Raw genomic sequence first — 144,179 nt, forward strand, 5'->3', positions numbered from 1 at the left:
CTGATTTCAGACAGCAGGACTTTAAGCTCCGCACTGTAAATTCTTCTTTTTACTCTTGAATGAATTAACCTTTTCCAAAAATGAAGCGCGAGAGAAAGACTGAACAGGTAGTCTTATATGGCAATTTTATGAAATGAATGAGGAGGAAGAGACAAAACAGATCATTTCTCACTTAAAGCCCCTATTTGTAGAATTTTTATGCAATTATAGCATCTTTCAAATTAGGAGCTTGCATTGCTGTATTTTATCATGCCACCAATTTTACCCATGGTTGCTTTAATGTAACATAGAAACTAAGAACAAAATTCAAGTACATGTTGGGGACACAAAACAAAAGATGAGAAAACAGGAATTTATTAAATCAAATTTGGCAGGTCAATCTAATAACACAAATATAGCTTTTCTTTTATTTAATTAAGAAACACATGATGTGATCCTTAAAACCTGCCAATGGAAACACATCCAAAATTGAACAGTGCAGAATCATTTTAAACGGGTTCAAATCTGGAGGAAAAAACTACAATATTCCACTTGGCTTGAGAATTCTGAGAAGAAAAGCTGCACAACACAACAAGAAGAATTTATTCACGTATGGTTTGTTTACAGTGTTTGCCACAACCGGACTGATAAAAATGAAGTGGGGAATTAAAATACTGGTACATTAGCAACTAAATTAAAACATTTGGCCTTAAAGCAAACCAATAATGCAGCTAAAACTGAACAAGAAACTATGACAAAAGATTTGCAAGAGTCACACAAAGTCTTATTTGTATCATCTCACTCAGTGTGAGTGCGCCTACTGCTCATGAGGATCCAAACTTTGAGGTAAATTCAAGCATTAAGCATCAATGAGCACACTTCTAAAAAAGAGGATGCTCCAAAATCACAACCACAACATGCTCTGCATTTTGTTGTGGATGACTTATAAGCTTTAATGACCACGTGTGCACATGTGGGAATACACGCCAGACTACATGTGGTTGATTTTTGCTACTGTTGTATTTGCAAGTGAGGATGCCAGAAAAAAGGGGGAAATGTAGGTTCCAACTGTTGGGATTTTGGTCTTTCCATTGTGTGCGTGGCATTCATCCATGAGAGTCATGGGTTCACTGGCTGGATGGACAGCAGGCTACCGAATTTGAAGTGCTGGATCACAGGGAACTTCTCCAAACACTGCAAATGGGAGGAGAGAAGAAGGAAGGAGGAAGGATCTTTTACTAACATGAGAAAAACAAGAAAAAAAAACAACAACCAAGCACTCAAAAGATGATTGATGCCTCTGTATGTTTCAAAATGTTCTGAATTTATCAGCACGTCTTAACGAAACATATAGTTCCAGAAGCTTTGTAACATAATGCCTACTTGTAGTCCTAGTTGGTGAACTACAGTACTGTGGCTGGCAAGGTAACTGCTAAGATGCTAGTCAGGCAACCAGCGACATGCTAGCACAATTCAGTCACAGCAATCACAATAGCTTCCCAGGCCTCTTTGTATTTTCCTTGTACTGTACCGTATTCCATCCCGCTGGTATTTTCACTAAAGTGACAATGAGTTTGCAGAGTTTATTCAAGTGACCTGTTTGTACCATCAACTCCTGTCTCATAACTGTCTGAAACCATGTTTCGTTTGTGGAGCAGTTTCTAACAGAGGAGGTTAAATAAAAGTGGATGGTGTAACAAGCTAATAGATACAATAGTTTCCTACTTTTTGCACTCTAGGGCACTTTGTTTCCTAAAAGGTCAGCAATGTCAACACGGCTCAGGAAGCATTGTGAATTTGGGGGTCAACGTTTACCACGCTGGAACTTAACGTGAAAAATCTGCATTGTTTTTACCGTGCCTCTGTGAGCGAATACACTGAAAGTGGCAATTACATTGAAATGAATTGATTTTTCCTGTGCAATTTCTCGGTTTTAAATGCGGGTGTTAATAAGCCTTAACTGCATCATACAATCACTTCCATCACATTTTGTGTGTAAAACTGGGTGCAACATCATGAAGCGCTTTTGAGGAGTGACTATCCAAAAGTATGCGCCTCAAAGATTCATCGTGTTGGGTCAACAAAGACGTGCAAAAGACACAGAACTCTTGGAGAAAGAGTAAAAACTCTATTGACGTTAATTACATTAGAATAAAGAAATATAAAAATTGACTTTGAGTGGTATCTGAATCTGGAGCCGGATATTATTTCCCTCTGATTTCTGACTTTAATCTCAGAACTGACCTGTTTTTCAGTCCTACCGTCCTTAAGAGTCACACCAACCCACACCATTTACCTCTGCAATGGGAAATCATTAGAGATATTTTAGGTTTACTCACTTTCAGTTTTACTTCCACATAAAGTGGTGTAGATAATCCGGATATACCGTTGGATTGTTTCCGACTTGCCTTATTTACCGACAGCTTGCGTTTCTTGCCCCATTGGACTAAATACGTTGAGTACAATGTTATCATAATTGCAAGCAAGTTTTTTCAAGTTGTAACAGTAATAATAATAATTTTAATAATAATGATAATTTTCCTTTAACTTTGTGTATATTACTATAGCATTTTTTTTTTATTTCAGCGATTTGTGGCCACCGTGAACTGATTATTCAATGTTAAATGCTTCATCATGAGATGATATAGAAAAACAGAGCAAAGATCAAGCAAAAACAAAAAAAAACAAAACAACTTGTACTGAAGCCCAAACCCAAAGAGTTAACCTTGACCTAAAGGGAGTGTTGCAGTTAACTCTTCCCACTGGCCTTTCACTTTTAACATGTTCAAAATGGCCGTGGAGCAGCCCAGAGAAAGCCCTTTGTGTGTATTGACATGGACCGAGTTTTGGGGAGCAGGGGTGGGGATTTTGGGTGTCTGGAGTGGGGGTTGGGAGACTGTGTTGGAGGAACACAGTGCCCTGACCTCTTGTTCACAGTCTGTCGGTATGGTGACAGTATCGGTCATGATCACCTGGGCAGATCTGAGGTGGAAAAGGTGCCTCTGAGAACTTTCGTCTAAACAGATATTTAGTCAGTGTTAAATATGTACAACCATCAAAGGGTAATTTATCAGAGATAAACTCTTAATACAAAAAAAAAAAAAAAAAAACATTTAAATGCTTTTATACTGTAGTTTATAATTCATATGCCAATCAGTAAAAAGATGAAACTGGCCGATTAAAAATGTATCCACATAGATTAATTAACATTGTCCGATAATGTGTATGGTAAACCCAGTACCTACATTTGTTAAATCTTTTGTGATCTATATCTTAATGTCATGTAAACTTTATAGTACTGTTCACCATTTTCTCACGAATACCATATTGTTTAAAGGATATGTCTGGTGATAGTGTATATTTTTCTTATTGTCAACAACTCCCATGACAACACCCAAAACCAATAATGAATGTATCGTCCTAATACGTTTCGTGTGTGTGTCCAAAGCCTGATGTATCTTATTCCTCTGTGCCAAAGAGCTCAACTGTTGTCCAAAAACAATAAACAACATATTAAGACACACTGTTAAACTGGGTGACAAGTTCGTTCATTAAAATGGACACAAATAGTGTAGTTTATTTTGACTCAATCCCACATACTCCTTCCTGCTGCAGCAAGCTAGATCACCAAAAGTCGATTATTCCACTTCTGAAAATGGTCCCCAACAAACACACCATTTCCTCCTGTTTGAGTAATATCTGCTAAAAACTAAGTTATTTAGCCTTTTTTTAAAATGAAACTATATATTTGTGAGCTGTTTTTAAAGATTTACATCTTCAGTAGGAACCAATAGTTTTCAGGCAGAGAGCCATAGACAGAGTAGGGAAGTCAAAGTATTGAGAGGTGGTCTCAATATGTTGGCCTTTCCATGTAGTGTTAACTTCGTCTAAGGAAAATTGTTATGAAAGATATTCGTCAACTATTAAAAAAAGAGACACTGACGAGACAAAACTGACATCATAAAAGATTAAGTGACAGTACAACATTACTGACGAAAAAGGGGTGACTAAAATTGAGTTAAAAACAAAAAAATATTTAAATGCTTTTATACTGTAGTTTATAATTCATATGCCAATCAGTAAAAAGATGAAACTGGCCGATTAAAAATGTATCCACATAGATTAATTAACATTGTCCGATAATGTGTATGGTAAACCCAGTACCTACATTTGTTAAATCTTTTGTGATCTATATCTTAATGTCATGTATACTTTATAGTACTGTTCACCATTTTCTCACGAATACCATATTGTTTAAAGGATATGTCTGGTGATATTTTATATTTTTCTTATTGTCAACAACTCCCATGACAACACCCAAAACCAATAATGAATGTATCGTCCTAATACGTTTCGTGTGTGTGTCCAAAGCCTGATGTATCTTATTCCTCTGTGCCAAAGAGCTCAACTGTTGTCCAAAAACAATAAACAACATATTAAGACACACTGTTAAACTGGGTGACAAGTTCGTTCATTAAAATGGACACAAATAGTGTAGTTTATTTTGACTCAATCCCACATACTCCTTCCTGCTGCAGCAAGCTAGATCACCAAAAGTCGATTATTCCACTTCTGAAAATGGTCCCCAACAAACACACCATTTCCTCCTGTTTGAGTAATATCTGCTAAAAACTAAGTTATTTAGCCTTTTTTTAAAATGAAACTATATATTTGTGAGCTGTTTTTAAAGATTTACATCTTCAGTAGGAACCAATAGTTTTCAGGCAGAGAGCCATAGACAGAGTAGGGAAGTCAAAGTATTGAGAGGTGGTCTCAATATGTTGGCCTTTCCATGTAGTGTTAACCGTCTAAGGAAAATTGTTATGAAAGATATTCGTCAACTATTAAAAAAAGAGACACTGACGAGACAAAACTGACATCATAAAAGATTAAGTGACAGTACAACATTACTGACGAAAAAGGGGTGACTAAAATTGAGTTAAAAACAAAAAAAAAAAAAATATTTAAATGCTTTTATACTGTAGTTTATAATTCATATGCCAATCAGTAAAAAGATGAAACTGGCCGATTAAAAATGTATCCACATAGATTAATTAACATTGTCCGATAATGTGTATGGTAAACCCAGTACCTACATTTGTTAAATCTTTTGTGATCTATATCTTAATGTCATGTAAACTTTATAGTACTGTTCACCATTTTCTCACGAATACCATATTGTTTAAAGGATATGTCTGGTGATATTTTATATTTTTCTTATTGTCAACAACTCCCATGACAACACCCAAAACCAATAATGAATGTATCGTCCTAATACGTTTCGTGTGTGTGTCCAAAGCCTGATGTATCTTATTCCTCTGTGCCAAAGAGCTCAACTGTTGTCCAAAACAATAAACAACATATTAAGACACACTGTTAAACTGGGTGACAAGTTCGTTCATTAAAATGGACACAAATAGTGTAGTTTATTTTGACTCAATCCCACATACTCCTTCCTGCTGCAGCAAGCTAGATCACCAAAAGTCGATTATTCCACTTCTGAAAATGGTCCCCAACAAACACACCATTTCCTCCTGTTTGAGTAATATCTGCTAAAAACTAAGTTATTTAGCCTTTTTTTAAAATGAAACTATATATTTGTGAGCTGTTTTTAAAGATTTACATCTTCAGTAGGAACCAATAGTTTTCAGGCAGAGAGCCATAGACAGAGTAGGGAGGTCAAAGTATTGAGAGGTGGTCTCAATATGTTGGCCTTTCCATGTAGTGTTAACTTCGTCTAAGGAAAATTGTTATGAAAGATATTCGTCAACTATTAAAAAAAGAGACACTGACGAGACAAAACTGACATCATAAAAGATTAAGTGACAGTACAACATTACTGACGAAAAAGGGGTGACTAAAATTGAGTTAAAAAACAAAAAAAAAAAACTAAGGAAATCTCTCCATATTTTCGTTGATGAAAAGAAGAAGAGATTAAATTACAATTGTACAAGCTCACCCATGAACGCTCTGCCAATGGTGCCAGCTTGGACCTAGCTATTGTAAACATTTTAACACTATGGCTGTGGGAGCTTGGACAACACACGGTGACGGGAAAAGAACATGACGGGAACAGTGCGATCTGGTCGGAGAAAACGTGTTGTACCCACTTCAAAAATACGGCTGCTGAGAGAAAAATTGAGTGTGTAGTATTGTCGGGAGAAAAACCCTGCGACTACAGAATCGCTGGGAAGAAAACTACGAACATGAAGAGACAACTCAAGGAGCGCCACACAGAAACCGAGGTAATCTAATGTTAAGATGTTAAATCACATTAGGTTACTTTTCAAGGCATATTAAGCCAAATACTATTTGTTTATATTATATAACACAATCCAGTACAAAACTTCCACTAAGGCCTACAAAATTACAGAATAAAATCAACACCTATCGGGCACAGTGCTGACAAAAGTGAACATTATAAGGGTCGGATTTTATTGCAGGGCTTTTGTACAGGGTTCTTTTAGATTGTTTAGGGTTATTTTTCTGGATTCTCAGGTTTTGTGTTATCAAACAGTGAGTTATGATCATAGACTGACATAGACTCAAGGACTCATTTATATAGCAAGAGTTGGATGCATTGGATTTTCTAATGTTATATTTTTCCAGAGTTCATTTTTTTATCTTCTTTCATGTCTGGATGTACTGCCTAAATTAATGACATGAGAGCAGTCACTGTCTCTGCAAAGCTGCATTCTTAATCTTACCACCTGCACCTCTGTGGCTTATTTTCATTTTAATCGTATTTAGCCTAAAATCAGTTGGATGAAATCTTATTTAAAAAAAAAAAGAGTTTGCTGAAGTTTGACTGAAATGCTCATTCTTGGTCTCAATGTAAAGTGTTTTCATTGACTATAATTAGACTAAAATGTCGACTAAAACTGGACTAAAAATAAAATGGATGAGGTTGACTGAATATGACTTAAACTAACATGGACCTTTTATCTGAGGACTAAGACTGAGAATAAATCTGAGGATAGCTGACAAAAGTAACACTATTTCCATGAAATTTAACAATAAGACAAATATAGAATAACAAAAGCCTTATCCTGTAAGTGTTTTTGATTGTGTTTCCTACTTTTCAGACAGTCTGGTCTCCATTTGCTTGCCTCCAAAATAAACTTGTTGAGACTTAAAACTGGCTTGTCTTTGACAACAATAAAAGCAGACATGATGTTCACTGTGATGAATTATCTAACGCAAGAAGGCTTCGTGTCTGTACATGTTGATTTTTTTTATAGTGCACTGAAATGAACTGAACCCCTTGAGAGGGAAAAACACTTTTAAATTACTTCTAGTAAATAGGCTACAATATGTAAAAAAGTATGTTAGAAGCATTTAAAATGTACATTATAGGTGAGAGGTGGGTGGCTGGTCTTTATTGAAAGTATGGACAAGATACTCTGTACAATATATAGCAAGTCCATTGACCATTGTTTCACTGAGCATGTTTGTCATTTCACACATTCAGCTTATGTTCCAAACAGGCGACTGAACCCCAGAATCAACTCCTCACTCAGACAGGAAACAGTGGATTCTTCTCTTTCTAGGTCTAGTACAACTCTCTGCCCGAAACCCTGTGTGGGGCCAGGAAAAGGGAGAGAGGAATGCAAGTCTGCTGATAGTTGCTCCAGGCTTGGAGGAAGGTCGGGAGAGAGAGAGAGGGGAGGATTTAATGAAGGGAACGGCAAAGGAGGAGGGGGTGGGGGTGGGGGGACCAGACAGCTTGGCCCCTCAGCTCTTTGGGAAGACTCACAGGCCACTCTGGAAAACACAGGATGTGGGCATGCAGGCGGGGAAAGAACAGGCTTAGACATCCCCCCAACCCCACCCCTAACTGTGCTTACACACACACACACACACACACGCACACGCACACACACAATTCCATTCTCTCCTTTCCTCCATTAACCCTTTCCTGCCTCTCTCCTCTACGGCCCAAAAGGAGTCAGTAAGGGCGTTTTGCTCTTACAAAAAATAAAAAAATAAAAAAAACGGTCACAGTTGGCATTCAGCAGTAACCTGATTTCTTAAATGTCATGTAAACAAGAAAACACAGTTCCGTAATTAGGGTGAAGGATTACAAGAAATCCAATTGACACAGCTACATTTTTTTCCCCAGTTTCTTGGCAATGTTTTTTAAATAATCAGTTCACAGGGAAAGTATCACTGTGACAGCAGTGCTGAAGGAAGAAAGGAAACATCATTACATGTACCAATGCCTCTTTGTATGCTAAATAAACAAGTTCAAATTAGTTGGAGTTAAAGCTCCAACTAAGAAAAATTTTTTTCTTCAAGCTACAGTATCACAAAATATGCTGGCAATCTTAGTGATTTAAGGTGAAAACAAGGGTCTACAGCCAATGCTAGTAGCTCTGTGAGGTTGCACTTAATCACAGCTGTACTTTGAGCTAAATGCTAACATCATCCGTTACATGCTCAAACTGACAATGCCAAAATGTTTATGTTAATGTTAACTGTGGTCACTGTCTTACATTAGCATCTACCATTTACTAAATTGCACTAAATACAAAGGACAGCTGGGGCTGATGGGAATGACATCAGTTTTTCAGATATCTGGCCATAAACCAAACTGTGGGATGACCCGATGATGGCACTAGACAAAAAGTTCAGTGATCACTGAAGTTATTACAGTTCATTCTGAGGGGAACATGAAGGTCTGTACAAAATTTCATGGGAATCCATCAGATAGTTAGACACTTCATGGTAAGTTCCAAAAATGCTCACTTCATGGTTCCCAGAGGATGTATCCTAAGGACTTTAGTGATCCTTCAACCTTTCCTCTAGCACCATCTAGGATTGTAGTACTCGAGTCCAGTTTCAAGATGTTTTTTTTAAGATCCCTGACTGGTCTCTGGGGTGTTTTGACTCAGACCTCACTTAGTCTTGGTCCCCGTCTCAATTTTTAAGTTTCTGGTCTCGACCAAGTCCAGCTGGTTTCTCTCTCCCTGTGTGTGTGCTTGTGTCTCTCTGTGTCTGTGTGCGACCCGCCCCTCCTCCGCCCCTCCTCCGCCCCTCCTCCGCCCCTCCTCCGCCTGTGCGTCCCACTGAAAAAAGTGCTGGTTTCTACCGTGTTCAACACTGTCTGAATCACACTGTGCCGTAAGTCCACAAAACGTGCAATAGTATCATAAAATATACCGGTGGCACACCATAAAGACCTGAGCTCATATATCATCATCATTTAAGGTTACAGAGTGAAGCTCTACCTGAGGTTACACTAACACTAGCAGCTAACTACTGACAAAGCACACTGGCCCCAAACTCCTTCTGTATGAAGGTAAGAACTGAAGTCCTGTAAAGCTTTTTCATTTACAATGTACCCATACAGCACTGCTGACAATAAAGAAATTTAGATCATGGATGTGGGGGTGACACTTACCTGAACACTGAATTAAAACCACTAACACTCAGCAGCACTTTAGTGAAAAATTCCTCCTTGGGGACTGGCCTTAAAGTTATCAATACTGTATCACTGCCAATGTTTTATGTTTTCATTATCACGTAGTCTACTCATGTGGCAAACTTTTCAGGACATTTTTTGTTAGTAAAGTCAAGCAGATATGTTCACCATGTTCAACGTCTTAGTTAACTACCTGAACTGCCCGAAAAACTATTGGAAAAATCTTTTTATGCAGGCTTAGTCACACCAGCATTTCTATCAGTGATTCTTCAGTCTGAAATCAGTTTATTTTGACACAATTTCTATGATCAGTGGATTTGCTTGTGTGGGTGAAGTAAAATTCACACAGTGTTTTTGCATATGGTACCGTTGAGCAAATGCAAATGAGAGCACTAACGATTTAGATTCCTTTTCTTTGTATTTCTGCAGGTCAAATTTGGTGGTTGCTGCATTTTATGATCTTTTCATTTAGTTTTGATTTTTGGTAAATTGATGCTTACAACCTGTATGTACTCTCTCCAAAAAATTATTGGCTGGACTAAGTAATGAATGAAAAATTGGACTGATCAGTGAGAATGAAAGAGAACGAAGACGGTGTACCTCTGCCTTGTACATTCTGATCAGGCCCTGGTTGACTTTGGACCAGGAAGGAACAGCGCTGATGTTCCACAGCTGGTTAGAGTGTTCAGCAAATGGACCCGTCTTCATCTACAAAACAGAGAAAGAATGACAAAGTCAAGGTAAAAGAGGGAAAAGCGAGACATGTCTGCTGAAAGTCATCCATACTGCACAAAAGGTACAGAACTTGAACGTAATGACAAAGTTCCAAATGAAAACTCAAATTGATGCTCGATTTCAAACAGCTGGTTATGTTGAAGGATGACAAGGAAATGAAGAATGTTCATTATTTCTTATTTCTTGAGAAACTGGGAAAAGTTCTATATTCAGGGTGAGTTGGGTTGGAATGACCCATTGATTAAACTGCTTTCAGCAACCAAAGACCATGCAGAACAAAAGGCTGATCTGTTGTTCCTGCAATCACCTAAATAACAATAATAAATTCTGGAATCAAAGGCGAGTGTGTTAGCTTACAGACAGACAATAGTAAAAATATGCAGAAAAACAATAGGTAGATATCCACTGTAACAAGTAAGACTGACAAAAACAAATGTATAAATTTATAAATGTATGAATGAAGTGAGGGCTCTAGACTGTTTTCCCAGCATTTTCTCCCAAGAGGCCGAGGAACCCAAACCCAGACCCTGGGGCATCAATCTAACAACCCTCTCCTTTTTCCTCTCCTTTTTCCACCCCCCACCCACCTCCCTCCTCCCATCCCCCCAAACACGCCACCCTCCCACCCTCCCACACACACACACACACACACACACACACACACACGCACACACTCACTCACACAGCTCTAGACACTTTCCAGGGCCTCACATGAGAACACATGGGGGAAGGGCATGGAAGAGAGAGGAAAGGGGGTGGAGACAGCCCGTATTCCCTGGAGGAAGGAGTGATTCACAGCAGCATGTGGTGAGGGAAGTGAGTCATGTTTAGGACAACGCACACACATGCACACAAGAGCCTTGTGTGTGAATTAAAAAAAGAACATGAGTTTGAAGTATCCATGTGTGTGTGAATAGGAGGAAAATACTTGGATGTACATGCTTACAGGCCTGTCTGAGCAACAGTAAACACAAGAGGAAAACTAAGCCTGCAGTTAAGACTGAATAAGGCGAGGCAAAACAGCAACTTTGCAGTCAAAATTAACTTTTTGACCTGACAAGGGCGTGACTGTGAAATGTTGTCTATTTGTGGTTTGGAGTCAGTGTGTAGGTTAAGGCCTGGTCACTCGAGCTTTTTCAAAAGCAAAATTCTGTGGTGATTTCAGTTCATTCCAATAGAAACACTGCAATCAGAGGATCCATTAGAGGAAAGGCAAAGTAAATCTGCGTAAATTTGCATTGAAGCACAAAAGTGCCTTGCACTTGACAGTGCTAACTTGTGAGGGGACGGAGAGCCGAGGAGTCCACAATAGAGGAAGCTAGCGTAGATTATTATTTGCTCTGCAACATTCATTTTAATTTAACCCTCCTCTATTAGTCTAGAAACTGCTACACCAAAGAGCACTGGTTTGCAGACAGTTAAGAGATATGAGTCCAAGGTAGAAATATGTCTTTTGAATAAAGTGTGTGAACTTATTGTCCCCATTAGTGACTGAGCTATGCTAACAAGGTAATGAGTTTACCAAAAGACCATTAGCATGCTCTTTAGTTGGGATTGCTTCATTTTCCCTCTTCAGTAACTTTATTGACCAAACGGTATGCAATGATGAACAAAATATCAAGGCGTGCAGCGGGGAGCAGGGAGTAAACAGAACAGTAGGGAGAAAATAGAGATAATCTCCAGGCACTGTTGTGACTGACTAGAACTAGCAAGTTTGTTGTTAGCCACCTACAACATTTCACCAACTAGCTCTGTATATTTGCTGCATCATCAAGCTTCTAGAACCAAAAGATTTTCCAGAAATGTTTGGATGAATTCCGCTGTACCACTTCCTGATGTGACCACCTTCTCCCTTTATAACAAGGTGAGCAAATGAATCAGCAAAAAACAAAAAACAAAAACTATTGCATTAATCGTATAGTAATTACATCAGTTTTTATACATAGTCCCTCATTTTCAGAGGCTCAAAAGTAACTGGAAAAACCAAGATAATTATAAATATAAGGATTATTTTTAATACTTGGATGAAAAATCTGATGTCTGGAACCCAAGGACATCATGGTGAGTTTCCTCCCTTGAGATGCTTTGCCAGGCCTTTACTGCTGCCGCCGCTTGCAGTTGCTGCTTGTTTGTGGGTCTTTCTGCCCTAAGTTTTGTTTTCAGTGAATGAAAAGCTGCTCAATTGAGTTGAGGTCAAGTGACTGATTTGGCCATTGAATAATATTCCATTTGTTTGCCTTGAGAAGCTCTTGGGTTGCTTTCGCAGTATGTTTTGCCTCATTATCCATCTGTACTGTGAAGCACCATCCTATCAGTTTTGCAGCATCTGCCTGAATCTGATCAGATAGTGAAGCCTTACACACTTCAGAATTCATCCTGCTACTTCTATCAGCAATCACATCATCAATAAACACCAGTGACCCAGTTCCATTGGCAGCCATACATGCACATGTGATAACACTGCCTCCACCATGTTTGACAGATGTAGTATTATTTGGATCATGAGCCGTTCCTTTCCTGCTCCATACTCTGCTATTCCCATCATTTTGGTACAAGTTAATCTTGGTTTCATCTGCTCAAAGAATCTTGTTCCAGAACCGGACAGGTTTTTTTTTTGTTTTTTTTTTGTCACCAGTGGTTTGCACCTCATGGTAAACCTTCTGTATTTACATTCATCAAGGCATCTCTTGATTGTAGACTTTGACAATGTTTCGCCTACCTCCTTGTGAGTGTTCTTGACCTGGCTAGAACTTGTGAAGTGGTTTTTCTTCACCAAAGAAAGAATTCTGTGATCATCCACTAAGTTGTCTTCCATGGTCTTCCAGGCCTTTTGGTGTTGCTGAGCTCACCAGTGCAGTCCTTCTTTTTAAGAATGTACCAAACTGTTGATTTGGCCACTCCTAAAGTTTCTACCATCTGTCTGATAGGTTTGTTTTGTTTTTTCAGCTTAATGATGGCGTCCTTCACATGTGTCAACACCTCTCTGGACCACATATGGAGAGTTCCCATGAATAGCTACCAAATGCAAATTCAACACTTGTAATCAACTCCAGACCTTTTATCTGATTAATTTGTCATGAAATAACAAGGGAACAGGCCACACCTGGCTACGAAACTGTTTGTCAATCAATGTCCAATTATTTTTAAGCCTCTGAAAATGACGGACTATATATAAAAATGGCTGTAATTCCTAAACGGTAAAGGTGATACAACGCGATAATGCGTGTACAGAGGCAAGGACCTTAAGGAACTATATGTTACTATGATTTTACATGAGAACAGAATATGACTGAGAAATCATTCCGATCTGTTCGTGTAAGTATCACAATATAATATTCACAATGAAGATTTAAATATATTATGGGATACTATGAACAAAAAGACAAATCCACCTAAAAGTTTCAGAGTTTCTGACTGCTAAAAGAATTTTAAATTGAACTAAGCTATGCATGCTGGGACGCTTCCCTAAATGCCTACCTCATAACTGCAATCACATGATCAGCACACAGCCCATCACATGAGTGCTAACCATTGGTTATCTCAAAATAAAGTCACAGTTGAGCACATTTCATTGAGGGAAGCTTTTAACTAGAGGCAAATTTAGAATATTCATTAAAAAAATATCGATTTTTAATTAAATTAACTGCATAATATAGTTAGAAAACTCCAGCACAGCTCTACGGGGCAAAGTTGCCATGCAACAATTCTGTACATCACAGTGAGAGTAATGCCATCTCAGTACTATAATGGTGTCCATGCAAGTTGAAGGTGTTTGTGATTTAAATCGTTTTACTACCTTTTACGTTAGGCTTTTACTGGCCTGTCTGTTGACTCTGCTGCTATCAAAGCCAAAGTTAGAACTTTGGCTTTGATAGCAAGAGGGAGAAAAAGAGAAAGCCAGACAAAGACAGACAGAAAAATATATTTCTTTTTAAATTACTGATTAATCTGTCAATTATTTTCTTGATTAACTGTTTAGATTATAAAAAGGTCAAGAAAAAAGATGGGGGGAAAAAAAAAAAAAAAAAAAAAAAAGGCAGACATCCTTCTTGACACGTACAGCAGCATCCTTTCATGAACTTGAGGAGGAAGGGGAGGTCAAGCAGCAGCAGTAGCAGCAGCAGCAGCAGCAGCAGCAGGAGAAGGAGGAGGAGGAAAAAGAGGGAAGGAGGTGGTGTGTCTAAGTGGGAAGGAGGAAAAGGATGTAGCTGCTCCACCAACGCCATCCCCCACTTCCCTCCCCTCCTTTTCCTCCAAAAAACAAAAACAAAGGGCAGGGTTCCTGCTCTGGCATTCTACCAACAGAATCCATCTACCTTTTTCCCATATTCCTTTTCCTGAACAAAAGCATATTCAGCTGTGGTCCGCCAGTTTATGTATGATAAAAATATTAAAATAAATAAATTATATATATATATATATATATATATATATATATATATATATATATATATATATATAAAAAATATAAATTCATTTAGATATGTGAGGGTCATGTTCACTAGGAGGAAGCAGACCATATTTGGAAATCTCCCCATGTGGCGTACAGAATTGCCAGATTGTTCTTAATCACCCTTGGGCTCAGCGAACAAAAATTAAAAACTTATGGTAAAACAACAGGGAAGGTCTGTGTAATTCTTGGATCTGTTGGCAACCAACATTTGCCGTATACAGTATACTTATATGTCCAATTTTTGATACATGTATTTTCCTGGGTATCTCTCTCAAGACAATGTCATCTCAAATCACAAATATTCAATTTTACTAAATATGTAACACTTTCTAGAAAAATGTTTGCACGTTACAGTTTGAGACACTACAGGGAGTTTTAAAAGGGTTAGTTTACCCAAATTACAGACAAAAAAAAACAAACAAAAAAGACCCCATCCACAGATCTGACCATCAACAGCTTTGGGAATAAAGAAATAGTCCCTAAGAAAACTGCAGACTGTGTGTTCTGTGGATTATCCAGAGTAAGGGCAGAATTCCCCTTTTATGAAGATACATGTTAACATCTCAGCAGACCTACGCAGAGAAGGGTGTTATGAGTAACCGTAGGTCGCAGAGGCTCACAAGGGAGTATACAAGCACACGTCCCAAATCTCAACGTGTCCTGCAGACCTGTGTGTCCAGCAAACTACATGGTTTATTCGGTTCTTGTCAGGACTGGGGTTCCATGAAAACAAATGTGAACGTTCTACATAAGTATAAAAGAAAGCTGCATGTATCTGAGCGACTCAGTTGTACGATTGCTTGAGTGCTGCCAAGATAAGTATAATTCTAGCTAAAAAGGGACTCTGATTCTGTAGAGCCCAAAGTGAGAAAATACTTACTGTACTAATACTAATTGAAATTAGGGTGAACTGACACTTTAAAGGAAAAAAAACAAAACAAAAAAAACAAAACAAAATATATACTGAATATATTTTAATTTAAACCTAGAAAAACAAATGTGGAAAAAAACGCCACTTGGGGGCAGCACAACAAACTGTACACAAAACATCGTGACCCTATAAAGTTGTAATGGAAAAGATATGGTGGCAAAAAGTTGCCTCTTTACATGCCTCTTGGGATCAGAGCAGCTTTACACATCCAGCAGAAACAGAGCAACATGAGCATTCATTTGGAGTTATGTCTCTGTCCACCTGATGAGTGTAAATCAAGTAGTTATTTTCCCTTTCCATTTTGTTTTGCTCTCCATCAACTATGGGGGTCAACGATTATCGGCCTGGCAGATTATCGGATCTGATGTTCAGCATTTTACCATTATCAGAATGTTTTTTTTGTTTTTTAAAATCTGATTGCAGATTAAATAAATTAATTTAAAAAATGCGTCAATCTGGCTCTTATGCAGCCACTTTTCCCTGTCTGTAGTCACCACTCTGTTGTCTTAAGCAATGTCTCGCCCACGGCACTATCTGATTGGTTACATGTCACGTGTAATAGCCTATTACTACTGAAGGCTACTACCACAGATGGGCACAGAGGAATGCATTTGCAGACTGGAGCAGCTCTGGTGACAGCAAATACTGCAGACATTGCAACAAACATCACAATCCTCTACACTCAAGTTGCAAAAACATCGCAATCTTATGAACAAGTTCATCTGTTGATCCAAACACACCAAGCAAGAGAGAGTAGGAGAGTGAGGGGAAGAGAGAGAAGCTACCGCTAACTGCTAAGGAAGCTAGTAAGTAGCAGATCTGAATAGCATGTAAACAACAGTGGGATAAGCAAAAAAGTTACAGAAGGAGAGAGGTACGAGTGCTTGAGCAGAGCTAGTGCAAGTGTAAATGCACAGCAGGTAATTACTGTTCTAATGAAGAAAATAGCAAATCCATACTGTATACTTTATGTAACAGAAGTTGTGTGTTGAGGTTTGTATTATTCTTAATTCTGACACCAAGATTTTTAGTTTGAATGCAAATGTCTCTCGGTTCCAAATATCGGTTATTGGTCTCCTTGTTTACTAATAATCAGTATCGGTATTGAACCTGAAAGAACCATATTGATCGACCCCTACTAGTAAAGAAAAATATCTGGCTCTTCAGCTGCTAAATGACCCACTATGTCCACCAGCTGCTTTCTAACTGTGCCTGTCTGCTGCTGAGCAGGTAATGGACAGTAGTAGGTTTATTAGAGCGTTTTCACTGAAAAACAGCTGCCTGCTGCTGCTACTGCTGCTGCTGCAAACAAGGTTGATGAGAGTAGTGAGAGTGAACCAAAACAGTAAAGTTATAGGTTATAGAACCAAAAGAAGGAGCTGAACGACTCTAAATTGGGAGTAAAACACGCTCTGTAAAGTTGAAGGGAACTGTAGAGTGGTGACAATTCTTTGTGGGTTCATCAATTCGAGTAACACCGGTGGGACTACATAGAATCCGTGGAACCAGTGTTAATATAGAAACAGTGATTAGAGCAGCTTTAAAGTTTTCTACAGTTTATTGCATTAATTTGTACTCAAGTACATTAAGCTGTGTTCCTGTTACTCTGACTACCCGTTACCTTCAGTTAGTATGCTGCACAGTAACTATCACCAGGTTTGTAAAGGGTTTACTTCATCTACATGTTGGACATATGATACAGAGTAACAACAGAGATTGCAGATGTACCGGTACAGGTGACTGTGAGTAAAATCTAGTTTGTTTAAAACGAACAAAAGCAGATAAAGACTGGCTTCCCCGTCTCACCTCATTTATGAACTTGATGCACTCCAGAAACATATAGTCTTGGTGATGCTCGTTAACCACCCTCTCATCAATGAAGTGGCGAGGCTCCAGTGTTGGGTGATCTGGAGGGAGATTTAGGTGTAAGTATACATGTTCACCACCAGGTGTCACCATTCATCTTCCCATTAAATGAGCTCAACCCCCCACCCCCAACCACAGCACTGTGGAGTTGCCGGGATTTGAACATTTAACAATGTCCTGTGGTCTCAAACCTCAACCTTTAACACTGCACAGGATGAGCAGAACTACAGCAGTGACATTTTATCAGTAAAATACAGCTGTCTTAGTTCTTATTCATGGCTAATTCTGCTTTCTCAGAAACAGAGAAAAGAAAAACAGCAAACTTTAAAAAAAAAAAAAAAAAACTAAAAACAAAATCTTTTGATTATTCTGTGCAACTTAAGTCATTATACTTGTAGATAAAATAAAAAATTGGACAAATTGAAAATTTGACCTGATGATGGGACTGGAAGAAAAGTTAAGGAATCACGAAAGTTCCCAAAGACCTATTTTAACCCACCTATACTGCTCGCTTATTTGTTTTAGATTCAACTGAAGAATTTTAATGTTATGCATTATTGGTTTACAGCACTTCTTATACCCACCCACAATGCAGAGGTTCAGTTTATTCCATATGAACTGCTCATGTAGCCTAAGATCCTTAGAGAGGGACCTCTGAAGGTATTTTTACACCTAACCTGTTTGGTTCTGTTCTTTCGGAAAGCAGATCCTGTTGTCAACTGAACCCTGGTGTGGGCTAAAGACCCGGATGAACAGCATGAATTCAAAAGCTAAACGACTATTAAATCCATTTACTGATCTTGATGTGCTGAAGAGGTGATCTCTGATCTGTAAGCTGTAAGTAATGTATAGCCCATATTTATGCAAGATAATTTGGTAACCATCGTAACACAATATGTGCGTCGTCATGAGTGCAGTGATTTTCCCTGAGTCAGTCATGAAGTGTGTTAAATCAGAGGTGCATTTAGATTTTGTCTTACTCTGCAGTGAAAATAGTGACCACACAGTGTCCATCTCTGAAATACTATGGTACAAAATGCTTCTTTCTTGTCTGTTTCTCTCTGTTCTTCACTATTTACTGTATATATACGATAATGATACGTGAGGACCAGTTACATTACACAATTATTTATTTAAGTTTAACTACAAGCCTGTATTTTCTGTGTAAACATGACAGGTTTTTACCGGAAATGACAACAAAGTTGTCTTGTTTCGACATGAATATAACCCAATAAAACAAAGCAGTTACTTGTTGTTGACATCCTCCCATGGTTAGTTTTTTTCTTTCAAACCAGTTATTCAGAGAGAAGTCAGCCTTGAAATACAATTCCCTTGTTTTCTATTGAAAAATTGACCAGTCAATTCAGCTCACATTTATTATGATATTACATAAGTTGTATAATTGACAACAATATGTAATATTCAAATATAAATGACATTCAAAAGTGGTGAAACTGACATGCAGCGACATTGTTAATTATGGAATTATAATTAAATCTTACAATTTGCTGCAATTAATTGTTCAGTTGTAGTTACTCCTGTGTGGTAATTGAGTGGATACTTCACATCAACTTGCATTTAATAATGTCAACTTTAGTCTCCTTTCACATTTTCATACATATAGTATGTCAGTCTTTGTGTAAATGGATTTGATTCCATCTCATTCCCTATTCTGGCAGTGTAACACCAACATCATATTCCTACATGTATCCTCTCAGGTACAGACAGCTCCATCATGCTTGTTTGTTTTTATAGTTTTTACTGACCCGCTGTAGTGAGACTCTTACCTACAAACTGGGAGCTGCCCCATATGAAGGGCAGAAACTGGAAGTCATCCAGTCCCCACACACCTTGGCTTCCAGCTGGCTCCATTCTGTAGGTCTTCTGCAGCTTCCTCATCAATGAGAGATACCTGAAAAACACACACGCAAACACAGGCAAATACGCACGCAAACACGCACACACACGCACACACACACACACACACACACACACTCACGCACACACGCACGCACACGCACACACACCAGGATGTTATAGCAGGTTCAGATTAGAGTTTGATCAATATTAACAGGTGAGCAAATGTGGTGCCACACACACTCTGGGTAGGAGGTAATGTGGATAAAACTGACACAATTTTATATTGTGATGATTGCGGTGCGCAGACTCATTATGTAGTGTGGATTTGTGACACAGATCTTGTTTCCCAAATCTCTACAACAGGGGTGGCAAGTGCAAGTTTAGTATGACCCATAGTCAGAACTGGCCACAACCAAGGTTAAAAAGTACAGGAACTTGTAACAGTGGTACATCAGATCCTGTGTATTAGAACAAGACATTGCCTGTGTCTGGAACTCAGTCACTACTCCCTAAATGATAGACACTCAGTAGTTTACTCTATATTAACCACTAAACAGAAATTTCAGATGCTTATTAATCATTATCATCAATTTCCATTCTCACTGATAGGTGCAGAGTCAAACAACGGCATTTTTCACAAAATGTGGAGCATTGGGATTGTTAGCAGTGTCATGGACGATACTTTTTTAAGTTCCATTGTTGGAAATTCTGAGGCATCTATATAGTAGATAAGTTTCACACTCAGAGGTCAGATACGTGGCAGAGGGTAAATTGAGCGCACTGTGTAGTGAATAGGAAATTATTTCTGACACAGTCCAATAGTCTACAGCCAAGCCAATGCCTCTGTGAAGCTGTAATGCTCATTGTTAAGAAAACCAAACTGTTAAGATAGATAAACCAAAGTATTGGGCAACCTGAGATTTTGACATGATAATGGTGCTAGATGAAAGTCAGAGGATCACCAGAGTCAGTAGGAATCATCTTGAGGGGAACATGAATGTCTGCACAAAAATGTCAGACAATCCATCCAGTACTTGTTGAGATATTTCAATCTGGACCAAAGTGGTGGAACAACTGACCAACACTGCCACCAAAAAGAAACCAATCACATTATCTCTATATTAATACTTAACATGAAGAAGACCACAACAGCAACAGCTCACCTGTTAAAAACCTTAAAAACAATAGCCAGCTGATCATCTACTCTGAGAGCTCCAACCTTACAGAGACAGCAGAGGAACGCAGCAAAAGCAGCTTCATGACCTGAGAAGACAAACACACATACAGAAAAGATCTTCAAACATCAAGATGAGCTGTGTGCAAATCAAAGTTTGGGTTTAATTATACACCTGCTTTATACTTTTTAGAGTATTAAAACCTTTTTTTTAATCCATTTACTGGTAGCTTAAAAAAGCTCCAAAAAATACATTTTAAAAACATTTACACATCAAGTGTCATCTTTTAGGCTGAAAACTAAGTCGTTTTCCTTATTTAGATTTCTTTCTTATGGTTTCACTTTTGTTGGACTAAATGGCTGCTGCCTTTGTAAAAATCTGAATCAAGCTACTCTGTTGAGTTGCAGCATATCACTGCACTTCCCAGCAGTCAAACATATAATATCTGTGTTGTATGTCTGTAGTATAATAAACTCTGATAAAAACCATTCTTAAGAGTAACAACACAGCAGCTAAGTATAAAAAGTGACTTTATAGTCATCTCTGAACATGATAAGACAGATCCCACCGGGGTTATGGATGGAAGTGCTATGAGTGGCCCCCAAAACCGGGAAGCTGGGGTGAGGCAATGGATCGAAAATGCATTTAGATACATTTAGGTATATATCATAAATTGGTTATGTTCAGTGAAAAATTCGATAAAATGCCACTGAACCCCATCTCTAGCAGAGGAAGAAATCTCAGAGACACAGATCTAAAAAGATCTACACAATGAAACTAAAAATGCATGGAAACATCTTTTTTTTAATTTGTTTTTTTGTTTTTTGTAATTTTGGTGAACTGACCAATTAGCATTATGGCGTGTCTACAAGCTGTGTTTTTCAGTCGCCATGTTTTTCAATCGCCTGCTGGAACAGGTATGCTCCTATTAATTGGCCAAGCTGTCTACACAGGCCATGTAATGGCTTGTGTTTTACTTTCACTATGCACTCGTAAACGTGACCCAAAGCCTCCTCTGTGGACACACACGGAGCACCGGAGCCGGAGCTCACACCACGCCTTCTGTATAGACACCATTTTGGAGGAAGTGCGGGTGGTGTAAAGGTTTGGTGTGGTTTTAACATAAGGGCAAGAATGTGGGCAGGACAGTGGTGGACAGTAACTGAGTACATTTACTCAAGTAATGTATTTAAGTACATTTTTCAGGGACATGTACTTTACTTGAGTATTTCCATTTTGTACGACTTAACTTTTATGCTCCATCCTATGTTGTACATTTTACTCAGATACATTCATTTGACAGCTTCAATTACTAGTAACTTTGTAGAATAAGATTAACATTAAGAGTGATGTATAATGAGCATTTAGAATACAATACATTTTAAAGATTTGTGTTTTTGTAAACTTCTCAGCTGGTTTAATTTAACTAAAAAGTAAAAGAGGTCAAATGATCCAAATTCTCACAAAAAAAAAAAACATGAATTAGAGAAATGCCCAAATAAAGAATATCAATTTGTGTAGCAGAACATTGTTTTTTCTTCCTTCCTAAATCATGAATCATCTCATGACTCCTAGGTTGGGAGCCACTGGACTAAACTAGCTAACTGTATATATATACACACACTATTTAAAGTAAAACAGGTTTTCTCTTATTTTACTAAGCTCTACTAAAGTGCTGATTAAATCAAGTATTTTTTATGGAACTATAGCAATTGTGAACTGAACTGAAATAAAACATGGACACACAGCACTGTTACCTGTTCCATAGTCTATCCTGGTGGGGTTCCCCACCGACTCTTTCAGATAGACAGCGATCTCTGGAGCTGCTGCACATTTGTCAGCAGGGATCACTGTTGACACCAAGGCCTCTGCTTCCTACTCAAACACACACACACACACACAAACATTACTTTTCTACATACAGAGCCTATGGTCTTATGCATGAATGTTCGTCAGAAAGTGAGGTAGTGTGTGTACTAACCTGATCTAGTTTGACGTACCAGCTTCTGTAGGCTTTATTACCAAAGCGTGATGGTTGATCAACAGGAGGGGTCTCGTTTATCCATCGGTCCAGTGTCCCTAAAAGATCTAGTAACTTCTCCACTGTCTGTCACACAATTGAACAGTGAACACCGTAACTGACCTTTATATCAATAAAAAGCATCATCATCACATGATAGTTTTAATGAGCATAAAGAGAAACAAAGAGAAAACAATAAAGCAGCACATTTAGCTCAGGGATAGGTATAATCAGACTCTCTCTGAGTTACATTCTGCATGATGTCCTTGACTATTTTCCAAATACATTTGGAAATGTGAGCATGTTTTAAGACAGACTTGTGAATGTGAAGCTATCCTTGAGACCCCAACAATAATAATTATTTAAACTTAAAAGACTACCAACACACCAAGGAACAAGCTTTTAGAAGCTGATGATAAGAAGAGAAACATACCTCAGACACTTTATACTGACATGTGAGCTTACTTCCTTTCACACCTTCATTCAGTGTCAGAATGAAGCCCATGTAATCAGCATATGCCTGGAAAAAGGAGAGAAGTGCTGAAAACTGGAATATATCAGGAATGTACAGTCAGATAAACCGCTACTAAAACTAAAATCAATACTTTTATATTAATACGAATAGTTTTACAAAATTGATATTGATCACGATAAGGCGAATGTATAGAAAAACAAATCAAGTAAAATAATAGTTTACTACACTGAATGATGTTCAGTGTAGTAAACTATGTCTCATTGTGGCGGACTACATCAGACAGAACTATTCACACATGCCCTTAGACAGCTCAATAATTTCAAGCCATTTTCTTAGGTTTTAATTATTAATTGATCTGAAATCTGCTAAACATAAATTCTAATAACCCCTCTATACAGTTACAGGAAACAAACCACAGATGAGAACAAAGCCTATGACATTTATGTTGATGGAGGATGGATTTAATGCCAAATTTATTTTTTATCTGTAAGAAATCAATTGGTATTAAAGGCTGATTTTAGAAACGTGTACTAGCCCCAGTCTCAGTATGACACTGAGTGAGGCCTACTAGTAATTTCAAACCCTCCTCTTTGTGTAGTTTGGTACTTTTTGTACACAGCATGGCAAGTCCGACAAAAACCTTTAGGACTGTGAAATATGTGCACACAGTCACAGGCAGGGACCTACTTGAGATCGTTTCCACTTGCCCATGTCAGGCACCATGCTGATTTCTTTCTTGGGCACCATGAAGGTGACTTCAGTTGCTTCATCCTCAGAAGTGGATCCTAAAAAACAGGTTGGAAAGTAGATATCTTGAAGTTTTGTGGCAGCTTACTTTGAGGTTTCCAAATATGTGAATTCAGTATTTACTGGATGTAATATTGCTAATTATATGCATTCTCTGTTCTGACTGCAGACTTATGACATAAATCCCGTGCATAAAACTCCAGCCTGGAGTTTAAAAGAAGTGAGTATTTACCAGGCAGGGAAGGTCTAACAGAAAAGAATCCTTTGAGTTGCATTGTGGGAAATGTAGGATTCAGTATTTATGGCGCTTGACCCAAAGTAGGAAATAAAATTCGGGGAATCTCAGCCTCTGCTGCTTCAGTGTTGACAATTAGTGTTTAAATCTCTCTCTTGTGACTTGACCAACACTATGAAAGTGCAATTAAATTGCAGGAGAAGCCTTGTAATCAGAATGTTAACTCAGCAGCTTGAATAACATGAATACTTGGCTATCGTCGTATCAGCGTTTGTGCATGGTTAGTTTGCGATGGCAAAGCGCAAGAATTTAATAATTTTTCCCAACGACTCTTAAATACAGTTTTTCCTGATGAGATTCTTAATGAGTAAACGGCAGTGGTGCAACACTGGAACCTGTCTCCTGCGAATTGACTCTGAGGGTTTTTAAAGGAAGTTGATAGCGACTCCTAACAAAACAACACTGGAGTTCAAGTTGGTATACAAATATATAACAAGCACAAATGCTAACTAACTTATGCAAAATGTATATGATAGCTTTGCTTGACAGCGGTGATATGCCTTCCGGGTTTATCTAAACGTAAAGTCAATTCGTTAAATATCTCATGTAGTAGTGTGATGTACCTGCTAACAATACAAGCTTTAAACACAACAGAGCACACGCGATAGAGAACTCACTAATGCTGGGCAGAAGCATTCAGCTGCGCTTTACCTGACTGCTGCTCTGTTTCCGCCATGGCGAGGGTTGACAGTCCTCTTCGTGGGTTTTAGGCTGATTTAAAACAGCCATGGCTCCTTACTGCCGCCTGTTGATCAAAAAGTAAGCGACAGCTCGGGTTCTGTTTAGTAGCTTACTAAAAATAAACATATTTTCACCTCCTGCCACTTTCTTTCTGCGGATGCCACAGTAAAAAAAAAAAAAAAAAAATTAAAAGTCATGCATTTTACTTACTTACATAAGTGCAAAAGTATTATCAACAAAATGAACTGAAATGATCAAATATAAAAAAGATCCCATTAGTCCCATTTAGTCTAATTTTTATTTCCATAGACATGGTATGCTGTATATGTATAATATATTATATATAATATATATTATTATTATTGACTCGGACTGTAAACAATGCATTTGCATATCTAGACTCTATCAGTCACACCTACCGTTTCTGTATGACAGCCAGACGCCCGGAGTTTACAGCTGAGTAACTTTACCCAGCCACTGTGTTCAGCAGCTGTCCTTTGCAGAGGTGCTCCAAGTCCGTCTCCGGTGGGTCTGACAGATCGCCGGCGAAGTACCTGGCTAAAGGCTAACCGACAATAGTGGACCTCGAGCTCTGACGGACCTGAGTCTGTGGGCGTTACTTTGCATGCAGAATGTGGGGCATTTGCAGCAGAACGTTGGTAAGTGAAGCAACTTTAGTTGACTATACTTGTTAACCCTGGCCCAAAGCCAACTTCAGCTGTCTGAAAATATAAGAGACATTGACTCAATAGATTCTGAGACAGCCTTAATGATAATGATGAGGAATCAGTTAACGCTACTAAAGCTAACTAGGTTTAGAAGGAATGTTTGCTAGCTAGCTGTTAGCAAAGTTAGCAACCTCGTATTGAACTGAGGTGGCTGTAGTTAACCGTCAGCTAACCTAACTGGGTCAAAGGTGATTTTGTGGTAAGCCAAGATTAAATATATCTTAGAGTCACTAAGGACAAGCGTGAACGAGACTATTATTCATCTTTATTTGCTCCAGCGTTAAGTCTCTGTACAGTAAACTATACAAACTTTTTTTTCATGGATTGATAAAGAGAGAAGATAACATCAATCAAAATCATATTATTCGTCATCACATTGATCTTGCTATTCGGCAAACACCTAATGGGCCTGAAGAAATATCATTTCACATCGCGTCAAAGATAAGCTTTTGCAGTAACCTGCAATATAATCTGAAGTAACCTGCAAAAGCTGTAAACGTGGTCATCTGTTCCCTAGGGTGAAACATCTCTCATAGTTACTATTCATCTTAAAAAGTAACAAATCCTACAGGATACTTGCTAAAAACTAATTTTTTTACACCCGATCGCCAGATTCATTAGAAATGGATCATATAAAACTCTACAACTAAATCGCATGTGCACTGGGTAATAGCTTATAGCTTCTGAATATTTTTAATATTCCTTTTCTCGAAGCCCTTTTTTGCTTAGTACTACTATGGTATGACTGGTCCTTCCCTACTGTGCTCAAGTTGAACATAAGTACAGACTGCCCTCTACCGGCGATATATGTCGCTTTTAAGGTGGCCATATTATGGTGGTCCTGAGTTACAAAACACAACAAACCAGAAAACACGACAACATTTCACCTTAGGGAGAAGGTAAGGACAGCAATTCTTGCTCATGAGTGGACAGAACCCAGGTCAGTTCAGATTATATGGAAACGTTTCATATACAGAAAGAAATAACTCGATGTATGATATTTACATGCCAAATTCACAAGATGGAACAAATAATTATTAATTGGATGTAGAGCGTTTCACAATATAAAGTTCCTCTAACTGAACAAGTCAAAAAAATTGCACAATTTTTTGAAGGGTGTTTGAGCAATAAAAGGAGAAGCCTATAGCTGTAATTGTTGACTGTCTCTGAAAAAAATTGAAATTTCCCATGAGTAAGATTTCACAACCCCTAGTATTTGTCTTCTTTCAGAAATAGTATAACGGATGGAATCCGTTAAAACAGACAGTGCTGATTATCTTGGCACTGTCCCTGTTCCCTTATTTTGTGTGGTAATACAGCCAATCAAGCAATATACTGTGTTTTGTGTTTTGAAATGAGTCATAATGTGTCTGCAGCATAATCATACTTACAACCAGTGACAACTGAAATGTGTGTGGGACAGAGCTGACTAGCCATTTGTGCCACAGCTGCTGGCATCTAAGCACTGCCGGTCATAGTTGTACATATTGGCTAATTAATATATTTAAACTCTGTGGTTCTTCTACTCCTCTGCATGTTTGAAAAAATGCATTTATGTGTTTAACCCTCATAAAAAAATCACAATAACTTTATTGTCTACCTTTGTACAAAAGTAGAAATTCATCTTAAGCTTACATGACAGTCAACATCAGTTATTACATCATACATCCCATAATCGGTAAGTTAAAAAAAAACATTTAAATACGTTATATTAGATGCAACTTCGTAAAAAGCAGGGAATAATTTATTAAAAATTATTTGAGATAATGAAATATCGACATGTCTAACAGTTACAAGTTTAAATTTAAGTCATGTATAGCAAGAGGGATTAATTTTTTTTTTTTTTTAATAGATGTTTTTCTTTGCACAGGGGACTCTACCATCTCCCTAAGGCAGGAGCTGAAAGTGATGATTCAGGGGATGGCAACAGATTTATAAGATTTTGTCTGTCAATCATGCAACTGCTTTGTCATGGTGATAAGCTAACGGGTGTTGTTTACAGCCTGATACTGCACTGCCAGGTTTGACTATTCTGGAGAGTTTGCTCTTGTTTTTGACAGTCAGCAATTTAAGTAAGGAGACAATGTTGAAGGAAAGAACATTTTTCTATGAGGGATTGATACACTCTGTTTAAGATGTGTCGACTAACCTCAAAGCTCCTCAGTTTGTTCAACAGAAGGAGCCCTCGTTGTCATTTTCTATAAATCTAATCCACTGCCCAGAAAAGGTGAAGGCCCACTCAGAAAGTGGGGGGCTGTGGCTCAGGAGGTAGAGCTGGTCATCCACTCATCGGAATGTTGGCAGTTCGATTCCTTGCTCCTCCAGTCCATATTTCAAAGTGTCCTTGGGCAAGATACTGAAGTCCAAATTTCAAACTTGAGTCATTGAAAAATCATTGTATGTTTAGAAAAAGCGCTGTATGAATGTAGTGTAATGTGCTTTGAGTTGTCAATAGGACTAGAGAAGCAGTCCATTTGATCCAAAACAGTCTCAAGGTAATTAAAGGGTAATTGTCCATCACAGGCTTAAATAAGGGGTTTGGCAAGGTGTTATTATTGCTGTCTATACACATCTCTATGGTTTTAGACACGTTTAACAAGAGATGACTGCTGTCAGACCACTCGGTTAGTTCAGTCAGATAGTCAGTGTAGGCACTCAAGGACTGCGCATCAGTTAGACAGGCCACAGAGCCATATCATCTGCGTACTTGATAAGTTTAAGATTTTTATTATTGCACATTATTTCATTTCTGTAAATTCTGTGAGTATAAGATTGGTGATGGAATGCAAATGAGAATGAGGGACTCCTGTGTGTAAAACAAGACGCTCAGACATAAAACCATTTACTGTGACTCTCTGATGTTGATTGCATAGGAATTCCTTTATCCAACAATGGCCTGGTCAAATTGAAAACACTCTTTGAGAGAATGGATCTTCTTTAGTGTAGCCACAACTTCATTGGTTGTGACTTGTAATGGTTTTTCCAAGTTTATGGAGACGGACTGCTCCATCATGGTATAGTGTTTATGATTGAAACGTTCAAAGAAGAATTCACCTCATTTGCAAATCTGGTGGGGTCCGTGCACTGGATGCTTGTTTATCTCTTGGGTGCGCCCCATCGTCAGATTGAGGCCTCTCCATGCTTCTCTGATCTTGCCAGAAGAGAACCTTTCCTTCTCTTTGCTCTTACTGTATTATTACGCTTTGTGTTCCTTAGTTTGGATAGTAATTCCTTGTTCAGGAATTACATCTATCACGATTATCCTGTAAAAATGCTTGTTTGGTGTGGAACAGAGCTTGTTTTGGGTCCTTTTATAATCACAGTTTTGGAAACACTTTCACAGTTTGTATTGTACAGAGTCTGTGCAAAACTGAAAATTAGAAGTTATTGAGTAATTGAGGGAGTCTAGGTCATTATTACAGCCTTTAAAAAAATACATCCCAGTCCCCGGGCCTCAATACATCCTCTGAGCTGTTCTATTGCATCCTCACTCCTCACTGTGGTTTCAGTTTATGTTGGGTGAGCTGTAAGTTTTTGGCTGTACCTTGGCAGTAAGTGAATAACATTGTGGTCAAAGAGACAAGATGGTGGACACCATGTTGAAGTGTAGGCACCAGGTATATTTCCAAAGCATTGTCCAAATTCTGTTCTGCCTGGTTTGGCAAGGAACATATTGTTCGATATAAGGAAGCAAAGCTGAGATATCATATTTGTTGAAGTCACCCATAGGTAAGACTGACTAGTTTGCCAATCTGTTTACTGCTCTGTTGTAACTATCTGTGATGCTCTCTGCTGCATATGAAAAGTCAGGGCCAGGAACATAAACAAAATCACAGTGATTTGTCCAAATTCACCTGGGGGATAGTGTGATGTAAAAGAAATAGTTCATCTGAAGGTCCGTAGATCTGATAGTTAGTCATCCAGATGAATGTCCATTTTCTAATTTATCCATGTTTCTGTGAAGCAGAATAAAATGGTGCGACAGTGGTCTCCATCATTTAATATACTGTAAGTGCAGTGAGTTTGCTGATCTTGTTATGCAAAGATTGTACATTGGAGAGAGTGATTGCAGGTAGTGGGAGTCTGCTGCCTCTTCACTTCAGCCTGTTTAGAATTCCTCCTATTGATCCACTTTTCCTAGTCTTTTCTGTCTGGAAACTTTCCAAAGGATGCATAAGGGTATGTTGGCATAGATGTTGCCTAGATTAAGTTTCCCATGCAGTGTGAACTGCAGGTCCAGTAGATTACCCCAGGTATATTGAAGCAGGCAATTCTGGCAAGGTATTGCTGATCCCAGTTCCAGACAGAGCAAGAAAATCCAGAGGAGGACGAACCACTGTGCCATCATATAACTACAGCTAGAATGAAACGCATGTTAAAGCATTATACCCTTAACACGATTAAGATGTTGAAAACACAAAATACACAATGACACAGGAGCTGATTGCAAGCCATGGGTCGTGGACAGCATTGCAGCCCGTAAGTCCATCCTTAAATGCTTTGGGTTGTTAGAGACCAGAAAGTCAAGAATGATAAGGAGAATGTTTCTTTTGTTTTTGTACTAGAATTGTCACCAGCGACCCAAGGTATTTAGGAGTGTAACTTTTCTTTCCCATGGGATGCTGGATGCAAGTAATAGCTGGTAATGTTGTCAGTTTAACCTCATACTGGTGCTGTTGTCTCACTGTTACTATGAATAAATGCAGACACATTGTTGAAGAAGCTTATTTTTATTAGCTTGTTGTCACAGTAACATGATGGTACAGCACCTGGGTACCAGGTTTAGTGCAGAGCAGCATTTTCTTTGAAATTGGAGGGTTTTGATGACAGCAGCTCTGCAAAATTAGGATGTGCCTGAGGCTACTGGTGATGAGGAATTACTTTTTGTGCCATTCATGAATCAGATTATTTAAGGGCAGAACTGGAGCATGACACTCCTGACTGGCACAACGGTCAAGATACGTCCAATTTAGAGTGCCAAGAGAAGTTAGGACTGATGAGGGAATCTCATAGGCTAGTTACTTAAGCTACCTAGAACCTGCAGCTCTAAATGCACAATTAGTTTTTTCTGGACAAATTTTCAACTTTGGAAGCCACAAGATCTGGGAAACACGCACTCTTATGGAAAACTTTGGCATTAGCTGTTGTGATCCTGAGGATCATAGATGCCCCACTTACACCAACTGCCAGGCAGTATACACTTCCAATGGATTTGAAAAGGATATCATTGCATTGTTTAAACTCTTAAAGTAGACACTATTTCGATAAATATAGTTTGGTTCAACGTGCCAACTTCATATTTTATGCACTTACAAATTAAAACATGCTCTTCCCAGTGGCATGATTGTTTTTAGGGTAGATGTCATAGTTGGGCATTGGGTACTTTAAATATCGGGTTGAAGTCTTTTTTCTTTCATTTTTAATGCGTCATAAATCAGAAATTTTTATTTCTTTCAGACATGATACTCAATAATCAAATTCTTTCTTTCTTTATATGAAAATATTTCTTCGCAAACTGCTTTTTACAAAATGATATTTTGCCTGTCCATGTCTTGCCTTGCTACTGCATATGTTATTCCAAGTTTTCTGGCATCCAGCATCAGCTAGTCCTGGTGTTGTACCTCTGTAATGATGCTACATGGGGATGTTGCTGGTTGTAGCGCAGCGTGGCAGAATAAAATGAGAGATTACTCTCACTTGTTGAAGAGTAGCTGCTCCTTCTTGTCAATCCTACATCTTTCAGGCATGAAATATTTGACCCCTTATAATGTCAAAATGTCATTCCATCCTTTCAAACTCGGACACGTTGTAGATTTATTGGACGCACCTAGAGTAGCCTCTCAGTAGCATCCTCATACATCCATGGCCAGTTAGCGCATCAGTGTGGTTTGGATCCATAAAGATGAATTGACTCGGGTTCTGTCCAATCATGAGCAAGAATTGTTGTCCCTACTTTTTCCCTAATATGAAATGTTGTTTTTTGACCCTCAGGGCCACCGTATCACATATTCCAAGAATTACAACCAAAAACTATACCTTGATAGGTTTTAGATAGAGTCACAGATTATGATAGTTGTTAAACAAAAATATCCATATCAGAAACCACAGAAAATTCCAATGTGAGGCTCAAGTTTTTTTTTTTTTTTTTTTGTACATTTAAAAACTAACTGAATTTTTTTAAAAAGAAGCCAGACCCATCGTGATCTGTTTTACATTGTCACTGACCTGCAACTACTAAGTATTTTTGTTTTACTTTTGGCAAACTGAAGGAGTCGTTGTAGTTATAGTTGAGTATACAATTAAATAGCTGCTATCTGGCAAAAAAAGTGCTGCTTCAAAAACTAATGCTATTAAAGAGCAGACTCTTTCAGCAAGTCAGGAAATGTTTTTTTTCATGGTTAACTCGGGAAATAACAACTCTTGCAAATGTATTTAGTATATACTCTTTTGTCTCTCAGGTAAAGGTGGGGATGGCGAAACCCTGTTGCTTAGTGAAACCAAATCACTTGGTGAAGCCTGTATCAGCAACTCGGGTTGCTGGTAGATACCTTACCCACCAGCAGGGCCTGCCTCGTCTGCCTGTTCCCCCACTGCAGCAGACCTGTGAGCGCTACATCACCGCCCTGGAGCCTATTGTGGAGGTGGATGAGCTGAAGTACACGAAAGAGCTGGTGCAGGAGTTTCAGAAAGCAGGAGGGGTTGGAGAGAGACTGCAGAGAGGCCTGGAAAAGAGATCACGCAATACTGAGAACTGGGTGAGCTCAACTTGACTAACAGCCGTGGACACTTCAGATTGAAAAAATAATGAAATATTGGTTGAATAAAACTTTTATTTCCTTTTTAATGAAAATTTTTCTGCCAATATCTCGACCTTTGTTTGACTCTGTCTTGTATATATGGCTCTGTGTGTTTATAGTTGTCAGAGTGGTGGGTAGGGGTTGCTTATCTTGAATATCGGTTGCCTGTGGTGGTCCATTCAAGTCCCGGGTTGGTCTTGCCTCGCATGAACTTCAGTGATAAGCAGGGACAAATAAGGTGATCACACACACAACACGTGTTTGGTAACAATTTATGACAACCTAAAGATGTTGTTGCTTCAGTAGCATTCTTTTCAGTTCTTCAAAAATTAACAAAATATGTAATTTACCCAGGGGTGGGTGTGTGTGTGTGTGTGTGTGTGTGTGTGTGTGTGTGTGTGTGTGTGTGTGTGTGTGTGTGTGTGTGTGTGTGTGTGTGTGTGTGTGTGTGTGTGTATGTATTTATATATACAATATATATGATGTGTGTGTGTGTGCGCGCATGTATGTATATATTTGTGTGCATGTATGGATATGTATATGTGTATATGTATATATGTGTGTGTATATGTATATGTATATATATACATATACATATATATATATATATATATATATATATATATATATATATATATATATATATATATATATATATATGTGTATATATGTATATATGTATATATATATATATATATATATATATATATATATATATATATATATATATATATATATATATATATATATATATATATATATGTATATATATATATATATATATATATATATATATATACATATATACATATATGTATATATATATGTGTATATGTGTGTATGTGTATATATATGTGTATGTATGTATATATGTATATATGTATTGTATATATATGTATGTGTATATATGTATATATGTATATATATGTGTATATATGTATATATATGTGTGTGTGTATTAGTTTGTATGTATATATATGTGTGTATATATCATGTATACATACATACATATATGTATATACATGAATAATCATGTTCTGTGTGCTTAGGTTTGCGGCCAAACTGATAGCGGGTGTTTTGGACTTCAAGACAATGATTGACAAGTGAGTACTGAGAAATGGGCCGTATTATGAAACAATGGATCAATTTTGTCTTCCCGAAAGGATTTGCTTTCGTTTACATGTTGTACACTGCTCAAAAAAATTGAAGGAACACTTTGAAAACACATCAGATCTCAATGGGAAAAGAAAATCATGCTGGATATCTATACTGATATGGATTGGGTAATGTATTAAGAACGAAAGGATGCCACATCGTTTGGTGGAAATGATAGGTCGTCTCATTGTTGTCCCTCAAGTGCATCTGTTGTTAATGTCATTAACACCAAAACAGCTGAAACTGCTTAACAACCCCCTCCGCTACTTAACTGACCAGATCAATATCCCAGAGGTTTAATTGACTTTATGCAATACTCTGATTAAAAAGTGTTCCTTTAATTTTTTTTTTTTCAGTGTACAATCAGTGCCAAAGGACAAAGTTCAATCACATGCATTTACAGGTTGAATTGTTAGATGTTTCTTCTGCTGGCTGAAAAATATTGTCATGGTTTTTAAATCTCCTGAGGCCAGAAATATAAAATCAGCTTCTCTAAAGAGTTTTGAGTTGTATGTATCTTTTAAAAAAAAAAACTATAACAATCCTCCACAATTATAGTTGGTACTATAATATAATATTATGCGTGCATCAAACCCTGTATCTTTATGATATTACAAGTTAGTGTGTAATTGCATAGTTCTTATATTTTGCAGCGAGACACTACCAGTGGAGTACATGGGAGGAAAGCCCTTGTGTATGAATCAGTATTATGAAGTGCTGTCATCCTGCCGTATCCCTGGTCTGAAGAGAGACTCAGTGGTGAACCACGCCAAGAGCTCACCGCCTCCCAAACACATCATTGTAGTGCACAACTTTCAGGTGAAGAGCACTGGTCCAAGTCACGTATCCAAGTCACAAACTGCTGCTTGCAGCTATATTTATTTAAAAAAATTTTTATCTGTCCAAGAGAATGACACCATCCGCAAACAATTAACTAGTGGACAATCTCCCCTCACTCTACCCTTCCCATACCTATTCGGTCTGCTATTGCGAGAAGGGTCTACCGACAATCGCACATGCTCGATCATGAGCGGGTCTACTACCAAACATGCTGTGCAGACAAAGAGAGAGAGAGAGAGATGTTCTCTGGTGTTATGTTAGAAGACACGGACATGGTAGATATTTTACAAGCACAGACCAGGTAAAGCAATTTTGAGCAAGTTTTGATTTGATTTTTTTTAACTCAACCTGTTAGTGAGCAGGTTAGCTGTTCCTCTTAAGTTGCTATGGTGATCTACCCTGCTTAAAAGTGAACCAGCTTCATAATGCCAGAAGACCTGAATTAAGCTCAAGGGTAGCTTGATAATCACTAATTTCGCTTTGTGATACATGTCCCAGGTCTTCAGACATTATTTTCATTACTTTTTAGGTCTGTTTTGGGATTTAAGGCTTTTGGGCCCAGGAGACCATTTCTAAAAGTCTTCTTGAGGTCATTTCTTACAGTATCCTTATGTTTGATTCATAGAAAATACTTAAGACAAAATCTGTACAGGCTTGATTTTAAAGGATCAGTGCGTGTGATTTATTGGCATCTAGTGGTGAGGTTGCAGATTCCCACCAACTGAATACCCCTCCCCTTACCCCTCCCTTTCCAAGCATATAGGACAACCTCCAGTGGCCTTCAGGTAATGTAAAAATGCGAAAGGCCCTGGAGTGTTTGGTTTGATTGTTCTGGACTACTTGAGAAACATTGAAGTGCAACATGGCGGGCTCCGTGGTAGAGGGCCCCCTCCCTTCGTAGATATGAAGGGCTCATTCTAAACTAATGAAAACACAACAATTCTTAGTTTTAGGTGATTATACACTAAGGTAAACATAATTATGAATATCATATTCCATTTCTGTTAATAGATCCACCTAAATCCTACACACTGCTCCTTTTAAGAAGCATAAAGGTATCTTAAGCACCTGTGATATATGAATCTCAAATTAACTTAAGCCTATAGTGTAGGGCATAGTACTGTTTAAAATTTTTGGTGCAGGTCACAAACGACCAAAGTGATACCTTAGTACCTTACTTTGAGCATATAAGGTGTTTTTGTGACAGTTTCTCATTCTTGATTCTACAGACACATTTGGATCTCTACTCAACAAGTACTCAGCTTCTATACCCAGTGTTTTTCTCTCTAAGAAACCTTGTTAAGTTGGCCATAAATGGTACTGATATAGGCTTGCAGAGAGCACACTAATCAGACAATAGACAACTGTATTATTTTTGTCTTTTGTCCGACTCAGCATTAATTAGTTGTTAACATTTGCCAGCTACATTTGTTGTTTTATCTTGGAAACCAACATTTGTCAACCAAAAGTGACAAGCCTAACTGAGCTTTTCTTTTCTCCACTTGTAATCAGTTCTTTGTTCTAGACGTATACAACTGTGATGGGACTCTACTCACAGGTGATCAGCTCTTTGTTCAGCTGGAGAGAATCTGCAGCGCCTCACTACAGACCAACGCGGAGCCCGTCGGCATCCTGACCACCCAGCATCGCGACTCCTGGGGCAAGGCCTATATCAACCTCATCAAGGGTGAGCCAAAAGACCTCTGACACTTAGTTAAAGGATGAAGGAGTCTTATGAAAATGCTGAAAAGCAGTGTGCATAGGCCACCAGTAAAAGTGATACTTCAAGAATTTCAAGTGGGAAATCACAATCTTGTAACTGCATTTTTAGAATTAAATGAAAACTATGATGTAATTTCAAAATAAAATTGCAATAAATTGTAAGTTAGTTTTAATAAATCATGGGGTGCACCCCTAATAAGGGAACTATTAATACATACAGTATGCAAAACCGTCTCGATATCTTGACTTGTAACTATTACAGTCTGATTGCATAATAACAGCGGGCTTTGTGTGTGTGTACATGACATGTCCAGATAAGACCAACAAAGATTCTGTATCAGCTATCCAAAGAAGCATCTTCACAGTGTGTTTGGATGGAGCAATGCCTGAAGTGTCTGATGAGATGTACCGCAGCTCTGCTGCCATCCAGATGCTGCATGGAGGAGGCCCCCAATGGAACAGTGGCAACCGCTGGTTTGACAAGACGCTGCAGGTGACCTACAGAGGCATTTTACACACACACACACACACACACACACACACACACACACACACACACACACACACACTACTTAATTAGTAGAATTTATTAGTAATAGCTCAAATAATTTAAACTACAGATTTTAGTCCAGATGGGGGCATAAGGCTTGTCTGTCTTTGCATTTCACAAATACCACTCTCTGTTCAGGTATGGGCCTCTGCTCTTTCAGAGCCATGTCTACATTTTTTTTAATGAATGAGGTTTGTTTCCTTTAATTCTAACTTTCACTAACTCATTTCCATGCATCTAAATGTGAGGTGTAGCCCAATATAAAAGCTTTAGAGTCACTGATACATCTATGATTAATTCTAAACCACAGGAGCTGTATTTCATAAAGCAATATTACCAGCTAAACCTTTCATAAAGGAGGTTTGAGTAACTCTGACCTTAGTTACCAGGGAAACGTATCCCTCCAGACTAGGCTAGTACTAGTCAAGTTAGTTCTCAGACTAAGCTTCTCCTCAGGCTTAACCAGTGTTAAAATCAATCTGCCAGACTGTCAGTACTTTTGTGCAGTACATTTATCACATTCTCACATTGGTAGCAATCATGTACTTAAAATCATATGTTTTTCAGTCTAAAGTATCTGCACAGTATCTCAGTTAACATCTGTGCTTTTAAATGCATTGCAGTTATAAAAACATCTGATAAATAACCTTTTAACAGCATTTTCACCATTTGTTGTCTTTGCAAATGTCATTGAAATAAAATGAAAGAAACAATTATTACATTATTACACAACAGTTAAAAATACAAGAGGGGCAGACAGGCATTCTGAAGGTACCAAGGAACATTTTCACCCTAGGAAGGCTGCAGTTCTATTTGATACTTCAAAGTTGTTGGCTGGACCACAACAGCGGGGCCAGCCTATAAATGCGGATATCCGTGACTAAGTGACTGAGTGATGAAAATACACCATTGGTCAGCCGGCCGAGTGTTGGAGTTTCCCCATTGGCCGTTGTTCTTTCAAATGAATTGGCACAGTTTCCTTTGCATCATCAGGGGGCGTTTACAGGCAGTGTTGCCAATTTAGCACCCTTGTCACTAGATTTACAAACTTTTCACACCCCTTTAGCAGCTTTTCTTCAAAAAGCACGTGTCGACGAATGTAGCACTTGTAGCAAACCTTAGTTACTTTCTGTAGAAGAGAGTTATAAGTGTTGCCCCACAGGTAGAGGTCGGGCTTTCCCTCCACAGACACACCTCTCTATATTTCTCATTCAATTGTCCGCACAGCAGCTGACACAGACGTGAATGAGCCTCTAACTTTCTCTCTGACTGATCATGTTACAAGTAAATAAAGCTGAAATCACAGCACAGCTGTTGTGTTTCACTTATGTGTGTGGTGGTTCTGTCAGAAGACGTCACAGTTATAAGATCAGGATTTTAGCAGAGCAGAGCAGCAGCTTGGAAACAGCTTGGAAGTGACTGCTGGTTAACACGTAGTCTTAATTGGCCGTGTTTCAGTCACTATTTCATACTTTTTCCGTTGTATGACAACAGAAACTGAAAAACATGTAGATGAGAACAGCTTTTGCTGGGAATTCAGCTGTATTAAATTACTGCGTATGTTTGCAGAGAGAGTAGGAGGGAAGAAACCAGATAAAGGGCAGTCCAGCCATATATGAGGTTTTGACCTAATCTTGTTTAATGTTGCATCAAATACATTGTACGTTAATCTTCAGCACTTTTGATACAAAGAAAATTTACATTACATATATGGGACTTGAACTCATGGTGACATGATCACATAAGAGTGCTGCACTAAACTGAGCTAACAGAGGAATTCAGGGGGATCAGAGTCCATCTCTGCTAATGTCAGGGTATGTTTCCAAAAGTTCTATTTTGCCTCCTATATTGGTGCATTTTTGTTAATTGTCATTTCATTATATATTCTTTGTATACATGTTTAAGATGTGCTACTCCATTACTGTGAACACTGCAGTTTTGTCTTTACATGTCAGTTTTCTTAATTGTGAATTTATGCGATATGTGCTTGTCTCAGTTCTGTATCATAAATCAGCAAGTCTTAAACCGGGCTTGACTGATCGCTTTAGGTCTGATTTATCTTATGAAACTGTTTAATCCTGGTTTGGTTTGTCGTATTCAAGCCAGGCAGCCTTTATGAAATGTCCCTCTGGTACTCTAATTCTGAACACATATTTAGTGTCAGTGCAGATTGTTGTTGCTCAGTCCTACTGGTAGAGCAGCATGTTGTTATTAGGAGGTTCATGAAAGGGGATAAATGTAACTGCACTTGTTTATGAACAATATTTCATCATTAAGGGACCCTCTTAGGATTCTTCCATGCCTTTACATCACTTGTAAGCACTGTATTTCTCTTCAGCAAAGTTCTAAGATACATGGCAGAATATCTGATGATAAAACTAAATAGTTAATAATAGATATTTTGCCTGAGGTTTTCTGGTACCAAGTAAAATTAAGAACTACCTTAAAGGTTCCCTGTGGAGTTTTAGACCTCTAGTAGTTATGGAGCTGTTTTTCTATTAGTTGGTCGCCATTTTCTTTGACTTCTGCACGATCACGAGCACGCACATGGATAACACAATACACATTCCTACCAGTGGTGTCACACTATTCCACTTATCACCGGGAGTAGGTAACACAGCAAGATATACTGCAATGTTTCAGCAAAAACAAGAGGAAGAGGAAGACTGCAAAGTACAGCTGTAAAAATGGATGTAAACAATGCCGGAAATGAAATTCTTAAAAAATTGACTTTGCAACTGTTTTATGAGGCAGGAAATGCAATCCACACATTTAACATAACTGTTTACAAGAAAACTCCACTGGGCCCTCTTAAGTTAAAACATGATTTTTGTTAAGGACAGTCATTGACAGGCTCAGAACAGCAGTAACAAAGCACCAGTTTGGTTCAGAAAAGGCTGGGTTGTCCGCTGAGTCAGGCTTCCTTGTCGTTTCTCATGTGGTTGCTGAAGTTGCAGAGCCAGGAAATCCCCTGGTACTGTCTACTCAAGGTCCTCGCCCAGAGATTTCAAGAGAGCTGGATATTCTAAACCTTTGGCTGCCCCAGGCCTGGCTCTTGCAGGGAGCCCTGGTTTCTTCAATCCAGAGAAAATGAAATATCAGGACAGACATAGCATCCTCTATCACTGATACAGTTAAAATCAGTAAGCCATGCTTCCAGACTAAGGTCTGGGGTTAGGAGAGAAGTCTGATTACTGAAATGCTGCTGTAACCAGGTTACTACAGTGCATGTAAAGGCATTCTCCACATAACCTGGTATCTCTGTGTAACCTGGTTACTTAAGTGCATGTAAATACATAAACTTAGGTAACAATTGCATGTTTGCCTACCCCGTTGCCTGGAACTAAATTGACTTGCGAGACCCATGAGGAGTTATAGACCCCAACAGCACATCCCTAGAGACACAGAGACATGCAAAGTCCTTCTCCATAATAAAGTGGTGATTCACAGAGGCCGCATTTTTTTAGACATTATGATGACTTATTTGCTTATGAAAACTTGACATTTGATTTGGACTTTTTCTTAAGGCCTTCACCTGCTTTAACCTTGTCAACAAAATTCATTAGACAGGATGTAATGCGAATGCTTGTTTTGTTTTCTTCTCCAAAAGTTTATGATCTTTCTTCCAGTTTATTATTGGAGAAGATGGGACATGTGGTGCAAACTACGAGCATGCCCCAGCTGAAGGCCCACCCATTGTGGCCTTGATTGACCATGTTGTAGAATTCACGTAAGTATGTTATTTAGGCTATGTATTTTTGTCTTATTATTACTTGTTCTTGTATCATTTTAATGTCAGCACTAAGATAGAAAGGGCACAGAGACTCCCACCATTCTGCTACTAATATGGACTGGCTGACCACAGATGGAAAAACCCATTTTATTAAGTACAGTTAGTGGTGACATTGTTTTTTACTACATTTGTTTTTGTTCCATCTCATGTATCCATCTTTTCTCTTGTGGATGGTAACAGGAGGAAGCCAGAGATGGTGCAGCGTCCCATGGTGCCTTTGCCCATGCCCCAGAAGCTACACTTTAACATCACGCCTGAGATCAAGAAAGACATTGAGGAGGCCAAGCAGAGTATGACCATGTGAGGGAAGCTTTTATAACCACACGAGTGACTAGTAACCTACATATACAGTATATGATATATATCGTGTCATAAGGCATACAGATACACCGGGTCTCACCGTCCTGCAATTTCTCCCACCACAGACTTGCCCAAGACCTGGATATGAGGGTTATGGTATTTGGCCACTTTGGAAAAAATGTCCCAAAGGCCCACCAGATGAGCCCTGATGCCTTCATACAGATGGCACTACAGCTGGCCTACTACAGGTGAGATGTTGAAAAGTCATGTGGGGATGGACTGTCTTTGTATGGAGGCTTTTTACAAGGGTAACTAACAAGTTGTGAAGGTTTTGTGTAAAAAAACATTGATTACACAGGTGAGACAACTGAGATTCCTGAATCTGCTAACTCAGATGACACGAATTTACGAATTTTCAGGGACTTAAAATAATTTGGGCCAATAAATATAAAACATCAAACTGCTCCAACATGCTACATGTGGTTACCCGAACGCAATCTCCTCTGCGAGTGAGTGTACACTGTCTGCAACAATCAATGTGTACAGAAAGCAGGAAACACAGAACGTAACGGCATTTGGTAAAACTTTTACAGTTTTTGTATGTCGACATTGTACAACACGTGTGCTGGGTTCTACTTGCTTTTATGTTCATCTGGTCTCTATAAATGTGTTGGTTATCTGATTATCAGTGTATTTTGGAAGTAGGTGAAAAGGAAGTGATTGGGTCGGGGTTCCCATAGACCTTGATGTTTCAAATAACAAGAGGCATGCACTGGGTCCATGGACCAGCCACAAAGAGGTTTGCAGGCGTTCGCAGGTGCTTTGCGAAGCCCACCGCAAGAAGCTTGTAGCCCGGTATGTAGTAACGGTTTTAAGAATGGTCTTAAACTTATGAGTCAAAAAATTCATAGTAAGTAGAAGGACTTTAAACCTTTACATAAAGAAGACACACGTAACGATTTTATTATATAGTATTTTTTTTCCGCATTATGTCCATAAGAGAGCAAACCAATTTAATGAGAGACATAACTACTTGGGTGCATATTTTTGGGATATGTCCCCAGGATGCTAGGGCTGGAATGCTAGGCTAACCGTAGCTTAAATAGCTTGCTTACAACATTATCTTGAGGTTCGTCTGCTGACCAAAATCTGAGGTATTTCCAAACAGGGTTTTTCAGACTGCTCGGAGTGCAAATTGCTCTCTGCCATCATTACCACACGTTTGTTGTAGAATCATTTGCTCGTTTCAGCTTGACCTACATTTATTTTCAATCACTGACAGTGGTGTTGTGTGACTCCTGTCCCTTGTACAGTGCATTCGATGCAGCGGCCCAGGCCCATGTGAGAAAACAGCCGTGGTAGTGCTCTTTTTGTTGTTGATGTTTTTTTCACAATCGAATATTCAGCGTTAAAATATATTGTATAGCGTGAGTAAAACACAGCCTTTGTAGACAGCTTGGTTTGATTAAAATGCAGCAGATTTGAATCATGATTAGCCCTCTGTAAGACTACATATCATTTATTGTATCCAATATTATAAATACTTCTATATATTGCAGAAGGTGTAAGGTGGAATATATAGGATATTTCCCCCTACGTTGTATCTTTATGTATCTTTTATATCATCTTATTGTATCATCATACATTTCCAAAATCTCATGTGTTTTGAAAGTGTGTTTCCTCTTACCTGGCTTAGCAGACCTCGGGAGTTGTTTTCTATTATTTGAGAGCTGACAACAAATACTAACACATTAAAACTAGTTCATGCACGGCATCTACTCTTACTTTTATTTATTTTTATAAATTGGATGTAATTAAAACCATTGTGTTTCTCTTAGCAGCTTCATACATAAAGGCACTAATGACTCTTTAAATTGGAACACTGAGAGTCTCTTAAGGGTTTTATCACTGTTTGTCCTCTTGGCTTGGCAGGATGTACAAATGCTCCTGCGCCACATATGAAAGTGCCTCCCTGCGTATGTTCAGATTGGGCCGGACAGATACAGTCCGATCAGCCTCAGGTGCCTCAGCTGCCTTTGTCAAGGCCTTTGATGACCCCAGCAAACAGGTCTGATGAGAGGGAAAATTCTAATGGAATGTATTCATGACAGCACCCATTTTGGCAGTAAACTGATGAACTCAGATTACAACCCAGAATCCCAGACATGATCAGGCTGATGGCTTTATCAATTAATCTAACTCTCAGTGACCCTGCTGTCACAGTCAAAGAAAATTTATAGCTTCGTCATGCACATGACCACCTAGACTTTTTCTACATAAGAGAAACATCACCTGAGACCTCCTTTTAAGAAAAGTTAAAACCAGAGATAAAGCCAGACACAGTGTCGTTGTACAGTGGCAAGAAAAAGTATGTGAACCCTTTGGAATGACCTGGTTTTCTGCATGAATTGTCCATAAAATGTGATGTGATCTTCATCTAAGTCACAAGTATAGACAAACGTAATGTGTTTAAGCTAATAATATACAATCATTTATAATCCTTTGTGTCTTTATAAAACACAACCATTGACATTCCCAGTGCTGGTGGAAAAAGTAAGTGAAACTTTGGATTTAATAACTTTTCGAACCTCCTTTACTTAAAACAAGCTCAAGTAGCTGTGGATCAGACCTGGTGTGGTCATTCCACAGCCTTTCTAATGGGTTAGGGTCTGGGATCTGACTGGGCTATTCCAAAAGTTGGACTTTGTTTGTTTGGAATCATTCCAAAGTAGAATTACTTCAGTGTTTAGGGTCATTGTCCTGCTGCATCGCCCAGCTCCTACTAAGCTTCAGCTGGTAGACAGCCACCCTGACATTATCCTGTAAGTTACTTTTGATAAATTTGGGAATTCATTTTCCCATCGATAATGGTGAGCTGTCCAGGCCCATAGTCAGCAAAGCAGCCATGTCATGATGCTTCGTCCAACGTATTCACCATTGGGGTGACGATTTAATGTTGGTTTGCAGTGCCCTTTTTACACCATATGTAGCACTGCGATTTCTTCCCAAACGATTCAACCTTAGTTTTATCATTTCACAAAACATTTTCCAAGTAGTGTTGTGGAGTGTCAGACTCCAAGGCCGCAGTGATGGTTTTTTTTTTGTTTTTGTTTGTTTGTTTTTTTGTTAACCAGCTCCAATGATCCCTTGAAACCTTTAGCTGTTATTCCAGGCCTCTTTTTTTTTTTACCTCACTGAACACTCTGTGTTGTGCCTTTGGACTTATCTTAGCTGGCCACAGAACTAATTTGTCTCCATTTATAGACAGTTTGTGTTACTGTGGACTGACGAATATCTGAACTCTTTGAGATGACTCTGTAACCCTTTCCAGCTTTATGCAAATAAGTAATTCTTCATTGTAAGTCTTCTGAGACTTCTTTTTGGCAAAGAATGGTTCACATCAGTAGATGCTTCTTGTGAATAGTAAACTCAAAATGTTTGAGTGTTTTTTGTAACTCAAAGTAGCTCTAACCCACACCTCCAATCTGCTTTAGTTTGCTAACTCCTGACTCCAGTTAGCTTTTGTTAATGTCATTAGGCGAGGGATTCACATACTTTTTCCAACCTACACTGTGAATGTTTGAATGATGTTGTCAATATGGACAAGAACAATACAATCATGTGTGTTATTAGTTCAAATAGATTGTGTTTGTTAATAATTGTAACTAAGCTGAAGATCTGATCATATTTTTAAGACAAATTCATACATAAATGCAGATAAAGCCGGAGGGTTCACTTACTTTATCTTGCTGCTTTATTATGAGAACTATTTATGCTTTATGTTGAGGAATTTCACTGTTAAACATACAGTTTTAACTCGATTTTTGGAATATATTTGAATACTGTTTGAAGGTTACTGTGAATACAGTAACCTGCTATAAGATGTATCGTAACATTCCTGTCTTCCTGTTCTGTTTTTCACAGAACACAGAGAAGGTTGATCTAATGGAAAAAGCTGTAAAAGCACACAGGTCATACACTAATATGGTGAGTATTCACAGCAACAGGGCTGGCAGAGATTCAATGACAAGTCTGGTGATGTTCTATATTTTTCTTATTGTAAACAAATCCTGTGTGCAGATCAAAACCAACAGTGAATGCAAATTACTAACGTGTATTGTGTGTATATCAAAGGTGTATTTCTGTGTGCCAAAGAGCTCCATTGTTGTCCAGAAGCTATTCAAAACACATCACTGAGTCACACTAATGGACTGGTTGATATGTTTGTCATTACCATAAACACACATACTGTAGTTTATTTTGCCTCATTCCCATGCTGAAGATAGTCCCCAAGAAATGTACTATTTCAGCTGTTTCAAGGAATACTGAGCTTAGTGTTTATTCTTAACTGCTCACATTAAGAAAAATATAAAATAATGCTTGCCTTATTTGTCTATAATTAAAATCTAGTGACTGACATGGCAGACAAATTAGTTCTCTCCCTCTTAACAGGCAATCAGGGGCCAGGCTATCGACAGACACCTCCTGGGCCTTAAGATGCAGGCTGTTGATGAAAAACTCTCCATGCCTGATATCTTCAAAGACGTTGCCTATGCCAAAGCCTTACACTACCAGCTGTCTACAAGTCAGGTATGGGCCAGGGTTGAAACTAGGGATGGTTTGCAATAGCTGTTTCCAGTCCCAAATTGGTAAAATATCTGGTTTCGTAAAGCTGCGTGGCTAACAGATCCCTTATTAAATCTTTAATTCATGTTCTGTGTTTAATTAGTTTCTTTTGCCTCTTTTTAATTCTCAACCATCAGTTTAAAAAAAAAAACAACAACTCAGTGACACTGTTATCAACAACAAACATGGCAGACCAGCTTAAACATTTCATATTCAACCAAACAACTGCAAAATGTATTATTTTCTGAAGAATACTCACAAACAAGGGGGAAAATAGGTTTTTTGTTTAAATATTTAACTGCCGGCCAACATGTTAAAGTAAGAACCTGTGTTATTTTTGATAATTTGAGAAGGTCGAGCGCTCAGCCTCAGCCTACCGCCGTATTCTGTGACCTGCAGCAGTAATTTATTTAGTTGATAGTCATTGAATGCTAAAGTAGAACTAGTAGCAAATTGAGCGATGACAGGATTAATGAATGTCATAGAACAGTTATAAAATTGTGTTGAAACCCTTCAACACAGCCGAATGTCCGTGGTTTAGTTTAGATAGTTAATCATTGTAGTTTCCATTGGTGTCAGTTTCATGCTTTTCTGGTAATTGGTCCATTAATCACAATTCAAATTACTAATTAGGTTATTAACATGATTAGAAGAGGCCAGACTCTTAAATATCAAGATGTATTTTAGTTACACAAAACATTCTCAACTTGTTATGTTACTGTGCTGAGTGAAATAAAAACAGTACATTTTAACAGATGTTTCATTCGCCACCAAACAAGTATTTTAAGCTACTAAAAAAGATTCAATAACCAATTTCAATAAAGGGATTTGGAACAGGATTCAGATTCAATAATATTCTATTGAAGCCATTCCTAGTTGAAACTGATAAAAAACAGAAAAATGGTTAAAGAAAATTAGTAGTTTAAAGTAGTAGTAGATGGAAATATGCTCTTGTTATTTAACCCTATAACTAAAACTGTTTCCTAACTAACCACTACATTCTCATGTCTACACAAGGTACCATCCAAGACAGACTGTTTCATGTGTTTCGGTCCAGTTGTACCCAACGGATATGGCGTATGCTACAATCCTATGAACGATCACATCAACTTTGCTGTGTCATCTTTCAACGCCTGTGAAGAAACAAATGCAGAAAGTCTGGCCCAGGCTGTGGAGGATGCACTGGTAGACATGAGGACACTGCTTGAACAAACTCCAAGACCCAAACTGTAAAGCTCCTCCAGGCTTTAATAAGCTCTTCGTAGATGAAATGGATGCTACAGGACTAGTCTCGGTGATCGCTCTAATGAGTTAAACCTGATAGGATTAAGTGACATTATGGTGACCATATCCCACACCTGGTGCAAGACTATCAAGCTCCAGTTGGTAGTCTGAACCAGTATGTTCCTTGCTGTTGAAATGCATAGACATTAAATCAAGTGATAATTATGTACACATTTTTTATAGACACTTCTGTTGTTACACTGAAGTGCAAACACTGAAATATCATCATCCAGAATCAAAAACCTGTTTACGACAGAAATATTCAAATGTTTGCCACAGAAATGATCTTGTTAATGGATATGGATTGATATCTTATGATCAACAAATCCCCTCATGAGACCAAAACCAACAATCAGTTGGTTCTAAACCTGCAACACACTATTTTAAACACTGATTAATCAATTATGTAATTTTTAAGGCAAAAATGACAAAAACTCAAGAGTTCCAGCTTCTCAAATCTTTATATTTTCTATGAATGTTAACTGAATATCTTTTGGACTGTTGGTCAGATAAAACAAGACATTTGAACTTTTTTTGGTTTATGCCTGTGTGCCTCAGATCTCCGTTGTCTGAAAACTTCTGTATTAGTTGACTTTGCACTTCATCAAAGTGAACATGGCCAGTGTGGATTATTCTGACATAAATTTATGACGGTATTTTTGATTGCTACATTGCTGCATTGTATGGGGCCCATCAGCAGTCATACGGTACAAAATTACAGATGGAGAACCCCACATGACGGGGACGGGTCAACCATACGCTCGGTTTAGCAGTCCATGCACTCAAAATGATAAACTCTTTGCACAGATTAAGAAACTGCATCCACAGGTTCTGTATCTCCGTGAACATTTTAGCTCACTGTTTTCCTCAGATAGTGACATCAGACTTGTCTGATTGACTTGTGGTGGCCAGTTAGCATTAAATCCATGTTTGTTGTGCAATATAGTGAACATACAGTAGGTGTAACGGATGAAATGAAATTATTATGAAAGTAGAAATTAAGGTAATTAAGGTGTGTGTGTGTGTGGGGGGGGGTGTGAGTGTTCAACACTTCCTTCTGATTCAAATACATTTTTTAAAACACGTGCTGTGACTTATTACTGGTTTTGTCCTTACAGTAGCATTTTTTGTAAGTTTTAGGGTGGCAACTTTGTCTTTTCTTTGCTCCATTGCCTTATGAGATGTTTGGTATCAGCAAATACCATGCACTTGTGCAGTTACATTAATCCAGAGATTTAAAGTTGCACTTCCATAAATTTTGGAGTCAAAAGAAACAAATTTAAAAAATGTACAAGTAGATGCAGAAATACCCAATCCTCTGTATGGGTAAAGCTCTAAAAACACTAGATTCTACATGTCTGATAATGCAGTTAGGTGGCATCTTTTTTGTCAGACCCTCCATGGCTTGTACACACCCACATCTATTTTAATCTGGTATCATATTTGTATAAAATCACAAAATGAGAAGGCAGATTATGTCTGGAGATCCTGTTTTAGGAGAGACTTAAATTGATCTTTTCTTCTTTCCTGAATTCCAGGAAACCATGGCCCTGTACAGTACTGTATTTGTCAATGCACTTGTTTGGAGTTTTGGGAACTCGCTTCTGCAACCCTCTGTTCATTTTCTAGTTCCTCATTTGTAGGTTTTGCCACACATATTGTTGAATCATCAGCATACAAACAACCCATTGCCTTGTTTGTGATTGATGGTAAATCATTTGAAACAAAAAAAAGGCAAATAATAGTTTCCCTGAGGTATCCTGCAACTTTTAGACTTTACACTTAAAAATGATCCATTAAAAAAAGAAAGCCTGTTTATGTTATTAATAAGGAATATAATTTTCACTTTGAATGACATGCCTCACATGAACATTTTCTCACAATCTCCTAATCGCATATAAACTTTGTTAGAGGGGAAATGTAGCAAAAACATAAGGCTATTAACAGTTGCTGCACACCCACACACTTGTTTTCAGTCATTCTGGCTGACTACATCATGCAGTCTGTTATAACTGGGCCAAATTTCATTGAAAAGTTTCAATTTTGTTGATTATAATCTTTATTTTAATGGCATTAAATGCTCGTATTTTCAACATATAGCCAAAATAACCAAAAGCTTTTAAAAGAAATGTAAACTTTTACACGTATTACAGTGTTATAAGCAGGTCTACAAGTGAGGTGCAGTAATGGCAGCTTGTCTGCTTCTGTCTACAACCCAGCTAGACCACAAGTGTTTAAGGAGTTTTAAATTCTAATTCTTACAACCAGGCCTGGTCCACTTCAAACCACTGAAATAAATCAAACACCAAAATGGAAATGCAGAAATCTCTCATGTAAAATAACCGAAACTACTCTAACCTTTCAGAAAACTATCTTCATGTAGGTACCCATAAGAATTACATTGAGAAAATATTTTCAGGGCCTAACATACTATCCTCTGAGGATTTAAGTTTTGTCTGTGATTATAAATGAAAATTTATACATTATCATTTTAAATTATTTTTCCTTAATTCATAATTCTAAATGTTACAGATTTCCCAGCAGCTGAAAAAATGTTTCAGCAGCTTGTAATACAAAGTCAACAACGTGACACCAGTGTAGTTAAACAGCTTAGTTACCATGTAAAGTATCCACTCTACTCTCTCAGAACTCTCATGTACATATTTACACATGGTGATGGACTGCCTTCTTTTTATATGATAAGAAAGAGAACGTCCTGTCCATGTGGCCAAAAAAGGCCTTGGCTCCAAGATCTGACACTTAATTCACCCTTTCTCTTTCTGCCAGCTTCAGAATGACTCACCCTGAACTCAAGTCTGTGTGAAGTCCCAGCCCATTCCTTAACAGTCATCACACAACACACATCCTCTCAAAATTCGAGGGAATAGTGGAGAAACCACTTTAAAACTAAAACAGCAGGCCCATGTGCCTCAGTAATTCCAATGAAATGGATGAAATCGAATGTGTGGTATTTAAATTGCAAAAGTTTAATTTACGTTGAATTATTTTTACATTTTCATGTTTTATTATTTGTTGTGTTTGTTTTCATTCATATTATTGATTATTTCAAAATGTCTTATGTACTTATATATTTAATATCAACAACTCTGGGCCTCCACAGATATGAGTGTTGTTACTATGCATTATGCTTCCTTTTCTGATTTAATGACTCTTATGAACTGAGAAATAGATTGAAAAAGACAGTAGTTGAACCTAAGAGAGATGTGATGAAGTTCGACTACCATGCACAAAAATCTGGTATATTTGAATAAAATTTGGTAGAGCTCTTTACGGTAAATGAATTTTGAAATGTTGTGCCACTACTAATCAAATCCAAATCAGCACTTGGCACGGATAACTATTCCTTGACATGTAGTCTTCCTGTTGAACTTTTGTAACTAAGTGGCCTCTGCTTCCTCTTCTGTTTTTACTCTCCCGTGGGAAAATGCGCACTGAAAAAACCTTTGAGGAACATTTAATTGAGCTGATAGAAATATCACATCTGACAGAAAAAGTTCTGACTTTGGTATATACTGTGTGTACTAAGTCTCTTCCAAACAATTTTTGCTTTCGGTTCCCAGCGTTGTATATTTGTACAGTATGTGGGCATGTGTTTGGCTTATGCAAAGTACTGCCTGGATCAGAGGATTTTTTTGACCGCATTGAAAAGGACTTGACGAAAGACTGATAAGTCTTTTCCTTAAGAGAACATTTTCAAGAAGTTGTACAGATTCCTGATTTCTCACAACAGTATATTCTGTACTGTGATCCATTTAATATAACTGTAATAAATAAAGCGGCGTTTTCTTGCTGCCTTCAGGAGGACCCACTACACTGAGATACTGAAACTAGTTCTTGTAAAGTCATTTCAAAGAATCAAAATATCCTGAGTCTGCATTAGGCATGTTGTATCTGGCCACTGTGACTCATGATTACCAGAAGGCAGACACTCCATTTCCTGCATTGACCAAATTGATTTCACAATCATTATGAGCTCAAGCAGCGAAGGATTTTTTTTTCAGAGCTTGTATCACTAGCCACTCTGGAAGGGAGTTTCAGGGAGTAACTTGACTCTCTGACTTTTTGTCCTCATGTAAGATCTGGAACAACTAGTCGGGATTCCTTATGTAAGTATTTTGATTATTAATGATAAAAATGCCTAAGGAATATGCTCTTTAATGACATATATATTATTTTAGTGACACTGAATAAATTGATATTTTTTTCCAAAGCCTGATTAGCAGATGCGTTTGAAGTCTTTTCTATGATGAATGCACTGAATCCACGAAGACTTCCTGATATATTTCCCATCAAGGAATAACAACAATTGACCACAAACCGTAATCGAAGGAGGATTATCATGATCCAATGGTTATTACTGGTCACACTGTTCTGTAAGAGCACACAAGATGGAAACGGACAAGAAAATGGTGAGTATGTCATCCACTAACTTCTACAGGCTTGCAGATACAAATATGCAAAGAATATCTGGTATTCTTTACATATAGCTGATACTATGCTGTATTAATAGCATAAGAAAATTGCCCTATTTCCAAGTGAATCCACCATGTAAATTACACTATACTTAAAAGTAGACAAGTGGTCTTTAAACCTGTTCATATTTACTGTAGATTGTAAGTGTATAAGTGCATATGCAGCCTATTTCCTATAATAATAATTTAGAATTTTTAAACGTAGCTTTTGTTTTTTTGTGTTAACAGTGCCTTTCTGTTTCGTTATAACTGGTGCTAATGTACTCCTGGTAATATGGATAGACACAGTATGTTTTAAAACAGCTAAATTTGGATCAATATGTAGTGTTGGGTAAAATGGTGGAGGTGCAGTCATACACTACCTTGGAACCAGAACCAGAAATTGATTCCTGGGGGTCCAAGAGAGGTGAACAAAATGTCTTCAAGATCATTTAAGGTCCATTAGATTCCAAGTGATAACAGATGTTTTGAGTATCAATGTGAAATAGGTATTCGAGATTTCTTGAATATAGGGCAGATTATTGATCATATTGATCATTCTCAGAATGCAGATCAGGGGGCTGAGTCATGAAAAAGGCTAAAAGGAAAAACACAAAAAACAAAACAAAAAACCTCCTACATTTCAGCTGCGACCCTTTCAGTGTACAAAGACTAGATGCTCATGCTTGTCTTTAAGTTATGTCTCTGCCAGTCATAGCAGAGACTCCTGACCATGCAACAACTCTAGCTCACAGCTCACATGCTCACAGCTCTGGGAGACACAGCAGTAATTTGAGCTAAATGTTAACGTCAGCATGCGGACGTTAACAGGTATGTTTACCACATTTGCCATTTTAGTTCAGTCTGTTGGCATGCTAACTTGCTAATCAGCGACAAACACAAAGTACAGCTGAGGCTGTCTGGAAACTCATTAGTGTTGAGGGTGTTTGGTCAAAAACCAAAGTACTGGACAAAGTAAGACTTTTGACCTGCTGATAGTGCTAGATGGAAAGTCAGAGGATCACCAAAGTTATTACAGTTCATCCTGAGGTGAACATGAATGCTCAGAATTTCAGTGGTTGACTGACCAACAGACACACCAGCAGACTTACAATGCCATCCATAGATCCATGCTAGTTCCGCTATCATATCTAAAAATCACACATTCATGTCTGTTTTTGAATCTGCTCATCAACAGAATTAGCTATGTCCTCTCCTGCTTAAGTATCTACAAAAAACAGAAAGTCTCCTGATTACTCATTGGTCATTATCTTGCCTTTTATCCACATAAATAATGCAGACAGACAGCTGCTACCTCCCATCATTTCCTAAGTGCGTCATCAGTACTTTCTCATCAGGTATCACCTCAAAATTTAACAGTGCTCTCAAATTTCCCTTGTTGTGTACTGGTTCTACAACTTCAAGTTGACCTGAATACTAGTGTCCTCTGAGATCAGTTTCTTGGCGGCCACAAACTTCTGATTTCTGTTACAGATTAAAAACACAGAGGGTTGATTCTGAACACAATGCTACTAAACATCTGTAAACCCTGAGAGCATAAAGGGACAATTAACCAAAAGGCAGAATTTACTTTGTGCTATTTGACTGATTTCAAGTAGTAAGGTCACTTTTTGGAGTTGGATCCACTGACTTTGGATCAGTAACGGACTCTGCGGGCTCACATAGTTCCTATTGGAGACACTATATTCCATACAGACGGGTTTTATACGGATGTAGGGCACCCATGGGCCTGGCCTAAGACCTAAGTGGTCCAGGGCAAAATTTGAACTCCTCCTGCCCTCCATGCCCCTGTCTCATCAAATGTGCATTGTACACTCACACACAAAAGTTAAGCAACAAATGTTTTTTGCAGGGTGATCCTCTGGCTTTCCATCTAGCCCTTAAGAGGGAACAGTTTTTACTTCTTGTTTTTTATTTTTTATTTCCCCCTAAAAATAAAATAAAACAAATAAATGAAATAATGTAAATTAAATTAAAAGTAAAAGTAAATTAAATATATAAATATTCAAAACAACAATGAACTAAAATGGAAATGACTAAAAGGAACAAAGTTAATGAACCTCGTAAGACCATATCAGTAACACGTGACTTTGATTCCCCTCTTTAGCACTTAAATAATATAATATATAAACACTGGAATTGATTAACAAACACTGGTGACAAAACTTTTTTGATTCAGGTTCAAGGATTTCTTACTAGATTTCCAGAGCTTTCAGCCACATCTCCTGGCCTCCATCATGAATGGAGTTTGCTCAGAGTGAAAATTATGTATTTGTAAATAAATACTTCATTAATACATGCAATAAACAAATATAATTAATATGATTGTTATATTTGACAAATATATTTCATACTCATGTAAAATATGAAAACATCTGACATTATTACAACCATGCTATATTACTTTGTAAACACCAGTTATATATGCTTCACAAAAGTTTTTGATGTTGACAAATACACTAATAAAAAATTAAAATGTCTTCATATCTGCTAATAAATACATTATAGTCTGTCATAAGCCATATATTAACATTATTACAACCATGCTATATTACTTTGTAAACACCAGTTATATATGCTTCACAAAAGTTTTTGATGTTGACAAATACACTAATAAAAAATTAAAATGTCTTCATATCTGCTAATAAATACATTATAGTCTGTCATAAGCCATATATTAACATTATTACAACCATGCTATATTACTTTGTAAACACCAGTTATATATGCTTCACAAAAGTTTTTGAAGTTGACAAATACACTAATAAAAAATTAAAATGTCTTCATATCTGCTTATAAATACATTATAGTCTGTCATAAGCCATATATTAACTGTTTATGTACTGTTTATAGATGCTAAATAAGGGGGATCAAAATAAAGTGTTGCTGGAAAGGGTACAAACATCTCATGTAAATAGTTCACCAAGAGAAAAAGAGGATTAATAATTATAATAGAATATTTGTTGAAAAAGTTTGAACCTTTTTTAAAAAACATATTTTTGGCAGTAAACTTATATTAACTTACGTCAGCTATGAGCTTCCGCTTGTGAATCATGAGATGAGGCTACGTAATACCCCAGTAAAGCCATCAGGAGTGCTGTCATGGTGTCCTGTAGCTGCTTCAACCCTGTCGGTGCAGGTGAGGATGTCCTCACTACTGTCTGTCTCTTTGCTGGTCAGGATAAGGAACGTCCTTTAATATGTGCTATGCTCATTCCTCAGGTGTTTTTCATTGTGGACCTCCGAATCTGACACTTAACAAATCTGTTCAGACAATCCTGTTAGCATGGGAAGACGACCCTTCATGCTCTGCAGTGCATGATGTGCTGATCTACGAGCTGGTGGTTCTCATAGCAGACAAGCAAGTACACTATGTACGAGTTGATTTGTATTACACCAAAGTTGCTGACCTCCATAACACTAACCTTCATTACTAGAACAGGCAAACAAAGATACCTTTAATTGGTTTATGAAAATGTTTTAGGATGAAGTTGCTGTGACGCATGAGCAGATAGGATCTCCTCACTCCTGGAACTGGACGTCCCACTTGGCCTTGGAGTGTGCTTCCCACACAGTCAGGCTCAGTTCCCGATACGAAAACCGTACAAGCCCATGGAAACAAGAGCAGACTCTTCCAGGTTAACATTCTGCTTGCCCAACTTCATATTTTGATCATCAGAAATATTCAAGATATCCTTCTTACATATTTGACAGTCATGGTATTCTTTCAGATGCTTACTATGTCCTATTATTATGCCTTTACAGGAAAAGAAAACTTGTCAAGGCCAGAGGTTTATCCACGGGACAGAGTGTTGAAGGTTGGCAGCACAGTCACCTTCTGCTGTGTTCTGCCGGCTGGGGAAATCTTTGACAAAATGTATCTGCCTGGGTATAATAGCACTATCATGAACACTACCAAGATCAACAATCGGACGTATGCCTTGACTGTCCGCCTGAACCAGCCATCACGTGACAGTTGTACTGATGTAAAATGTAAAGCGAGTATCCAGCATGTCAAAACAACTGAGAATGGGGCTTGTGCTTTTATTGGCTGTGAGTATGACCTGGTTTTGTGCTAAGTTTTGTGATTTTTGGAGTTTGGAATATGTCTTGTTAATAAATGCTGGCTTTTTTTTTTTTTGCTTTTTTTTGATAATCGCCATGACTCAGATCTACCTGGTGATAAGGATCTTCAGTGTGAAACCAGTGATCTGGAATCAGTCGAATGTCACTGGACAGTAGAAAGAAGCCCACACCTGCTCTCAAAAAAAACAGAGTATCAACTTCTTGGAAGGTACACTGTAGTAAAACTGTATCTGATGTAGCCATAGGTTGGAGTATGGAAGCAAAAATTGGCCATAAGGATTTGAATCTTAAAAGCAACTGAATACATAATTGTGAAATTTAGTCAATACTGAATACTTGAAAGAGTGCTCCTCCAATGTAGCACTGCATGCCTATAACATTGTTGGTTTCATGATGGACAGTTCAGTCAGAGATTCAGGTGTGTTGTCCTAGCAGCAGCTAATGTGTCCTGGAGCCTGTAGCCTGCAGCAGAGATGAGGAGTGGGCTACAGAGGTCTGGTAAGATCACCTCTTTCTAACACCACACCATCAGATTTCTTTGCTTTTCAGACCTATACTCTTCAGACCCAAACCATAGTGACTCCATCCCTCTGAAACCACTACAGGCTTTAACTACAACTATTTTCACATACAGTAGTGCTCCCCAACACCTGGAAACACAATCTGATGTGTAAAATCACCTGAGTTCTCCTTTAATCTTGAAATTTAAATATCACTGAATTTAAAGCATTTAAGTATTTTACTCAAAAACTAATTTATCTGAATTTATGTGGTTTGAATTCCCCTGAAATTTCGATGTTTTTCAGAGTTGTGTAATTTAAAAACTTGATTTTTGAAATTGTACAATTTGTCAAGTTCAGCATGATGCCAGGGTTCGCAAATCATTCAGATAAAACATTGAAATATGTCCACTACGGAAGAGTTTACAGCCATGCCATCAGCTAAGTGAGGCTGTAATTAGGCACGCGGTTTGAGCAAAAGGTTAACAACAACACGCTAATATGTTCACAGTGACACTGCTAACATGCTGATGTTTAGCAGGTATAATATTTACAATAGTCACCATTTTAGTTTAGTTTTCTAGCATGCTAACATTGCTAATTAGCAATAATCACACAGCACAGCTGAGGCTGATGGGAATGTGATTAGTTTTGCAGGTATTTGGTCATAAACCAAAGTACTGGACAAATGAAAGTGTTGACCTGAGATATTTCAGTCTGGACCAAACCAACTAGGCGACAGATCGACACTGCCGTCCCTAGAAACATGCTCCTAGCATAGGTAACAACTCTGTTCAGATTGCTCAGATTCAATGATCCAAGAGAGAGAAGTTCAGATGAATGACTGAAAACCTTGGGCACTTGAATTTTCTAACTGAATTTGTGAACCAGAAAAAAAATAATAATAACTGTAAATTCTTCAATGTTAAATTACCATGTGGAAATGTTAAAGAGGGGAAATCAAATCACCATAAATTCAGATAAATGGTTTTCAAAATAAAATACTTCAATGGAATAAATTTAGTGGCATTTAAATTTTAAATCAAGTATTCAAGTATTCAAGGTATTTTTTTTTTTTAACCTTTTTTTCCTTCCATGCTTGAGTCCTGGTAGTTTATGCTGTGGGAAAGAATTAACCATTTTTATATGTAGTAAACTAAAAGTTACATTCTCTTGGCATTTGCCCCTCCAGTCCATGTGAAGATGGGTCTCGGGGGAGATGCTTAAAAAAAGTGCAAGAGGATGCTGGTGAGAGAAACTGGACGTTAACAGTGAAAAATAAGCTTGGGAAAGTGGAGCTTTCAGACAGGGCCGACCTGACTAAAAGAGGTACAGCTTCATGAAAATTTGTGTTTTTGTGTGGTAAAATGCATTTTTGCATATATAGGTCTTAAAGCTTACATTTATTTTCAAGGGCAGTGGTGAATGAAAACATTTAGAGGCACTGATGAAAATTTAGGGACACAGTTATTTTTTTAAAAGAAAGAACATTAATGCATCTCTTTTTTAAACATTAAACTTACAATATGCATAAGACACAGGGGTGAACTAACTTAAATAGTAGATTATTAAAGAATTTGGAAACACAAGCCGACTTGGGACTTAACAAAGGACCGGGATGCATTGTGCTTCACAGATGCATCTCATTCGAAACAGCATAAAGTCTAATAATGCATTTTAGGCTTTAGAAAATAGGGTTGTGGTTTAAAGCTTTTCATCCAATCTGAATCCAGCATCAAGTTTTTTATGGAATTAACCTGACCTACCATTTTCACTTTACCTGGTGAAAGCAATGATAAGCACCTGCTAAAAATGAGGAGCTGTTACCGAAATGTTGTGTATACTGGGTCTTTCTAATAAGAGTGTCAGAACTACCAAAATAATTTTTCACATTCACACAGTCTACACACACATAATATTTACTGGCATATGCAAGTGAAATGCTGCACTGTAGAGCCCTGTTACATCTCTTTTTAATGATTAATTCAGCTGATTATCCCGTGTCTTCCATTTCAGTGCACATGCTCGCTCCAGAGGGAGTGAAAGCTTCAACTGTGAATGCCAGAAATGTTACCCTCGAGTGGAGCTGGAAAGTGCAACGGTACACTAATCTCAATTTAACATGCCAAGTAAACGTTAGCCATGGAGGAACAAATACAATGGTAAGATGACAAAGAAAGGAGGCTGAGACATAAGCAAGGTTTTTAAAGTATAATCCTTCTCTGACATCATCTTGTCCATACCGTGTTCCCAGAGTGAAAACATTGGACTTGGCCTTAGTTTTGCAGTTCTGACTGATTTGATACCAAATTGGACGTATAATGTGACAGTACGATGTGGAACAACACAAAATTTCTGGAAATGGAGTGACTGGAGCATAGGATTCAACTTCAACACAAAGGGTGATGGTAAGTAAATGATTAAGTAATGTAAGTAAAAAATGCAAACAACAAACTCCGGTAACACTTAATGAAACAGGCTGCAATTTACACTGTAAATTTTGTTTGTTATATAATAAAATACTAACCGGTTCCAGTTGATCCTTAGATGTAGGTGAAGTGGACGAAAACAAGACTATGGGGAACAACGGAGTAACAACTGGGCAGTTTAGACGAAAGGAGAACAAAATGTGTGTCCTAAGTATTTTTTGTAAGTACTGGGTACCTACAGGGTACAGAACTGACTAACAAAATCAAAAGAATTATAATAATAAATTCTAGGCTCCTCATTAAACATTTAAGATTAGCTATGCCTGATCCACCTACATCTATATGTTGTAGTATTAGATGACTGTATTTTGTGACAGTTTTTCCTCCTCAAATGACAATAGAGGCCTTACATAGCTGTACACTTGAGAAAGGTATGTTTGATCCCCCACTCCAGCATACCTGTTAAGAGCTGCTGCAGTTGTGGACGAACATGCCCTCTAGGAGCCAACTTTCAAACATAGCATCCCGTTTCTCAGCTTGTCCTTATGTGTGTAAGTCAGCTCTGCTCTTTTATATTGCAATTTCTACTACATACCGTTATTTGCTTGTTTGTTAATGAGTGAAACTGCAACACGCATTTCACATTACGCACTAAGAATTAGGTATGTTCGCTGTAATATAATTTGTGGCTGTTCTCTGCTTGTTAAGCTCTGATTACGCAATAAGAATCGGGTTGTTAACAACATTTTCCCCAAATTCAGCTCTGTACCCTGTAGGTTCCCAGTATTTACAGAAATACTTACAGTCTAATTTTTTACTCCTTTCCTCTAAAATGTCCAGTTGCTACTTCATTGTTCCCCACGGCCTTGTTTTTCTTCCACTGTACATACATTTAAGTAGCAGTTGGAATGGGTAAGTATTTTATTGGTACCTGATTCATGCAACAAAGTTACACTGTAAATCGAAGGCAGTATTATAAAATGTCACCCCAAATTTTAACTGATTTTGGCAATTTAATTAGGTAATGTTCATGTTTTCTGGTCACTGATTATCTATTTGCCCCACAGTTCCAGATGCTCTTGATGTTTGGATGCAGGTGAAGGATAATCAGATTATAATCATTTGGAAAGTAAGTCAGATTATTAACAAGGCATCCTTGAGCCTTTACAAGTTGTAATTAATTGCTTTATAAATGATTAGAAAACCACTGACTAGTGCTTAATAGATCAGCTAAAAGCCATTAATAAGAACACATTTTGGGTTGGCAAAATCTCTCTGGCTGGTGTTTACCTTCCTCCAGCACAACACTTTCTTTGTCTTTTTAGCTGCTCATAAAGTAGCTATAAGGAGAAACGGCATTAGCTAAATGTCTGATATTATTCACTAGTGTTGCTGTTATCTCCTCCTCCATCACTACCAAAAATCGTGCTTGTTTATAAATGAAGAAGAGTAGTAAAACTGTAAAAGTTACTGAGGTCCAGGCCTCAGGGACCTCAGTGGTAGCTGAGTTGGTGTTTTTGCTGTTGGCTCATTACAAAGCAAGAAACCTGCGAATCCTATCGAAGACTTAACATTTATAACTGCAGGCTTGATGAAGACCGATAAGACTTTCTCTAACCTTTATTACTGACTCACTAGCCTGATGGATTTTTCACAGCACAGCAACCTAAACGTTGTTCAAATTAATGACTTACAACTAATCTATACAGCATCAGTAAATTAAATGATTAACCATGAATAAAGTCATTAGTTACAACTACAAACTATTTATGGAGGGTGTTTTATTAGAAAACGGTGTTGACTATGGCATGGTGCTCTGTGCCAGGTGAACTAAAGTCCTGGTGTACCTCTCGGCAGATGCCACTTGCTAACCAGAGTCATGGACACATCCTAGATTATGAAGTTACCTGGGCAAAGACCAAAGCGACAGTGGCTAACAGCAAGCACCATCTTGCACTCAGTCTGGACACCACTGAAGACTATATCGTCGCAGTTACAGCTAGGAATATAAACGGAAGCTCATCCCCATCAACCATCACCACCCCCCCCTTCAATCCAAGTATGAAGCTAACAGAGCTGTACAAGTTACAGTTAAAGAAGAATTTTGACCTTAAAGGATAGATTCACAATTTTTCAAATCTGATTTAAAATAATAGTATTTCACCCATATGTACACTGAAACAGGTTTTTCTTGCTGTCATCATTATCTCTGTTCATAATAGCCATGAAAAGTGATGGGGGACAAAATCTGCAATTCTTTGTCCGTGTAAAAACGAAAACCAAAGCGAATATGAATCTTCAGCAGACTGAGTTAGACAAATCAAGTGGGTATCTTCCAAAGTGACAGTCTTTTTTTGTTTCCCCGACAGTGTCTCCTTGATGAGCTGCAGTGGAGAGAGAGTAACAAAAGATGGAATCTTGTTCTAAAAAGATTATAACTTTGGAAGATGCCCACTTGATTTGATTCACTCAGACTGCTTAAACCTTACATTAACATCAGATAAATTTATTTTTACAGAACGAGGACCGTGGATTTTTGTTCCCCATCACTTGCATTCGAGGCACATTAAAAAGGGATAAGGATAAACAGTCGCTCCCCACAATGGCTTTGAACTGAATGGATGATGACAGCAAGAAAAGCCTGTTTAAGTGTACATATGGGTACCTGATTATTGTTAAAAGACAGACTTGAAAAACAAAAAAAGCTAATCACTGAAGCTGTGATTAGCAATGTTCTGGTCTTTTTATTCTTTAGAGTGATATACAAGAAAGTTTGTATCAAAGACATTTATGTAATTATGGAATGCTTTTAAGATATTATCTTCTCATTGACAAAGATCCGCCACATGACCTGCAGCTATTTGTTTTGTCAAATCTAACTGACATTTTCAGACAAAACTGGAGTGAACAATTTGCAGATCAATCGCAAAAATGGAAGCTTCAGCCTGTCCTGGTCTGCCAGTCCTGCAGCTAGCTGTGGCTACATAGTGGACTGGTGTCCTACCTCCGGTCATTGCAGTTTGGAGTGGCTGAAAGTGCCTCCCCATGAACATAACGCCAATATATTTTCAAGTATGTCTTATACTTTGCCCGCAAAACAGTTGCACCTATGTGATTGGTTCATTTCCTTGTGTTACAACACATTTCTTTTGTTATTTCTCCACCCCAGAAAACCTAAAAGATGGACTGAGATATTCATTGTCCTTATATGCCTGCACCCAGGGAGCTCCAGTGCTGCTAGAAAGAGGAGAGGGCTATGTCAGTGAGGAAAGTAAGACAATTGTTGGACTTTCCTGTTGCATACTGTTTGCTCAATAAATGTGGCAGTGCCACAAAATAGCACTTTGTTCTACAGTGTTTTACACATGATATGCTTTGCCAGGAATAAAAGACGGCCTCTTTGTACCACTGAAATGGAAACAGCAGGATTCAGATGTTGAGGTATCCTGGAATCCAGTATCTCTAACAGAACAGACAGCTTTCATCCAGGGCTACATTCTGTATTGCACAGACAAAGACAACGACAACAAGATAGTCTGCAATGTGAGCACAGGTATTGTGACACACACTTATTTTAAGATAGTAGGCTACAAATGATGCTATGACAGAATTAGAGCCCGATCGACACGGGATTTTTGGGGCTGATGCCGATTTCAATATTTGAAAATCTGATAATGATATATCAGCAAATATTCATTTTTTAAAAGATGCACATAACAGACACTTTTGATAAAGACCCCTCACATTTAGGTATTTGGGGGGGGGGCATGGGTAGTGTCTGAATCAGCTTTCAGTCATTCATTTTTCTCAATTTGCTCACATTTACGTATTTCTAGTGAATTTCCGCTGGTTTTATAATCCCTCTAATATTACCTGTTCTAGCTACTATTTTAAAATCTGACTATCAGATTTTAGCAAAGGGGATTAGCGTTAATTCTGAAAAGGCACTGTGTCTCAGCTTTAAACTTTTTCACACAAACTACCCGTTTAATATCTTCGGTGAAAATCGGGAACGTTTCCAACACTCCAACTATAACTGTACTGACGTATGAGTCGTGGATATAGTTACCATTATGTCACGCAGGAAGAACGAGTATAGCGCTGTACGTTAACAGCTCTGTAGCTGTCTTCTATAGACAGCCATAGTATTAGCTAGTGTTGTGGGTAACTAATTCAGCGACAAAATAAACTTCAGGGATGTGTTTTATAGCACCTGTCAGTGCTATGCTGATGAGGGAGAAAATGATAGGGCCACTGTTCATTTACACACTAGAACTGTCTGACTGACAACATACGTTTCACAAATAAATGTAAAATCATATTTTTAAACGTGCTATAGCCTACACCCTCAGCTACTTTGCTGTGGTGGTTTACTGCAGCAAATCAGGCATGGCTGACACAACTGCTGTCAGGCTTATTTAAGTTATACCTTATGAGAAATAAAGGGGCATGGTTTATTATCATTCAAGTAATGTATTCCACGTGAAAGCATGTTACCATGAAGACAAAGTTCAACGAATGCCAACTCCATTCTGGTCTGCAGCTGATGCGTTCTGCGAATTCACAGCACAATAATGTGTTGCCAACAGAGGAGTTGCATTGCTCTCTCCATGGAGAAACTACGTAATAGCGACACTGGTAAAAAAAAAAAAAAACACAAAAAAAAAAAGGCTCAGGCACTTATCTTTGGCTTTCTGTTACTTTAATTTCTTGTTAATTATCTATAATGATAATAATTATAATTATATGTTCATATAATTGTGTAATGTTACAGTTGTTAGTTACGCTGTGTCAAATCAGATTATATTATAATTTAATAACTGTAGTTTGTTGTGACTAAACACCAGAAACAAATTTTCATATAATACAGTCCACTACAACACTACAATCGTTCTTGGTTGATCATCGTCACTGATGATGTCAGCTGTCCAAGACCTCCAGATCTGTCACTCTGTCCATATTTGATGCTTAGCAGAGAGCACAGGGAGCGCATGTGGAAATGCTCAAGTTGCGTGATGTGCTTCCTGTACAGGATCCAGGTCTCCCAGCAATACAGAAGACTGGAGATCCCAACAACTTTGATCTCGGTGGTCCGCTAGACATTTCTGTGGTCGAGCACGCATGAGCGCAAGTGAGCCATGGACTGGCTGACCTTGCTGATACAGGTTGATATTTGCTCGTCAAGGGATCCATCAGCAGAGATGATGCTTCCCAGGTACATGAAATGGTAAACTGTGTTGAGTACTGTGCCATCGATGGAGATACTGGGAGGATAAACTGCTGAACCAGGAGTTGGCTGGAACAAAATCTCAGTCTTGCTCAGGCTGATCGTCAGTCCAAACAGACGCGATGCTTTGGCAAATCGCTGTCAGGCCTGCCTTCCCAGAGAAAGGTGTATCCTCCCTCTGCCTGTTCCTTGGCTATGACGGCTGTTCTTCTGTGGGGCCTTGACGTATCCTTTCTATCGAGAAAGAGTTTGTACATTTCAAGCACCCAGTACTCTCCCATCACCACAGGACTTGTTTCGCCGCAAGCATGTGAACAAAGTGTTGCACAAAACCTGTGCATGAGTTGTTTTAAGGTGGGGAAGCTGTTTCACTAGAACAACCCTCTCGGCCACAAAAGTCAGTGGCATGAAGAGACATTAGCAACTAGCAACTTCCTTGGCTGCTTTGGTGGCCAGGGCTTCTGTCATGCTCCGACATGCCCTATACACTCAACAGTTTTCTCTGTCCTGCCTGTTGAATCAGCAAGCTCATTTAACCAGAACAGCCTCACGTTAGGACAAACAAGTCCTGCATAATTGAAGGATTTCATCCATCAGTTTAGCTGGCCAGCCAAAGCCCTTGCCTGGGGTGTGGCCCCTGTGGGACGTATACAGCTGTGTGGAGCCACATGTGAGGGTTGAGTGCAGGTGGGGTCCAATGGTAGAGAAACTATCTGAGGACATGGCAAACCCCTCCTGTACACGCCATACACAAAGTACATTACCAAAAACAACCATATAACTGAGCCAACAAACAAAAAGCTAAAGTAGTACAAAAAGCAGCTCAACACTAACAAGAAAGGTAACTGGTATTTATTGCGGTTCCATTTGTATTGTATTACAGGTATTAGTATTTTTCACATTCCACTCTCTCCATGCAATTGTAATAAGATTAGAATTCAACAGCAGCAGTATGTACAGCACCAAAAATAATGCATTTCTCTTTGCTTTTCTTCCTTTATTGAATCATTTTGTAATAAAGTTCTGAGCTAATCAAACAAACACAATACTTGGAATAGTTTGGTTTGTTAGGATGTTAGAATTTCTGTTTTAATCAGAGTGCAAAATTGAGCTGAAAAAATAACATTATCCAGGTAACCAAATGCAGGTTAGTCATGTGCTCTCTACCTGCCAATCACGCTCTGACTGTTTCTAAAACAAAATGTTTTAGAGCAGTGGAAAACATCCAAGCAAATGATGAGAAACTGCCAGCACAGGGCAGGTATATCAACCACAACCAGGAACTGAACCCTAGATTTCTGCAGTAATACCCCACATACCCCACTTCTGACAATATACAACTACTTGGAGCGATAGCATCTGCAATCAGAGAGCCAGGGTTGCATACAAGACCTATTACACATTCTCACTGAGTTAGCACATTCACCTTTGCATACACCTTTGCAAACCTTTATTAATATCAACATCCTGATTTTATTTCTATACATACCATTCAGATTTTCTGAATGAACTAATTGAAAAGTACTCTCCAGTTGTACATGTTGACCTTAAAGGTTCCTCAAGATTTATTTTTTTGTAGTAACAAAAGTCTCTTTCTCTTGGTTTAGACAATCCGGAGGCCATCACCCTGAGAGCAAGTCACCTGAAAATCGGTTCCTATGAATTCACAGTAAAAGCACGGACTGCGGTGGGAGAATGTGGCACTACATCCTTAACTGCCACCTTGAATTCACAGAGTATGTTGTTTCTACACCTTGTGTAGAAAATTTTCTATAGTAAAAAAAAAGGACCTTTTAATTGATTTGATTAACTCCTGTTCCTCATTTGAGCTGTTTGTCTTAACTCACCAGCTGATAACTTGATCAAGGCAGTCATCATTTCCCTGGTCACTGTTTTTAGTCTACTTTCCCTCATCACTGTCGTTTGCTTAAAACACTGGGCGTGGTAAGCAAATCTGTACAATGATTTTCTATGCAATTTGCTTCTGATGATACTCTGAATGAGTGCATGTTGTTACTATATCTTTGCCTGAGATTTATTTTCATGCATTCTTACCTCCAACAGCATCAAAGAGATGGTGTATCCTCCAATCCCAAAACCACTGTTGACGGACAAGTGGTTGACATCGCCGGTAGGTTCTCAAAACCATGTCTTACAGAGGCACTCCACTAATTTTACACGAAAATCAGTTTACTTGTCACAAGGAGTATCGGCAGTTGTATAATGTCTGCTGTGGCCCTAGAGGGAGCTATCTAAAGTCTGAGAAAATAACCTTGATATCACAATGTTATCTCAGACCTGACTTAAGGTTTAAGATTTTTAGACGGAAGGGCAGTGTTAGAAACTTGGGGTGTAGAGTTTGAAAGTCGTGGGCATGGGACATCTAATGACAAATATCCTAAGTTGCACCTTGGAAATGTAGGATGCAGTGTTTTTGGATCTTGACCCATGCTAGAGATTAAAATTTAGCATACTTTTGCTTCTAATGCTTTGATTTTGATCAAGCTTTTTTACTCATGCTAACGGTGTGGCTGTGTGGATGGTAATGTCAGTCTATCGGTTTGCCACTTTGATCCAGACTGAAATAACTCAACAGCTGTCGATGGATTGCCACAAGATTTTGTACAGACACTCATAGGCTTGGTCTTGGACTTTTTCTTCATCACCACCATGATGGATTGCCATATATGTGGTTTGAAGTGAAATGTGTCAACAACTATTGGGTGATTGCCATGAATTTGAGAGGATGAATTGTAGTAACTTTGGTGATCCCTTAAAATGTTAATTTGTCCAGTGCTTTGGTTTATGACCAAATACCTGCAAAACTAATGTTATTCCCATCAACATCAGGTGTACTTTGTATTTAGCACTTACTAGCCAATGTTAGCATGCTAATACGCTAAACTAATATGGTGAACATGGTAAACATTGTACATGCTTACCATCAGCATGTTAGTATTGTCATTGTGAGGATGTTAGCATGTTGACGTTAGCATTAGTACAACCTTATAGTGCTGCTAGCATGGCTGTAGACTTATTTTACTATACAGAATCTCTTATGAGACCTCCAGTTTTATGGAAATGCGACACTAAATTTGTGTATCACCCCTTTAATCTTTGGTGAAATTAAGTCCATGGTGTTTCACTGGTTCCTACTATGGAGCATTATTGATTCACCCATTATCAGTATTTTTGTACATGCAGGTACCGCCCATGTTTTCTATAAATGTGAGGTCATTTTGTCTGTTTTCCAGGGTGAACATAGTTGTCATCCTCTTCGTGTGGATCAGTGTCAACACAGTGAAGTGGCTAACATGGATATTCCTGAGCTGCATTGTAAATCAGGAGGACCAGTGAATGATTATGTCAGTCCCGAGAACATACCTTTTGTTTTTGCTCAGACTCCAAAGGGTTACTACAACCAGCCCCTGCAAAAGTGTACCCCACCACCCCTTATTTTAGCCACTCCAACAGTCCCATCTCAGTCAGGTTTACCATCTTCTCCAATCAGAGGTTTATTTCCTAACCCGTCATATAACCTGATGATGCAGGCTGGGGATCAATGGTCCAACCCAGGGCCTGAACTTCAAGAGGGGACATGTTTAGAGAGAAACTCCAGTGGATACCAGCCACAGAGTCGCACAGAAAACTTCACCCTAAATCAGACAGAACAGGATCCAGAGTGTTACATTTTGTTACCACAGTGACATTCCACATAGTTGTTGCATGCACATATAGTATATCGTAAGTATGAAAACAAATATGACAGTGCTGCGAGAAAACATAAATTTAACTTGAGGTTTGTGAATGTGTACACATTAATACATTACTATGGTATTTAAGCATAGTTTTGTTCCATAAATGACGACTGATAAAGTAACGTATACTGTGACTTATAACTTGACAGGTGTGGTTTTGCCCTTGCAGTTGGGGTATAGAATACAATATGATTCCTCTGTAAAACAAAATCATATATCGATGCCACTGTCTATTAGCTTACCTTAACAAATCCATTTGCTGCTTGAGTTATGTGATTGTGAAATCCATGCAGAGTTACATGCAGGAAATCCAGCTGTTGCTTTCTGGTAATCTTGAGTCCCAGATGCCAGACCAAACGTGTCGTACCTGGATCCAGAACACTTTGGTTCATGGAAAATAAACAATAGTGAAATCTAGATAGTGAAGCCAAGACATTCTTCAAACCCACAAAGTTTTATTTTAAATGTTGGTAGAGATCCCTAAGTTTCCATTTTTGGGGAAAAATATGAATGAACACATGTGGAAAATATGTGTAATAATAATAAAAGTAACTTTATTTATACAGCACTTTTCGAAACAAAGTTAGAAAAATGCTTTACATGGTTTTCAACAGGATTACTACATTAAGAACTAGAAATTGGGTATTGGAACAAATATTTCCATTTGATGTAATGGAAAAAATGTAATTGTAATTCTAAAAAACATGGGTCCTGGCAGGGCCATAGCTGACACTTAGGACGCTGAATTAATGTCTTCCGTATTTTGTCTTTTTTAAACTTTTTTAAAAGCAACCAAGATTAAAAAAAAAAAAAAAAAAAAAACTCAAAAAAGAAATTAGTCATAGCAGTGTAGAGAAGGTTTATGAAACCGCATCCAGACATTTGTGGTGGTAAATTTTATTTAAGTAAAACATAACTGATCAGCTGAATACCTAAAATGTGAAAAACACAAACAGATAACATCTAAAAACTTTTTTTGGTTTCCAGTCAGAATTTTCTGAAGGGGGGAGGGGTGTACACTGGGGCAGACACCCCATACTGTATATGAATTGCAAACTTACTCAAGCCCTGACAAGTTGTATAAGGATGAGTGAAAAGACTCACAAAGCTTGTCATTTTGTCATGTCTTAAAACAATCCTCACACCGGGTGGCCACAACGAGATCCCTTCTTACAGCAATTCCAATGTAAATCAAATGATGCGGACAAAAATCCACAGTCCTATTTCCATGCAAAAAAGAATTCCAAAGTTCAGTGAAAACTACAGCAACATGAGGCTGCAACAGTCTGAGTCAGCAAAATCAAGCTTCCAAAGTTGCAGCCCTTTTAGTACCACATTTTCTCTTTTTGTTGCTGTCCCTTCACTGCAACTCAGCAAGGAAACACTGGTCATGGAAATTACAGGCTCTTTTTCTGTTGATCAGTATCAAAAAGGCCACATTAAATCTGATTTTACACAAAGCTGTAAAACAACAAAACAGGAAAACTTTAAAGGCAAAGTACCCCAGACGACATGGGCCATGTGGGAACATTGTGCTCCATTTATGTTACGCTTTTTAAAAATGAGCCATGTTTTCAGAATATAATAAATCTTACTATTCCACATTAAATCATATCGTGTCTGATGCAGTTTTCTTTGAGTCTTTAATTCTCTCCAGTAAAATTTCTGCTTCATTAAATCCTCCCAGTTTCCCCAGTGTCTTCACTGGACAAACGGCTGGTTTTGAGTCTCTCTGCTGAACTTTAATGAAGAATGAATGTGTTTATATTTGTTACTGAAACCATTTCAGTTTATTCTGAGAGAAATGTGCTAAAGTTCCCGTTAAATTTTGACAGATATTCATTTAAAGTCATGAATATAAGTCAAAATTTAACATTAACAATATGTAACAAACCTGATTGTTCTTGACAGTTTCTGTAGCAAGCACTAGAGGGAGCCAGCTAATTATTATTACTGATGGGAGGATTCTGTGTGAAGTGAAACTATTGTACTTACTTACAGTTTTGAGGTTCTTGTATTTACTTGATTATTTCCATTTTAAGCTACTTTATAATTGTACTCCACTACATATTGAAGGCAGATTAAAGAAAAAAAAACAAAAAACAAAAAAACTAAGAGGAAAGCCATATGACAAGCTTTGAAAATACAATACATTACTAAAGATTAAACCAGTTGTTCCCAGCATTTCCGGCTTGTGCCCTCTTACAAACAAAATCAGGGTGTAGTTGGGGGCCCCTTGTCAAATTTCAGAAGTCTCTGACTAGTTAAAAATTCAATTAAGAGACATTTCCCCTCTAACTTCTCAGACAATTATTCATTTGAATAATTGTTCAAATTGTCCATCATTTCACAAAAACAAAGTTTGAAAATGAATCTAAATTTTTGTATCAGTGCTTTGTTTTTTTCTTCTGGCATTAATCATCTCACAACCCCCAAGATTTACCTCGGGATACTTTGGAGGGGCCATGTTCAGAACCACTAAACTAGCTAACTGTATATGAAATAGTAACTAGCTCCACCTCCACCTGCAACAGTAGCATGGTGCTTACACATTGATGCACCATCATTAATCTAATAATGACATATAATAATACCGTATATACAACAAAGGGGACATTTTACCCCAGAACAACTGCTTTTGCTTTTGAAACTTTACTGCAAATCTTCCACAGTAAAAGTTTGAATTCAGGACTTATACCTGTAATGGCGTATTTTTCTATTAATGTATTGCTAGTTTTACTTACATAAAGGATTTTAAGTCCATCATTACTGTACAACACACATATGAATACAACCAGAATGCAGACTACACTGAGCACCAGAATATGTTAAAGTGCTTAAGTAGAAACATTATTCCATCCGCTGCTTTGGCCGTTGTTTCTGTTAATTCAACACTCTTCCTCTTGTCCTGCCCTCGGCCTGAGCTCCATCAGCTCCTCTCTGCTCTCAGTCTCAAATGCTGAATAAACCTTGATGTGTCAGTGGCTTCCATATGCCTGCTCTCCAGGATCATTCCTGCTGATGATGACAGACTGACCACTGACAAGGACGAATTATTTCCTATTCTTTTCTACAATAGATGTGACAGGATCTCATCGTTAATATCCACATTTAATACTATAGGAGCACATGGTCAATAAGCTACAATCAAACAATCACATCAAGATGCATTTAGCTGTGAGTAGCATTTAGGCAATTAAATCCCACCATGGCTATACAAATTGTAGCCACTGACACTGCAGTTTTTAGTCTACATCCTCCCCGGAACATCAATAAAACCAGAATACTTAATGTCACTGATTCAAACATAACAGTTGGTTTCACACTACAAAAGCAAGCCCACAGCTCCTTAATATTAATTGAAAGGCTGGTGTTATTCTATATTTTTCTTTATTGACAACAAATCCCATGAAAAGACCAAAATCAACAGTATGTTAGTCTGTCTTTTAGCACTTTATGACTTCCCTGCCAGGTCTGTGTTACTCAGCCCCAAGCTCCTTAGTTCCTGCTGAAGATACAAATCTTGAAAAACAGGGGAGGAAATACTGTATTTGTTCGGGACTATTTTCAGTGGTGGATAAATACACATTTGGTGCTCTAGTGTGTATTTGTAGGGGCAGGACAGTGTATGTGAGACCGCGTCAAAATAAACTACAGTGTGTGTGTGTTCATGGTAATGAAGGAACATGTGAGCCAGTGCAACAGTGCGGCTCACTGTTGTGTTTTTAATAGTTTTCGGCAAGAATGAAGCTCTATGGCAAAGAGGAATAAGATATATTCACACAGTACAGTGCACACACAGTATTTTTTGAAGGATACCATCATTTTTGGTTTTGGGTTTTTCATGGGATTTGTTGAGAACAAGAAATACAGTCTATACAGTATACTGCACTTGTGAGGAACTGTTTACTTGAAAAAAATGAAGGGATAAATGCATCAGCTCCATTGTGCCCTGCAACGTAATTTTCATTTTCTGAAGTTAAGATACTCAACATGCTCTGATGATCGGATCCAGTTGTACATTTGTTAGCAATTTATGGAGGGATCACAGCCAGTTTGGACAGGATTAATGATTATAGTCAACAATAACTAATAACTAATAAAGTATGTGAGTATTAAGATAACACTTCATGCAGTCATTATTCCATACAGTCATGAAGCCTGGAACATTGTTTCTTTAAATTCTGGTAATATTTTGTTGTTATGTTTTTGTATTTGGAATATGTGCAGATTAAAATGACTTTCTGTTTGTAAGTTCCAAAAGAAAATTTCTTTCAAATATGAAGAGTTAACTTTTTGAGTGTCCTCTTTTCCTCTGTTTTCTTCTAGTCTCTCTCTCTCTCTCTCTCTCTTTCTCTCTCTCTCTCTCTCTCTCTCTGTCTCCTGCATAGTATGATGTCATCATGCCTGTTTGGCCATATGATGTCATGGCAGCTGATAACTCTCAGATATCTGAGAGAGATTTTTTTCCATTACATCAGGTGAACTCTCTCCCCAAGCAGCCAAATGCCCACCAAAGTCGGTTTCGCTCTGGCTACAAACACTATCTGCTGTGATGAGCTACAAGTCAGTTTACAGTTTGACACACTGTGTGTCACAGTCTGATACTGTACTGATCACATTTCTTTCACTCTGCATGCGGGACTATTTCCTGGCCAAGCACAGTCACTTCCTGACGTCTTCTCGTCACTGTGTGGTTTGTAGGTAATTGGATGAGTCTTCGGGAAGTCACTGCACCTGGCCAAGAAATAGTCAAGCAAGTAATTATCATAAAACCACAACTTGTTGTTTTTACATCTTCTTTTTTGTACAGAGTTAACAAAAAAAGATATAATGTGTTAATTAGCGAGCTTCAGATGTGCTAGAAGACTTTTTACATTTGGACAGAACCAGTCCAGTGTATGCTAGGGCACGCTTAACAAGAGAGATTTGTTATTGCTTTCCTTTTCTTTCTTATCTAATCGCGTACCTCCACACTCCCATATTGGGATCTCAGTGTTATGAGCGAATTAGTACAAAAATAATCATTTGGATACTTGGTTGGAGTATTAAGTTTAACCCTTGGTCTACTCACTATCACACACACGCTCCCATTAGCTCCCTCCCACAGCTACGAACCCGTTGCTTCTCTCCATCTCCATCACACACACACACTCATCTCTCTCTCTCTCTATGTATATATATATATATATATATATATATATATTCCAAAAATTCCAAAATGTATGTAAAATTTAAAATGTATGTCTGTATGAGACTCGTTTTATGAGACCAACTTTTATGAGACTGATTTGAACACCCCGGTTACAAATACATTATTGTTGGTGATAGTATTATTATTAATAGTTTTTAGTCATGCTAGTTGTGTGGCTGAAGGGATATGGCAATCTTGGTCAGTCCACCACTTCAGTCCAAACTGAAATATCCTAACAATTATTCAATGGATTGGATGGATGATGATGGATGGAAATTTTGTGCAAACATTCAAGTCCACCTCAGGATGAATTTTGATATCTTTGGTAACTGGGCACAATCATACTGGTCAAATTTTTGATTTGTCAAATACTTTGGTTTCTGACCAAATGCTTTCACTGACATCCCCATCAGCCTCACCTGTACTTTGTGTTTAGTGCTTATTAGTACATTTTAATATACTAAGTTAAGATGACAAACTTTATTTGTAATAAATATCAGCATGTTAACATAGTTAGCATGTTTGCATGCTACCTTGTGCATTTAGTACAAATCACCACTGTGGCTATGTACAGCCTCACCAAGCCACTAGCATGGCTGTCGACTCTTATGTATGGTTCCTGCACCAACCTGTGCTCCATCTTCTCTTAGACTGTGTGCTCACTGTCTCGAGCTTTTAATGTGTACATACTCTCACCAGTCATGCTCTCGCAGCAGCACATGGGAAGGCTGCCGTCAAGTTGATAACAGTGGGAAAAGCTGTGTGTAATTTTTTCTGTTAAAACCTTTACAATGGATTCATGACACCACTGTACAGCATGTCTGTTGTTTTTTCTAGTTGCATCCTCATTTTACTAACCTATAAAAATACATTGGTTGATACGTTGAATAAGTCAGGAGTCAGGAGTACTAGAGACCAAATCATTGACAGGAGCTGTGCACAGCTCTTGTAAAGGAATACTTTAAAAGCCCAGCCTACCAGCCTAGCCTCTAGTCACCACAGCTAATGCTACCTCACCAACTAACTATATGATGGTCTCTGTCAGCTGTTCAGCTGTCCCTGTTAGTTTGTCCCTGTGAGCCAACATGGAAAGGCTCACAAGGGTCAACAAGTGGTTGTGTGGCCTGGTCTGCATTCACCTCTACTGACTGCAAACCAGCCTTCAACCCTCACCAGCCCTGATGGGAGTCCTGTTGGTCTGTGTGCCTCCTCCACCTCCACCGACAGGACTAAACAACACGAAAAGCTGGATATCATTTTTCAACATACACACCAGTTTGATCAATTACGGTAACTCTTGACAACTGTGTGTTTTCTCAAACTCTGAGAACCAAGAACTTTAGTGTTGCCTTTGATCCTCTCGTCTATTTTGATCAGCTCATTAATCACATCAAGAGGACCACATTTTTTAAACTACAGTAACTAACATAGCTAGGTCTTTTCTCTCCGTGGCACATGCTGAGACCCTAATTCAAGCCTTTGTGTCATCCAGACTGGATTATTTTAACGTTTTGTTTTCTGGCCTGCCACATGCTTGTAGTAAAAATCTTCAAATGGCTCTGAAAGCTGCAGGTAGAATTTTAACTAAATCCAGAAAATGTGAGTACATTACACCAATCTTAGCTTCCCTTCATTGGTTTCCTAGCCATGTCAGATAAGACTATAAGGTGTTTGTAATGGCATACAAAAAACCTAAATGGGCATGCCCTTTCATATCTGTCTGATCTCCTACAACCGTATATTCCATCCCAACAAAACACAGGACTTTGTCTTGTTGATACATGAGACTGTTGGTATCACCATTAGTCATCATTGCTTCTTTTGACCATAACTTTTCCACAGCCTTAACTGCATGTTTACAATTGTAACCTTAATGAAGTATTTACAGTGGCATGAAAAAGTCTGGGTACTACTGGTCAAAATTTCTTTTACTGTGAATAGTTAAGCGAGTAAAAAATGGACTGATTCCCAAAAGGCATGATGTTAAAGATGGCACATTTCTTTAACATTTTAAGCAAGATTACTTTTTTTATTCCCATCTTTTACAGTTTAAAAATAACAAAAAAGGAAAAGGACCCAAAAACAAAAGTTTGGGCACCCTGTGGGGTCGGTACTTTGGCAAGTATCACAGCTTGTAAAAGCTTTTGTAGCAGCTAAGAGTCTTTCAGTTCTTGTTTGGATTTTCACCCATTCTTCCTGCAAAAAGCTTCTAGTTCTGTGAGATTCTTGGGCAATCTTGCATGCACTGCTCTTTTGAGGTCGTCCACGGATTTTTGATGATGTTTAGGTTGGGGGACTGAGGGCCATGGCAAAACCTTCAGCTTGCGCCTCTTGAGGTAGTCCTCTGTGGATTTGAGGTGTGTTTAGGATCATAATCCTGTTGTAGAAGCCATCCTCTTTTCTCTTTTCATTTGTACAGATTGTGATGTTTGCTCCCCGAATTTGCTGGTATTTAATTGAATGTATTCTTCCCTCTACCAGTGAAATGTTCCCTGTGTCACTGGCTGCAACACAAACCCAAAGCATGGTTTATCCACCCTTGTGCTTAACAGTTGGAGAGATGTTCTTTTCATGAAATTCGGCACTCTTTTTTTTCCAAACATACCTTTGCTAACTGCGGCCAAAAGGTTTTATTTAAACTTCATCAGTCCACAGGACTTGTTTCCAAAATGCGTCAGGCTTGTTTAGATATTCCAAGTTCTGACACTGAATTTTGTGGTGAGGAAGCAGGAAAGGTTTTCTTCTGATGAGTCTTCCATGAAGGTCATATTTTTGCAGGTATCGCTGCACAGTAGAACAGTACACCACCACTACTAAATCTTCCCGAAGGTCTTTCGCATTCGAAGGGGGTTTTTTGATATGCTAATCCTACAAGCAGTTCTCTGTGAAAGTTGTCATGGTCTTCCAGACCTCAAAGTGACCTCCACCCTGCCATTTCTTTATTACATTACAAACTGAGGAAATGGCTACCTGAAAATGATTTCCTATCTTCTTATAGCCTTCTTCTGCTATAGGGACATCAGTTTGTCAATGTTCAGAGTGCTAGGCAGCTTCTAAGAGAAGCCCATGGTTGGGGAATGTTGGGACAAGGTTTGGGGAGTCAGAGAATTGTATAAAGTTTTGAAATTTTCATCAATTGGCCTTTCCTAATGACTGTGAACAAGCCATAGCCCTAACAAGCTAATTAAGGTCTGAGACCATGGTAAAAGTTATCTGAGAGCTCAAATCTCTTGGCGTGCCCAAACTTTTGTATGGTGCTCCTTTCCTTTTTTTCACTCTAAATTTGTACAAAACAAAAATAATACACTAATCTTGCTTAAAATGTTGAAAAGAATGTTTTACATTTAACATTATGCCTTTTGGAGATCCATTCATCTTTTACTCACTTAACTATTTACAGTAACAGAAATTTTGACCAGGGGTGCCCAAACCTTTTCATGCCACTGTATTTGAACCCAAACCATGGTCTCTCCCTAAACCTAACCAAGTTGTTTTCGTGCCTAAACCTAACCAGACCATGACCATCCCATAAGCTCAACCCCATGTTTATTATTATAACCATGATAACGAATGGCCAGTACACCTGCTTGTTATGCAGATACAGGTCAGGAGCTTCAGTTAATGTTCAAGTCAAACATCAGATTGGAGAAAAATGGGATCTCGGTGACCTTGATCGTGGCATTATTGTTGGTGTCAGACGGGCTGGTTTGAGTATTTCTGAAAATGCTGATCTCCTGGGATTTTTCACACACAGCAGTCTCTAGAGTTTTTACTCAGAAAAAAACATCCAGCAAGTGGCACTGCAGACAGAAACACCTTGTTGATGAGAGAGGTCAGAGGAGAATGGCTAGACTGTTTAGAGCTGACAGAAAGGCTACACTAACTCAGATAACTACTCTTTACAACTGTGGGGATCAGAAAAGCATCTCAGGATGCACAAAACATCAGACTTTAAGGTGGATGGGCTACAACAGCAGAAGACCACATCGGGTTCCACTCCTGTCAGCCAGGATCAGAAATCTGAGGCTGCAGTGGGCACAGGCTCATCAAAACTGGACAGTTGAAGACTGGAAAAACATAGCCTCGTCTGATGAATCTGGATATCTGCTGAGGCAGCAGATGGTAGGGTCAGGATTTGGGATCAACAGCATGAATCCATGGACCTTACCTCCATGTGTCAACAGCCCAGCTGGTGGTGGTGGTGGTGGTGAAAGGGTGTGGTGAATGTTTCTTCGTACACTTTGGTCCCCTTAATACCAATCAATCGTGGTTTGAATGCCACAGCCAATCTGAGTATTGTTGCTGACCATGTACATCCCTTTATGGCCACAATTTACCTTTTTCTAATGGCTACTTCCAGCATGATAATGCTCCATGTCACAAAGCAGAAGTCGTCTCAAACTGGTTTCATTAACATGACAATGAGTTCAGTGAACTTAAATGGCCTCCCCAGTCACCAGATCTGAATCCAATAGAACACCTTAGGGACTTGGTAGAACAGGAGATTTGCCGCAAGAATGTGCAGCTGATAAATCTGCAGAAATGATGTGATGCAATCATGTCAACATGGAGCAGAATCTCAAAGGAATGTTTCCAACATCTTGTGGAATCCAGGCCACAAAGAACTGAAGCTGTTCTGAGAGCAAAGGGAGGTTCTACTGACTATTAGTATGGTGTTCCTAATAAAGTGCTCAGTGAGTGTATTTACTTTGAGGTGATGTCTATCAGAATGCCAAAATGAGACTGACACCAGGACGTCACAATTACATGTCAAATTTCCACAATAATAAACACGATACGAACTCAAAACATCAAAATCAGGTTTTGTTCAGTTATTTTCTCCAACATATTTCCCTCCACTGAAGGATGACTCAGTTCATCTACTTCTGAACAGGCACTGGACACATCTACTATGTGTGTGTGTGTGTGCGTGCATGCGCGTGTGCATGAGTGTATGTGTGTGTTTGTGTGTGTGTGTTGGCTGCTCCACCTACAGTAAGAACTATAATTACTTCGCCCTGCCAAAGTAAACATGCTTATCTGCCATTCCACAAAAACACACACACACACACACACACACACACACACACACACACACACACACACGGGTTTTGTTGGTTGGTTTTCAGACTGTTTGAATATTTGGAAGATCAAAAATGAAAATAAACAGAAACAAAGTGATTTCAGGTTCCGATCAATCCTGACATGATGAAGCATCAATCAGCTGTTTGATTCTTCACTGAATACACAACTGATTGACTGCACTTGTTTGTGTGTTGACAATTGCAAGAGTTACCACTGATGTCACAGAGGTCATGTCCTCTGTATAGTTTCAGGGAACTGGAGGATTATAATGACCCGAGGAGTTCTCTTTCTACTACTACACATGAATTACACGTTGTGTTTTTAAAAACATTGTTTACCTTTGAGCGTTGCTGTTTTTAAGGCAAAACAGTTCTTGTGAATTAAAATGAGTTTAAGGGACTTTGTGTTTTTACACGACAATGATATTCCTGCCAATGTGAAAATTCTTTGAAAAAGCGTTTAGACCTTCATGTAGGGAAATAAAATTATAAATATATTATAAAAATTACTGAGGTGGTGAGGGATTTAATGAACCCAGTATTGTTAAAGTCACAGAACAGTTTTAGTATCTGATGATGAGGAGGATGATGATGATGACAGTGATGACTCTTGGTTAAAAAAAATAACTATATTCAGTAAATAAGACTGATTTTTTTTTTTATTGTTGCTGTAATGTTATCAATTGCTAAATTGGTTTCTATTGCCCAATTTGGTGGCGATGTAAATTTATGATTCCATCAACATATCAAATTCTAGACTGGAGTCCACCGTCTTCAATTTAGTTTTGCATTTTTTTAGTCAATGATTGCAAAATGCCAAGTGAACCGTACCAAGCAATAGTGGGACGTCGCTTCGGGATGTTTTAGGCAGGGTGTGGCATCTCGTTCCCTGGTCAAGGGGAGTGTCCAGAGAAAAGATCAATAATGACGGACAGGTCCTCGCCTCTTACAAAGTGAAAGGTAACGTTCAGTGCCATCCCGTACCCAATCATTTTCGCACAGGCCCGTATTATTATGATGTATTTTTTAACAATTTCGGTTGTGTTGTTCTCAGTTTCAGCAGAGAACGTGAACTAACCCTGGGCTCATTTAAGTTGAACTGCTCTACTTGAAGTGGTCAGACTGAAATATAATGAAAGTTAAAGCAGATATTAATGTAACGTTTCAGACTTGACCACGCAAATTAATGACTTCATTAGGAAATGTTCTAATAAGCTAATGGACAGAAAACGTCAGCGTGAGTCACATTGTCATCGAGAGGGAGAGAGAGAGAGAGAGAGAGAGAGAGAGAGAGAGGGAGAGAGAGCTCAGCCTGACTGTCTCTCTCTGACTCACTCTGTCTGTCCTCGGACCGTTCAGCAGCTCCCCGCGTCTCTGTGAGTATGAGCCTTCATCGCACATTGTCACTGTCCACATTAGGATCGGGCGGTTGTGTGATAGTGTGAGGTTGGGGTGTCTGTTCTGGTCGTCGGTGAGCTGGGGATGGCCGTTGATCCATCAGCTCCAGCTGCGCTGCCTCGCTCCGTTTAATCCCAGTCTGAAGTTGCCGGAGCGGCTGTGCCGGTGCCGTTGCTGTCTCTGCTGTAACCTTAAGCCTTAAACTAAACTCAGCATTAACGGGGGGGGGGGGTTATAGGAAACGGACTTCGACACAAGACCGAGAACTTCGGCGTCTTTAAAGCGGGTTTAACATTTGATGAAGTCCTGAGAGATGAGAGTGTCAGAGCTTCTTTGCTGAGGGGTTATCAAGGTGAATGTGACTGTACTGTATCTCCTGAAGGGAAATATATTACTAATGATCAATTAATGAATTATTGTTTCAATCAGCATGAAAACGATGATGTGATTCCTATACAACCTTTTTTTTGTGAATAATGAACTGTGTGACGCGATATGAATGCTTACATTATATGGCATTAGAGCACTGGATTATTATTGGGCTACTGTTGCATTAACCTAATGTTGTAGCTGCTGGAGGTGGTTTGCAGTGTTTAACACACTGTTGGGCAGTGTACGTTTTAAAAATGAACCGAATTTTATTAACTGATCATATTTTTTGTATATATAATCATCATGTGCAAACTCCAGCTGCCAGCTCAGTGAAATTGAATAAAAAGTCCAGCACTTCCTTTTGAAATGTAGTGAACTATAAAGTAGCAAAAATAAGAAATACTCAAGTAAAATACAAGTACCTCAGAGTAGACCAGTTAATATATAATAAAACATATATCTTATTGTTGTATGTGTCCGCTAATAAGTAGCAAGAAATCTTGACACGTTGGAGGTCATTTTCGAAACACTGCGGTTACGCGGTTCCTCCACCAGAGAGCACTGACTAGTGGTAGGCAAGGCGGTCGATAAAATTACATCTTGATATTGTTTAAAGACACTTTTGCAATAACAAAATGTATGGCAATGTGAAAAACTCTTTTGCCTCTGTGTTACGTGGTGGACTCACAGGTTGTTTTAGAGGAGCGGAGAGTCAGAGCTGGGGCTCTTTAAAACCATTCAGAGGTACCATGTCTGTTAACTGAGCTCAGCTGATGGTGGCTGTCCAGCTGGTGATTTTCAGACTAACATCAATTTGGTGCTCCACCGCATGAGCTGTTAAATTTTCCTCATACATCCCTTCATAAATATACCATAAGTGATGAGCCTTTTGTCTTTACTCAGTTTTCCTTTTTTCCTGACACGCTGCTCCGATTCATTATCACGAAGCAAATGTTTGAGATGATGACTGACCTGAGCTGAGTCAGATCCTCACACGTCGCATCTCGTGGTCAGTTTTGTTACTGGTATGTGGAGTGTGTGGTGTAACCCCTGCTCTTTTAATTCTCAAAGTTAAAGAATAGGTTTACATTTTTTCATTTTACAGTAGTCACACGCCCACATATGGTAATGTATAGTTTTTCGGTTGCTGTAATTGTTTCTCCTCCTCATACTAGGAGGAGAACCCCTTCCTAGAGAAGTTTCAACTAAAGCAATGGAGAACAAAATCTATAGTCCTCGCTCTGTGTAAAAACGTATTCCAAAGGTCCTACATGAGGCTTAAGCAGTCAGACTTTAGACAAATCAACTGGTCATTTTCTGCAAAAATTCCCTTTTTGTGTTAGTGTCCCTTTCTAAGTAGCAAGCAGACACTTTCCCCTGAAGCACAAAGAAGGACTTCACTTAATGTACGTTGGAATCACTCAAGGAAGAGATTTTTTTTACAACCAGTTGTTGACAGGAGGATCGATTACAGTAGCAACATATTCTTGGAAAAACTGGAAAAACCCTATTGTTTAATGTTCTCACACCACTTCCAAATTACAGAAGTTGCTCTTTTTTGGAACCAGCTCCTCCACAGCAGAGCCAGCAGCAGTGTTACTTTCACTTTCAGCCATGTATGTTCCTGCTGTACATAGTCAACATGCTGCAATATCGTTTATACCAAGATATGGAAACTTTTTAAATACATTAAAATTTATGCTGGCATTTTCATGAACATTAAGTCATGGTATACCTCTGTCTGTTCCGTTTTGAACAGTAAAATGGTTCACAATTCTATAAAAACAATTATCAGCGATCATTGTAGAAAAATGCTTATGTTCTGTGCATATCTAAAAAAAGAAAAGAAAAGAAGAATATTGACAGATATATCAGAAGTGGATTTTTTAAAATTGTCAAATATCAGTCAGGCAACACGCAGATCTGTACTAAAGTACAGTATTTTCCCTGAAAAGATATTTTCTCACTTATTGTGAGTGGTGCAGTCCTACATGAACACAAACTTTACTGCCAGAGAGATTTCTGTATTTGAATTGTCTGCTTAGTGTTGACAAAGTTGATTTGACATATTTCAATACACCATCATCCAGTCAGGTTTGCTAACATCTGAATCACAATCGTGGGGTTGTTTGCTCATATTGGAAATAAAACGTGATCAAACCAAACCCACACAGTCCTGATCAAACAGATTGTTGTTACTTAGTATGACTACTACTAAATAATTAATGTTGTGTTTCAGATATTTAGTAATGAACATTACTAAATAAGCTCCATACTCCAAAGGGTCCCCGTGGAGTATTGAGCAATGCATTTATAAGTGCATCCCCATCTGTAGATGTATCACGCACACACACAAAGATGAACGCGATACACATTCCCGATGCCTGTTTTACACTATCCCCATTTCCTGTCCACACATCAGTGTGTCCTTAAGCAAAACACTGAACCCCAAATACATAGCTCCAGATGTGTACATAGAAGAAATGTTGCTTTGTTGCTTTGGACAAAAGAATCTGCCAAGTGAATGTGATGTAAATGTTGTGTATAGTCACAGGAACCTCCAAGTAATGTTCTTCACATTTTAAAAATAACCACAAAGGAACCATCAGTGAATGTTCCCTGACACTGTTTACTGTATGGAACCATGACAGAATGTTAATAGAACATTTAAAGGATATATTGCAACAATGTTTCCTGTTTAATTTATTGATAGGCAAATAGTAAAAATTAAAAAGAAAAAGAGGACAGTTCATAATGTACTAATTATGTAGTAATTGAGAAAACTAATAAGGAGATGAAATGGAACAAGAATAAATATCTAAAACACAATAGTAAAGTATATGAACAGTAGAAAGACAATAATGCATAAAGATCCTTTCCACCACTAAGGTCCACTTAGTAGTTGCTTCCAGACTTTCAACTGGACAGTTAAGAGCTAACATTACGTTCATGATGCTGAATTCAACTCACAGAGATTGAGAGAAAACAGCGGAACTAACAGTATTACAGAATAGAGCTTTATTTCCCAATCAGAGGCAGATATTTGTCTTCTGTCTCACCCCAGACAGTAAATAACGCACAACATGCACAGAAATACAGGAAGACATACACACACACACAGGGAGAGAGAGAGAGAGAATTACAGCAGCAGCATCAGTCGTGTCAGCACCACTTCACAGTTTACACCTCAGTAATCTCTGTCCTCTTGGTCCTCATCTTGCTCTAACAAATATTTTTGTTTTTCCTGCAGGGACTCGTTTTCTCTTCTTCTTCTTGTCTTCGTTTCTTCTTCTCTTCATCCCGCCTTCATCCTTCAGCTGCTGACATCAGGGGAACATTTCAATCTCCTCTGATATTCAGGTTAATCTAATTATGAAGATTTCCTCTGAGACGCTTCTTCGTCAATGACGGCCAAGATGGAAACTCCTTTTTACCATGACGACTCACCTGCTGTCCCCGGCTACAGCCAGATCGCCGAATACGAGCGTTACCCAGGAAACAAGATGCTGATGAATAAGAAGGCCATGTCATTGGTGGGCAGTCATCACTTCCCCAGCGGTGGTGCAGCAGGGGGGAGGGGCGGGAACCCCAACAACCTGGGGCTTGCCAGCAACAACTCCCTGATGACATCAGCTGCATCCTCAGCAGGGTCCTCAGCAGACATGAACCTGGTGAAACTGGCGTCCCCTGACCTGGAGCACTTGATCATCCAGTCCAACCAGGGACTGGTCACCACCAGCCCCGTGTCCAACTCCACCAACCCCTTCATCTATCGCAACCAAGCCACCAACGAGCAAGAAGGATTTGCTGATGGTTTCGTCAAAGCGCTTGCAGACCTTCACAAGCAGAACCAGCTGGTGGGAGGTGGACCCATGTCCCCGTCCTCATCCTGCACTGTCTCCCTACAGGCATCCTACCAGAGGAACATGATGTCTGGAAGTGACATGCCTGTATACACCAACCTCAGCAGCTACAACCCGGGCCAGATGCCATATTCTGGGGGGCAGATACCATATAGTGGTGGCTCAGGCAATGGTGGAGGTGGAGCCCCTCAGCCACACACCCGAGGCCTGGACGCCCCTCAGACTGTCCCTGAGGTGCCTCACCCACCAGGAGACCCCATGTCCCCACCCTCCCTCTCCCCGATCGACCTGGAGACACAGGAGCGAATCAAAGCGGAACGCAAGAAGCTCCGCAACCGCATTGCAGCGTCCAAGTGTCGCAAGCGGAAGCTTGAGCGGATATCACGGCTGGAGGAGAAGGTGAAGGTTCTGAAGAACCAAAACTCAGACCTGGCCTCCACCGCCTCCATGCTGAGGGAGCAGGTCGCTCAGCTCAAACAGAAGGTCATGAGTCACGTCACCAATGGCTGCCAGATCGCCGTTGGCTCAGTTGCCGCCACCAAGTCTGGAGGAGGAGGGGGAGGCACAGGAAGTGAGGACTCTAGCTGCTGAGCAGGCAGGACACAAGGAGAATTAGGGGTGAGTTGATAAGCGATTTTACAATTTTGGCATTTCACTCGTGTTCTTGGTCAGAGCGAGCAGAGAGTGAGCGGCTCAGTGTCAACGATGCCTCTACTGGACAGATGGATGTTTAATGGGAGTTACGTTGCCCGACAGTCCCCATAAACCACTGTCAATCATCCAGCCAGAGGAGGCAGAGTTTAGAAGAGAGAGGAGACAAGAGAAGGGATAAATCCCTGACGTGAGTGAGTTCAAACTTTGGACGATTTTGAATTCTGACCATGGATTTTTAAACAACATATGGTAACGGATTTAATTTAGAGAGACTGTTTCGCAGCAGAGTTTGACATTCAGAGTTGTGTGCATGAAGAGACACAGTACATTTATTCGACTTGTGAAAAAAAAGATTTCCAAGTTTCCAAATGATGACAATATTTTGACAACTTTATTTTCAGATGTCATTACATCTCAGTAAATAAACTGTCCTGGAAACAGAGGAAACTATGTTCCACCACTGGTAAATATTTTTAATTTATAGTAAAAACGTATTCAAAATTTCACTGAATCAGAGTAAAGAAGATTGCTTATATAATATAATCAAAATAACTTGTGAAAGTTAAGTTAAGTGAAATCAGTGATGTCATCTGTGTGGATGTGAAGTAATCAAACAACTTCTAACTAGAGAGCCAGGGCTGTAAATTGAATATTCTTGTTACAATTTACACTAATCTGAGACGTTTTTACTAAAATTTTGCAAAATCCAGTGAACACCTGCCTCCAAATAGCCAATGCTGCAGTTTATTTTGTAACCTGATTACTGTGATATTTTTACTTTTATTTCACTATAATCTAATTGTGTGGTAATGCAGATATGTAACCAATTTACAAAGATTTCCAGCTGCTTGGTGTTTCAGTTATCAGCTGGTGAAAACGTTTCCCAATTTTTCTGGAGTTTTCTGGGAACAGGACTGAAAGAAATGTTCAATTTAAGATCTGCTAGCAAGGACAACTGCATACGGTTTCAGTTAACGTGTTCAAAACCAGTGCATATTTATTTTGTATGTTTTCCATTTGAAAAAAAATCCAAACGAATGAGTTTTAATCTTTGGTTTTAACATCTGAATATTTTTTTAACTTTTCAACAAGTGGAATAAAATCCTGATGTGATGAGAGAATTTCTCTTAAAACTCAACAGCAGATTTAGATTTTTTTTAAAACAGTTAAGTTGTGACTGATTGTTGACTTATATTTTTCTGCAGCAGGAGAGACAATATTGGAGATAAATAAAGATGTAAAATGTCAGTGTCACTGTGAACGTAAAGCATTTCATATATACTTTACTTTCATTTCATAACTATACTGCACAAACAAAATATGACTATTGAGTAATATTCATTATTCTGATGATGATAATAATGTTAATATTATGTCTGTTATTCCGTTACCCTTTTACACTCGAAAAAAATATTGACATTTGTGAATTATTTTGGTTTGGTTTTACACAGGTTATAAAGAAGCCCACTTCTAACCATCATCTAAAGTATTTTACCCCCTGCTGGTAATGGGCATCCACAATTTTCACGACTTTCTAAAACACAGAAAAATAAATCTGCTGCTGGTCCTGCAGCAATCAAAAATAAACAGTTGAATATCACTTGACAAATTGGATATATTTTTACAGTGTAAAAACACTTTGAAAAAGGTGTCTGTGATCTTGAATGTACATCAAAATGTATATGAGGAATAATCCACTCAGAGCTCTGCAGGTATGAAAAATAATACCCTCTGGGTTGTGTACATTTATATGAAAATAATGCTCGGTGTGGAGATGACATCCTTAGGTCCTTCAGGGGGTTCCTTATGTCTTTGAGGACGTTGTAGAGGGGTTCTTGGGTGGGGGGTTCCTGAGGTCCTGGAGGAGAAGAAATCCTTGAGGAGGTTTTAGAGGTTGTTGAGGGAATGGTAAAGGTCTTTGAGGGGGCTCCTGAGGTCCTTAAGGACATTGCTGAGGTCTTTGGGGGTTTTTCTGAGATCCTTTAGGAGGCCCCTGAGATCCTACCGGCCTCCTGAGGTCCTTGAGAGGGTTGCGGAGACAGTCTAGGGTGTTCCTGGAGTCCTGGAGAGGGTAGTAGAGGTTCTTCAGTAAGTTCTCTGATGTCCTTGAGGATGTTGGAGAGGTCCTTTAGGAGGCTATAGAGGTCCTTGAGTGAGATAACTTCTAAAGGAGCCTGAAACATCAATACCATTGCCATGTTTATCTGCAGTTTAATATACTACTAGCTCTGATTTAGAACTGTAATTTTAACTGTCGACCTTAACTTTGTTTCACATGTTCACATGTATCATTTTAACAGATACCTGACAACCAATCAGAAACCAGGGTTCTATGTTGCCAGTGCATTAAGAGTGCATTACTGTTTAATAACTGCACACTTTTGCATTTTCTTACTTTATTATTATTATTTTTTTTAGTTATTTCTGTGTATACATCTCAGATATACACTCACCAAACACTTTATTAGGAACGCCATACTAATACTGGTAGTAAACATTCCCCACACCATTACACCACCTACACCAGCCTGGACTGTTGACACAAGGCAGGTTGGGTCCATGGATTCAAGCTGTTGACCCCAAATTCTGACCCTACCATCTGCATGCCTCGGCAGAAATCCAGAGTCATCAGACCAGGCTAAGTTTTTCCAGTCTTCAACTGTCCGGTTTTGGTGAGCCTGTGTCCACTGCAGCCTCAGATTTTTCTTCTTTCTTCTTGGCTGACAAGAGTGGAACCCATCCACCTAAAGGTTGGGCGTGTTGTTCATTCTGAGATGCTTTTCAATCCTGAGTCAACTGTAGAGACTGTTGTGTGAAAATCCCAGAAGATCAGTTTCAGAAATACTCACACCAGTGCATCTGGCACCAACAATCATGCCACGGTCAAATTCATTGAGATCATATTTTTTCCACATTCTGATGTTTGATGTGAACATTAACTGAAGCTCCTGATTTATTTCTGGAAGATTTTATGCATAGCACTGCTGCCATGTGATTGGCTGATTGGATAATTGCTTGAATAAGCAGGTGTACAGGTGATCTTAATAAAGTGCTTGGTGAGTGTGTATGGTGAAAAAAAAATCAGATTCGGCCTTTAATATCTAAGCACAGTGGTGTAATCCTTAAACAGAATATAAGGTAAATAGGTTGTTGTTCATGCAGTGTGTTGATAATTATTTTCATTAGCCATGAAGCTAATGTTCCCTTTCTATATTTTGACTCTATTTTGCACTGACTTAACTGTCCAGTCAGCATGTCTATATCATGTTACAGTTTTAATATTACAGCTGTCAGACAGATAAAACATATAACTGCAAATAAGTAAAACAAATAAGATATTTTGTGAGCGAACAAAAATAACTCCACTACTTTTACATTATTGCATTACATCAGAGATCATTACTACTTGTGGATGAAAAAAACAGTTTCAGTTATGTGTTTTCTGTCTGATAATAAACATGGGAGACTTTCAGAAATACAGTTGGTGAGAGTCAAGCAAATATTTATTTTTTTTTTACTTGAACAAGGCTTTTGACATCTCCAATGATTCTATTTTTGTACAAATGTATACAAGTTGTTGTTATTAATATACTGAAATGTGTATGTGTAAAATCTGATTTTATCAAACACTTTATGATTATTTATTATGAATATCTTTTGTTATACATACATGTGTTTATTTTCTTCATGTTGTTCTACTGTGTTGAGACGTTTGTGTCAATATATCAGTGATGAAATATTCACACACTGTTGGTATTCTTTTTGTTAATTCATGGTTATGAGGTGTCCACATGATAGGAGTGACATGTTGTAATGACAAATGTAATTTCCTAAACACCTGACTTGCTGATTTCAGCAAGGTATCCAAAATTTCAAATAAAGGGATTAAAAATCTGTTAAAACATAAATTCAATGTTTAAACTGCCAAGATTTCAGGTAAAACAAATGTTGGTTTCATATTGAGAAATTTGGGGGATTATTGTAATTAGAAAGTACATCATATACTTCCTCATTATGAAGCTGTTTTTAATTTAAAATGAGATACATGACAGAACCAAATGAGTGAATCCTGATGAAATAATCAAACTTGCAGATCTCCTTCGGGGTTTTTATAAGAAACTATTAACTCATTATTACAGTGAGTACAGGAAAATATTTATATGGAAATAAATATATTATGAAAATACACCTTTATTAAGAGGAATGGTGCCAAAGGATATGTGGACAGTTGAACATTCTAGACTTATGTCGTACAAATAATATACAATGAAAATCAGTGTGCAGGCATTACGACCTGAAAAGGGAGAGGATCAATAAACATGTCCGCACACAGTGTGCTGCATCTCTATCGGAAAAAACTTTAACTATTCTAATATGAACTTATAATAAAAGGTGCTACTTGTAACTCCAATGGCCTACAGCCTTGGAGCCATTTGAGAATATGGGCCATCGGACACAGACATGTAAAAGGCTCCTTACCCTTCCAGACTGTTTCTCTCCGTAGGTGTCTTGTGTCTCTCTGTGGCTGTTTTGCATCTCTTCATGGTCATTTGATTGACTCTCCAACAAGAAACAAGAAAAATTACAAAACAGTACACAAAAATTTGACTAGTTACGGAGGAACGAGTGAGGAACCAATCAGGAATGACCTAATAATTAATGACTTGTTAATGTGTAGTTCCAGAATAATTCCAAACTGACTTAATGGTAGATAATGATGAGTCATTAGAGCACTTGGTAACTATATTTATGAATCATTAAGTAATGACTAGCATCAGTGAAACAGAGTAATGACAACTTCCTCCATAAGTCCTTCCTGATTTACTCTGAATCAGCTGCTGAATGTCACAAACCAGTAAGGAGCCATTCATTACTAATTACTTAATCATTAGTTACCCTTTTTGTGCATCCCCAAGTAAAGTGAAGCAGTTTACTGAGTAGTTACTGAGTAGTCCCTCATTACTTCATGATTATCTAATCATGACCCTTTTTATGCATCCCTACATATAGCACTGCATTATACAGAGTCGTTACCATGTAGTTTCATATTGTAAAGTATGGTGCTGATGTAAAGAATGTAACTAATAAGCTAACTACTTATCACCTTGGTGGCATCAAGAGCAGCCAATCAGATGTCAGGAAGGGCTCGTGCTATCCCTGGACACCCCTCTGTCCCTGCCGCATTAACAGTACAACATAAGAAAAGAAAAAATGCAGAAGAGGGGGGCGCCAAGAATGGAGCTTTAAGGAAGAACACAGGCTGGGGGAGGGCTGCTGAAGAGGAGGCATCACTGTCCACAAACAAAAAAGTTGACGAGGATTTGAACCAGTCCAAGACAGTATCCCTGCATGGCAATCCAATAAAAGAATGATCGGCCGTGTCAAAAGCTAAGCCGAGACTGAGGAGAATAAAATCTGAACAATCTCCTGCATCATCTGAAAATAAAAGATTATTAGTATTTTTTATGAGAGTAGTTTCAGTGCTATGATGTGAGTGGAAACGCAATTGAAATTGATCAAAGATCTTCTGATTATTGATAAGAGTAATCGACTTTAAATAAAAAAACTTACACCCTAAAAGAAAATGGTCATTTGAAAATGGGTCTGAAATGAATAAAGTCAGTAGGGTCAAGGCTCAGTTTTTTGAGAAATGGGCACACTGCTGCATGCTTAAAACAGGAGGGAACACAGCCAGTGGATAGAGAGCTATTTACAATGGATAAAACTGTGGGACCAAAACCGTTAAAAACCTTCAGAAACCTGGCAGTCAGTGGGGCCATAATATACAGTGGTATCACTGGTGACACGACTGATCTGGATTCTGATTTCTTTTATTTTGTTTGCAAAAAAGGACAGAAATTGTTCACAGTAATAGGGGAGGCTTTAGTTTGTTGACTGGAAGGAAGATTAATTATGGAATCGTTGGTTTTGAAAAGGACTCTAGAGTTATGAAAGTTTGTTACAACGATGTTGGAGAAATATTAGGACCTGGCAATTTTTACTGCTTTTCTTTCAGAATTTAATGTTACAACATTAGTCTGTCTCCCCTGAATCTATCATCCCTACTCTTATTATTCCTGTCTCTGCCCTTTTATTTTGGCCTCTGTGATCAGTCACACTCCATCCACCCACAGGATTTCCCCAGACATTCTTTCTGTCTCCATATCTACCTCTTATTTCTTCTTATTTCGCCTATAAAGCAACTTCACTGCATAAGCCTGTCTGTGTGTCTGCATTTGGGTCCCCCATACCTGTGCTGGCACCAGCAACCGTAACACAACGTTCTGACCTAACATGGACACAGCAGACAACTTTCTTCTCGGCCTGCCATTTACCTGCGAGGACTTTGACGTGACTAAGGATACTTTTTCTTAATGTATCCTTGGAAGCAGGACCCTGAATTTGCCAAGGAGTTAGCCTTCAACAGATGGAAGTTTTTCTCAGTCGGCACCACAGTCGACTAGCCTGGCACCCCAGTCGGCTAGCCTCTGGCCTGCTAGCCTCCAGCATGGCTGTATACAGGGTTTCTGAAATACAGAGGTCTAAAATCTAAGCTTGCTAGGGGGGTTTGGTGGCATACCCCTGAAAAAATATGTACATCAATATGTACATCAAGGAAGGCAAAAATTGGATAACAATAGTTTTAAAAACCCATACGTGGGAATTACAGAAATGTGTCTCAAACATTCCAAAAACATAAGCAAAATTTGTTTTATACTATTATATATTTATACAATAATACCATATTATGACACTATAATTGTGCCAGGTTTATGTTGCTGTTGATATTGAGCATATAGGTTCCACTATAACTACCAAAGAGCATATATCTTTGAGGTAGTTAGGCCTACATTGTTTGAATGTGATCAGGTCAGTCAGTGTTTGTGTTGAACAGCACAGGGACATAATGCTAATCTAATCCAGGCAGCACATGCTCTTCCTCTCTCGTCCCCATCAGCTTCTCTCTTTCTTTTTCTCTCAGACTCCTCATCCCGTCCTGTATCTCTTCCCTTCCCAACCCTGAGCTTTGATTGTCAGTCTTTTCATTTTCATCTGTGTCAGAGAAGAAAGTAAACACAGGTTCAAATGATATTTATATACAAATCCGCTAGGATAATATTGCAGGGCAAATGAAAATACATAGGGACGCTTCATTTAAGCGTCCCTATGTATTTTGTACACAAGATAAATTGAAAGAAAAGCCTTCAACTTTTGTTGAAAGTTTATCAGTCTGACATCTGATGTATGGAATTAATGTCAGGTAGCTAGCTAGTTAATTAGCTCAAGTGAAACTAACTACCTGGCATCATGACGGACAGCCACTGTTTAATGTTGCATAACTGCACAGGAGCTATTTGTCCAGTGATGTTTGGGAATGAATGACATTGAATTACAAGAAGTCCATTAGTAAAATTCTCTAGTAACCTGTATCACGTGGTTCCAACTGCCAGTCTGGTTTTTTTGACATAATCAAAGAACCACAGAGTTGGGTAAAGATCTTGTAGTAACGACAAGATCATCAGCCGGTCTAGGCAGATGGCCACCCTCCATGAGGCGAGTTTTGTTCAAGGTTTCAACCTGTTAAAAGGGAGTTTTCCCCCATGAGTGCTTACTCATGGGGGAATGTTGGGTCTATGTAAATATAACTATAGAGAGTACGGCCTAGACCTGCTATATATGAAAAGTGTCCTGAGATAACCTCCGTTATGAATTGGCACTCTATAAATATAATTGAATTGAATTAAAATTGAATTGAATCATTGACTCCACCCACATGCAAGCAATGACGCTGGTGATCAGATGAGAAAGTTGGTTATCCTGGTGTTGTATAATATCTTTGCAGCACCAAAGTAGAGTTATTTTAAGCAAATATTTCACATTTTTTATTGTATACAGCTCAAAAAAATACTGATGTCCGGATCTCGGTGACCTCAAAGGTGGGTATGGCCATGGCCTCCAGCCTGCTTCCTAGTTGCCTAGCCACTAGCCTTCTGGCCACCAGCCAGGACCCCAGTCGGCTAGCCTCCGGCCTGCTAGCTTCCACCATGCAAGCCACCAAGGTGCTCTCAGTCATTATCCTTCAGCTTGCGTCTCAGCGTGCACTCCAGTCGATAAGGCTTGGATTTGTGAGCCTGCACTCTTCCTGTTGTGAGCCGGCTACCCTGCTGCACATCAGCCTTACATCCTTTGAGCCTTCTATTAACTGTTCACGGAGCCAGCCTGACATCCAGCAGTCATCTTTCAAGGCCATTTTCAAGGGGTTCCATGGAGGCCACAGAAGAAGATGTGCTCATCTTTACTACCGACGCCATGATGAGACTCAGCTGTCCAGCAACCTAGGGCCTCCACTACCCAGAACCACGATCGATGCCCAGACAGACCCCGAGCCAGATCTTGAGTCATCCATCTTGCCAACGTCTTGCATGTTCCTGAGTCGCCTGGCCAGGCTGACATCCCATCTGTTCCTGAGCCTGTTCCTGAGCCGGCTGTTCCAGTCAACATTTCATCAGTTCCTGAGTGTTTTCCTAAGTCTGCCATCCAGGTTGATGTCCCGCTTGTTCTTGAAGCTGTTCTTGAGTTGGCCAAGTCCACGATTGGTTCCCAGTCAACGGCCTGGCTAACACTTACTTCTGGTTCCAAGTCGGCCAAACCCACTGACAGCCTGCCATAAATCCATTCAGCAGCCCCCGCTGAAACACTGCCAGACCTCCAAGACCATCATCTGGCCGTCATTTCTGCCACCACCAATGAGCCTGCTCCTAATGCTGTCGTCTCAGCCAACGACAACCAGCCCGATCATCAGGCTGCCTGCCCGATGTTCTAGTTGCCATACTCAATTGCGTCTGGTTCTCAGCGTCAGCCGTCAGCCAGTCGAGGCCTGCTGTAACTGGCCAACTCCTCTGGACCCCAGTACCTAGCTCTGCCTCCTGAGGGGACCTGCCTTCAACCATTGGCCCCCTGCTCGACCTCCAGATGGATCATCCCTTCATCACCGCCCAACAAAGCAGTCCTGCCTTCATCCCTGCCTTTGCTGATAACCACCAAACTAATTTCATCTGTCTGAACATTGTTATTGGTACTGTGTACTGTGTGTGAGTTCATTGAGCCACCGGAACCCGGAGTCAGGTTCCTTGTATTAACAAAGATATTTTGCCAATAAAGTTGATTCTGTTTCTGAGAAATGAACCATTATTGTTTGACTTAAACTCATGATCATAGCTTTTCATCTATCACACAGGAAGAGGAAGAAAAAAACAGAAGGCCTTATTGAATACCTCAGCCTAATTAATATAAAGCAAGTATGCATGTATGTCACTGTCTGTCACACTATACTGTAAAATGAGACAGAGTCTCAAGAGTTCCTTTACCGATTGAAAATTGAAATGATGTGAAACATTTCCCTCTTTGAACTGTATCTTGTATATAAAAGTACATATTTTGGAAACAGTAATATCACACATTGTAAGAAGAGGAATTTCCAGATATAAAGGAGTTGATGAGAGAAGAATTTGAGTGGGTTGCAATTCTAACAAAGCACTTATGTTGGAGGAAGATTTTATGAAGGGTTGTACAAAATGTACTTGCCCATACTATGTTACAATATGTGAAGTAAGGACAGATTAAACAATAATAATGAAGGTTGTGGAAATATAATCCCCAAAATACCTTACTGTCCTGATAATACAATACCAATAGATCTGATCACTTTATTACTGACATGGATTGATGTTTTCTCTCCAATTTATGCTCTCATCGATGATGACTGTAAGGAATTTAGTGGCTGAGACTCTTTATATTTATAGATACTTCATTATTCCAAAGTCAAATTTGTCTCACTTCAGAATAGAAGAAGAATTGTCTTCGAAACTTTGACATTTTTGACAATTTGTTTGCTTTGAACCCTTCTGCATAGATTAAGATTGGTTATGATTGGATAAAATTTGTAGGGAGGAGTGGTGAAAATCTTTGCAAGGTTGCAAAAACTGTTGGAAAATTGATTTTGGTAGAAAAGGGCGTAGACCAGAGTGCAAAACAAAGGAGGTCTCAATTAGCACCTAGGACACCATAAAATATCAAATTCACATTTCTGGAATCTTTGAAAAATATATTTTATTCTATCATTAAATGTAGAGCTTCTTCTGCATGTTGAAATACTAAAAGAAAAACAGCAAAAAGAATGACAGTGGCCGCCAGCTGATGACATGAATACTGTCCCCACACATTTATGTAAACTATAAATTCAGGCTAATGAATACATTTAACCTCTGTGGTTCCTCTACTGCAAATTTGAAAAGCCTCACTTAGCTGCTATAATAAATATTTTCATACTAACAGTATATCGAATGACTTTGTATGTGAAGGGGGTCGCTTGAAATGACAAAGCCACAGAGAATTATCACCTCACTCAGCAGTTCCCCTGAGCTCTTCAGGGGGTTTTAGAGTTTTTCAGCTCATTGCTTTGGTTTTACAGCCAATAACTTAATTGTTTGGGTCCACTCTCATTGATCTCATTTGAATTAAGGGCCCACAAGCCATCAAAAACATTCTCAGACCAAAAGTACACGGCTGTCCACATACTTTTGGCTTAATAGTGTATCTATCAGTTTCACCTCTGAGTGGTTTACTTGTTTAACTCAATGAGTATAAGGATGAAGTGATTTCTCTCTCAGTGAATCGGAGCAGCAGAACTGAAGCAGCTATTCACCATATTTATCCAGTACATACTGTTTAACTATGTATATGTATATGTGTGTGTGTGTGTGTGTGTGTGTGTGTGTGTGTGTGTGTGTGTGTGTGTGTGTGTGTGTGTGTGTGTGTGTGTGTGTGTCTCTATGTGTGTGCGTGTGTGTGTGTGTGTGTTTGTATTTAATTGTTTTGTTTTGTTTTTTTACTCATATATATTCTTTGTACTAAACAAACACATTTGGAACTTTTCCTATGTTACAACCTGATGATTAGCTATGACACAAGAGGTGATACAGTGTTTAATCAGATGCTGACATGCTGTTAATGTGCTTGTGTGTCAGTTTCCGTCAAGAGGGAACTCACACTCATCTGGGAATTTTACAGAAATGTCTACACAAACAGAAATGTTGATTCATAAACGCAGACTTGGGTTTATGACATTTTTAGCATCCCCATGTTTAATCAAAGTTTGATATTAAATTGTAAGATTACTGAGAAATTCTACCTTCTACTAAAGAGTCAGGGCATAAAAAAACTCACATTTCTGGCTAAAAATCGAAGACTGACTCAAGATTGAAGTCTCAGAAGGCAGTTCAACATGACAGAGACCTAACAGGTCAAATTTTGGACTCATCTTTGTTTTGTTGTTGAGGATGGAGCCAAACTGAGTCATCTATGTTAATGACAGTGTTTATGGGAATCCTTCAATGATACATCAGTCAGACTGTTATCAGTCAAACACACAGGTCAGTCCAGAAAAAGTCCAGCTGTTCTCAGAGTAAAAACTCTTCAGTTAAAAATAAAACCTTCAATCAAACGATGCAGACCTCAAAAGAGGTAGCACATTTCAACCAACAATATATTTTGTGCTAAATTTCATGACATTCGCGAACTTTCAACAAATAAACAGAAAAACTGCACTTAGAAAACAGACTCAGTCAGCATGGCATATCAGAAAGGGTGTTCACATTTTTGAACTTAAGTGTGAAAGTTTATTCTTGTTCTTGGAAACTGTACTTTGACCGTGTTTTAAAACAAAAACAATGACGACAACAACAACAACAACTTAAGGTCCACTTACAAGCCTTTCCCAGAGTTTAAACACATCTCCCAGTCTTCCTCGGCAGATGGAGAGTAGATATCAATAGTCAGGTGTCATTTAATGCACTTTGGTTCAATCTAATGGGGCTCTCCACAAATACAAACCTCCATTTGCTGAGGAAGACCAAGACATGCAGTGGAAAGCCCATGCAAAATCTAGTAAGGGACCCCTAGCAAGAGAGTTGGGATTTTTTTCTTTTCGTCAAATTTTAAACTAGTTTTAAAGTGGTTTTAGTAACATTTCCCTTTTTTCAGCAGACAGCATGTTTCATTGTGTATTATTGTAGAGCTCACCCACTGGCAGATTCACCAGGATTTACCAAGCAATCCAGAAAAATGCAACATTTTGGCTCTACCTCTCACAAAGGTAGTACTCTCAGAAACTCCGTATACCTTTTTTTTTTTTTTTTGCCAGTGGCTAAATCTTCTGCAAAAGTGAATCTGAAAGATAACAAGTGTTTTAAGCAGCTGTTTGGTTAAGGTTTTACAGCCCCTACTGTTTTTACTTTGTACTGACTTCAGACTAACAGAACCAAGTTTTTGTGTTTAACTGTTTGGTAGAAAACGTTGTGTTGCTGTTTTTCCATATTCTACTCCAGATGGAGTGACCCACTTACTGAGAGAGAGGCTCTGTGCCATTTCTGGTGACTAATACCCCCTCCACCCACACCTCAACACACACACACACACACACACACGCACGCACGCACGCACGCACGCACACACACAAACACACACACAGACACAGAACAAGCAGTATTGGTGTGTTCGCTGTCTTGTTGTTTCTCTGCGTTTCTGTTTGTTAAAAATAAAGATGTTTGTGAATAAATGAGTGTTGACAGTTGAACGTCAGTACCTATTATTGTAGTTTTACATGTTGTCAGCTTAGAAACCTTCAGTCCAACACTCAAGCTGCCTTATGCCACTTTTTGGATGAAAACCGAGACCTTCAAATCAAAAGAAAAGATTACTTTTTTACACCAAACTGTGATACTTTTTTACAGGAAATTTTAAAATCCAGTAAGAGAAATTTCATAATAAATTGGGACTTTTGATTATGACACTTACATGTGTCCAGACTCTGCCATTAATCATAGTTTCCCACACATAGGTTCTCTCTCTTCCTGCAATTAAATTCCATAGAAATCTTTGAGACCGGGCTTAATTTTGACTGCCATGCGACTGCAGTTGTCCAATCTTGCTTCCTGCACCTTTACAACATTTCACAAATTCTTTTCAAAAAATCTTTTGTATCCGCAAAGAATAAATAAACTGTCATCTGGCTGAAAACCAGTGGAGACCAGGTCTCTGCAGTCAGGTACCTTTAGCTCGGGAATAACATGCTGGAGACAGTCAGGCAGACCAGCTCAAGCTTCTCTTGAACTGCTTTAATTGGGCAAGATACTCAACAATGCCCCCGATGTATCATCAGTGTGTGACTGTGTGTGTGTATGTATAGAAAGCGCTGTATGTACGAATGTGTATGTGAATGTGGGAATGTGGCAGTAGTGTAAAGCGCTATGAGTGGTTGATAAGACTGATAAAGGACTATATAAGTGCAGTCCATTTGCACGTTTTGTACTTAAGTACAAATTTGATATACTCAAGTAAAGTATACTTATATTTTATTTTCATGCTAAAGGAATTTCTACTTCTATCCCAATACATTTCAGAGGGAAATATTGTACTTTTTACCCAACTACATTTATTTTAGTCTTGTATTCATTACTTTTGCAAATTCTGATTTTACATACAAAACATATGAAGAACTTGGGATGCACTGTAATAGATTAAATTTCCCAACAGTATATACAATTAGAGCTGAAACAGTTAGTCAATTAATCAATTAGTTGATTGACAGAATAACTTAAAGTTATTTATCATGAAAAAATACCAAACAGTTCATGGTTGCACCTTCTCAATTGGGTCTCTGGAGTATTTTGAGAATTTGTTTATATTTCATGTTTTTTTAAAGTTTGTTTTGTCCAACTATTGGTTGTATATACAGTAAAGTAGTTACAAAATAGTTTTACCTCAGCTAAGTACAACAGTAAAATGCCGCCTACATGTTAAAACTGAGTAATAATAATCTAATATTATATAATAGTATAATGGTGGCATTAGTACTTTTACTTAAGTGAAGGATCTGAATTCTTCGTCTACCACTGATAGGACACACGAACGTCCTCAGGATGTTGTTACTGCTTTTAAGAAGCAATTTTTCTGATTCTGATTCTCTTTCTTCCTGTGTGACCACTTGAAACTATGATCTGTCAAAAAAGAGTCAACCTGAGGATGCACTATTTGAGTTAGAGATCAGTAGTGTTTCGGCGTCACAAGAATGTCGGGGAGAAGAAGAGAAATTCAGTGACAGATATGTAAATCAGATTACTCTCAGCCTCCTGCTCTGCAGCTGACCTCAGGTCAGATCGCAGGATCTGGTCCAATCAGGGATCTTCCTTCAATCCCTCTTTCTGCCTCATTAAATATTCATGAGACTCACCTGAGGCGTCACTAAGCCCACCTGCTGCCCTGAGCAGTGATGTCATACTGAGGTGAGGGTGGATTTCTTGATGCGATTAGGTCTCCGGGGGAGAAATGATACAACATGGTAAATGTCAGTGAGGATCTGATGAAAGGATGAGATCTGACTGTCTGACAGCAGCCGACTGACAGCAGAGTCTGCTTCACCTTCTCCATCAAAAAAGTGTCATTAGCTGCACTGTCAGACTGCCTGCAGCATCTGTCCTACTGCAGGATCTTCTGGCTCCAGAACCTTCACCCTGCCGCGATGAAGAAAATCTGTTCACATTGTGACTGATCATTGAAAAACTCAGGCAATACACCGAACGCAGGTCTGTGATACAAAGCAGAATTAAATCACATTTGTACTACCTGGGACTGAGACTCAGTTGATTAAGGTTAGGGAAGCAAAGACTGAAGGGTTTAATGACTTTGAATTTTTTAAGAAAAGAAATATTTATCATAATGCAGTAAGTAACAAATCACTGAGTTACCAAAGAAATAAGCTTATTCTTTAGAAAAACTTAGAGTTAAATCACACATTTCAAACTATTCAGGTTAGAAAGTTGCAATGTCATGCTGCGTTCCTCTGTATTTGTTCATGAGAAGGATTTGCCACAGGTTAGCTGGCTTCCTGTGTAGATTCACCCACACAGGAAGTAGCCCATGCCATGAAGGGGAAGGTCAGAGTGGGAGGGGGTTTCCACACTGCTGTTTCTGATGTGTCCTGATAATCAGACTGAATTGTCATTTCATTCCACGTCAGTGAGTTAGCCTGATATTGTGCTTATGTTAGCTGATTTCTCTGTGAACAGGAGGCATCTCATTTTGTTTGCCGTAACCAATCAGTAACGAGTGATGTATCCATCCTGTCTCTCCATGTCATTTTCAGTGAAAACAAGAGCTGTAGTAGCTGTTCTTAGAAGCAGTTAACCTCATGTTTTTCATAAAGCTCAAATAAATGAATAAAAATAATTTTTATTTCTGTAAGTTGACTTACAACATCTTGTACGGCTGCCTCAATGTCATCCACTCTTGTCGCTATTTCTGTCACTATTTTCATGGATGTAGCTAGGTGGTAGCTATGTGAGGGGATGTCCCCATTCGTAATCTCACCTAAAAAGCTCTGTTTAGTGCGATGTTAAGCCAATTAGGGGAAACAGTTTAGAATGAGCATGACAGCTGACCTGTTTGAATCACTGAACAAATTAGAAATGTGCCTAGTATTGCAAATAGTTCTGAGGCACTACTGAGGGAGTAGTGCCTCTATATTGAGATGAAAGGAAAAAGGACTACAAAACCTTAACTATTTTGTTCTTTTAGCGCTACAAACTGTAAATACTTTCTGGGAATTTGTGACTGCAAACTGTTGTGCTCATGCTGCTCATGTCATATCAGAGGTTCCGTTATGACTGGAAACTCAGATTGGTGAAAACGTGGATGCCTCGCCTCATCCAAAGTCGATGGTTCAGGGCAAGCGAACCCAAATTTAATAGATGTGAAGCTCTGTTGTCAGTGCAGAGGATTTTTAACCTTTATATGACCAACTCTTCAATCATTAACTGTGTTGAGTTGTCAAATAATGTTAATGCTTGCAATCCACAAACATGGGAACTTTTCCCATCTCTACCATCCAGCCCTTATGAACCCTGCATCAGTCTCAGTGGCTGACATGCCTGTGTTCTGCCCTCTGATTGGTTTGCTTCTTCTCTCATTCCCTCGTTCTTTCCCTCTCTTTCTGGTAATATTGTTGGCTTACTCAAAGAGTTACTGCCTGTTACATAACTACACATACACACACACACACACACACACACACACACACACAGTTGTGCATAACACACACACACATTTACAGTTTTCAGCTGTGTCTTTGTTTGGTGTTTGGGTTCGATGTTGCTACGGCAACACTGACTAGAAACGAAAACAGAGGTAGAAAATAACAGAGCCTGACAGGAGACTGTAAAAGACATCTGTAAACATTCACAAACTGGACCCATTTTTTTTTAAAGGTGCATTTGATTTATTCAACCAATTAAAGAGTTTGTGTTATTTATGTGACTTTGTAACCACCTTTCACCCCAGTGCATACTGGGAAAAGATTTGTTTGTTTTAATAAATGATAACAATCAATAAATGGAAATCATCCATTCAACTAAACAAATGAAACAGTCAGATTAAGTAAATGAACTAGAATGGCACTCAGTAGAGCACTAACCTCTGCCAGGGCCAATGTCAAACAACATACACCAGACCTCCAAGGAAAAAAACTTCAAATTTATCGTAAATGATCTGGATCTGCCACAAAATGTAATTGGTTCTTCCCTGGCCCATGCCCCATCCCTCCACCAAATTCGGTGTAAATCGGCCTGGTGCTTTTTGCATGATCCTGCTGACAAGTGAACTAACAAACAGACACGGGTGAAAATATAACTTCCTTGGCGCAGGTAATAAATTAATCTGTGAGAATGGAAGTGAAGGTCACTGTGTGAAAATTAAGTGATCACACTGGTGAAGGCTGAACTCGGAGCTGTTTTGTGCTATGGAAGCAAATGTTTATTTGTTCACCAAAGAAAACATCAATTTTTGTTTCAAAACAACAAAGCAATCCGGCAAGAAAAACATTCAGTGAGGATTTAAGAAAATCATTTTGATAATCAGTGTTGTCCTAAACCTGATGGAAGGATGAGGGATGGATGATGGAGGTGTGCAGGGATGGAGGGATGGATGGAGAAATGTATTATTGGCTCTGTAGATGTTTGAGGGTGACTCAGATGCTCCGCCCACAGACACGCTGAGTCACCATGAACTGCCAAGTACTCTGTGTGTGCGTGTGCGTATGTGTGTGTGTGATGTACCTGATTTAAATGTCAGTAAAGTGAGAATCTGACTCTTTCTAACAGTTTTTTCTATCATTCTGATTGGACGATGTGATTCTGAGAGATCACAACAGTAACACACACTTATATGCATTAAATGATTTGGCACTATTGAAGAACAAGCTTGTTTATGTGCATGCTGTTTAGGAAACCCAGAAACATAGCTGATTGACTGTTCTTGTTGCTCTTTTCCTGAAGCTTATCAATCAGTGTTTATTGTCTCCAAAGAAGAAATTTGATTTGCAGCCAGAGGCCTGTACTACAAGGCAGGATTTATTGTTGGCGAGGTAAGTTCAGGTTTAGGGTGTTGCTATGGTAGTTCACTTCCTACCAGGGTAGATCACTATGGTAGCTCAGCTGCACACCTAACCTGCTCCGGAGCAGGTTTTGTTCAAGATAACAGATAAACAAGTATAAAAGCACCACCTACTTATGAATCTATTCTCCTGGACAATGGCATAACCATTCATTGAAGACCCCATGGAAGACAATGAAAGACAATGACAGCCAACTAGAGGTTTCTTGCACCTGTCTGCTGGTAGTTTCTGCCACTCTTCCATTGCCATGCGTTTAAGGTCTTTTAAGTTTGCAGAAGTCTTTTTTGTAATGGCAGATTTCAGCTCTCTCCAAGGGTTTTCAGTGGGCTTTAGGTCAGGACTCATTAACTCAAACTTAGTTTTTCCGACATTGGGCAACACATTTTGCTCTAAAATGCCTTGGTAATCTTCTGATTTCATCATTCCTTTGATGTGTTCAATGCCTCCAGTACCAGAGGCAGAACAGCAGCCCCCCAGCATGATAGAACCTCCACCATGTTTTACTGTAGGTAGGGTGTTATTTTCCTTATGGGCTACATCATTGTCTATAAACAAACTGAAGCACTGACTTCCCAAACAGCTCTGCTTTGGTTTTATCTGTCCATAGAACATTATCCCAGAAAGACTGTGGCTCATCTATGAAAGTTTTTGCAAACATTAGTTTTGCCTTTTAGTGCCTTTCTTTCAATAGTGGTGTCCTCCTTGGCCTTTGCCCATGGAGCCCTACTTGGTTTAGTGTGCAGCGTATGGTACTGGCTGAAACCACCACTCCAGATTTTTCCAGGTCAGCCTGAACCTCTTTAGAATTCTCGATAACATTACGAACTAGTAAAACAGAAATTTCAAGATCTTTGCAGATTGCCTGGTAGCCTTTGGCATTGTTATGTTTTTTGATAATAGCATAATTCTGGTGCTCTCAGACAGCTCTCTTGTCTTTGCTGTTGTGAAAAAGAAACTGGAAACAATCAGCCCCTTTTTATCCATTAAAGCCATCATCAAGTGGTTAATTCGGGTCATGTGAACACTGAAAATTAAGCACAGGTCAGTCTTATTTGTTTTTTATGTTGTTTAAAGGACTAATGTAAATTCGTCAAAAAGGTGCAAATAATTGTAGTCTGTAGTTGGAGAGTGGAGCTTCTGATGGAGCACTGAAGGGAAGGGTGCATTTGTTTTGCTGTAAAGTTCAAATATGAAATCTTCTAGAAAATCGCTTACTCTTCCTTTAAAAGTCATTCCCATTCCTTTGACTTTAATTTTATCTTGTCGAAGTATTATTAACCCCAAATGCTTTTGCAGATGACTTGTGACCGTCACTGCATCATCAGCGGTGTTGAGACAATGTGGCCTGGGTTAGTCCATGACTCCTGGATCTTCAGGGAGTCTGCACTGTGCAACAGATTTGACCAGGGTAGGGCAACATTGCATATTATTTTGGTTATGTTCTTTAAACACGATTTTGTGATACTGACTGGCAATATTCCTTTTTATCCTCAGGGCTGTCCAGTGGGTTGCTGCTAGATGACGGGGGGGGGGGTTACGCCTGCCAGCGCTTTTTAATGACCCCCTATCCTGACCCTGACGCAGGGCCACAAAATAGATTAAGCATGGCCCTTACCAAAATCAGGATCAGGACAGAAATGACAGTTGGGATACTGAAAGCCCTTTTCACCTGCCAACATGGGCTCAGAGTTGTGCCAGATTGAGCTTGCAGAATCATGTCAGCGTGTGCTTTGCTCCACAATATAGCCACCACAGGGAAGGAGAGGGCCTGTCAGCCGACAGCCCCCTAATATTGTGGACCCTGTCACCCTAGACCACCCTACTGATAGGGCTGTGAGAGAGCCCATCACACAGCAATTTTTGCCTAAATAATACACACAAAAAACAGGCCTTTTGTCTTTTCATTTACAAGTCTTTATTCTTCAATTATCTTGTGTTGTCTCATTCATGGGAACGACAGAAATACATTTCAGATAATTGTTTCCCAGGCCTGGAAATAAATTATGATATTGAATTATTTTCTTTTCATATTCAAACTTCTCCACCTCGAGTTGCACTTTTTTGATTAAATGTTTTTTGTATTCAATATCAAGTTTTTTTTGTACTCAATATTGAGTTCCCAAGTCCTCTTGTAGAGACCTCACATTGTCTGCTCCAACCTCTAACAAACACATAATACAGTTGCTTTAACATTTAAGCACTGTCCCTTTGCAAGGCTCACTTGTAGAAAGGTGCAAATGTCAAATTGACTACCCTGTTTAACTTAAGGCTAATTAATTACACAAGTGTGATCCTCTTGGCCTAGAAGTGGAGGCCACAGGCTCAGGGGGAGGAAAATTTCCCTCTTCCTGCAAAATTAACATCATAGCAATGGAAGCAATTGATTCATTTCAGTATAGACAGCACTTGAAGCAGTTACTAGTCCCATGTGTCCATGTGTCCTATGTGCAAACCATCACAATTAGCAAGTAATTAAAGATAAATCAATTACTGCCAAGTGTCCACACCCTCACCCTCTGCGTTAAGATAGCCAAATAAAAAAACTGCATAAAATTGGTAACAGCCCTTGGTAATTCCCCTAACTCTCTCTCGGAGGATACAGACACCATCTCACATCAAGAGCCTCCCCTGAGAAAATAAGACATGTAAATGCTCTATTTAATCCATAATCATTAACCACAGATGACATGTCACTGTATATGACAGGTTGCTTTCATTGTTACCTCTGTATTTGACAGTGGGTAATTGGGTTGTGGCAGCAACCACTGCATCAACTGTAGAGAGAGAAAATACTTGTTACTTACTCCCACAATGGGAAATGGAGTTGCAGGAGATGCTCTGTGACCGGAAGGCACCTATGCTAGAGGGCTATATGGAGGTGGAGGTCAGACTCTTCCTTGAGGATTGGGTCCTGGGGAAGGTGGGCCAACCACCTCTGAATAACATTCTTTTTTTATATACACATTTCATGACGTAAATAAGTCCCAAACGGTGGACTCTATGACAGCATTGGCCTTGCAAGGTTCAGGATGATTTAAACAGTAGATGGCGTGTTGAGACATTTTCAACCCATGAAATTCCCATTTTTATAAATTTGGAAAGAAATGTTAAGTGTGCAGTACCTCTTTAAATAATTGCAGAAAAGAGGATCAATACTTTCTATTCTAATATTTTCTAATACTGTGCATATATCACCAAGTACAACTCTAGTTTTTATATAGTTTTTGTGTGTAAAAACGCTGCAGTGAACAGGCGCACAGAACGTACTGGAGACACCGCGGTGGTTGCCACAAACACTCTGCCTTCTATAGCCACCTCGCCTGACACCACCTGACTGCATAATCAACTCTGACAATGAGAGGAAAACCTATATGTTGGATTTCGTAGTTAAATACAGTGCTTATTATGTGGTTTTAGATATTTCGTGTGTAATTTCATCAGCTATGAACAAGTCTAGCCTATAGATGCTTAACAAATACCAAGAGGTGAGCTTCGATGTCTCAGTGCCTCTGCTGGTCGGTCCATACTCGTTCAAGGCACCCACCTCCATTTCTGATCATTTTGTTCAATTTCTGAAACTGTCCTGTTTGTTGCATTAACAGCTACTGCAGCCATCAGCCCTCAAACTTTGTGTTGTTTGTAACACTGCCTCCATCATCCACAGGAACAATATGTGTATCAGTATTCATGATGGATTTGTATTGACCATTTATGGTTAATTGTGAGAGTGTGGAGCTTGGGTGGAGCATGAGGCTTGCCAAATGGCGCAATCAAGTCGATTGTGATTTATAAAGGGAAATTGCATGGAGACGTGCATGTGCACAGTTTTATGAATCTGATTACTTTTGTGCATACGCAATTTTTAGCTTTTGTGCACACGTACACTTCTAGTATGGGTTCTACGCACTGTTTTATGAATGAGGCCCCTGAGCTCTTGATTTGTGTTGGGTGAAGAGGTATTATCTCTGGTTGGAATACCAGTGATCAGTGTATGGATTCTACTTTATTCAGTCTGTCTCTGCCAGGTAGCTAATACCAACCAACAGATGTCTGCAGATATCAGGCTTACGTCTTGTCAGCACAAACACTGCAGATGAATTAGTGAGCAGACTAACAGACATCTGCTACTGGCATTCCATTTGTAGCTGTATGGGATGGCATTTATTTTTTTAAAATATGCATAATGATAACGCCCTCGTAAGTGTTGCAGGTTTTTTACTATTCTTGCTTTTTTTGCATAGTTTTATAACCGGGAAATGTGTTTACAGCTTAGCCTATAATGTGCTCTTTACACAGTTTTGTATTCAAGAAAACAACAGTGTTGCCCACTTCTTGAACGTAGAAGAAATTTAAGTTCCAAGGATAAATTCTGATAGGTGCTTCAGGCAACATTGGTGTTTAGCTGATGTAACTGAATCATCAAGAAAAAAAATCAAAATGAATCAGAACTAAATTGGATTGAGTCAAATTGAATAAAATGTCCATGAAACGAATCAACTCTGGACTTTGTGAATCGAAATTGAAATCAAATCGAATCAGGAGATTGGTGCCGATATCCAGCCCTCGTTGTTAGTACGCCTTAAAGACAAGATTTCCGCTGAGAGGGAAACGGGAGTAGTTTATGAAACCATCATTGTTATGACATCACATGTAGTGGCTGTGGGAAACACTATATCAGTGAAGCATCACGGAATCGGGACAAGAGATATAATAAACACTGGAATAAGTCAACATCTCCATATGCTAAAAGAAGACTGTGACAGAGAGAGCAATTAAAATCTGTATAGAATCTGTATAGAGCACAAATTAGGCAATCCTAGCCATGAATTACAAATGAGTGTGTTTGATTTAAGGGGGTATTCCACTGATTTTATACATTAAGCTAAGTTTACTCATTACGACTCAGCCTGTGAAACAGCTGTGCAATTTCCTCTGTGCTTTCCAAAGTTCAAAATAATAACACTGATGATGTCATCAGGGTTGTCTCAGCCGTTTTTAGAAACTGGAAGTGTGGTATTGGAAGAAATGGGGATTTAAAATGCAGGGGGAGTCTAATGGATAAAGCTGCTCAGTTACATTAATTAATTTAGGAATTAGTAGTTAGTGTTAACAAGTGAAATAATTCTAGTGCACAAATTACTTAACAGTGTGCAAAAAATTAGATAATTTTGTGTTTTAATTTTAATTAATTTTAGTGCACCATTTAGCAATTACTAATTAGTGAGCACCTTATTAAGTAATTCTTGAGTAATTATCGGCTGTGAATTACTATTAAATGTTACCAAATTAAGTATTTTTAGGGAGTAAGTTAAGTAATTGTAGTGTTAATACTGTATATTAATTAAGTTTCTCTATAACAGGAAACAAAGTAATGTGCATGAATTAAGTCATTTTAAGGGCCAAATTAAATAATTCAAAGCTTATGCATAAATGCATATACTGACAGGAGTTATATTTGTGTGTAATATGATTAATGGTTTTTCTGCTGTCATTGTTACTTCTAACATCTTCGCCATATGACGTTGAACTCTGGTAAGTGACATTCACTGAAGAAGATCGTGAGATGCCATTGGAAGCTACAAATACAGCTAGTTAGTGTTTCTGAGTAGTGAGCGTTTTTGTCACACTTAACAGCTCCAAAAGATTAAGAATGAACTTCCAATGTCATACTTGTCCAAACTTTTTTAAGCTTCAACATGAATCTGTGGTCGTCTTCAGACTATCTTTAGGTGTTGTTTGTTTCTCTTCATGTTTAATGAGCTCAGACTCTGAGGTTACATAAAGCTTGTGTCTCATTGAGGCTCGACCAGAGGGGTCCAGACAGGTATGCTCATTGGCTGTCACAGCTCGTCAGATGCTGCCATAGTGTGATGTCACGACTCGTTTTTCATGCTGTAAAAAGTGACGGCCCTGCTTTAAATTTACTGAGGGAAAAAAATAAAAGCCTTAGCAGCAACAGATTAAAAGCCTAGAATTATAGCTAATTCTTTACCTTTTTTTCGGCTTTTTTATTCAAACAAAACTTGTTGTTTGACAATTGTTAACATTTTCTAAATGTTTATTTTGATTGTTGTGTATTAATGGTTCTAAAATTTGAAAAAAAGAGTCACTTTTTTTAAATCTTCTTTTGGAAAAGCTGATTTCTACCATTAGCTACCATGCTCGACAGCTATCTTGTTATTGTTAATTGAACAACTCACTAACATGCATGTTAGTCACAGTTAATATGTTTAATAATTAAAAATTACTGTGACTACCCTAGAGGTGACAGCAATGATAGACAAAATTTTATTATGAAGGAACCTGTGATAAATTCAGGTTTCTAGTTAGCTAGCTTTTTAGTGATCTGATGCAAAAATCATGTCTACCCAGGGGGCATTTTTGTGTGAAGCCCAATAGCAGAGTAGCAGCAGCAGTACTGAATCGTTTTCACGATCTCTGATGTTGTATTTGTAAAGCAGAAAAAAATAAGCTTGCGAGGTGAGTGAAACATGAGCCATTACATGACCTGTGAAGACGCCTGGATTGATTCAAACGTATGTGATGCATTCTGGAAGAAAGGACATTACATAACGCGTATGTGCCAGCGATTTGCATCTCCCTGTCATAGGCTCTGTCATGATTGGATTTTTATCCAGTTTTAGGCCACATCTTTTTTATCTACTTTTAGATCTTGGTCGTTTCAACCATATCTTTTCAACGGATAACGGATTTTAGTCATCACATGGAAAATTAAAGTTGTTTTAAGGACCTGTCTTCTGCAGGTACACTCACAGAAACGCAAGAACACACGATTGAGAACACTGCTCTCACTGATCATGGGGGTGCTTTAACTTGGTTTTAAGTTTTCCATTTTAACAATCCTGTTGTTTTGTGAGTTATTCTTGTATTGAATTCAGCTATAATGGTTGTGTGTGTGGACTGCAAACAACAATACTCATAGTTAAGGGAGGATTTCCACCACCTGAAGTCAGAACTTCAAAACAGGATCAGCTAATTTACAGCTTTGTCTCCATAGCTGCTGACTAGGTGAAGAATGTCTCCTACATGCAGTCCTCCAGCCTTACTGCCCCGGTGGCCCGATTGCCCTCCATCCTGGTGTCACAGCTGGTCTCTGCCTCTGTGGCCACCCCTCCCTGGCTGGCCTTGATGCACACTGGGTGGCCCGCCCAGAGGTTCCTGCAGCCGAATTGAGCAGTCATTTCTCCGAACGAAAGCTAAGTTGTGGGCACATCAGGCACTACCACCGTTGTCGCTGCACTGGACTTGGGCATCAAAACACTGCAGCCACCAGCTGATCTGGAGGTCAACACAGGAGCTACACAGGAGCCGAAGAGGGATCCGGATCCCTCTTCGGCCACGATATATAACGTCTGAGCCGGACGGCTGGGATGGCTTTTGAGTGGAGCTATGAACCAGGGCCATTAGCGTAGCTCCTGTGTTGGGGGGAGGGCTTCTTCACAACCTCCTTTAACTCTCTCTAACCACGTCATTTCCTGATGGATGAGGCTCAGATCCATCCTGGTGATCCCCCTACAGTCCTGCTTTCACCCAAGCTGGCGGACCCCACGGGCTCCTCCCGTCACCACTGCATCTTCTCCACCTGTGGCCAGCAGAGATCAGGCAGCTTGTTACTCCACGAATGGGACAAAGCGCTGTAGGGTGCTGCAGGAGGCCTTCATCAGACACTCAGGAGGATATCCACAGGTTGAGCCTTCTTGCTCCTGTCCACCTGCACAGTCCCTCCAACCTGAACTGCCGTCCTCAATGCACAAATAATGCCTGTTGTCCACCAGGTAGCTCCCACACATCTCCTCCTAGTCCCCCCCCCCACATTAATCATTGGCGCTTCCGTAACCAGGGACATCTGCTTCTTTAACGCTATTACATATCGTTGCCCTGGTGCCACTGTTCCCATAATTTTGGACATACTACTGAATTTACTGCTCTCACTCCAAACTTCCATTACAAGAATAGTGCTGGGTTTATGACACATCCTGTCAGGAATCCAAGCACACGAAAAATGATTTTAATCTCCTTTTTAACTTTTAAAGGACTGTAGAAAGTCTGTTTTTATTTCTGGCCCCATTGCCAACCCTTGCTTGCGAAGGTGAGTGCTTTAGCAGTATTCGCTACGATGCGGTCAAAACCAGACGAGTGCCCTGAATGAAGTAACCCTTCCAGCCTTTACCTATGCTCGGACAACTTGGCTGTCTGGCCGAGGTGGGGGGTCGCTATAATCTACAAAGACAATTTTTTCTATAGGCCCATACAGCTACAAATGGAATGAAATCCTAATTTCTTGTGTCAACAAGCATTAGCCTATTTTATTCCTCTTAGTCTACTGCCCCCCGAAACCTAATGGCACTTTTATCTCTGGATTCTCTGACCTGCCACCTATCATATGGCTTGAATATCGATTAATTTCTGTGTATCCAATCATGTTAGTATTTTGTTTAATTTCTATTCTCCTCTGCCTCCCAAAATTACTTTGGCCCCTATTCAGCTTGTAAATTTTCATACGCATTTTCGACCCTCTCATCTGATCTGCCCCTCTTCCCTGATACTGACCTTCAGGTAAATTCCTTTAACAACCTCTGCTGGGCCACATTGGATTCAGTTGCCCCAGTCAAAACCAGAGCCGGTTCATCTTCAAAAGTCCCCCTGTGGTTCAATGACCACACCTGTTTCCTAAAGAGAGAGATAAGCAAAGTGAAATGTAAATGGAAGGCTTGCAAACTTCATGTTCATTATGAGGTTATGAAAAATTTAATGAAGATATACAATGCTTCAGTTAATGATGCACAAGCAACTTACTTTTCCACCTTGAGAATTCTGAATTCCGAAAATTTGAAATTACTGTATAAAACACTTGAACAAATTGTTTGTGTCCCATCTAATATTAACCTGCATTCATCACCTGACCTATGTGAGCAGATTAAAATATTTTGAAATGACAAAACTGAAAAAATAAGATCCCAGACTGATAGCACTTACCCTTACAATTTACTTGTCCCGGAGTAATGAACTTACAGATCATTTCATGTTCTATTTTTCAGCTGTTTTACACTAGTGTCTCTCTCTGTACTCAATGATATAGTTTAACGCATTAAGTCTTCGTCTTTCCCCTTGGGTGCGGCCCCTGCAAGCCCTACAAGACTACTAAAGGAAAACATGACCACTACTGGTCCTTTCATGCTATCTACTGTATATAGCTCTCTGAACTCTGGCTCTGTTCCCCACTATTTAAAAACTGCTCTAGTCGAACCGCTCCTTAAAAAACCCAACTTAGATCCCGCCACTCTGGAGAACTACCGACCTGTCTCAAAACTTCCATTTTTATTCAAGATCCTAGCAAAAGTTGTGTTCAAACAATTCCAAGTACATTTAACAGATAATAATCTGAATTTGCTGTATTGGCTGAAAATGCTGGTGACTGCTCCATCTTAGTTCTTTTGGACCTCAGCACTGCTTTCAACAGAGTTGATCAAAACTTACTCATTGACAGACTGGAGAATTGGGCAGGAATCACTCAAAATATCAAAATACTGGATTTCAGACAACTTCCACCAATTAAATCATCCAAAATCTGAGGTATTTGAACTTGGTCCCCCCATCAAAAGAAATCAAATTATGCAAATTATGTTAAGTCCTCAGCCAAAAATCTTGGTGTAATATTTGATCAGGACTTGTTTTTTGAACTCCGGGTAAAGAAAGTTTTTGAGTCATGTTTTTATGTCTGAGAAATATAGCCAAGGTTAAGTGGCTACTTAACCTACTTTTAAGACCAAGCATGGGCTGGCCTCTCCCTATATTACTGAACTTAGATCTACCATGAGCCAGGACGCAGTCTGAGATCCTCTGGTAGTGCATTGCCATTCCAAGGTCTAGGATGAAAAACCACAGAGACAGGGGCTTTGCTGTTAGGGGCCCCTAGACATTGGAACAACTTGAGAGGTCTCAAGGGGAGATCAGACCTGCGAAGACAGTTCCCCTTTTTATTTCACTTCTTAAGACACATTTTTATTAAAAAAAAAAAAAAAAAGCTTTTATTGTTTATATTAATTACACTTTTATTTTGCTTTTTTCTGTTGGTCTGTTTTATATTTACTGTTGTGAAGCACTTTGTTACCTGTACTGAAAAGTGCTATACAAATAAAGTATTAGTATTATTATTATTACTACTGTTTCATCAGATACACCTCACAAGGACAGCTGAAACACATGGAAGCATTTCATCAACTCCATCATAATGGGCTTGTGTCTGTTTCAAACTTGCACTGTACTGCAGCAGGCATGCACATGACCCCTTGTGTCAACAGAATCTGGCTGTGCCACATTCTAGCTGCGCCTCCGTCAACACTGGGAGCGTGTCCTGAGCAGTACATCTTCCTGCGCTCTGTTTGTAGCAGCCACTCTCTCTCTCACTCTCTCTCGTTCTCACCCACAGTCTATAGCAAGCAGAACATTTCTGGTGACCATTGCCTGCTTTACCCGTCAAGGTTTTATTTGCACAGTTTTAGCAGAAAGTGTTATGTTGATTTGTTGTCTGTATTTGCATATCATTGTCAGGTTAAAAAAATAAATGTTTTAAGTTCAGATAAGTAAAGACAAGGGTCAGTAGAAGTGAAATTCATTGTGAAATATTAATTTACTTGAAAATATAGCCATTTTAAAAACAATCATCAGTGATTTTCATGAGAAATGAGACGCTGTGCATAAATAGACTTGGTGCGTAAAGATAGCGGAGTGGGGAAAAGATTGGAGCATGTGCATGAGATGTGCCGCTCATTTACCTGGTAGACACAAAAACGCCAGCTACTAGAATGGCATTGGATTGTCCCCAGCAGCTACAACGGAGCCACAAACGCCACGCAGACACTTCCTGTGGACGTTGCAGTTGGTAATAGTGACTCAGATACTGACAATGATGACCTGAACTTGGCCACACAAAAAAGTGGAATAAAGTTGGGAGCAGAAGAAACCAAGAGAAATGTACAGCACAGTCATTCAAAGACAGACATTTGAATTATGTCATCGTTTGAAAAAAAAGTCTGTGTAGTTTTGTCCGTCAACAAAAATATAGAAAGATTTTTTAATAGGTTTTATTGTGGGTTCCACCCAGTCCTCTTGGCTCTGTTTGACTGTCAAGAAAGGGGTGAGAACTTTCTATTTTCTCCCACTATAGCAATAAAGCATCTACCTCGAATGCCTCTGTCTGAAAGATTTCCAAAAAGAGGCACCGTTGAATACATTATATTCAATATAGAGAGCACTGTCTTTAATGTCTCTGTATTGGAAGTTCAGAATATTTTAACAGTATAACAGTTGTCATGCCCCTCACATCTAACTTGGAATATAGATCTGAAATGAGGTGTTAATGTAAAAAAAACTTTGTGTACCCTTCATGCTGCACCCAGGTGTTCACTTCTGTTTGCCCCATTAACCTCACCAATGTGCTTTGTCAAACATATTTTGATCTGTGACCATATCTGTGCAGCAGTATTGTGCCAAGCATTGGTACCTTTTGTTGGTCATTTTGAGACCATGACTTTCCCCGCTGTCACTTCTGCTCCATTATATATGCAATTTCCTGGTTATTCCCATTGTTGAGGGAGATGCTTTTCTTCCAAAAATCCTCTTTAATGCTGACTTCACTGACGCGAAAGTCAGATCTTCACATGCTGTCAGAGCTAGTTATCGGTCTTTTATATCTAAGCATGCAGTATCTAGCAATTTAAAGGCTAATACTGCATCAGGAAGTTCAAGTTTTTACTGTAGCGCATCCAACAGTAAGATTGTTCAGCATCAATTATATAGTTGATTATATGGTATATATATTATATAGCTCGAGTTAGCCTGATAGGTTCAATCTTTTCCTTCCTTGAGAAACAAATGATCAAGTTTTGCTACTAAAGTTTTCATGCCAGTGTCCTTATTCATCATCTACTGGTATTTCCATCATTGCTTCTTTTGTTCTTCCTAACAGTGCCAAAGCCACAGCAAGCACTTCAGTTTTCTCAAGTTCCATAACTCTGGTCCAAATTGCGACTTCATCTTTCCAACTTTCCTATGGCTTCCTTGTCAAAGTTGGGCAGAGAACTCTGTTACTGCTCACCACCGTCTGCTACTAATGTTACTGAACAGAAAGACTTTCTTTTGAAGTTATTCAACAACTATTTTACTGGCGATGGCCATGTTCACCACATACAACATCCAAATGACAACAAAAACAAATCCTGTCACATCACAATAAGAGCTCCCACTGCTTCCCAATGCATGATAACATGTATGCTCTTATACAGGCAATTACAGCAATTACCTGCATTTATTTATAAATGCTTCTAAGTTACAATTATGAACAAACACAATGTATTTGAACTAATAACACACGTCATTGTATTGTTCTTTTCCATAATGGATATATCATTCAAACATCCACAGTGTAGGTTGGAAAAAGTATGTGAACCCCTCGGCTAATGACATTAACAGAAGTTAAGAAGAAAGACTGCCACATCAGCCAATTCAGAGCGATTGCCCTGCTAAAGGTGGAAGCTTGTGTAAATTAGCCAAAATCCTGGAGGCACACAGGCTGGAAGCAAACAGGGCCAGCCTTGCAACACCACAGTGGCTGATCCAGTTTGTCAGTTGAGGGGGTGAGGCTCAGAGCAGCAACACCGAGGTTGTGGTCCCTCCTGTCACAAAGTAGCACATGAGAGTTGACCTCAACCACCATTTGAAGTTCCCACGAGAGATCTCCATAACCTCCGTACAGCCAGATATTGTGCTCTGGTTCAACTCTACTTGGACGGTCATTATGGCTGAATTGCCTGTTCCATGAGAAGAGGGAATGGAGGCTACCTTCAAGACAAAGAAGAAAAAGTACATATGGCTGTCAGCTGTGTGCTCACAAGCAGTGTGGTGGGCGTTCAGCTATCCAGTGGAAGTGGGTTGCAGAGGCTACACTGGAACATCCACCCAGTGGTTCCTGAAGTCTTTTGGGATCACAAGCTCCCAGCTAAGGAAGGCTCTCAAAGACCTGTCAGAGGAGGCAGAACAAGGGAGCTTCTGGCTCTGGCTGCGAAGAAAGGACAAGGCATGGGGAAAGTGAGGATCCTAGAGCCGGCTGTAGGTGTTGGTAGGGAGACATCCCTACCACTGCTCCACCACCAAGAGATGCAGCTGGCGCAATTGGCACCATCTGAGGTACGTCAGGCAGAAATGTCCAGCAGATGGACCCACCTGTGCTCAAACCTAGGAGTTAGCAAACGTCAATTAAACCAGATTGGAGGTGTGAGCTACTTTGTGTTATAAAAAACACTGAAAAAATTTGAGTTTGATATTTACAAGAAACATCTGCTGATTTGAACCATGTCTCGTGGACAAAAGAAAAAAAGATCTTTGAATACTGATGATCAAGAATGCTCAATGAGGTAAACGCTCAATGAGGCTAAAGGCTTAAAAGAATCAGCTGGTTAACATCTCTGTTCATGAATCTACCATACACAAATCATAGTGCATGTTTGCATGGAGCATGGTGTCCATGGAAGGACTACACGGAGGATGCTGCTGCTCAATTCTGACACTCCACAGTGCTACTGGGAAAATGTTTTGTGGACTGATGAAACTAGGGTTGAATTGTTTGGGGGCAATGCACAGCACTATGTAGGGCATAAAAAGGGCACTGCATACCAACATGAAAACATCATCGCAATGGTGAAGTAGTAGGATACTGTCAGGGTGGCTGTCTGCCAGCTGAAGCTCAGTAGAAGCTGGGTGATGCAGCAGGAAAATGACCGTAAACATGGAAGTAAATCTACAACAGAATTACTTCAAACAAAGGAAATCCGCCTTTTGGACTTGCCCAGTTAGAGCCCAGATCTGAACCCAATAGAAATGTTTTGGAATGAGCTCAAGAGTACCAATTCACACCAGATATCCTAACAATATGGCTGAGCACAACCAGTTCTATTAGGAAGAATGGTCCACAGCTACTGGAAGCACTTGTTTGAGATTATTGCTGAGGTTATTGCTTTCAATGGAGGTTCAATCAGTTATTGAATCTGAGGGTTCACTTACTTTTTTCACCAGCACTAGGAATATTTGATGGGTGTATTCAATCAAGACACTAAAGATTCTAAGTGCAACTGAAGGAGCTCCAAATGAAAAAACGACTTGCTGGAAATGTATTTGAAAAATGAGAAAGCTTGACTTAAGCATGCACTTTGAGACAGTCCCTAACTGCAGCTCCTGAGTTTTCTGTCTTCTGTCAAGTCATGCAAACGCGCACAGTGCATCATAAGGTAAAAACAAAACTAAATCATATAAAGTCCAGCTGTTTAACTATTATGGCTGTAGTAAATGAAATAAATCTTGGTCAACTGAAATTGTATCTACTCTTCAACCAATTGATTGGTCACAGGGAAAAAAAATCTGCAAATCGGCCCCTGTGCACTGAGTTTTAGCCTTATTAGCCTAAATGAATTATAAATAAACATAAAAAGCTAGCATTTTCAGCATATTAAATCTTTTTTTTTTTAATTATTTTATACTGAAATGACAACAACAGACTCACAATCAACCAGTGCGCACCTGCCAACATTCAAATGATTTCCAAAAATAGTACTATATCAACTGTGTGATATGAGCACAAGAACTATTGAGGAATACCCACTATATACAGCCTCAAGCGTTAAACACAAAGGTTGACGCCTGATCCTAACGCAAACAAGTTAGCCTACTGTTTTTAGATGATATGCCATCTTGTTTGTTGAGTTCAGGATATGCAAACTGCTGTTTTCAAATTTTACACTCGACTTTTTGGTCATCCATTTTATTAAAATTCATCTTTGACATGGTGTCAAATAGTTTGGAGCCGACTCTGAGTAAACATTCAGTAAACATTCAGTAAACTTTACATAAGTTAAACCTAGCATTCTCCATTAAGTTAGTGAGAAGTTGTAAAAATGGTGGTGTTTAAAAATAAAAACCTGTTTTTACATGTAGTCTGTCCCTCCCACCATCGAAAATAATGTATTAATCCTTGAAGACTATTGATATAGTTCTTTTCCCCTTATGGAAGTAACACTGGAGATTGTCCACCCAATGAGAATTTGGTAAGACAAAAGCATATTGACCAACCAACAGACCAGTCAACTGAGAGACTACAGCCCTATTAACTACTAGTAGTCCCTGTTCACACTGTACAGACAACAATCAACTGAATTATTTTTGATACAGAAGGAAAAGTCTGAACGTGCTGACTAGGACCCAAGATCTGTGGTTATAAACAGCGCTTTTTAATGGGATTTCTAACTGGATTTATGGAAATCTATCCTTGATTGACATCCTGGTACCACTGTAAAGATTTATTCCATTGATTCTAACAAGGTGTGTATGTCTCTGTATTTGTATTTGAGTTATCTGAGTTATATATATATTTAAATCTTTCATTTTTCTAAGGGAATTAGTCACATGTCTCACATACAACGCCGCATCCTTTAGTTGCAGCTGTAACAGTATTGTGTGTCAAAATGTTCCATGTACAGTACCATTATTTCTGTAGAAATACAGTATTTCTACTATCTATTTTAGCACATGGATTCAGATGAGGAAAAGGCAGATTCTGGGCCAGAGCCTCAGAAATGGTTTACTAGTTTGGTGTAGAAGAACTTGACTGGCCTGTACAAAGACCTGATGTCAACCCCATCCAACCAGGACCATACACAGGGTCTTAGAAATACCACGGTCTAAAAACTGAGCTTGCTAAAGGGGTTCAGGGGCATGCCCCCCGAAAAAATGTAGAGTTCTCTGACCTACATATGTGCATTTTAAGATATTTGGAGGGCAAAAATGGGATAACAATAGCTTTAAAACCATGTTAGTGAGAATTATAGAAATGTATACTATACTATAGAGTATATACTATACTATATTAAGACAACTAACTATGCTAGCTTTGTGTTGTTGTTACATTGAGCACTACTGTACCATACCATACCATACTGTATCTCTTCCCTTCCCAACCCTGAGCTTTGATTGATGCAGTCTTTTTATTTTTGTCTGTGTCAGTGAAGAAAGTAAACACAGGGACAATTGATATTTATATGCAAATGTTACCGGCCTCTGCTAGGATAATCTTGCAATGAAAAAATATATATATAACGATGTCTCATTTGCATTTCAATTTTCACATGCATTTCACCCTTTACACAAACTGAATTGAAAGAAAAGCATTTCAACTTTAGCTAAAAGTTTGACACTGGATGGATGGAATTTAAAGCTGTGTAATGCAGGTTCCATATAAAGATGTATAATAATAATAAGACTAATAATCAAGTCATAATTATAATGATAGGGCTAATAATAAGACTAATAACAATAATAATCGGACTAAATATAATAATAATGATGAAAATAACAATAATTGAAGCAGTGCGTTTTCAACAGGATCATGGGGGCAGTAAGTGGTTTGCAGTCACAGATCCAGACTCTCCAGCACCAGGGGCAGAAATACCCACAGAAAGCAACAGGAAGAGAGAGGAGAGAGACGAGAAAAAGCACAAAACAACCGGAGAGGGAAGAAGTCAAGTTAGTAACAAGCATGGATGGGATATGAAAGTGTACAGATGGAGAGGAGAAGAGAGGAGCTCGGTACATCATGGGAAGTCACCCGGCAGTCTAGGCCTATAGCAGCATAACCAGGGGGTGGTTCAAGCCAAGCCTGAGCCAGCCCTAACTGTAAGCTTTATCAAAAAGGAAGGTTTTAAGCATAATATTAAATGTGGAGAGGGTGTCGGCCTCCCGGACCCAAACTGGAAGATGGTTCCACAGAAGAGGAGCCTGATAACTGAAGGCCTTGCCCCCCATTTTACTTTTGGAGGTTCTGGGAACCACAACAAACAGCACTGTCCATGATTCTGGAAAAACAGCGCTATGTTTCATGTGGAAAGCCTTCCCATCAGCTGTGAAGAAAAAGCAACGCAAACTTTGAAGCTACCACTGTTACAGCACAAAAGTCCTAATGAGAGTTGTTAGGATGGATATTTTTTTCCAGTGTGGTGTTGAGGGTGTTTCCTCCACTGAAGAACATGTGACCTGGAGTGTCCCAGCCTCATGCTGAGACAAGGGGTCAGGAGGTCACAGCAGACTTCGACCCTCCTCTTCTTCCTCCTACTTGTCCTCACTCTGTCCATACGCATCACTTCCTGCAGGCGTTTGGTGTTTTCTCTCTAAATAACAATAGCAGTTTATTCTTCAGTTTGAGGAGCAGATTTGGTTGGATGTCATTCTGGATTAAACTGTGCTGAGTTCCAGTCTCATTTTAGCTCTGGCCTCCGGGCTGCAGCACACATCAGACAGTCTGCTTCCAAAATGTCCATGTTGGAGGAAGAGTCCAGTTAGCAGAGACAGACTTCACCTTCAGGCAAACATAACTGCTTGACTCCTAGAGGGTCCTGTAAAAATAGTAATGAAATATAAACTGACTCTTCATTTAAAGCTGCGACCTAAAGTAGACTTACCTGCTGGTTTCACTCTGATCAACTCACCTCTGACTGAAAAAGGTTTTGTTTCTTCCTGCTAAAGAGTGGCATGTAGAAAGAAAAATGTTGCGTATTGGACTTAAAATTTTGCTGCTTCCACAGGTGGATCTTTTATTTGGTTAAAAGTAATGACAACAAAATATAAAATACTCAATTACAAGTCAAAGCCAGTATTTAATATTCTACTTTGAAACAAGCCAGTACTTAGACTATATGGTTTAATAAAACTGAGTTTGGAGATGAAAAGTATATGAAATATAATCTGTTCAAGAGGAAAAGGTCCCTGGGTGCTCCACTGAGGTATTTTACCACTACATCTGGAAGGTTGACATATGTTGGTATTGATGAATAGGATGATGAAGACATGTCAGTTACGTAAGTTAAATTAAATGTTCTTTGTTTTATATTGTCCTTTATTTCATGATCTGAGAAGAAACCATCCTCACAAGAAAAATGAAACCATCAGTCAAAGAACTATAGACGCTATAGGAATTCTTGTTTGAGTCTTGTTTTCTACGAGCAAAGGAGGAAATGGATGGCTCAACAAAATGTAAGACTTTGATATGGGAGACCGCTGTTTGTTTCCAGTTTTCCCTAACTTTAACCAAGCAGTTATTGTTATAACCATGACAACAAGGTTCCATAAGCTTAATGAAGTAGCAATTTCAGCCCAAACGATGTTTCCCTAACCTTGTCCAAGTTGTATTTGTGTCTAAACCAAACCAAACCAAACCTTAATCATAGTTGTGTCTGATCAGAAATCTTTTATCAGAAAGTGTAAAGTAGGTTTGTTGGGTTTGTGTCCTAGTCTGTGCACCTTGCGAGTGTCTTATTAAAAAGTCAAATGTAGTGACCACCTTATGGGTAATATTACAGTAAAACGCACCTCTTTTTCCTACCTGTTTGTATTTGGTTGTCGTTATTCATAAAATGAGGTGGAGTTGTTGTCTCGCCCCGTATTGCTCTAATCAGTTATTGCTTTCTGACATCACAGAAAATGAATAACCTCGTCAGGTTCAGTGAAGAGCAGCATGACCTTCTTTCATTGGAATTTGATAGTCAAGCGTGGGTCTGTGGAGTGCTGATGATGCAGGATGACGTTGTCGAGGTTACAAGCTGTCATTTGCCATTTTTGATCGGCTGCCAATACAGTGGCATGCTGCAGATAAATTCAAGACGACCCAGTAAAGGACAGTGCCTTTTTTGTGCAATTATCAGCCATTATTTTGTTTGACAAACATTATTATGGAAAACATGATAATTTACATCCCAATAGAGTGTTAAATGCAGGTTTGATATAACTGAACGTAAATGCAGGAAATAGCAGCAATGTCATTCAAACTTTTTCTTGTGTCTCTTTGTTCTATTTACCTGTGTCCCCACCCCTGAAACCAAACCTATACCCTTGGGATCGGATGATATTGAATGTTTTGATGCTTTTATAAACTTTTTGATACTTATCTTGAACACGTGGCTCATTAGATTCCACAGGAAATGACATGGAGTTTGCAGCCACATTTAAATTCTTTAGTAGGAGAGAAACAGGGGGATTTTGGTGGATTATGTCTTTGACAAAGATTTTTTTTCAGGGACTACAACACTGGTTTTAATTGTTAAATCCCAACTTCACATACAAAACAAAACACAGGAACAAAGACAAAATGTAATCGATTAAAGACTTACAAATAAAATGGAGGTGTGAAATTAATTCAAAAACAGAAGAGTATATGATGAAAATAGATAATCCAGTCAAAAATATTTTTTATTCATAAAACCTCATTAAACCAGTAAGAATGTTTAATATACACTGTGTATGTTGTGCGTTGTGTGTGTGCGTGTGTGTGTGTGCGTGTGTGTGTGCGCGCGTGCGCATGTGATCTTCACAGCAGTGTTTGTCGATACGTTTAGACAGCTGCTGTTTCCTCACGGCTTCACTGGTTGATGCCTGCAGATACACATACACACACATACCACAAAGCCCTACATGCATTCACACCTAAACACAAATACACACAAACGTAGACAGGCATAAACACACATTACACGGCTACTGTATTTGGCATGGAAGTGTGTTGTAGGATAATCAGACACTCTGGATTTGTTCTACACCATAGAAAAAATACCCCAAACCATTTGTGACCTTGTTGAATTATACTTAATTTTTTAAGAGTCTATGCTTACTGTCTATATGTTGGTCTGATGAAGGAAGGGGTCTTTGTGTCAGTAATCCCTCCCTGCAGTGTGAGCTAACCAGCAACAGTCCACTGTAAGAAATGAGGGACAAAAACCCATAACCCTTGTTCAATACAACATCCAGCTGAACCGTATGTGATGCTTCATGCTAAGGATGGCAGAACGTACTCACTTTGTAGGCTTTGCTGGCTTAAACAACATGCCTGGTTAGGGCTGTCACATTGCATTTGAAATTCAAAATTATCATTCTGATGTGGAAAAAACTTTGATATTTGATCTGAAATTATCTGTCTGAATTCAAAATTCATTGTGCAACATAAAATCAACCATCACACGGATGTATTTCCTGCCCCGTTGCCTTGTCAGTAAACTCGCTGTGTCTATACTATATCCAATAAAGGCAAAATGCCAAAAAAAAACAACAAACAAACTTGAATAGAAAAGCTTGAGGTGAGAAAAAAAGGAAAAAAAAGATTTTTACCGCCATTAACAAATCTAATTTGTTCTATGGATTACAAGAGCAAAACAAAAGAGCTGCTCCATTTTTTATTATTTTTTGTGTAGATGTTGTATCTGCATATTGCTGCCAACCATCATTCAAGCTCTCCATTTTAGGAGAAAGATGAAAAAAGTTATAAAGAAGATAAAATAATAATTCAACAACACCACCAGTGTGTGAAAAGATGAGTTTGTTCATCCAGGGCAGAAACAGAATGTCACTTTTGAGGGAAGCAGCAGTGAAATGCCATGCTTTTGTTGAAGATGTCATTTTCTTGTGCTGTGACTTTTAGACAACCTGTATTTAAGAACATGTTGATGGAAATCCCTACAGAAATCTGAGAACAGCTTCAAGAAGACAAGATGATACCTGTCAATCCTGTTGACTATAGGATTGACACAGAAAAACATAAGACTAATAAATCAAACAGAGTTGAACTGCTGAGGAGAAGTGCTGCTGCCTGATGACACCTGACTAAATCTCACCTTTTCCCCGTATTTAAAGTATTCTGGATTTTTGATCAAAGGAAGAGTTTGCCATTTCGCGAAATAAACTAATTCACTTTCTTGAGAGTTATATGAGAAGAGTCAGACGGGGGTAGCCCACTGACACCTTTTCTATTTAGATTCACCATTCAAAGCTGTGCAGTTAATTAACAGAGGAAATGATGCAGTACAGAGCACAAAGTTTCACACGAGGAACAAGAAGTTTAAGCTTATATATGTGAACTAGCTCTAGTTCACATATATTTAATGTCATAATTAATGAGAGATGTCGGGGAAACTCCACGTCACTATAAAGTATTTGGAAGGGAAGTGGAGCCACTGGTACCCATAAAGTCTCTTTTTTTCAAAAAGTAACATTTTTGTCTTTACTACGGGCTGTAATGTTGGTGATGGAGTAACTGAAGGTCAGTCGACGAGAGATGAAAACAGAAATCAAATCCCTGTCGTGAAGACTGAACAGATTCTCCTCTGTGGAGATATGAGGTTTCTGTCTCTGTCATTAGCATTAGTGTCGGTCTGAACGCAGCACATTAGCCACAGGTTTTACTGCGCTATAATTAATCCTCTTCACACTCATCTATAATTCATGGAGGTGTTTTTTTTCTCGGATTTGGAAGAGAGAGAGAAGCTTATTTAAATGTTACAGTTTGATGAAAACAAGGTGGCGGTGGTGTGGGGGACTATGTCTCTGTGATTAAACTAGTTTTTAATGTTTAATTTTATTTTTAATCTTACTATTTTCCCCCTGCCGCATGTCTCTGGGCTGCGGGGGGAAACCTGATTTTAACCTTTAATCCGCCAGAAACCAGAAAACCAGTGAAAACCACAGTACAACCAGACTGATGATACTGAGATATGAACAATGCACAGACAAAAATCTTCTGTGTTCAGTCCCTTTCATTTTGTCCTCATACATAGGCTATTTAACATCAAAAAGAAATTTAAATTAAAACAACCCTTCATTATATTTGAATCTGATGGATGTAAGATGAAGCTGGCTTCCAATTTTTGGAGAATCAAATCTGTTACATACAGTTAGGTACGTAAGTATTTGGAGAGTGACACAATTTTCAGAATTTCGCCTCGGTAAACAACCACTGTGGATTTGACACAAAGACATCTAGATGTGATTGAAATGTAGACTTTCAGCTTAAATCAAGGAGTTTAACTAAAGTATGGCATTAACTGTTTAGGAATTCCCTGATCCGGCAAGGTGATATACAACACTGGGACCAGCTGACTGACTGAGTGACAATGTTACGCCATTGGTCAGCCGAATGCCTTGTGACTAAGAGCTGAAGTCATACCATTCGCTGTTTCTCTTTCAAAATGAATCAGCACAAACAGTTTCTATTGCGTCATCAGGGGGCGTTTGCAGGCAGTGTTGCTAATTTAGCACCTTTGTCGCTAGATTTACTAACTTTTCACAGCCCTTTAGCAACTTTTTTTTTAACGAAAGAATCTAGCAACAAATCTAAGGACGTGTGGGACAAACCTTAGCTACTTTCCTTAGAAGAGAGTCGCCAGTGTTGCCCCGCGAGCGCGAGGTCAGGTTTTCCCTCCGCAGGCAAACCTCTCTATGCGTCTCATTCAATTGATCGCACGGCAGCTGACACAGACATGAATGAGCCTCTAACTTTCTCTCTGACTGATCATGTTACAATTAAATAAAGCTGAAATCCCAGCACAGCCGTTGTCTTTCACTTATGTGTGTGGTGGTTTTGTCAGAAGACGTCACAGTTATAAGATCAGGATTTTAGCAGAGCAGAGCAGCAGCTTGGAAACGACTCGGAAGTGACTGCTGGTTAACATGTGGTCTTCATGGACCTCGTTTCAGTCTCTATTTCATACTTGTACTGCTGTCTGACAACAGAAACAGAAAAACATGTAAATGAGAGCAGCTTTGTGGGAATTCAGCTTTATTAGATTACTGTATATGTAAGAACACATAAAGGGGAGTCCAGCCATATACGAGGTTTTGACCTAGTCTTGTTATTCGAAACAGGCTGAAATACTCTGCTCCACTTCTTATATGAAAATAAACTTTTTAGCATTCAAATATAGACTGTAATTTGTTGATAGGCTGGAGAATATTTGTTTCTATGAAGAATTTTTCTGTAGCATTATTTATTCAAACTGCAGAATTTTCTTAGATACAGATCCTGAAAGATGAAATTTTTTAATCTTTTGCACAAGGAAAGTGTTTACTTAATGCACACAAGATAATCCCTTGTCCACAGAAGACAGGGCTATAATATCTTGTACACACAGATTATTACCTTATGTGTACAAAATAATAACTTGTGCGCACTAGAGTTGTATCTAATATCTTCCACATGGAAGATAATATATTACGCATGGAAAATATAGATATGTTACATGCACAAGAAAATAACAATTTAATGCATTCAGAAAGTATTCAGACCACTTCACTTTTTTGACATTTTTTTATGTTGCAGCCTTATGCTAAAATCATTTAAATTATTTTTCCCCTCATCAATACTCAATACCCTAGAATGACAAAGTAACAAAACAAAATTTTAGAAATTTTTTCAAATTTATTAAAAAGGAAAAAGTTAAATATTCCATTGACATAAGTTTTCAGACCCTTTGCTATGACACTTGAAATTTAGATCAGTTGCTTCACATTTTGTTTTGATCATCTTTGAGATGTTTTTACACTTGACTGAGTCCACCCGTTGGTAAATTCAATTGACTGGACATGGGACCCTATATAGACTGGACTGTCTATATAGGGTACCCCTGCTGACAATGCATATCAGAGCGAAAAAGAAGCCACAAGGTCGGGGGAACTGCCTGGAGAGCTCAGGGACAGGATTGTGTCGATTTTAGCATAAGGCTGCAACATAACAAAATGTTAAATTTGAATACCTTCTGAATGCGCTGTATATTGACCTAATAAATTGTACACGCAAGCTATGGATCTTGTGTGCAAGAGATAAAAAATTAACATGTTTCAGAAAAACACTTCTCGATGTTGTCTCTTAACAAACAGGTTTAATGACCAGAATGTGTCTTTAAATGAACAAATTACCATTTGAGAAAATAATGCATACTTTTACATCATAAAACTTGTAATTACAAACACAATAAAGTAGTAAAGGTAAACTTAAGGTTAATAATTGTTTTTTTCCTAAATGATGTTTTGTAAATTAAACCCTGATGCCTTTTTTCTTCTGAAGCCCCCGGGAGCAGATCAGAGTCTAATCAACATGGATGAATCACTCTCAGAAACACTCCAACATCCTCCTGCTCGGCGTTACAGAGCCGTGAGTCACTCCACTGAAGGAACCCAGTGAGGGATGAAAGTGGTATTAGTGCCGGTTAATTCATCCTGACAGTTGGAAATGTTAAATCCTGCAGGGGGCTCAGCTTAGTGCGCTCGCTCTCTGCCTAAGTAGGTTAAATACAAACCAGTGTGATCAATCTGCAGACACTAAATAAATACACGCAGCCGAGCCAAACACCGGCTGGAGACTCTTGCGAGGGGGAAAGTGAAGGAATAGAATCACCAACAATATGACAGAGAAGCCCTGGATTAAGGCCCTAAACCACCAGCTGCCCAGAGGCAACCAGCAGATGGATTACTAACCAGAACAATGGGACCAGTATCCCTGGGACTCTTATCACCAAGAGCCTCTGACAACCGGGGGCCTTTTACCACTAGGACCCTCTGACCAGTTGAAAAAAGGAACAAGGAAGAACAGTGAAAGTGTTGTAAGCAGTAAGGAAGAAAAAAAAAACATACAATTGGAAGTGGAAGGGAGGAATGGGAGACATGGATGAGGGAATGCAGACAGAAGACTAGAAGACGGGAAGAAGGAATAAAAAAAGGGAGGAAAGAAATTTAGAAGGGAAAAGGAATATGAAGATTTAAAAAGAAGAGAGGACTGGACAAAAGCATGGAAGAAAAAAGTTCTTTTAAACTTTTCCACCACAGTAGAACTCTGCTTCTCAGCTCACATGTGAAACAGTTCAGATTATCCATGCCAGCTAATTCATTTTCACTTTTAACAACAAAAACACACAACAGCGTTGCAGAGCCTAACGTGAGGTCAAAGACGGCACCAATGCCTCTTTCTACACACACTTCCTGTCACACTGCTGGTAGCAGCACAGTCAGGGTGGACCACAGCGCAGACACAAAGACAGGATCTTGGGAATCACTGGGAATATGTGTGTGAGTGGGCAGGGAAGCTCAGGTGATAGAAAATAGCAAAGAGGTGAGCAGTCGGATATGAAGACAGAAAGTCCAGAGATATCTGGTGGGAAATGCAGGTCTGGGGAGATGAAGGGAGGAAAATGGCCTGGAAGAAGTGAGCAGGGAGTGGAGACAGGGACTGAGGGGAACTGAGGAGCAGACCATGACACTTCCTACAAACTTCCTGCTTGCTCAAGTAAACTCTGCCTTTCCACCTTCATCTACAGCAGGTTTAATACGTCAAACAGCACACAAACAATAAAAACGCTATTAATGTATTATTCAAAAGAAAGAGTGCTTACTTTTGAGTAGTGGAACCCTGTGGTTGTATCTGGAAGCTCTCAGTATGAAAGTGTGGAAGCACCAGTATGATGCAGGAAGCTGAAAAAAAAAGCAGGTTAATCTTTGTAGGCTCCTCCAGATTTCATACATCAATGTGAAATGAAGGAATCTTTCCCCTGAAGTGGAGTTGTGTGGCTGAAAAAGTCATGTCACATCAGAGTTGTTAAGGCTCAGTCATAACAACATTTAAAATGTTGGTTGCTCCTTTACGCTGCATCACAAAAGAAAGCTGAACTACAGTGAAGTTAAATGTGTCGTGACGAGAGGTGATCAGCTCATCACAGTCAGCACTGCATGTCGCCGATTGTTCCTCTGATCAGTCAAATGAAACATGTTGACGGTGGCTGTTGACAGTTTGGAATGGTACTAAAATGAGCACTTTCCCCGTTTCGGTCGGTCAGCAAACTGATCTGAACACACAGTATATCATCGATTCATTCACAGTTAGTTGAATTGCAAACAAAACACTTTGAGCTTCATTTATATTTATGACATTAAAGGCAAGTTCATTGTTTCTGCTCGCCTTGGGATGCAGATACGGACGTGCTTATATTCGTACTACAGTCGGCAGTATGCGTTGGCAGACAAATTCCACAGCACATGATGTCGACCTCCTCTCAGCAAGAAGAAAAGCTAGTTTGTGTGTTATATTTGACTGAACAAAATGAAAAAGTGAAAAAAAAGGCAGGACCGATAGGAAACAAACAGTACATACATACGATGCACGAAATGAACGTCCAGCCTGCCTGTCTGGTGTATGTGCAGTCGGTGTGCTCGGGGGGGACAGTCCGCTCAGACTCGAATTCTGGGTTCAGGTGCGGACTTGGGCAAATGCTGAAATTTACATCACGCGGACTCTTACAGTCATGCAAATGCTCTCATCCACACGGGCATTACTGTTGCTCTTCGACACTGTGGTCAGCGATGCTGCTCCAGCAGCGGGAAGCAGGAAATGCCAGACATGACTGTTCTTTGTTAAAACCTTTTTACAGTTTCTGTATGTCAAACCTTGTGGAGCTCGTGTGCTGGATTCTACTTGTGGAGTGATTAATTGGTACTTGTCGACTCTCTGTTTGGCTTTGCTACCCACGGGGAAACCTTCTCTCTGAGTCAAGCTGCTGCTCCAAAGCACACCTGCATAAACATGCGGGGTTATGTGACAGAGATTCATTCAACCTGATTTCTTTAATTATGACAGACAGCAAGACACCTAATCTCAGGCAACAACATCAGATCTAATTCAGAAGAAATGTTACTTTTTGGAATCCATAGTGGGACAAAAACATTACGGGGTTCAAGCCAGAAGCCACAGCTGTTGGCTGTGCCCTGGTGCAGATTAATGCACATGAAGCCCCTTTATGTGCAGGAGGCCCAAACTGAGTAGAGATTTTTCAAAAAATATTTAATTTGGTGAATGAATTGCGCAAACTGTACTGTCCCGTACCTGATGGTGCTAAGTGGGAAATGCCCCCAGTCAGTGGGAGAGTAACGCATTTCCATTTTAAATTTAATTCACCCAAATTTTGTAGCCAATGAATAATGTGTCCACTCTATCAGACATCTTCTCCATCATCAGGAGCACTCACAGGGAGCAGACTGGACTACAATTTACATAGTGCTTTAGTTATCATTCATTGATTAAAACATTGTGCATCACGATCACTGTCCAAGATGCTGATACTGCGACCTCCATGATGCGGGAGATGATCAGCAGGATTGCCGTCATACTGGGAAGGATGCGGTCTCGATGGCGAACAAGATTTGTCGTTTCAAACATCAGTTTCATTTTAGGAGGCTTCGTGATAGATGCATCGAGTATTGTGCCATTTTTCTTGGGTTAGCCGACTTGAACGGATTTCAATTTGTACCAGGCTGTCAATGACACAGACATCGCGTTATGACAAAAAAGGCAAAAAAATCACATAAATGTTGTCTTTTAATATAGCTGAGCCCTATATGATTTTGTCCAACATTGTCCAGAACAGGCCTGCTTATGCAATTCAGGCATCATGTATATAAATGGTTTGTGACATTCAGATATCTGCAGCAAAAACTGCGGGGCTCCTCTGCCTATGTCGCTCATTGAGCTATCTGCAACTGTGACCATGCGTAAAAGCAAACCCAGCTGTGCGTTAAAGAGCCTACCCGTCAAAAGTGTGAGAGTGCCCGCTGCTCACAGCTTTTTCTCTTTCGCTTCCGCACGTCAGCAAGCACTACACTGTAAACTACCGACGGCATTAACGCGTGTTTTGATATTTAACGGTGCGCTCTTCGGAACAGTTGTGTGGAAGGTACCTCTGCGACGCGCCTGGGCGTGCGACTTGGCATCATGTGACCCCTTTGATTATGACAGACAGTCAGACACCTCATCTCTTACACCTCATCTCCTATACAACATCATCTGATCTAAGTTATATTTATTTTTAGACAGTTTGTTGTAATTCAGTGTGGGGTGTGGCTGCTACAGAGCTGGAGTCTGGTCACAGTTCGCAAATTCGTTGGATGTAAACCCATTTATCTTCTCTTTATTGAAAATTAGACAGTGGCTTGTATTCTCACCTTTTTGTTGGGTTTGCCATCAAAGTTTGGGGGTTTGATTTTTTTATAAACGAAATATAAGGTTTAGCCCCTCTCTCCACCCTGATAAATTTCATACTATTCCTTGTCAACTAGCCTTGCAAAACTTGCAAAAATCAAGCATCTTAAAATGAAAGGATTCTTGCTTAATTCACGTGGAGTACTGAGCCAGTATTTTCTTCTTCTTTCTTTCTTTTTTTTTGGTTTATACCACGTGTTGTGTGACCGTGTTTGAAAGCAAACGTGTTCCCAACCAGCCACACTGGAAGGTGTGCTGAAAAGCCTGCCATCATAGGGACGGGTGAGGCATAAAAATTGTTGAAGTGGTATCAGCGGTGCCGACTTTCAGACAGCATCTGCAGAAAGACACGGCGCTGGACTTGTTTGTACACACAAAAAGTGGCAGAAATAGCTGTGTGAAGAGTGAAGAATAAAGAAGAGAGCTTGAGAGAGAAGTCTAAAGTTAATCAGGTCTGGTTCTAACCGTGTCCAAATGCACAACATGGCCTTCAGCCGCTAAACCGTCTTTAAAAAGCTGAACAGTTGCGTTCAACAGAACATAATAATGCAGAACAACCGCATTATTTGTAACTGTTATTTTGTGATTTCAGTGCGGGTTGGCTTGAGCTTCATTTTGGATAAACCTCTTGATGTTCATCTTGCGACCTGCTCAGCTGGGACTGGAAGCGTGATCAGACAGTCAGACGGACGGACGTTGGAGGAAAAGGCCCTGCAGCTGCTCTGCTGCATGAAATTATAGGAAAAAACACGACGAGGAAATTTATGCTGCTGCTTCTTTGTGTTCACGCTGCGAGAGAGCAAGCTGAGCGGAAACTGATCAGATCTGATCAGAGCCACGTTCAGGACAAGGCCAGCGGTGCAGGGCTGACTCTTGGTGTGTGTGTGTGTGTGTGGTGGGGGGGCGTTGCACATTCACGGAGCCATAAACTAATTTCATCCAGAGTCGTGGTCGCAGCTCGTCTAAAAATAATAACGCCTCACATGTTTTATCTTCAAACTGGAGGTCAGAATCAGAATCAACAGCAGCTTTCACTTCTTTACTGCAGCTGTCCTACATTTACAGTTTTGGTGAATAAAAAAAAAATTTAAAAAAAGAATAATCATAATGTTTAATTTTAGGTGACATCTGACAACATTTCTTCAGGCTGACTTTCATGTAATTGTATTCCTTTGTGAATTTAATTAATATCTTTCCATACATTTTATAACTAAATTCTACTTTTAATGTCCATTTTGACCTTTTGTCTCATTTCAGTCTTTATTTTATCCATTTCTAATTTCTTTCTTTTTTTTTTTTGCAATATCGATTATGGTATTAAGATATAATCAAACTGTTTTCATGCTCTGGGTTTCATTCTGAAGGTCAAAGGTTCTCGCAGAGCCGCTTGGCCGGCTGAGCAGCGATTAGTCAGTCAAGGTTCAAAATGATGTGTAGGCTAGTCAAGAACTTCAGGCCAAAAGCCAAAAACAGCCAACTGCTCATCAGCACCACAGATGATTCATTAACAAGGTCCAATTAACAAAATTAGGAAGACACTCAGTGAAACTTCAGAGGAAAACAGAAACGAAACACACTAGAAATACACTTTAGAGGACCAGACCGCTGCTTTTATACACATATGAACTCCTAATCATTCACTTCCTGCTAAGTATTCTACACACCGTACCATCATGTTTGGCAAGCGGCTACAGGCAGCCATTTGTTTCAATTCATTATGAACAAGTCTGATTTCAAAGTAAAAGCACTGTCATACTCAGTAGATCAGTATCTCAGTCTGTATAAAACCACACACATTTCAGCTTTGTTAGGCATCAAACTCAAATACATGAAATGACATCTCTACTGTTACTAGAGCCACCGGCTGCAATAACCGGTCAGTTATCCTGATAAAATACACACATAAAATGGGACGAGCAATGCATCAAAAGATACACAGAATACAGTGAAAACCCTGAAACCACAAGCAATGGATGGATTATTCAAAATATATATTTATATATATTCATATTTATCAAGAGAAGTTCAAATAGGGGATATTGACAGATCAGACAATGCTAACTGTCTCAGGTGTTTGTTATTTGACTTATTTTCTAAAGATGTTATTGTTTCATATTTTGATTTTAATGCCTGATGAAGATCCAAAGTTGAATGTTGCATTTTCAATAAACTCAGTGCTGACAGTGTTGGAATTCACCACTTTCTTTTAGTGGTAATAAGGTCTTGTTTAGTGAACATTGATTGTACACTCTTTTTTACGATGCATTGTGGGATAATTACAGTCCAATATTTAAGGTTTAATAGTCCTCAATGGACATTTGAATGACAGGACAAAATAGTGAACTATTTATGTTGGACTCTGAGTTGAGCTGGGGTAGACTGAGGAAATAGCAACCTCTAAATCTGAGCAAACTCTTAGCTGCTATCAGAGCTAACCAGCCATGAGAGCTAAGGGTCAGGGGCATGGATGTATTAGAAGAGGTGGATACGGCGCCACCACTGAGCCCTGCTGCAGCCTGCTAATTTTACCCAAAAAGAATTTCCCCCATAGTCCCCCATTACAAAAGCGCTGTTGTTAGTCTTTGTATTAACAGTTTTGTATTGGTAAAACTTCTCAGAGACAGGAAAAGTGATCCCAAATGTAAAGTCGAAGAGGTGAGGGGGAAAGTATGGGCATGGCCAACAGGGGAAACACTAATGCTAATGTGCAGTGGGCAGCACAACATGAAATCAAACCCAGAAGCTAGGGAACCTTTTCATTTTTACATTCAAGTGAGCGGGCGCCACCTTTGAGTCCGGTTTTCACCTCTTATAATAGATCCATGGTCAGGGGACACGGGGCACACTGACTGACTCAGTGCGTCACTGACCGCGATGTAGAGCCGGTCACTGAGCTAAACCAGCTGTGAGCAGCTACTGTCAGACTCTCTGTCTCTGCTGCACAGACAGGGCAGCTCTGCTACGAGGACTCAAACTATTTCTTTTTTAGACCAATCTGCAGCCTTGGATTAGAAATATCACCTTTACTTCATTATGTTGGCAGTTTTCTCAGTTTGTCTTGTAGAGGATTAATGTTCCTGAATTAAAGCTGACAAATCCCAAACAAATGACTGACTGACACAGGTGTGTGTGTGTGTGTGTGTGTGTGTGTGTGTGTGTGTGTGTGTGTGTGTGTGTGTGTGTGTGTGTGTTTGACGTTGTTGACATGCATTCAGTGTTGATTTGGTACACTGTCTGTACTTTCAGATTATTATTAACAACAAGGCTTAAGGTGACACACACAGGCGAGTATGCACATGAATTATTCATTAGTTTTGTCCACATACATTTACATGGATCCATTATAGACAGACACACAAAATAATGTCTCACCTAGATCGGGATCTTCTGCGACAGACTTTATTATTTTCTGTTTTTTTATGTAGCCTCCATGATCTATTTCAAAATATATTTTTTTTAATCTTATTTTCAGATGTTATTATTCTATACAACATAAGAAAATATCATTCACAAAATAAAGAGAGAACACTGACTACCAGACATGATATCTGTGTCATTATGACCTGTGTAACATCTGTTAATGTTTATCTGAGGATGATGGAAAACGACAACAACAAAAGTCAACATTCATTTTTTTTAATTAAATCAAAATTGGAAAATGACTGTTGTCCTGTTTTCATTTTCAGATGTGTAATTTAATTAAATAGGACAAAACGTGTGTAATTTATGTCTTTTTCCGCTGCAGCAGGGAACATACAGATATGCTAATTTTCCAGTTTTGCCCCCAAAATTGCAACCTGTCTGATCATCTGTTTACTTGTGTTTCTAGACACGTCTGACTTCTTTGTAGTGATATCACTGCCAGTTAATAGGTTGCAAAAACCTGCAGGTTTCCTTTAAAATAAAGGGGCTAAAGCCTTTTTTTCAGACACTGAATCTGTAACTTTTGTGGCTTCTGCTATCTGTTAAACCAATATCTTTTTGTCATTAAGACATAGGTGTCCCTACTGCAGAACAGTGGGAGTTGGAGAATATTGATATGATATGAAAAGTTTATCTCCTTGGCTTAATTAAAAAAAAGCACTGCACTGATTTTTTAACAGAAAGCCTCCGTTACAAAGTGGAACATGGATTTTGAAAGCAGTGGACATTTACCAGACAGTGGAACAAAAAGATGTGGGGAGATACAGGATACAGTGTTTTTGGAGCTTAACCCATACTAGGGACAAAAAGTCACTATATCTCTCGACCCCTACTGCTTCAGTTTTGACCATTCTTTCTTTAATCTTTCTCTCGGAAGACTCCCAACTTTCTGGACGTGTAATAGTAAATCGCTGTAGTACTCCTCAAGGGGCCCACTTATCAGTAGTATAATGACCCCTGTAGATCTACTAATACATTTTCTCATCAGAGTCATTTATTACAGATAATATAGGACTGAGCCATTTAGGGACTCATTTAATTCCTATTTACTTACCTGCTGAATGCAAAGCATCTTGCTGGATGTTGAGTAACTCTTTAGGGAGACTAATGGTCTGATTATTATTGTGGCTGCGTTTTGCAAAGCAAAGGGGAAAAATCCTTCTTACAGATTGAGCTGACATAAGAAGAACCTCCTTAACAACTTTTTATTGGCTCCTTCACAGTGTTTCCTGGTTTATTAAACTGATTTAATTTTCTTTGTGCACATGAGATGATAAATAAATGATACATATATTACAATGATCTTAATAATGTAGAACAAGATGTGCATTCAATATCTCAGAGAATTTTAACCTTGCGCTGCTGAAGCCTTTACGTTAATTTGGTAGTGTTACAGAAACAATACAGATCTAACCTTGTCAGATTACTATCGTGACTTTTACTTAAAGGTGATTCAGGTGGTTACCAGAAATTACGAGAACATTAACGTAACAAGGTGCGTGTCTGAAAGGGGTTCTGCAGAAAACAACAACTGCATCTGAGCTGTTAATGTTTAGTAATGTTAAAGCTCTGTATGCTTCATTACCGTTTGTAAACACAGCAGCAGTGATCAACACCAAATGATAATTTTTCATCTGTAAAACACAAATCGTGCAATCTGTAATTTGAGTATTAAAAAAAATATTGATGGGCCTTCAAACATTGAATATATCATTTAAAGTTGTGTGTGTTACGATGTTGTGTAGTATTCAGTCTGTGTGTTGAAGTCAGACTTTGCTGCCTGTTTTCTTTTGAACTTTCTCATGACGTCAGGTAGGAATTAAGCCGTCAGACATGACTCAAACCAGCAACACACAACTCTGCTGTGTTAATGCTGAGCCATACACTCGCACACACATATAGAGGAGGTGAAACCACGTCGTTATGGTTGCAGTGTGTCACAGCAACGCCCTTTGGCCCCAGAGGAGTGATGTCACATGGTCTCCACCCAGGTGTGCGTCATGGTTTCGCCAACAGACAGAAACCCAGACAAAATAACAGATCTGTGTTTACTGAGCGGATAAATACACACACACACACACACACTGAAAATCATCATACATCTGGTACTCAGTTTTTCCTTCTGGAATAGAATAATACAACGGATCAGAATGTATTGTCCAACCAAGACTATGAAAACAAAACTACTATACATATATATATATGTATATATATATATATATATATATATATACAGTTAGCTCCATAAGTATTTGAACAGTGACACAGTTTTCATAATTTTGCCTCTGCATACCACTGTAGTGGAGTGTAAATGAAGCCATCAAGATGTGGTTGAAGGGTAGACTTTCAGCTTTGATTCAAGAGGTTGAACAAAAATATCACATTTACCATTTAGGAATTTCAGCCATTTTTATACATAGTCCCTCATTTTCAGACGCTCAAAAGTAATTGGACATCCAACATAATTATAAATATAAGAATGATTTTTAATAGGATGAAAATACTTTGTAGTCAATGACTGCCTGATGTCTGAAACCTATGGACGTCACCAAATGCTGAGTTTCCTCCCTTGAGATGCTTTGCCAGGCCTTTACTGCAGTTGCCTTCAGTTACTGCTTGTTTGTGGGTCTTTCTGTACTCGGTTTTGTTTTCAGTGAGTGCAAAGCTGCTCAATTGAGTTGAGGTCAGGTGACTGATTTGGCCATTGAATAATATTCCATTTCTTTGCATTGAAAAGCTCTTGGGTTGCTTTCGCAGTATGTTTGGGGTCATTATGCATCTGCACTGCGAAGCACCGTCCTATCAGTTTTTCAGCATCTGGCTGAATCTGATCAGATTGTGAAGCCTTACACACTTCAGAATTCATCCTGCTACTTCTATCAGCAGTCACATCATCAATAAACACCAGTGACCCAGTTCCATTGGCAGCCATACAGGCCCATGTCATAACACTGCCTCCACCATGTTTGACAGATGTAGTATGCTTTGGATCATGAGCCGTTCCTTTCCTTCTCCATACTCTGCTATTCCCATCATTCTGGTACAAGTTAATCTTGGTTTCATCTGTCCAAAGAATCTTATTCCAAAACAGGGCAAGCTTTTTTAGATGTTTTCTGGCAAAGTCTTATCTGGCCTTTCTGTTCTTGAGTGTGACCAGTGTTTTGCACCTTGTGGTAAACCTTCTGTATTTACATTCATGAAGGTGTATCTTGATTGTACACTTTGATATACTACCAAGACAACTGGTACTTTAAATAGTTATTTATGGACCAATTACCAGAAAAGCATGACACTGACACAAATGGAAACTACAATAATTAACTGTCTAACATAGACCATGGACATTCTGCTGCGTTGAAGTGTTGTAGGGATTTCACCACATTTTATAACTGCTCTGTGACGTTCATTAATCCTGTCCTCACTCATTTTGATCCTCATTGGGGGGCTGTGCTGCAGCTGCACAAGTAAAAACAACACGCTGAAAATAATATTAGTCCTACTTTATCATTCAATGACTATCAGCTAAATAAATAGCTAATTTTTTGCTGCGCGTTGCTCTAACTTTACCTGAAGGCAAACTTGTTGTTGCACTGCTGCAGGTCACAAAATACAGTGGTAGGCTGAGGCTGGGCGCTCGACCTTCTCAAATTATCAAAAATAACACAGGTTCTTACTTTAACATGTTGGAAGGTAGAAAAATATTTAAACAAAGGACTTAGGGTTTCCCCTTTGACATTAGTACTGTGAAGGAAAAGTTGGTATATCATTCATTCACTATTGGTGATGCTCATATAGAAGTTCAAGGTCTCTCACAGGGGCCTTAGACAGATGTTTTATGAGTCCAGGGGGACTTACCTATGGGGCAGCCTGTAGCCTTACGATAAATGGTCAATAAGCCAAGCTATGCTGTGTCTGAGGTTCAATTTATGGCCAGTGCATGGGCAGCGCATGAACATTATATATGTTTCTATCTTATTGGATGATGTGTTTGCGTTGAATTAAAGATAACCAATTGGGACTAAGTACTTTGTCTCAAGAAAAACTATAAAGAGGATTGTAAGACTCTTTCTATTGAGAGACTCTCCTTTGACTTCTTTTGATAATGTTTGTTTGTCTCCTATATTGTAGCTTACAGTATATTTCACTTCAACCCTATCAATGTTTTGTGTGTTTAATTGTGTTCAGAGTCTTTTGTAGAAAATATTCCATGACATTTTGGAGGTCCCACTGAGATTATTATTCTGTGGATGTCTTCTGGAAGGACATCATTCCCTGGCCGGGACATGGAGTGAGAATCCTCAAACCTCACAAGGGGTTTTCTTCAGAGATGCTCAGTGGTCTCCTTCCAGAAAGCACAGCACAGTAAGTGATCACATTTTTAAAATATATATATGGGATATAGAGAATTAACTGGTATTTATTGTTTGTGTGAAGATTTATTTTAAAATTCTTTCTTAAAATGGTTTTAGGTTTAAAGTACGCACTGATTGGTTGAATTTTTATTGTTTTTTGATACCAAGCTTGGAACAGGGAATTCCTTGAGGGGATTCGCCTGAAAAAGGGAGAGATACATGGGGATTTCTGTCCTTAAAGTGTATGGAAAACAGGGGCTGGTGGCCTCCCGCCTATAGGCGTCCCTTTGGTGAAGCTGATAAAGCTTGCATGAAATAGGGGGAAAGGGATTCCTGCCTAGAGATTCGTATCCATTGGTTGCCAGGGCAGATTTCGGCTGAAAAATTTCAGGGCTGGAAACACTGGCAGCTACTGGATGTTTTGTTTACCGGTACTGGTCGACACTAGAGAAAATTTTGACCTGTTCAGTGTCTGTGTTTGTGGTCTGTGTATGTGTGTGAGGCCTCCAGCCCCTCCTTTTTCGTCTCTGTTGTTTGTGTGTGTGTGTGTGAGGTTTATGTGTGAATGTGACTGAGAAAGGCGGAGAGATTGAGAAGGCAGCAGCTGTCTCACTTTAAATTACTGTGTGTGTCTCTCTCTCTCTCTCTCTCTCTCTCTCTGTGTGTGTGTGTGTGTGTGTGTGTGTGTGTGTGTGTGTGTGTGTGTGTGTGTGTGTGTGTGTGTGTTTGTGTGTGTGTGTGTGTGTGTATGCAGGGGTGCGCGCTGAGAGATTGAGATTGTTTTTTTAGTTCTCTTGGTGGTTTGTGTGTATGTTGAAATACATTCTATGAGAATGGGTGAATAGATTATTAAAATAGTGTGTAAATGTTTGCCTTGAAGGTTTGTGCTGAGCAGTTATTTGTCTTGAAAAAAAAAAGAAAGAAGAGCAGTTGAAGAGCAGTTATATAGAGGCTTTTGTTGCTAAAGATGAGTGGGCATCTCTTGTTAAGCAGAGTCGAGACGCTTCACAATTAGGAAAATAGCGTTACAGGGCTTTGTGTGGTTGCCTTGTTAACTGCATTTGATTTGAGACCCTTTTCCTTTTTTCTTTTGGCCATGTCTGTGGTGTTGAAATTAACTCCACTCATTTAAAAGTGCTTACATTATTTGAGTTTGACATTTGACTTTTTATTACCATTTTTGAGGGAAAAACAAAGCATAATATTAATTTTATACCGGTTTAGATTTATTGCATGACTAAATTTTAATTTTCTTATTCTAGGCTTTCCACTTTACTTTTTCTCCTTTTTCTTTTTATTGAAAATAAAATAATCAGTCTGTTTATGGATCGCCATGGGTGCCGAAAACAGCCATCAGAAAAACCTTCAGGGTCCAGCTAAAGTTACGTGTGATAAATATGGCTCTACTGCCATACAGTTCTTGCCAAAATGACATAACATATTAACATTTCCTCAGTATGGGAGTTCTCAGCATGCCTCTCTTAGAAATTTGAGAAAAAAGATGGTAAAGAGATTTGAGGGTAAAGCATGTGCTTGTAAGAAAGTTAATGTTAAGTGGACCAAACAGCTTGAAAGTTTGAAATTGTGGGAGAGAGAAGCAGATAATAGAAAGAGGACTGAGAATGTGTGTAAGATTGTGAAAGTATTTGTTTCTTTGGGTGTGGATTAAGCACATGATAAAATGATGCATATGACTCCTAGAGCCATTGTTGAAGATGTCACAGGCTCAATTTATTACACTACACCATTTTGTGATCATGTAGCAGGGTTTGAACCAAGAGGGCCACAAGATGGTTCTTTTGAAAACTCCTTTATGACATTATTGCATGAATTTATAGATCCTCCTAATCCCACAGGGCCTACTGACTGGAATTGCGAGTATATAGTAGAGTGTCTTGGGGTCTAGGATGCCATTGGTCGAAAGGTCTGTCACACAGATCAGATGATCTCAAGCCACCATAAAACAGTTCTAGTCAGTGTTCATAAAGTTGATGAAATTGACTGCCCTGTAAGAACACACCCTCCACAGCAGGGAGATTGAGCTCCCCCCAAGTGGCAATGTCTACAACAGCGCTCACCAGAGAATACACTCCAACCACAGCTTGAAATTGGAAGTACCAAAGCCAGAGGCACAGACCGAGGCAGAGGTAGAGGCAGAGGCCGTTTACGAGGGATAGGTAAGAGCTTCCCTTATGACAACAGAGAGGAATCTGATGTTTGCTGGAGATGCCATCAAGTGGACCACAATTTCTAGAAAATGCACAGCTACGATACCAGAAGTGTGGGATGGTGAACGAGGAATGTCACGCCCAGCATCTGGCAAAGTGTCTGTGACTAGACCATTTGGAGACAGGAATCAACCATCACAAATGCCATGACTATCTACACAGGTCTCAACTCCTGATACCACTTGTCAGGAGAAGAGTGAAAAACCCCAAAAGAGTGACTGTGAAGATACTGAACTGTTCTATCTTCCTCTCCGCTATAAGTCTGAAGATATTTAAGATCCAAGTTCATGGTACCACCTATGAAATGGTGGCTGACACAGGAGCCACTGAGTTGTCGTTGAGGTCAACAACAGAAGCTTTTCAGATGTCTCAAAAAACAAAAACTTGAAGTGGGGTTTCAGAAACGCCTTTAAAGTGTGAAGTGACTAAAACATGTCCGGTCGAATGCAAAGACTTAGATGTTCCAAATGTACATCACTCATTTGTTGTTGTCCCAGACTGTCCTGTGAATTTGGCGGGTAGAGATTTGTTGTGTGCTTTGACATTGACTATTGTTTGTACCGAGAATGGTTTGGTATTAAGAAATTCTGACCCTTCCAATGAACTTTTGGCTGTTATGCTATGCCACTCCTCAATGGCTCCAGATATGGTTACTGTTGGAACATTGATTCCTCTTCTGTTACACAAGAGTTCTGTGATTTTTTTGAAGCCCATAGTGGTAAACATTTGTGAGACATGATCCATGCACTTATAAGTGCACGTCTCATGAAACAAGTGAAAGTGCAGATGAACAGTTTGAAAAAGAATGGTATGAACAAAGAGGTGAAGAACAGTTACCAGGTAATGGCATCATGGTCGCAGAGGATTGTGTTGTTTTGCTTGTTGATCTCAAATGAGATGCAGAAGAAAGTGTTTCGGGAGGACTGGCGTCCCTCATGTTGTTGTTGCTAGATCATTAGCATTTTCAGATCATGACGTGGAAGTAGCATTGGAAGCTATGGATGTGTCTTGTTGTGACACTGGTGTAGTTACAAGCCAACGCATGTACTGCAGGAGGGGAGCCATTGTCCAGCTTTCTCGCTGCACATTGAGTGCTCACAGAACGATCCAATTGTCAGATTTTGATCCATCTTCTACCATCGTCCATAATTTTGTTTTGGACAGTCTTGAGTCAAAAAAAACCCATCCAGTGTTGCAAGGAGTTGCCAACCAGCTCTGGGCAACTCATGAGTAAATTAGGCTGTTTGCCAATGCTTTCTTTAGTGTTCCAGTTGATCCAGCATCCAGAAAATACTGGTTCACCTTTAAAGAAATAAAGTACTCCTGGACACGTCTCGCACAGGGTTTTTCTGGAGTCCGCCTCTGTTTTTTGCAGGAAAATTTGACTGGTTTTGTTTTACCCAAAGGAAGCACTTTGATTCAGCATGTGGATGATTTGTTGGTTTGCTCCACATGTGAAGTAAACTGCATCATTGATACAAACCCCTTATTGAAATATTTGGCATCGCAGGGGCACAAAGTGTCGCTAGAAAAACTCCAGCTGGTGAAACAACAAGTGTACTATTTAGGACATGAGATCTCACAAAACCAATGGACTGACTGTACATGACCAAATGACTTGGACTCCTGAAGCTACTGAATCTTTTGAAAAATGGAAGGAAGCTTTGGCTTCTGCGCCTGCTTTAGGCATTCCTGATATGTCGAAGGACTTCAGCCTAGGGGTTGATGACAAAAAATGGTTTCTACAAAACCATTCTGCTGCAAAAACACGGTGATATATTTAAGCCTTTTTTTTTACTATTCTCAAAGACTTACACTAGTTGTGAGAGGGCTTCCTCCTTGTTCCAGAGCAGTGGCTGCAACTGCAGCGGCTGTAACAGCTTCTTTTTCTTTGGTAGGTTACAGACCATTGAAGGTTTTGGTTCCACATGCTGTAGCTGCCATTCTTTTGCAAGACAAAACAGTTCTTTTTACTCTTGCTTCAACTCTTCAATAGTACAACATCTTCAGTTTTCCACATGTCACTTTGGAGAGATGCAATGTGTTGAATCCAGCCACTCTTCTTCCCACTGAGGAAGATGGTGAGCCTCATGATTTTCAGTACCTGCCCAAAAATATTGCATTTAGCATGGGTATTCAATGATTTTGGACAGTTTAAGCCAGTCTATTGCTGTTAGAAACAGCGTCACTGAGTTATTATGCTTTTTTCTACGATATCAAAAGGACATCTGTAGTGTAAGACAGAGAGGCAAAATAGACTAGCTAAAGAGAAAAGATGTATGAAGGATTCGATAAGGAATGAGTTGGCTGCAGAGCGTAATGAATCTGGGTATTTAACCAACTCGGAACCGGATCAAAAACGGAATCAGCTTTTGGAACCCATCCCTTATCTCAGGGGGTTAAATCAGGTCTCAGTCTGAACCTTAGATGAATGTTTTTGAAATTGGCAAAAAAACAAAATATTTGCACCCCCTGAAACAAAAACAGCAGCATGAAGCCACACTTTCATCCTCATCCTCCTCCACTCATCCCTTCACTCCTGTTCATCTCACAGCTTCTCCTCTCTGAGTCATTTTCCTTCACTGCCTTCAGATCCACTCAGTACAGAAACCCTGTAAAGAGAATAAAGGAATTCTAGAAAACGAATTACTAATTTGTGTGCTCTGATGTGTGCACTTTCTATTGAATGAGTTAAGTAATTGTGGGACACAAAAGTTAAGTAATTCCAGATCACAAAATATCATTTGTGGAATTAAATAATTGTAGATCACAAAGTACTAATTAATGCATATTAATTAAGTAACACAAGTGCACAAATCACCAATTAGCTACTAGAGCACTTATTACCAAGAAGTGAACACAAATGAAATAATTCCAGAGCTCATGTTAAAAAGTGTGCACAAATTAAGCAAATTATGTACTTAGAGTACGTATACTCATATGTCCACATACATAATGCATGATGTATTAATTAATTCTACAGCATGAAATACTTATAGCTAATTGGTGCACATGAATTACATACTTCACACATTACTAGTTAGAAATTTGTGCACACATTTTATGTAACTCTAGAGCACAAACAGCTAGTTGGTGGGCACATATAATGTAATAACGGACAAACTGTGTAATTCTAGGCCATCAAAATGCATAAAAAATAAATTGCATTACTGATTCTTGTGCCCTCATTAAAATATAAACGTGCGCAAATGGCAAACTTCTAAAAGTCCGGATTACTACTTAGTACAAATGAACAGTCTAGGGAAGAAACAAGTATTTCAAGTGCATGAATTAAGTTGTTGTAAAACACAAATTGATAATTAATGTTAACAAATTTAAAAACTCAGTAGGGTTTGGTAACTGGTAATTAATGCACACATTGGGTAATTCTAATTTTAGAACTTGAATTAGGAGATTCTGCAGCATTAATGACTAATTAGTGCACATGACCATGGGTACTTCTAGTGCAAAAGTTACTAATTGGGGAACATGCATGAAGTTGAGAACACAAATAACTGATTCTTATGCAGGAATTTAATACACTGTACTCCTTATACCTGCCGCTCAGCCTCAAAGAGTTTGAATTCCTAAGATGAACATTGTTTTAATATTTTATATATAGGATAGAACTGTACAAATGTCCTTCATGCTCATTTTTTTTTTCTTCAGTCATATGTTATAGTTTTGACATCCTGTTTTGGTATCCTCAGCAGCTGCTTTGCTCAGCAGCACTTCAGCAGCATCATCCTTGTTTCATTGAAGCGCTCACTATGATCTTTTTCTTCCCTCTGGGATTTGAACCAGCAGCTCTCTGCTCACAGTTACAGCAGGATTCCTTCCTATTCCCTCTTGTTTTTTCTCCCCCATCCCCATCCTCTGTTTCCACCCTCGAGGTGTTTTTTCCGTCTTTTTAAGGAAGCCACAGATTATTGGCAGAGAGATCAGACAGTGCTATAGATCTGATAGACTCTGCAGGGCAGATTTTAGATTTATGGCAATGTTTATATTTATATACATCACGATCTTTATCGTCATTATGTTCTACGCTAACCTCCATTTACTCTGAATCCTCAGCTCAGTGCTCCAGGTTGAATGCTGTGAGTCCAGACTGAAGAGAATGCAAAGTGAAGCTGTGTAGTCTCTATCTGGGTCAGAGGATGAACAGATTAATCAGCAGCAGAGTCTGAACAGAAGAAAACGATCTTATAGATGCAGAGACTCTGATGTGCACAGACTGTTCATATTTAACCTCTGGGTTCCTGGCTTCTACTTAAACGTACCCTTAAGTGGCATCAAGTCTTCCATGTCATGAATATACAGTACATACTGAATAATGAACTACATACATACATAAACACACACACACAAGTTTATTCAAAATATTATATTTATATTAGTGTTTTTTTTAAATCATGTTTTAAAATACTTATTAAGTAATGATTTCATCAAAAATTAAAAATTTGATTTTTTTGAGTATTTTTTTGGTTTGGTTTAGTTTTTTCTTTTGGGTATGTTTCATAGATTTTTTTCATTTATTATCTTGTATTTCTAACTGTGGTTTGTTTTATTCAGATGAGAGCATTTTACTGCTAAAACATTAAGTGACATGTAATATTAACTAGCTTTGTTTATATCACAAAATACAGAAGAAAAAGAGAATGAAATCTAATCTCTTTTATAGATGAACAGTGTGCAAAACTTCCGTAAATAATTAATTATAAACTAATGAAGTTCTTACCATATAAAAATTACTTTATACAAAACCCAACATTAGGCTACCTTTGTTTTTATTTGTCGATGGCAGTAGCAGCAGAGCATGCTGGGAGCAGGAGGTGATCCAGGTGTTGTTTAATCAGAGCGGTCAGCCTGCAGCCTGAGGACCGTTACAGTTCAGACAGGACGACCTTGATGCTGCGCCGGGGGCTTGGAACTTCATACCAAACACGTCAACCTGGATCAGTTTCAGCCCCACAAAGGTCTGTTCACCTGAGGACGGTCGAGGGGCGAAGCTTGCATCTAAACTGAAACTCAACTGAGAAACATCAGAGCCTAAAGTCCTCCTAGTGTCCCCAAGAGGCTGCAATGCTCATTACAGCCACATTGTGAGTGTAGGACAGAACAAACATACTGACGATTTAACTATTCTTAGTCTTACCAGTAGTCACTAGTGGAACTAATCTAAAGATGTAAAGTTTGTCCTGAGGGTGGTGCTAGAGAAAAGGTCATTCTAATTTACAGGGCTCATCCTCTGGGGAAGAGGAATGTGATTAAGAAA

The 144,179-nt window shown here is 39.0% G+C and overlaps 4 protein-coding genes across 12 annotated transcripts; 3 read left to right on the forward strand and 1 right to left on the reverse strand.

The window, feature by feature from the left end:
• Nucleotides 1–336: 336 nt before the first annotated feature.
• Nucleotides 337–25,173, reverse strand: ptpa (protein phosphatase 2 phosphatase activator). 6 transcript variants are annotated; one of them, XM_040157168.1, is made up of 11 exons: nucleotides 25,061–25,173; nucleotides 24,612–24,705; nucleotides 23,606–23,703; nucleotides 22,877–22,963; nucleotides 22,405–22,530; nucleotides 22,181–22,298; nucleotides 20,412–20,511; nucleotides 19,176–19,300; nucleotides 17,329–17,429; nucleotides 10,004–10,111; nucleotides 337–1,173 (listed from the first exon to the last, which is right to left on the reverse strand). In XM_040157168.1, exons 2-11 carry the CDS (start codon nucleotides 24,634–24,636, stop codon nucleotides 1,099–1,101), a joined length of 963 nt encoding a protein of 320 aa, XP_040013102.1. In that variant the 5' UTR covers nucleotides 24,637–24,705; nucleotides 25,061–25,173; the 3' UTR covers nucleotides 337–1,098. The 6 variants fall into 6 exon arrangements, with proteins under 6 accessions (XP_040013102.1, XP_040013101.1, XP_040013103.1 ...); XM_040157165.1 differs by lacking the exon at nucleotides 337–1,173 and adding an exon at nucleotides 7,372–7,614; XM_040157167.1 differs by lacking the exons at nucleotides 24,612–24,705; nucleotides 25,061–25,173 and adding an exon at nucleotides 23,898–24,562.
• A 24-nt stretch (nucleotides 25,174–25,197) lies between these two features.
• crata (carnitine O-acetyltransferase a) lies at nucleotides 25,198–48,818 on the forward strand. The gene is made up of 14 exons (XM_040157163.1): nucleotides 25,198–25,300; nucleotides 31,828–32,124; nucleotides 32,286–32,404; nucleotides 33,216–33,269; nucleotides 33,975–34,140; nucleotides 35,674–35,848; nucleotides 36,198–36,376; nucleotides 40,063–40,163; nucleotides 40,407–40,526; nucleotides 40,652–40,774; nucleotides 42,459–42,594; nucleotides 44,451–44,513; nucleotides 44,979–45,116; nucleotides 46,170–48,818. The coding sequence occupies exons 1-14, from the start codon at nucleotides 25,274–25,276 to the stop codon at nucleotides 46,383–46,385; spliced, it is 1,914 nt and encodes a 637-aa protein (XP_040013097.1). The 5' UTR covers nucleotides 25,198–25,273; the 3' UTR covers nucleotides 46,386–48,818.
• An 87-nt stretch (nucleotides 48,819–48,905) lies between these two features.
• Nucleotides 48,906–67,751, forward strand: LOC120806234 (leukemia inhibitory factor receptor-like). 2 transcript variants are annotated; one of them, XM_040157161.1, is made up of 18 exons: nucleotides 48,906–50,563; nucleotides 50,669–50,866; nucleotides 54,152–54,303; nucleotides 54,414–54,567; nucleotides 54,695–54,982; nucleotides 55,100–55,223; nucleotides 56,708–56,844; nucleotides 57,532–57,677; nucleotides 57,770–57,923; nucleotides 59,012–59,073; nucleotides 59,802–60,003; nucleotides 60,837–61,016; nucleotides 61,114–61,215; nucleotides 61,327–61,497; nucleotides 64,779–64,907; nucleotides 65,022–65,115; nucleotides 65,236–65,302; nucleotides 66,426–67,751. In XM_040157161.1, the coding sequence occupies exons 2-18, from the start codon at nucleotides 50,797–50,799 to the stop codon at nucleotides 66,876–66,878; spliced, it is 2,685 nt and encodes an 894-aa protein (XP_040013095.1). In that variant the 5' UTR covers nucleotides 48,906–50,563; nucleotides 50,669–50,796; the 3' UTR covers nucleotides 66,879–67,751. The 2 variants fall into 2 exon arrangements, with proteins under 2 accessions (XP_040013095.1, XP_040013096.1); XM_040157162.1 differs by having other exon boundaries at nucleotides 50,752–50,866.
• Nucleotides 67,752–78,541: 10,790 nt separating this feature from the next.
• Nucleotides 78,542–86,327, forward strand: june (JunE proto-oncogene, AP-1 transcription factor subunit). Of its 3 annotated transcripts, none has more exons than XM_040156638.1 (2): nucleotides 78,542–78,583; nucleotides 82,228–86,327. In XM_040156638.1, the coding sequence occupies exon 2, from the start codon at nucleotides 82,382–82,384 to the stop codon at nucleotides 83,429–83,431; it is 1,050 nt and encodes a 349-aa protein (XP_040012572.1). In that variant the 5' UTR covers nucleotides 78,542–78,583; nucleotides 82,228–82,381; the 3' UTR covers nucleotides 83,432–86,327. The 3 variants fall into 3 exon arrangements, with proteins under 3 accessions (XP_040012572.1, XP_040012574.1, XP_040012573.1); XM_040156640.1 differs by having other exon boundaries at nucleotides 78,550–78,583; nucleotides 82,295–86,327; XM_040156639.1 differs by lacking the exon at nucleotides 78,542–78,583 and adding an exon at nucleotides 79,910–80,002.
• Nucleotides 86,328–144,179: the final 57,852 nt, after the last annotated feature.

This window comes from Xiphias gladius, chromosome 20 (genome assembly GCF_016859285.1).
Source record: "Xiphias gladius isolate SHS-SW01 ecotype Sanya breed wild chromosome 20, ASM1685928v1, whole genome shotgun sequence".
Lineage (NCBI taxonomy): Eukaryota > Metazoa > Chordata > Actinopteri > Istiophoriformes > Xiphiidae > Xiphias > Xiphias gladius.

Bases quoted from the DNA above. Each gene is read 5' to 3' on its own strand.
- ptpa (XM_040157164.1), bottom strand. From the start codon at position 23,940: ATGCAACTCAAAGGATTCTTTTCTGTTAGACCTTCCCTGCCTG. The intron at 22,964-23,605 runs GTAGGTCCCTGC...TCCTTTTTCCAG, and splicing joins GCAAGTGGAAACGATCTCAA to GCATATGCTGATTACATGGG. The intron at 22,299-22,404 runs GTTAGTACACAC...GTGTTTGAGTAG, and splicing joins GGTACGTCAAACTAGATCAG to GAAGCAGAGGCCTTGGTGTC.
- crata (XM_040157163.1), top strand. From the start codon at position 25,274: ATGTGGGGCATTTGCAGCAGAACGTTG. The intron at 40,164-40,406 runs GTAAGTATGTTA...GGATGGTAACAG, and splicing joins GACCATGTTGTAGAATTCAC to GAGGAAGCCAGAGATGGTGC. The intron at 42,595-44,450 runs GTCTGATGAGAG...TGTTTTTCACAG, and splicing joins TTGATGACCCCAGCAAACAG to AACACAGAGAAGGTTGATCT.
- LOC120806234 (XM_040157161.1), top strand. From the start codon at position 50,797: ATGATCCAATGGTTATTACTGGTCACACTGTTCTGTAAGAGCACACAA. The intron at 56,845-57,531 runs GTACAGCTTCAT...CTTCCATTTCAG, and splicing joins GGCCGACCTGACTAAAAGAG to TGCACATGCTCGCTCCAGAG. The intron at 59,074-59,801 runs GTAAGTCAGATT...ACCTCTCGGCAG, and splicing joins AGATTATAATCATTTGGAAA to ATGCCACTTGCTAACCAGAG.
- june (XM_040156638.1), top strand. From the start codon at position 82,382: ATGACGGCCAAGATGGAAACTCCTTTTTACCATGACGACTCACCTGCT.